This window comes from Gossypium hirsutum, chromosome A05 (assembly GCF_007990345.1).
Source record: "Gossypium hirsutum isolate 1008001.06 chromosome A05, Gossypium_hirsutum_v2.1, whole genome shotgun sequence".
Taxonomy (NCBI): domain Eukaryota; kingdom Viridiplantae; phylum Streptophyta; class Magnoliopsida; order Malvales; family Malvaceae; genus Gossypium; species Gossypium hirsutum.
In genome coordinates, this window is record NC_053428.1 from 1,017,291 (window position 1) to 1,158,984 (window position 141,694).

The window sequence follows — 141,694 nt, forward strand, 5'->3', positions numbered from 1 at the left end:
TATCAAAGAAATAACTCGGTATAACTAGACGTTTTGTTTTGGGTATGGCATGTATAGAAACTTAGCTACTTTTGGTATAATATGAACAATGAGTGATGTGTAAGTAGTTGATGATGTATGGTTATTAAAATGATTAAGGATGAAGGTGTTTGTTGTTATGAAAGATTAGGTGATAAATTATGCATGGAAATCATAAAAGGATAAAATTTTGCAAAGAAACAGAATTCAGGCAGCACAGTGACGTGAATTTGAAAAATCACCCAAGATAGTATAAAATGAATTAGAGGGTGAATGATATATGGAATTAAAGCTTGTTGAGTCTATTTTCATGGAAAAATAACGGTGTAGAAAAAAGAAATTTATATTTTAAGATATGTGAATTTTAGTAAGATAGGGTCAGAACTGTTTTTGGAGTCCCCTATTCTGAGTTTAGAAAATAATTACAAATTGTAAAAAAAATGGTTATGAGTTGAAATTTACATGCTTAGATTCCTTAATGAGTCTATTTTCTATAGAAACAAGTAAGAACTTCATATGAAAATCCTATAGCGAGAAAACTTATTTTTAGTGACTAGAGGTCAGGGCAGTCTGGTGGTGACACAGGGGAGACTTTAACTAATAAACTGTACTAATTTGCTGAACCAAAAATTCTAAAAATTTTATGGTGAGTAGATATATGAGTCTAGTTTCAGGGAAAATTTACGGGATTAAATTTTGAGTTCTTTAGCTCAAGTTATAATTAATTTAGTAACTGCTGCGCGATTAGACAGATTTGCTGCGAATAATGAAATAAATTTTCAAACCTAGTTTTTATGCTCCGAACTGGTAAGATAAGCTAAGTAATGCCTCGTGCTCGACTCCAGAAACGGTCTCGGGTAAGGGGTGTTACAAATTTTACACATATTCTTCGGGAGGGCTATATCAGGATAGGATCACCCATCCGGGCTAGATCCTTTTTACCGTCAATTCTTTTTCAGAGATCCATCGAATTTTCCTTTCATTCAACCGGGATTTCTTCCCATTTTATCAAATATATCAATGTTTCATTAATTTTCATACAATGAACACTCAAATCATATTCACATCAATAACATACAATCTCAAGTATTTAAGAATATAATTCAAGTTACACGAACTTACCTTGATACTTGTTTGTAAACAATAAAAATCTACTAATCCCGAACTTTTCCTTTCCTCGATCTAGCTTCGTATTTGAATCTTCCGGATCTAAATAAATAAATTTAATTATTAATTTAATACATTTCATGTTCATATGCAACATTCTCTATAATTCAACTATTATTTATAGTTCATTCAAAGCTGTCTACTTGAGTCATAGTCACTAAATTATTTATAACTTGAGCTACGGAACTCCAAATTAAGATCCGTTAATTTTACTTGAAACTAGACTCATATATATTTTTACCATATAATTTTCAGAATTTTTGGTTTATCCAATAAGTACAGTTTATTATTTAAAGTCACCCCTGTTCTGCTGTCAACAGTTCTGACCCTTCTTCACTAAAAATTAATTATCTCTTCATACAGAACTCAAATAATATTCTCGTTTGTTTCTCTTAAAAAATATACTCATTAAGGATTCTAGACATATAAATTTAAGCCCATAATTGTTTTTCTTCAATTTTTTATGATTTTTCAAAGTCAGAACAGGGGAACCCGAATTCATTCTGACATTGTCTCACAAAATTCGTTATATCTCAAAATTTATAAATCCATTGCTTACACTATTTCTCTATGAGAAACTAGACTCAATAAGATTTAATTCCATATTTTTTTCATCTTCTAATTCGATTACTACAATTTATGGTGATTTTTCAAAGTTAGTCTACTGCTGCTGTCCAAACTGTTTTTGTGCAAGCTGTTTATTACCATTTTCCCCTAAGCTTTTAATAAATGATAATTTCGTCCCTACTCAATTAGCCTCTCTATTGAGCTGATTTTTCTCAATTAACATTTTATTCTATCACCTTAAACTAGTTTACAACCTTTAGGAATCAGAATTTCAGCAATAGAATTTAATTCCAAGCATTTTCACAATTAGGTCCTAAAAATCAATTTCTATTGAAATTACCTAATAAAATCATCTCATAAACAAATTAAAGCTTTAATTTTATTCTATTTCATCATAAACTTACAGCACTCAACCATGGTGACTTTCAATTTCATCCATGAAATCAAAAACTAATGAATTTAATAGTAGGACCTAGTTGTAAAAGTCTTAGAAACACAAAAATTACAAGACAAAGGCAAAGATTAACTCAATTGGTGCAAAAATTATGAAATACCAGCTTAGAGAACCCTCCTATGGCATTTTTAGCTGCTGGAATTGAAGAGAAATGAAGAGAAATCTAGATATTTCCTATTTAGTCCTAGTTTTATTTAGTTAATTTTGCAATATTCCAATTTTACCCTTAATTTATCAAATTTTCTACTGATTTCATACCCTTGACGTCCAGCCCAAATAACTTTTGGGTCTAATTTCCTTTTAAATCCTTTCTCATTAGACTTTTAAGCTATTTAATCATTCTAGCAACTTTTACACCTATTATAATTTAGTCCTTTTCATTTAATTGACTACCCAAACATTAAAATTTATTAACGAAATTTTAATACCACATTAATAACATTTCATAAATATTTATAAAATTATTTTTGACTCGGTTTTACGAGATAGATGTCTCGATACCTTGTTTTTACCCAATTTCTTCAATAATTTCTTTTTCTACCTAATCACTAAATCGGTAAAATTTTTCTATCAATATTTTCATACGATTTTCCTATCATATCAATTTTCATGTAAAAATATTGAAATAAATTTCTCTTTAAATCGAATTTTTAGTTACGAAACCACTGTTCCGATAATTTTGAATTTAGGCCATTACAGAGCCAACTCTTAGTACAATTGTTACAAAAAGGTACTACTTTCTTCTTTTATATCCCCCTTGTTTTTTGGGTGGTGGTGGTAAGGCTCCAACTTGCATAGTTTATTATCAGTTTAAGAGTTGAAATATTTGAAAGGAGAAAAACAACCCTATTTATTAGACAAATATGGAAAAAAGGTAAAACAAAATGCCTCAAAAAGCAAAAAGAAAAAAAGAGGGGGGGGGGAATGGATTATAATTATTGATGATGAGACCACGGTATTCCACTTTTCTTTTTTACTTGATTGCTCCATTTCTTGTTATGGTGGAAAATATATGTTTGACACGTTTAAGCTTTAAAAAAAAAAAAAGAGCCCACCAATGCCTCTGTCTCTGCCATACCCTACCCTGTCTTTCCCTCAGTGTTAACTGTTGAGAACACGCTCCTTCCTCATACATACATAATAATATTTTACACTTGAAAATACACAAAGCACCTACACATCTTTATTGGTTGTTCTTTTGTATATTAAATAATAAATTAAAGAAAACTCCAAAAAGAAAAAATAAAACAATTGTCATCGTCAATGCATGTATAATATAAGCTTGTGGGGTTTTCTTTTTTTACTCTAGGCATCGATGTCGCATGAAAACATTGGAGCCATGAATGAGTTAAGCTCACCAAAAATGATATCCCGATCTTCATCGGCGAGACTGCTCGAGTCTTGACATTCCAAGTACGTTTCCACGTTTTCAGGGAAGCTGTATCGTGTTGGTTCTGACGTCGTCGATGGTGGTGGTGTAAACTGGCATTGATCAACTACTACTGCCGATGTCATCTCCATCATCTCTTTGAACTTTGAAGATTGAAGGAGAAGCCCTAACGCTGACGTGGCATTCCCCGGCCTTGGCTGAGTCAGCAAGGTTTCGCTAGGGATGCCGACGCCGGTGCCTTGCGGCTGCTGATTGTCGTCGTCCGTGGTGGTGAAGAAACATGGGTTATGTTGTTGATGATGACTAGGGTTTGCTAGTTTTGAAGCAGTGGTGGTGTCTATATTAGAGTTAGGGGTGGTAGGGTTGGTTTGGTTTGGCTTTAGCCATTTGATGTAACGACTTAAATCGAAGTTAGTCACAGCGTTTAATCCTCGATACTCTATAGCAGCCATATCATATGCTGTGGCAGCTTCTTCTTGTGTAGCTGCAAAAAGTCAATGAATATTTCTATAAATTGACATGATCTTTATGTTTTAAGGTTAGTGGACCATCCTATTAAATTGATTGTGATTTAACCCTTCTCTTAAAGCAACACTTATAATTGAGGTAAAAGTATTGAGGTAAAAGTATCATGCGGTCATGTAATAAGAGTTATATTGTATATCTATTTAAAAATTAAGTAAATTAATTATTATATGTTAAATCAAAAAATAAATAATTTATTTTACTATTAAAGACTGATATATTAATTGAATTAATATATAAAAATTAATTTACTTATTTTTTTAATAAAAAAGAATCAATATAATCCAACTCTTAATATATATATTATACTTAGCTCCATTGGAATTGCATAATAAACAGTTATTGGTTTTTGATTGAGACCCCATAAGTTTTCTAGTGTTTGTTTGACAAATTGCACTAATTTTTTCAATTAATCTAAAAAGAGATGAGCTAGGACAGGACATTAATACGTCCATGACACAAACGCCATGTATATGAATAGGAAAATTAAAAGAAAGCAAAAATCACATCGCATTCGTGTCATGCAATTGTATATTATATTAATATTATTAGATCTACATTTATATATCTCTTACATGACATTTGGCGACCCTAGTTTGGTTTGTAAATATTAAAAAATTAAAATAAAAGAAAAAGACAGGTGAAGAGTTTTGATACCGTATGTCCCAAGATACAGGTATTTGTTGCCGAACACTCTGCCAATGCGAGCTTCCCATCTCCCATTATGGTGATGTCTGTTGGTTGACATTCAAATTTAACAAGTAAAACCACAGATTTTAAGAGTTTGATAATGGTGTGGGTTTAAACTGTTATTATATGTTAATTTTGTGATTAAAAAAATAAAATTAAATAGTTAGATAATATTTTATAATTATTTTTTTATAATTAAGTGATAAAAATAAATTTATTAATAGTTACTAGTTTACCCTTGATAATATATATTACCTTGCAACACCTCTATATTTAGAAACTCCACGAGAGAAGCCACTAGATTTCCTGCAGAGTTATCAAAGACATTAATTTTAGCTGAATTCACATCAATCGCTTCTTTTATATATGTGGTGGAAGAAGGTCGTCAAGTCATTAATCTTACCTTCTCAATGATCCAATATACTCTTCTCTAGATTGATTCTCCATTTCTTTTAATTCCTTCTGGTATGTTGATACCTGTATATTGTTCATATTACAAATGTTTATAACACCAGAAAGTTATAAATATTATAAGGAACACTTAATCCATGCCGCCATATTTATATAATACCGGAAAGTTAAGAATGGTATCTTGACCCCAGTATTTGAGTGCTGCTAAATCATAAGCATGTGCTGCAGATTCTTCATCATCATAAGCACCTGGAAAAAAAAAAAAACAAAAAAAGAAGGTAAATTTCCCACCATTTAAAATTAAAGTTCCTTGAAAAGAAAACGTAGTAATTAACGTATTTACCAAGATAGACTGCATTGTGAGCATTAATGCATAAACAGAAGCAGCAACAGCCATGAAAATGGAGAAGAAGAAATCAGTAAACTCACTGCTAAATATAACTTATAATCTCAAAGATCATAAACTAAAAAGGGTTTAATGAATGAATACCTTGGCGTCCTTTCTTGTTTTGTGATTCATTCCAGCAATTCTTGTCCCACAGATGAGCTTCAAATCGACCTGTCCACCTATGCCTGAAATTAACAAGCCATATAATTAACATGCAACTCTATACGAAAATTCGTGATCTGATAACTAAAATGACTTGCCTAGTGACCCCTCGATAAATAGAGCTACGTTGTGGTGGTGAATCTCTTGGAAAACTTCTCCTAGTTCTCTTCTTCACCTTAGTAACATCATTACTTGTAGAAATATTGTTACTAACACTATCACTTTGTGCACTGTTTTTCTGGTTCACCTGTGATAATTTCGTCATTTGATCATCCAAAAGTTTCAAGGAATAAAGATGACTGGGTTCTCCAATGGAGAGGTTTTTAAAGGGATGACGAGAGCTAAAATTAGACAGATCAGAAAGATTGTATGGTGGGCAAATTACAAATAGCCGGCTACAAAGAAAAATTTGTGTTATTGCCGACTTTAACCGGCTATACTTCTCTTTCCTCTCTTGTCTTACCTAACTGTGTGCTGTTTCAACCTCATTTAACACTAATTAAAATTTATAAATTTTAGCCCTTTCTCCTACAGATTATAGGCTGATGAATGGTGCTTTGGTTTCTGTATCTTAATTAATTTATCTTATTTTAAATGAATTGAGCTTAGAAAAAGGTGTGTGGAAGCTCATTAACTTTTTGTTTTAATTTGTACATATAATAAGACAATATTTCAATTCCTTTTAGCTGTATTTTGACATCTGTTGATGCATTATATTAATAATATTATTATTTTTTTGTATAGTTACCTTTCTCCGTTTTAAAGTTTTTTTTTTAATTTTGTTTGGACTATTCATCATCGATGGAATCAATTAAATTGAATGATTTAATTATAAAATTATATATATAATAAATAAAAAAGATATATATAATTGGTTAACGGTTTTCTACATTCTCTTCTACTTATTTCACATAAAATAAATTGTCAAAAGAAGAATCCAGTTTTAGAAAAATAGGCTTCTAGTAATATAGAAGGTTAATTATTTAGGAGACTCATAGGGTGGAGTAATACAATAAAAAATTTAAGGTTTTTTTTAACAGAGGTGACATTTGAATTCTATCCGTGAAGTTAATTTTTTTTAAATAATGTATCAACTATAATTTTTTATTTTTTATATTATATTTAATTTGATTCGAGTTAAATATTTTTTTATTGATAAATTTTTTACAAAACATTTAATAGGAAATTATGTTATTTTATAATTTTAATGATAAACATATAAAATTTATAAATAGTAAACAAATAAATGTTTTTAAAAACATTAAAAGATTTATTCAATTGGGTGAATTAAATAATTTTTTTTGAATAATTTAATGATTACATTGTAACTCTTTTTTAGTTAAGTGATCAAGACGAAAATTTAATTATAATTTAGTGACTAATGGTGTAATTTATCTTATCAATTAATGTTCTAATAGAAATAATATAATTGTAAGTAATTAATATTATAAAATTTTAAATATCATTAAAATATTAATATTTTAATAAAAAATATTCTTATCCTATAATAAAATTATCTTAATTCGTATAGGTGACCTTACCTCTATTACTTAAGTTTAAATATACTAAGCCTAATTAAACTACCCTACACCTCTCTTCGGGACATTCTCTTTATTATCAATAAATGAAGAAAAGATATGTAATAATTTTTGTAAATTATAATTTTAAATTTATTTTATAGGTGAGTTGTCTAAGAATAGTATCAGAAAGTCATGTTATATTTTATTTCTTTTACACAAAATATGAATAAATTAGTGTACTTATATTTTGAACAATCCCATTGCAACAGGGGAGAGAAAAAAGATTTACAAATAAAAGAATCAAATCTTAAAACTTATACCAATTAACTTGAAATCCACAAAAATGACAATTATTGTTATTTCTGGGTAAATCCGTGGTTTTTCATTGTTTTCTTCTTCTTCCTTGTCCTTGACTGAAACCCAAATCCGAATGGCTTAACCGCTTTTTTTTTTTTTATCTTCATTTTTCAAAGAGTCAGACGGGACCTATGCAAAGCTCTAATCCAGATCCTAGTAAAATAATCTCTACATTGACAAAAGCTTGAAGGAAGGTGAACAAAAAAACTCAATCAATTTTTTATTTGAAGATGTGCTTTGAAAGTTTTCTCCTCTGGGTTTCTTTCTTTGGGAACGATCGAAGCAAAAAAAGAAAAAATCAAATAATTTTTTATCCGAACAATTGCTTTTGGATTTTTTTTTATTTGAAAATTTACTTTTTCTCCTCCATTGACCATATTGTCATTCTCCTAATAAAAATGGAAAAATTCTCCTGATTGTTAAAAAGGAAGGCTTGTCTGGAAAATACATCTCTTCATTCATCCTTTATTTGACATCCATGGCTTCTCTGAGATTTACACAAGGTTGGCCACAACGACAGGAAGTTCTTGCACATAATAAATGGGGTTTTGACCCAAATCCAAGAATTGAAGGTGACCAAAACCCAGACTTCTAAAATAGAAGAAACACACGAGCTTTATGAATTATTTGCACGTCAAAAATGGGGAACATCAAAATATTTAATAATGTTCTATGTTTCCATTGGATTTTCCAGGGAATTAAAATGAAAAAATGTTTTAAATTAATTATTTTTGGTTTATCTCTGAGTTTTAGTTAAAAATAAGAAAAATATTTCGTGTAGCCACTGAATTAATTAATATGCCATACCAGTAATTTGTTAATAAAAGAAATACTTTTTGAAGGGATTAGTCTCAACAACTATTTTAACTAAAATGATTAAATTTTTTTTAAAATAACCTAAAAAATCATATTTTAGAGGAAAATGAATAGTTTAGCCTTTAAATATTTGAGCAGAAATAATTGGAATTTAAGTATCTAAGCTAAACCCGAACCCACCCAAAACCAAAACCCTTCCAAAGAATAGGCGCTCTCCGTTTCCCATTTGTATCTTAAAATTGCAATCCATTTCAAACCCCCCTTAAAACCCTTGAAATCATGGCCTTTGCAGAGTCCCAAAACCCCTTACGAGTTTATAGAATCCCGCAGTCCAGGTACATCGACTCCGTCCGCTGGCTTTCACCGGTTTCTCCCTCCGACAGATTCGCAGCCATCGCCTATTTCGACGCTGATACCAACTCTCCCTCCATCGAAATCGCATACGTTGACCCAAACCCACAAAGCTCGTCTCCAACCTTAACCCCTCAATCTTCATGGACCTCACCTTCTCGCATTTCGTCCCTCAGAACCGCCCACTCTACCCCTCAGCCCCTGCTCGCTGCCGCCACTTTCTCCGGTTCACTTCACATTTTGGCCTCTGATTTAATCAATGGAGGGGTGATGGAATCTGAGGCTACAGTTTCGCAGTTGGGGTTTCATTCCGGACCTGTGTCGGCCGTGGATTTAAGGGAAGGTGGGATTGAGTGCGTCAGTGTTGGAGAAGATGGTAGGGTTAATTTAGTGAGTTTTGTTGGGGATTCTTCGAAGCTGAATTACAGGAGAATTTTCGACTCGAATGGGCTAGTGGGTTATACGGCGGTTAAGTGGGCATCTCCTAGTGAGTTTGCGACTGGTGGGTATGGATTTGGAATACAATGGTGGGATCAGAGAACACCCGGTGGACCAGTTTTGCAGTTTAAGGGGAACTGGTGAGTGGACTTTCTTGATTTTATCATGGAAAAGAAAACAAGTAGTTCACTATAATCTGTAGAGCTTATAGACTATAATGATCTTAAAAAAAAACTTAATTTGCATTTATGAACTATAATGTTATTAGCCAATTTCCAACGGAATGCTGATAAAAATGATTAGGTCCAAGCAAGGTGTCGATTTACTGAACAAATAGACCGAAACTAACCAAATTTGGTTCATTCAGTTCGGTTTTAAGGTGTTTTATTCAGTAGGGTTGGTTTTGCATATTCCTAACTGTTGCCCATTGGCTTCGGCTTCAATTATTGACGATAACTTGAAAACCAGTAAATTAAACAGATTTTCTTTTGGCTGCATCTTTTCAGTTAATTTATTGATTCAATATACTCGTTGAGAACACTGTGTAGATGGTTTATTAACCGTAATCGAGCTGATTATAACTTGTTGCTTAAACATGCTTATGGTGCCATTATATCAAATAATGCTATTCTTATGCCCTTTTTAATGGTTACCTTACAGGTGCCAGGGAAAAACATCTGGAATTGTACACTCAATTGATATTCATCCATCGCGAAAACACACTTGTCTGGTAAGGTTGCTGCTGCCTTCTCATTGTTATGCTTTTCCATTTCTCTGATACCAATACTAGTATCATTTGAGATCAACTAACAGTCAAGAAAACATCATATACTAAAAAAGACAAAGGATAGAGAAGTACCATTAATCGTTTTTCCACTTTTAAAGTTTTGTTAATTCTATCTAGTGGTTTTCCAGATTCTCTACTTTCCGTGCTAATAATTTTGTCTCTAGAAGTTGCATAATTTATATGGGTGAAGTTGAAGACAAATTATAAACATAGTCTTGGCTTCATTCTGTGATGAGTTTAAATGGTAGCAAGAGTTAACGGTAGCCATGCTAGGATGTACTTCACAATCTTGTGATTCATGGAATAATTTTATGCAGATGGCTGCTGGCTTAAGCAGTTTTCAGTTACAGCTCTTACCCTATATTTAACGTAATATGGTCTCTTGTCAGTGTTAATTTCATCCAATTCTCTGCTTCCTACTGAAATCAGTTTTTGGCTATGTAGTTATTTATGTCACAACTTTTTAATTCTTTCTTATGCATCTAAGCAATAAGAAAAGCTTGATGTAGCATTAAAACAATGTCGGGAAAAGCTTTAAGAGTTTGTGTTTATTAAATTGAAATTTGTGTTTACTTTTTTGGTGATAACTCAATTTCCATGCTAGAAGGTTTTAACAATTTCTATTTGCTTGAGATCTTGCTGATTTCCATTTTTTCTAGCATTTCATAGGCAGGGGGCTCTTCAGGCACTGTATTTGCTTGGGACCGTAGAGCAGCACAACAGCCTATTGTTCTTTCTGGTGCTGGGACAGGTGAGGCTCCCAATTCTTTGTTATCTGAAAGCGAGGTTTGGGAAGTTCAATATGATCGCTACACAAGGCGTTCGAACATTGGCAACATCTCTTCCACACGGATTCTACCTGTTATGATCTGCTCTGAAGATGGAATCCTCGCAGTAATCGAACAAGGTAAGCAGTTCCTTAAGCACATCTATTATGAATTGGACAGAACAATAGTTAAAGTTGAGACTTACATCAAAAGATCTTATTGCTGACAAGTATAATATTCTACCCTGTAGGTGAAGAACCCTTGGAGCTGTTAGCCGAACCCTGTGCAATTAACAGCTTTGACATTGATCGGCAGAACCCTTCGGTAAATAGAAACTTCATCTTGCTGATCTTTTACTCCTAAAGCATAAATAACAAGTTCCTTACAACAGTTAAAATGCAATACCGTGCAGAATGTTATATGCAGCTTGGAATGGGAATCGTTAGCCATCTTGACAAGGTCTTGATATGAAGAAATAAACCTGTCGGTAAGAAACACAAGGAGTGATCAGTGAAGTTGAGGATATTGAATATCATTAGGCCATTCTGCAGGTCTTAGTAGAAATAGAACGACTAATTATTTGGGTTCTCAAAGTGGATATGCCCTGGGAAATATATTATATCAACCCATAAAATGGAATGGATTGTTTACATTTGGCTTAATAGATGTGCAAGGAAGAAAGAAAGTTACCCATTTGATGGGTAAACTTAAAATCACATGTCTTCATTAGCCATTACGTTTGAAGCTTGCTTGAAAAAAATTGATTAAATTGAATCTAATTCGAATTTGTTTGATTGGAACATGAGGTTTTGTTTGGTTTAGAATGGAATTTAAATTAAGTTAAAAACTTAAATGAATCGATTAAAGAAATATTTTTATAATCGTTTATAATATTTAATTCTTTTTATAATAGAATTCATATCATATCATTAAACTGCATCAGATGTGGCGAACAGCAAGGATAAAACCGATCGAAGTGAGAATTATCGATAAATCATTGTTACAATATATAAATCACAAGTGATTTCTTTCTTATCATACAAGAACACGACACAAATAATTCTGCCAGCACCCAACAATGGTGGAAGAACCACAAGAAGCAAACAAAAAGGAACCTCACACAAGTATGATGGAATGAAACAAATGTCTAAAAAACCATCTATGTATTCCCTAAGAGATGCAACAAAACACCATCGCACCAAAGCAAAGACGCATAATCCAGATGACAACATTTTGAAGGGCTAGTTTTTGGCCGGTGGTGGCGAGAAGAATGGAATAGATGGCATAGTAGCTGGTATTGTAGGGAAGGAGGGAATGTTCGGCAGAGGTGGCATGCTCAGTTTTGGGGCATTAGGTATGGTCGGCAATGTTGGCATGGTAGGAAGTGGAGGTAGAGCACCAGGCTTGGGTAACGATGGCTGAGTGGTTGGCAATGTTGGTATTGTTGGTTGTGGGAGATTTGGGATAGATGGCAATGGTGGTAACGTTACTCTAGGCAACGTTGGTGGCATCTGAAGGAGATGACGAGCTGTTACCCCGACATTGATGTTTGATAATGATAAAGCCATGAAAATTGCCAAGACAAAACAATTTGAAGTGGCCATTTCTGGAGATTGTTGTGTGAATGTTTGAAGTGAGGAAAACAATAACATGTCTGGATTTATATGGGCAAGAAGAAGGGGACATGGTCTCTCGGGTTGTTGATTACTGATCGTATATGGTTGGAAAAGATAGCATATAGTGGTTTTAAATGTTTTGTTAGTTCATCTTCTTATTGACGCGGGGTTAAAAAAAAATGTTAAGATGTAGTTGTGGTTGGCCAGAATCTACCCGAACTTGAAAATACTCGAGTAGCAGCTACCTGAATGAAGTGGTCAACATGTCAAAGTAGTATGTAGAGCATAGCAGCCATAACTTAATTGTTTCATTTGGTTACTCTTAAGAGATGGGCAAAAATGAAGTGAACTAAAATGTAATTTAAGAATTGAGTGTAAAATAAAACGTGTTTAAAAGTTTAAAGATGAAGAGAGAATAAAAACTCATTTACCAATGGTAAAAACTTAATTTTATTTAAGTCAGCAAACTGTCCAAAAACTAAATTTCTTTTACCAATTTAATGTTGTATTTGTAATAAAATTGAAGTTTTTATTTCATAAATGATGAAAAAGTGCTAGTTCTATGAAAATTCACATTCAAATTTATGAAATATTGCTCATTTTGATTGGACACTCACATCCAACTTGTGAGATATTGCTGAGTCTACTCATATATTGAACCTTGATGTGAGTGTTACATGAGCCACATCCAACATCTTGGTAATATGAGACCAGGCATATAAACTAGGTAACTATAATAGCCAGCACCGTATTGATCAAAGTTTTAGTATATTTCAACTTGTAACTTGTTTCGATCAATGTTAGTGTATACTAAACTATATCATTCGGTACAAAATTTTTTTATTTTAAACCAAATTTTAAATTTTTTATTTTAACCATTTCATTTTTTCTATAATTACATTTAAAATTAATATTTATTAAATGAAATTATTGGACTGAATAATTTTAAATTGTAAGTTTACATTGTGTGTTTTTTTTTTTTAATTCCACGAACGATATTTGTGTGCCCAAAAGAGGGATTCTCAGACTATTATAATTTTACAAGTCAAAGAAATGAGAATGGCTTCGTTAAACATAAAAGGCAAATGCTGAGAAATATTTACAGATTTTTTTTCCCTTCTTTTTACATATCTGAAAAGCGTAGCTTTATGAACAAAGGAGATTTAAAGTAGCCTGTACAATAGGAAAATCTAGTTCCAACTGCAACCATGATAGAAATTTATCTTCTGAATATTTTATAATGTATGTACAATTTGGTTTCTTCCATCATGTCTCAGTATCTGCACTTTTCGGGGCAGGGATCAGGAAGGAGGTGGTGAATGAATGGCGGTATCAGGTAACATGGCTACTGTCACTACGAAGTATTCACATCCAGTTGGGAGACCATAGGGGTTCAAACTTGATCCAGAATTCATGGTGTTAGATGTTAGTTGCTCTGCAGGATCCGCCCTGCCACGATCAGGTCTAGTTGATGAAGACAGCGGTGGCTTCACAGTTTGACGCTCGATGTGCACAATCTGCCCGACGATGTAGCTTGGTTGGCTTGGGAGATGATCGGTAAACAAAGCCACAGATTCAGCAGATAAGTAGTAGTTGGAGCAGTTTCGGGTGATTGCCTCGTAATGCCCTGATGAATTTAGTACAAATGCAGCAATCTCATGGACTTGCAAGCGGCTAAATGATATCTTTTCCTTGCTTGCCTGAAAGCACGAATATTGAACCATTTAGTTAAACAGCAAAAATATATATTATACAAGTGCTTTGCCAGACCCAGACATAAGACATGGCATAAACATGTTTCATCCACCAAATTATGAAGTTGAATTACCTGCTTCTCAAGTTGATGCTTAGTGTACAGAGTTTTAACCAGCTCATTTTTCTCTTCCAATTCTTTCTTAAGCTGTTCAGTTACAGCTTCAATGTTAGCGTACTTCTCGTGCAGCTCTTCACGATGCCTTGATAAGAAACCAACTTTTTCGGCAAGCACCCGGATGCATTTGCGGAACTCAGCAGAGCCATCATCTTCACTATCACTAATGGAACTGAAAATTTCATAGCACAGATATTTGGACAATGGTCATTAAACTTTCAATGGAAGTAGGGAAAAAAAGAGCAGTTCAAAACTTCAGAAAATATAATGTTATGCCACCCTTTAGACTTCTATGGATCTTCCCCAAAAAGAGGTTGAAAGGGAAAAGCAAAACCCATTTCAACCAACATTTTTATAATGAAAACCACTTCCTAGAATGCTAAGGACCTAAAAGTCTTACTATGTTTACATTTCATTTTTGTGCAGGGACTCAGAACTACAAAATTTATAAAATTGAGAACAAAAGTTTCTACTTGGTTTTCTTCAACTCTTTTGCCCCTAATAATGGCCTACCAGTGGAACAGAAATAGAGGCAGTGTGCGAACAAAACGGGAAGGAACTACTGTCACAACCACTGTAGCAAGTAACTTACTTGGCCAAAGACTGAGCCAAAGCACGCATAGAATCAGCAAAACCAGCCATCCCACCAGGAGCATAGACACAATTTCTAAGTCTTTCAAAAAGACTACGCATCTTAACAGCTGATGCACGGAGCGCACTATACTCTGAGGCCCTCCGCTCAGCAGCACAACGATGGCTTTGGGCTTCCTCTCTTGCTTCATGCAAACAATTCTCCAAGTGAGCACAGTTCATCTGTACCCAGGGAGGGAAAATTAGAGTTTAGAACAAGAATATTTGATCAAATAGCAGAATTTACAATATAAAGGTAAATCACACAAGTTAAGACTTTCCTTTTACATTTTCTCAAATCAAATTTCATTGGCAGTGCAATGAGCTGTATCTGGATGCTATGTGGTCCATGCATACACTTGGGATGGAGAGTAGAAAACAATATTCCAAATAATAACACCAAATAAGTTCAAAATCTCTCTATAATAATATATAAAGGATCTCCTGAGTTTACTCGTAACCTCCTAAGTTATAAGAAAATTGGTCAGTCATCCACATGGCCACTTAGTCCAACTTCCTATTTATTAGGTTTCTCTCACTTCTAAAAAGTTACATTTAGGCCTGAAAAATTGTTTTGTATAGCATGATCCAATCCTGCCTCTCTTCTCACCTGTATTGCGGGTACCACTAGGCTAGTACAGATAAAATAAACAATTTACTCGTACATCTACCCAGAAGAGTAAACATCATAAATGAACACCCTGAACTAAGAAACAAACGAAGTAAAAGGTACTGAAGTAAACAATAAGCAGCATAATGCATTCATTTCCACATCTATAATATACTCCAGCAACAGACAAGTATAGCCCTATGATGCCAGTTGGAGATAGGTAGCCCAATCATACCAAATTTCATCCCCACTTTCACATAAAGTTCCAGCTAACTTAGTGTGCTAAAGAAGGTATATGACTTCAAATGATGTAGCTTATAATGTGCCAGGAGAATTCTAGTAACTTCCAAGTGGTAGCTAACATGAATGCATAAAAACTGACAAGTTCAACGAAGAACAGTTTGAAATGCAAATATATTCGGTTCAAGCTCTTAAATCTCAGGAAAACCAAAATGAAAAGAGAGGGAAGAAATTTCTTCTAGAACTACCTGAGACTCATCAAGAAGTTTACGACTAGTTTCCATCTCCCTCCCAAGCATGGAAACCTCATCCAAAGCATCCTTAAGCTTGGTTTCAGTTTCACTTAATTGGTTCAACTTCTCTGCAAGTGCATTTTGCAATTCCAACACAAGATCCTCCCTAACTTTCGAATCTAAGCCTAGCTCAGCTGCTGTCCCACAAGGTAAAGCATTCAGAGGCTCAGGCATGTATTCAGCAGTAGAACTATTAGCGAGAGACATGCCAGACTGTCCCACCGTCCTATCTTTTCCATCTTTGACACCAACTTCTTGTTCTTCTTGTTGTGGCTCTTGCATTGATGAGTCCAAATGAGGGTTGAGCATTCCAGATGACTCCATCATATTCTCATCAATCCCTTCTCGACCTTTGCTTGACTGCCTTCCAAACTGTCCCAACTTTGCATCCAAAGAATTTGAAATGCAAGAAACCTCATCCATAGGCTCAGATGTAGATATACGAGGCACATTCACTTCACAACCTGAGATTTGTGGCTTGCAATCATCATCATCCTTCGAAGCTAGAAGGCCATAGTCAGTGGCATTGTTAGTCATAGAAAGCTTCTGCCCCTGCGAATACTGATCAGACAATCTCTGCTCCAGTTCCTGAATGCGCTTTTCATATGAATCGCACTGCATTTGTTTTGCCTTGAGCATTTGTTGCAGGTGTTTTCCGTACTCATCTTTTAAATGCAAGGCTTCAGCAGTCTTTTCCGCAGCATTTTTCAATAAAGTATTGACTTTACTATCATCGAGTGATTCATACTCAAATTCAGGACCAAGAGAACAAATCAGGGCTATAGCAGAAGCAAGTTCAGCCTTCAGTTTTGCATTCTCAACTTCCATCTTGCTAGTTCCAGCAATCTCAACCAATTCACATCCCTCAAGAAAGTCATCAGAATCATCTTTTCCAAGAGTCTCTACATTGATCTCTTCAGTATCAGCAGAATGAGAACTCTCATTCAACAAGGAACTTGAACCTCTTGAGCTAGCAGGTTTGGTAGGCAGTCCTGATAAATACTCAGGTGCATAATGGTCCAGGTCAGGAATGTCAATATCGAGCAATGAAGTGTCAAAAGGAGCTATATTGACATCACACTGGTTAGGGGTATCATATAACCCCATGGAAGCCAGTACATCTTTCGGTATATACAAACCATGTGCCTTTAAAAACTCCTCTCGTCTCCTGACCTCAACTTCTCTCTTTGTTGCCAGCCTTTCGGCCAGCTGACCAGCCATGCCCATGTAAAGCTTCATAGAAGCCTTTCTTCTAACTATTTCAGCAAGACATGCTCTATATGCAGGACCAATTCCACGGACCAACTTAAGGTCCATAAATAGATCTTCCTGGCGCACCATTGCCTCTTTGAAAACAGGAAACTGTAGTTTGACATCCTTGATGTGATATGTAACATAAGTTGTCTTTTGCATGTACGTGTGAACAAAGATGTTCATTTCATTCTTCTTATCCTTGCAAAAGTCAAGCAGCTTTGATATTGCATGTTCACAAGCCAGCATCTTTGGCAGATGATTTTTGTCATGGACATCATACATAGGACCCAGGGCTGAAACTGCATCATGAGGACGAAGGGAGGAAGACAATTGGGAGCACACACAATCATCTACAAGCTTCTTTACTGTATTGACATCTTTGCTGTAGGATAAGACATGCAAAGTCATCAATTTCAAACATAATGAAATTTTAAGGAGATAATTATTAGAGAAGATTATTGCAACATAACTGCACAAAAAAACTGCAAATTACAGAGCACTTGAGAAAACAGCATATTAAACAAAAATTAAGCTTATGCTCCAGCAAATCTAAGATCCATTCGGATCTCAGAAAGTAGAGTAGAAAGGAAATAAGGGTTATTAAATTGTCTACGACTTAAATTTCAAATTTTCAAACTCAAATACATTCTAGGAGGAAAAGTGTAAATAACTAGGGTTAGAAGAAATATTTTGCACTCCAAATGCAATTTTGATTGCTATTTAAAGGTCCAAAAAGCCTTTTAAGACCAGATTCGACTAGTATGAGATTAAGCCACCTCCCCCCAATCTTGTGCTTGAAACATTCTTCAGCTGGCACTATTTTAGAAGGATATACATGAGTTACTATATGCTCAATCAAAAGATCTAAACACCAGAAGTGGTCTCCGACAGTTCATAGCCATACAGATGTGAGGAATCCCATCATTAAACCTCCACCAAATCGTCAAGTCACATAAGACTTGACTAAAGGCTTATTTTGTTAACCTTATATGCAACTTCTATCAATCCTCATCATTCAGTAAAGTGATTCACTTTGAATTCATCAGTGCCCATGGATATTGATTAGTTACTTAATAAACCAGATATCACTAACATCAAGCTCACATTTCCATTTTGGATTCCAAAAAAATTTCCAGGAGAACATGCAGATCAGAAATTTAACCTAAGTTGCATGTCTAAACATTCATTAAACATTACTGGAGAATCATGCAAAACAAGGTTCATAAGAACAAAAAAAAAAAGAAAAAAAGAATTGCCATATTGCTTGGAAACATTCAAAATCTCAAACTTATCCCTTTAAGAACAACTATCCAATATAAAGAAGGGAAAACACATAAACCAAAAGAGCAAACCTTAAGGACTGCATAATGCTCTTCTGTTCATTCAGGTATCGCTGATGCTCTTTAATGGTTAGCTCTAAATTCTTAATAGGAAAGGAAGCCTTCAAAGTGAACAAGTCCTCTACTTTTCGCTTCACTTCACCAAACATCTGATTGAGCTGTACAACTTTGTTCTCAAATTGCCTGTGGGAGCTGTTACAATTTTCGGCCGACTTCCTTAGGTTATCTTCCTTCACAAAATCCGATAAACATTTCCTAGTAGCAGTCTGTAATGCAGGGTGAAGCTTGGTGGATCTTAACTTCTGCATATCCTTATCAAAGTTCGCCAACAAATCAGCATGATAACGATGTTGTTGCTTATACCGCTTCATGAATTCCGAACAATTTTGCTGAATCATCCTATAATATTGATCTAAATTACCCCTTGCAACGTCCAATGCTCTCTCCTGAACCTTCTGTTCCCCCAAAAGCCTTTCGCAATGATCAAACTTAGCTACCGTTCGCTTATATATAGCAAGTCCTTGCTCATAATGGTACCTAAACAGCCTCTCATAAGAAGGTAAAGCCTTCAAAGCAGGATCAAGAGCATCGTCCAAAGGATGAGGGTCAGTCGAAGAAGCTATCGGTCGGGGTTCTGGGACTTCAACTATATCAACCTGCTCTGGTGGTGGTGGTGGGGAATGGGTTTGCAGCCTTGATTTGTTAAATATGAAGAGTTCACGGTCGCTGGAAGGAAGCTTATATGAAGAAAGTGGCCTTTGTGGCTCAAGTTTCAACTCCGCGCATAGAACGAGCTGATCATTGAAGTGAATTCCGGACTCGACTTCAATCGATTGCATAACTGTCTCCACCAATGTAGTCTCATTGCAATCGAGCTCAAACGAATGTCCGTTTTCAGCTATATGAACCAAAAGCTTCCCATCAGGAATCAGATTATGTGTAATACTTGAACTCATCTTTTCTTCAGCTCCCCAGAAACTACAATGTAAATCTCAAACAAACCGCTCAAAATTCAATGTTATGGCAAACTAACCCACACAGAAATGGGGAGAATTTACCAAAATCTCAGCCCTTAATGATAAAATCCTGAAATTTTCACCAAATATACACAAATAAACCAGCGAAAGCCTTCAGGATATGTCAAACCAATAAAATCCCCAAATTTAACGTCAAATCATTCTCAAAACCCTTAAATCGAAACAGAACCACCAGAAAATTTCTTTTAAAACGCCGAATTCTCTACAGACCCAGCAAATATAATGCCACCAAAACCCTTATTCTCGTCAGCCCACCACCAAATACAATAAATTAATACAGAACCAAAAATATAAACCTCGAAATCTTCAGATAACCCTCCAGATATCCCTTTTTGTTTAACAGAAAATAATAAAAAAACCTCCGACCCAGAAAAAATCACAGAAAAAAAAAAGGCTTGGAATAAGAAAGAAAGAGAAAAAATAAAAAACCCAGAATCTGCAAGCAAATGAAATCAAAGGCGAATACGTGTAGAGAAGGGATCGTGTTTTTCTTTAGGGTTGAAAACAAAGGTTCTCTCCACGAAACCCTTCCGATATACCCCCTTTTAAATTTTTTTTTAATATTTATGTCTTCTTCTTTGGCATTTTTTTTTTCTTTATAATGGGAAAAATCACAGAGAAGCTTCAGCGGGAAGTGACAATGAACAACGTTAGCAGAAGAGCTCTCTTTGTTCCTTCTTTATCTCTCTCTACTTGGAAAAACGCATCACAAAATCAAAAAAGCTAATCAACTTTTGTAATTTAATTTAATCAAATTGTAGCATTTATTTATTAATTTTGAGTAATTATTTTTTTATTAATGGAACTAAACTTTTTTCATAGTTGGATACTTGGAATTGGATTTGGCATGATAAGTACTAATTTAACAGCAAAACTATTTTTCTTTTATTTTTCGTTTTTTAGTTGAAAAAAAAACTAATTACTTGGTGGAAAATATTATTATTATTTCCTTTTAAAATATAAATAAATTTAGATTATATTCAAATTTCATGATATCTATCATTAAATGAATTTATATGATCGGAATACAATTTCAAGTTATATTGATGATTTTCAATATCTCGGCCCGAAAGACTTGTTCCGTACAAAAAAGGAGTTTGCACAGAAGTTTTAAAATTCATTTTATGATTAATTAATTGGAAAAATAATATTTATTTAAATTTAATTAAAAATAAGGGTTTAACTTATACCAAGATAATAATTATATTTATAAAAATTAATATAATTAAAAAATAATATTTTAGTTAAATAGTAAAATACAAAAATTAAAAACTACAGAATTTATGATTCAAATTCTATTATGCATATTTTTATTTTTATTTTTCTTTAAAAAAATATAAATATTAAGGGTTTGAATTATACTGAATTATAATAGACTTGCTATTTAAGTGAAAAATAGAATTATATAATAATTATATTTATAATAAATTGATATAATTAACAAATGAAGTTTATTTGGATGGTAAAATATAAATATAGGAAACTATAGAAACTTTAGTTTAAATCTTCTTATGTGTATTTTTAGAGTTAGAATTTTAATATATTTTTTAAAAAAATAAGCGTTATAGGATATTTTGTTTGTATACTAGTTAGAGTTGAAAGTTAATGAGAATTAATTTGATGTCCCACATATTATTAATGGATGCTTAAAAATTGAATTTTTTAACTTCATCTAAATCTGAACTAAACTCCAATATTAATATAAAAATATAGTAATAAAATAGATTTTTAATTCTCAAATTATATCCCCAAACTTATGTAGTTATAATCAATCAACACCAATAATTTTGCATTTTCTTAAAAACATTTTACAATCAATCATATCTCATCATTAGCAGCGGAACTACTTTTCACTTATCCATCTTTGCAAAATCATTGCTTTCTTTATCTAAACAAACTTATATTCACTTGAAATACTAAACATTTTACAAAAGAAGAAAAAATAAAAAAAGGAAGAATTTTGATGAATATTATAATTAATAAGAAAAAGAAATTAAGATGCAAGTAGAGAGTAAAATGGGATAAAAAAGAAATTGAAGGATTTAGATGGACAAAATGTTGAAGCAGTCATTGTTTTAAGCTCCAAATGGGGTAGACAATGAAAATGGCAAGGATTTTGCTTTTTAGTAACATTATCTTGAATTGGTAAAACAAAGTAGAGCCACGTCTCAACCATGCTTACTGGGTTTTATTTTTTTTCACATTGTTAACATTAAAGCCACAATTTTAGTTAAGTTGATTTCTGAATTTTAGCTATTTCTTGGCAACTTCCATATCTACCCCACTTAGCTATATAGGCAGAGGCAGCGGCTGCTTTTGTTATTTTCCGATATGCAATGCTTTGCATGTGTCTCAATTTTGTTCAAAGTCAATTCCATGAAAATTCTACATTTAAATTATTAAATCATATCATTTTTACATGTGTAAATTTAATTAACTTTTACAACTCAAATCATATGAATAATAAATTGATATAAATAACTCTTGGTCCCTAACTGTTTTGAAAATTTACAAATTGATCTCTCTTTAAAAAAACTAGTTCAATTTAGAAAACTTTCAAATTGAGTTAGAATGATAACATATGACTCATCTACTTTACTAGTTCGAATTTTTTTCACTTTATTCAACTTAGTTCAATCAAGTGCTCACCCCTATACATTATATTTAAGTCCCTTACTAAATTCTGTCATGAAATCAACTTAATATTTACTCGCTTGATAAATGACTAAAAGACCTTTGTACATAAAAATTAAAAATATTTTTATTTTTATTTTTATATGAAACTAAAAACAATTTAAACCTTAAAAAACCCAAAAATTATAACACTAAAATCCCAAAACTCAATATTGTCATTCTAACCGATGAAATTTATATATATGTACGTCACATAAAATTCTCGTGTGTCATAACTACATAAAAATGGAGATTGTACCATTGTGCAGGACCAGTATTAGCTACCCAACTCAAGACTTTGTGGTCCTTCATTGATTGGTTTCAAATCTGGTGAAAAGATTAATTTCTACACAAAAACAAAAATTAAGCATGTGGGATTTTCTCAGGGGATCCAAAAATCATTGATTAATGACAATAAATAATAAAAAATAATGTGCACTTTTCAGGCTACGAATGAGATCCGTGGATGCGGTTTTCGTGTGGAGAAATATTAATGGTCGGGGAAAAGTTAATATTTTATTTGAGTTTCGATTTAATTAGTAGATGCATGTATCTCATATTCCAGAGTTTTCTTTTTCGAAATTAAAGTTTAATAATCTTGATTTTGAATTTAATTTAAGGATTATTATTTGATAGTATAAATTTTTTATTTTATAAATATTTTTTAAAAAAATTATATGTTAAGTTTAAAAATTTCATTGATAATGTGTCAAATATTTCTTTCAATTTAATTTATTTAAATTTGAAAAATATCTTTTTTATTATTGATAAAAATAATTTTTTTAAATATTGTTTTTGTTAGTTGTTGAGATAAAATTTAAAATTATACAAATATTAATATTATTATAGATATAAATATATCGTATAAAAATAATTATATTTATCAAATATATAAATTCAAATCATAATTACTATTTCACATATTCATTCAAATCGCAATCAAAATTTATAGATATTAAATTACTCTTAAAATTAAAATTAAAATATAAATTTAATAATTACCAATCACTTAATTTGCACAAGTTTTATGAGAAAAGTAAAGATGCAACAAACATGAAAAAGGTAATAATAATGTGTATTGATTTCAATGTGGTAAAGGTGGAAAGAATGATTCCACCAACTTTGGTTTCGGTAAAACCATTGACAAAGAATTAGTAATAGAAAAAAAAGACTTAAACTAAGTCATATCATATAGTTTTTACTATATTAATCAATCATAGTGTGTTGGAGAAATGACTTTGTCTACTTTAGATTTACGTGTGGATAGTATCTCATCTTTCTTGTGTTTGTGAATTTTATCACATTGATTAATTCTTAAATTTTAATTATCTTTTATGTTGGGTTATTTTCAATTTGATATTATTATAACTTATTTTGGAAACGAAATTGGATTGGGTTGGCTTCCGTAGATGCTTGTGAATTAAAAAAAGGAGAGGCAAAGGCAGACACATCACATGGGGGGAGCTGCAAGAGCAACTGCAAAATAAGAGGGTGATGTGTCAGCATCAGGCAGTTTGAAGGTTTGATTCCAAGGACCACTCAGACAGTGTGCTTGGTATTAGAGTTAAATAGAAAGAGTAGCAATTATTAATGGCAGCCTCACGTGTTTCTCCTGCTTAGAGATAGAATCTCCTTGGATCAGAAACTGCCCCTTATTTCTCCCTTTCTCCTCCTGCTTTCCTCTCTGCCACCGAGTCTAATCTGGGATAAAACTTGACTTAATCATTCAACTCGTTTTATTTACATATATATATATATTTTATCACAAGCATTAAAATTAAAATTACAATTATATTTAATTACACACTTTAATTTTTAATATATAGTTGTAGATTTTATGAATAATTAAAATATATAAATATTTGAATACTTAGTACAGTAAAAATATGAATAGCTAGTAAATAAGATCATATCACAAAACTAAAAATAAAATAAAAAACTTCATATTTATTTATTTTTAAAAGCTTTTAAATAAATACGTCACATAATCTATTTAATAAAGAATGGTTTAAATCTATCATAGCTCCCTATACTCTTCCCAAATTTTAGAATTTAGTCTTTTACTAAATTTAAATTCAAATCTAATTGTTAATATTATTAAATTTTTGATTAATTTTATTTTCATAATATTTTGAAATTAAAAAAATATAACAATATAATTAAAAAAACAAAGTTTATAATGAAGTTGATTTTAACAAAATAATATTATTATTATTAACAGTTAGATTAAAATTTTGAAATATGAAAAAATAGATAACTAGATTCTTAAAAGTTAAAATATAAAAACTAAAATTTAAATTTAAGAAAAATATAAACACTTATAACATATTTTAATCAAAATAACCTACTTAATATTCTCTCTGTATATTAATATAATCGAGCAAAAAATGTATGATTACAATACTGAGATTTTGGTTAAAAAATAGAAAGAAATACTGGAGATTTCAAAAGAGTGATAGATTATGATTCCAAAATCAAATAAATAAAATCTCTACGATTTTTAATAAAGTTAGTAGTTATTTTTAACACTTTTTTGGTACACCAAAATCAAAATCGTTGAATTTCTTTAAAACTTTCAAAACTGAATCGTTAGAATAATAAAAAAGTATTATAGAGGAAATGATTGAATAAGATGGCAACTTGACAAGTGTGAGCCTACAAGAATGATTGTATTTAACATATTTACTTTTTCTATACCTAAAAAAAAAGAAAAAAAGGGAGAAATAGGATAAGAATTGATGTTTAAAATTAAAAAAAAAGAGAAATTTCTGTATTAGGTTTACATTAGTTACGTAAAAATGTGAATCTAAAATATGATATATCGCAAGTATTGATTGTTTGGTTTTGGACGGCGAATTAAAATAGCATTAAAGTCAGAATCAATCCAGCATTTATGGAGGGAGGGGGGAACTCAATTTTTATTCCTTTCAATACAAACATCATTACATATTTTATTCATTTGTTTAAAAATAGTTTGAACAATTTGTATTTTTTAAATATAAAGAGATAAATTCATAATAATTACAATTTTTGGTTCAATTTCTCAGAAAAGGGAAACGGAGCCCTTGCTTTTCTTATGCAAAAAGAAATAGGGTCTGTAGGAATAGGTGCTTTTGTAGGAGGAAGTTTATAAAGTAAAGCAATGAAAAATATTAATTATGCCTCCAAACCTTTGGTTTCAACTTTAAGCAAAACAAAAACAAATCATATTACTACACTTTAATAGTTTTGGATGAAATATGATAAAAATAATTAACTTCATATAACCCAATAACCCAATAAAATATGTGGCTATATTTTTCGAAATAGTTTAATTTTATATAATATTTTAAAAAATGAAAATATCCGTACAAGATATATCATCAACAATGTTATTAATGTGACTAAAAAATTATATACTAAATGTTACGAAAATTTCAATAGGGACTTCTATATTGGAAGTTAAATTGTATTTTTTCTTGTTTATTTAAAAAAATGAATAAATTAATCTTTTTCGTTAGATCTCAAAATACATTGATCATTTCTATTAAAATTAGCATAACAGATAGAATAACTAAATAGTTACACACGGTGTGCCACATGTGTCTCATTTTAAGGTACAAAAACTAATTTTTAATAGTAAAAATGTATGAAGTTTTTAATTAAAAGATCAATTTACTTTTTAATCTAATGTAGAAAAACCAATTTGCCTATTTTTAAAGTAAATGGCTAAAATACAATCCGACCCCTAATACAGGACCTCCATGTTAAATTTACCTTTATTGTTATATGCTATGTTGCAAAATAGTATGTGTCCCTATGTAAGGCATTTTTTTCAAGCTAACAACAGTACCAGCAAAAAAGGCATTAGTTGTTCATTAGTTGATAATACTGCGTACTTACATGCCTACAGGCTACTTTCAGTGCAAAAATACAAATGGATTTTGTAGTCTTTCAAAAAATCAAAGGACCTTAACCTATAAACCTTGAAACAAATCTGTAAACCCATTTGTATTCACTTTCCTATGCATTCAAGAGTCAAATGATTTCTTACAGTGTGGTTAGAGATGGCATAGGATCGGTGCTTGTCTAAATCCTCCAAACATCTTGTCCTTTAATTGCTTGAAACTATGCCGCTAGCTAAGTTCATAATTCTGCATCAATATGTTCTACTGTCTCTGTGCTTTTATGGCTTTTATCATGTGCATCATACACGTAGTTCATTTGCTGAGGTACATTCGGGTCATGAGAGTGTTTTTGTTGGAAGATAGCATCCCTCTGTCTGCCATGTTGAGAGTGGGTTGGCTTCACTGTTACCTTTCCTGCTTTTCTTACCTGAATGAAATAGCAGCAACAGCAGCAGTAATAATGCTAGAGAGACTAAATGCCTCATTTGGTTACTAATGTACTAACATGAGGAAAAAGCCTATTTATTACATTATGTATTACAATAGTTAGACATTAAATAAAGAATAGTTGTACAAATTTAAACTGAATTTTCTTACTAACCCATATGATCCTGGAAAAGAAGTTTGTCCCATTCAAAGCCAATGCCTTGTCCACTGACTCCTTGTTGGCAAAGGTAATGTATGCAGACCTGGTGAGCCAAAGTCATGTCTAATCATCCCGCAAAATACATGATAAAGTGTGGAATGCAACACAATATCTCAGGTGACATTCGTACCATTTTTGTGCGATGGTTGATGTGTCGGTCAACTTAATAACTCTGTTAATGGATCCACACTTGGAAATGTAACATCTCAGAGCATCTTGAGTGGCTGCAACATGAACCTAAAGTTTTTTTAAACCACAAGGAATTATTCCCATAAATGTTTCAGATTTAACAGTAGCAAGTTTAAAAATAGTTCCCACATAGGACATTAGAGACAGAGTCACTGCTAGTTGCAGGTGAATCTACAGTGTTAATTGTACTCGGTTAATAAAGCTACCTTGATGAGAGCAATCAAATGATAGGAATGCATGTATTTGACATAAAACTATATCAATAGATTTTATTTCTCGATTTTATGGATATAAGATGCTGATAAAGACGACACTGACAATCAAGATGTGATAAAATAGCATAATGCATATAATACAAGTATTCAGTTATTTTATGTAATACTGCAACTCAAATCAGTCCTAGGAATTGGCTATACTGACAAGTTTTTATTAAAAGGGATAGAATAAAGAATGATAATTGGCATTCTATTATAAACTTTGACAGTATAAAGCCTCTAAATCACTATGATCATAACAGAAGAATCAGTCGGCCAAACCTCCCTTCCAATTCAAATTCATCCAAGATTAAATGAAAACGAAAACCAAATGTATGATTGAAGTTTCAAATACCTTTAGCTGCCTGTCAAATCATTCTGGAAAGGAATAAATTACACAAAGAACATATATGATAAAATCTATAATAAATTCTTTTTTCCTTGGTAGAACAGGGAAATCTTCAAACTGTAAACGATGAGAAATCCTCAAGCATAATGCCCACATTCATGTTAAAAGAAGCAACAACCCACCACAGTGCTTTCCTAAGCACAAATATCACACAAGTGAAGGAAAAATAAATTGTAGCAGCAACCAAACAAAACTACATTCCAACGTAAAAGATGTATGACTCAGAAGTGATTCATCTCACCCACATTTGTAACAAATACTGTCCTTGACTCAACCCCATCCTTAAGCGGATCAACTGAACCTGAAATAGCCCAAGTTGACATTATTGAGGCTGGGAAAACGTCTCCCACATGCAAAAGTTCACATAAAAACAACTCAGCCGAGCCACAGGCCATGAACAAAACAACTTGATTCCAATTTAAGAGACTCCAGAAAGAATTTATAGAAAATTCAGGAAATTTCTTAAGCAAAGATAACTATACTCATCAGAAAGCATCACACCTGAAATAATCTTTCCGGAGCTAGAGGATAAGGCATGATACCTATCCTTGTTCCGCGGCATTGATTTTAGCATGCAAATTTCTCTTTCAAGTTTCTGTAATCTTAATTTCATATCAACCAATTGCTGCATAAGTCAAAAACTTAAGCATGTTAATTAAGCAAACTCGACTCAAATTGAACTTCATGAAAGCAACTGATGTTTTTGCCAAGCTAGTATTTCCTTACAGCTTTGACAGGCCTAACTCCAGTTTCTGCTGGAAAAGCACCAACAGATAGCAGTGTCTGAGTAGATTCTCGAGCTTCCACACCCAACTTCTCTTGAGATGTTTTTTCTGGTCTAGATCTTAATGATGCATCCAAGCCTGATTTCAAGCTTTTATTGCAACTTTTTGATTCATATAAAGCATCACTCTCTTTCAACATCAAAGTGTGTTTTTCAGGATGTCTTGTAAATGTTCTGGACATTTCTTCTTCATGGTCCTGAGTATCTGAAGTGGTAGGAGAAATAGGAATGAAATCATTTAATTGCCTCTTTCTACTACCATTGGTTCTATAGGTATTCACGTTATAGTATCGTGACGGATTTTGGTTGACTTTGCCATCTTGAACAGTAGGAATCAATGTAGTTTGGCCAAACCCCAGGGCCTTCTTTTCCGACATGGGCCTCTTTATATTTTCATTCACTTGAACCTTCACTGAAGTGTCATTCTCATCCAGCTTTCCCAATCTATCCCAAACATTACCATGTGTGCTTCGATTGGCTCCATTCTGATGAAAGATGGCATCAGCTGCCCTGGAAAAGAGCCTACTCCCACCAGCATTGGTCACCTGAGAACGCTTGAAAAGTGGGCTTGCTGCATAGAAAACACATACACAAAACCCTTCAGATTCAAGCTTTCAGGTTAAATTTATACAGATGAAATCCAATAACAAGTTTTTGTGTAAAGTGTACTATCTTCTACAGAAAATCTTATAAAATACTTAGTTATCTGATACAATAGTAAAACTTAGAGAGTCATTTTAAATTATTATGATTACCACTATCAGGGAGTGGATATCATATATAAATCAATGCAGACCAATAACAGGGGAAAACACACCCTTGATAGTTGATATAAAATAATTCACTATATGCATTAACGATCAAACCCCACCGTATTTAAAATACACATACGCCAACAGGACAGAGCATTGAACAAGTTATAATTAACAAACATTTAAGATTTGATATTCGTGGAAGTAGTTTGCTTTTGGATCAATGAGAAGGCATACATACATACATGTGGTGTTCCAAAAGATCCAAGTTTCAGTAATTAGACAGAGATAATAGCTAACAAGTAAATAAAAATGATTAAGAAAGGCTTACTCCGATGAACATTCCCACATTGCACATTTTGCTCATATGAAAGCACGACTTCAGCAGATGGCTTCGTTTTAAATGAACAGCCATTTAGGGACCTATCTTGATTATTCTCAAACGCTCTTAAGTTTTCGTTAGATTTACCATAAAATGTTGAAGCATACTCATTCGTTTCCTCATCCAAAGTGGTAGAGAAGACCGGAAACCGGCAATGAGGAACTGATCCTGGTCCAGATTTTTGTGACTGCTTATCGGCAGAAGCATCATCATCATCAGAGGAACTTGGACCAGTAGTGTTCTCCAAATCGGAGGAGCTCTTACTTGCATTACAATCATTAGAACCTTCTGATAAAACATCCCATAGCCTAAACAAAAAGAAAATATTCATCGTTGGAAGCAACAAATTTCAATGCAACGAAAAGAAAACTGGAGAAGAAACGTGATAAAGTTACCAAGATACAAACTCAGTGGTAGTATCACCAAGAAACGGTTCCAACTCAGAGTTTGCTTCAGACTGGGACTTACCGTTAGAAACAAGCACGACAACATATTCCTGAAACAATAAAATTTACCAAATTTCAATGAATGCTAAACAATGGTGAAAGAAAAGAAAGGGAGTTATAATATATATATGTATAAAGAAACGTAGTTACAGTGAGGACTTGGATGCTATCGGAAGTGTAATTAAAACGGCGAAGCAAATGAAGAAGCTTTTTGGAAACAGAAGATCTGGGAATGGAGTTAGACGCCGTTATTAAAGGTGTTCGTTTCTTGAAATGGTTGGTGTTTTCTTTGGTCATTTTCCTTTTTTTTCAGTGTTTCTTGAGAAACGACTACGAGAGAGTTGTACATAAGGACAGTGTGCTATTGTCGATGGAAGGAAGGCGGGCTGGCCAGCTGGCACCGATTCGTTTCATTGTGTGCGCGGGCGTCATTTTCACTTTATTTTCTTCTCTTTTTTTTTTTTGACATTTTCCTTCTCAAAATCAGGAAAAAAAAAAGAGCACGCGCTCATTTCTCTTTCTAATACATACTCGAATCGAAACATTGGCGGTCAAAGAGAAAATAATAGTTTAGATTTCGATTATATAACTATATACTACGATTATTGTACAAAAATATGTTAACATAAAAATAATATATATATCTCTTCAAAAAAAAACATATAATTCAATCTTTAAATTACTTTAAATATAATTAAAAGCTTCAAGGTTTTATTTTATTTTGCTTGTTTGTTTTGCCATGTTTAGCTTTCTTTTTTTTTTGGGTTCATTGTGCCCGTTTGAATTATTTAGATGAATGAAAATTTTTTATTTAATTTTTTTAATAGTTATATCTAACAAAATATTGCAAATAAATCCTCTTTATGATGTAAAATGTAATTCTTTTTCAAATTTAATCAACTGATGTGAATGTCTTAATTACTTCCAATCAGTTTAAAATTAGAATATTTTGTTCTATAAACCATTTATATTCTCTAATAAACAAATTGCAAAATGAAAGATCCTTGATAGTTTCTTCACCAAATTCGAATTTAGTTTTTTTATAATAAAAATCAAGATTTTAAACATTAAATAATGAAAAAAGAAAAAGAGAGAAGATCAATTTCATTAAGATAGGGGATTTTAAGGTTACATAGTTTGCTCTGATCATCAGGACATATTATTATTACTCAACGACTGCTCCATTGCTACAACAAATACAAACATGAAATAAATAAAACAATTGCCTTGCTTACATTATTTCAAAAAAAAAAAACCAGACATCTTCTGTTGTGCTGATGATTAGCTTCTGCAGCAGATAAAAAGTTCGCTGCAAAGTATTTCGTATTTCGCATCGCTCTCACTTCCCACTAAGGCAACAAGCATCAATCTATGTGCTAACACACTTCCATGTAAGTAGCAACCATGTTTCTGTAAATCTCAGCCGTGGCAAGGGATGTCCACAATCTAGATTAGAACTAACTGGAAAAAGCAGGAAGCAGTGTGGCCTTGGTTTCCCGAGTTTCAGTTGAGTCCCACATGGATTTTCTCCTTAGTCCTCAATTGAACTTTGTTGATTCTCAAGGGCAAAAGAATGTACAAGCCAGCAGTGTTTCTGCAAATGATATACAAATGTTGTTTTGCTCGGAGAATCAGTTGAAAAAGTACGGCGACTTGAGAACCTCAAGCAAGTCAAAGTTGCCTCTCTCTGGGAGAGGAGGAAAAACCAACGACGGGTATGATGTCTCAAAGCTTTCAAGCAACTGCAGAGAATCAAAGTAAAATTAATATGGTTAACAAAATGAGCGAGACACAAATTTCAGTACTTTCTAATAATTGAAAGACAGGAATCACCATACTTACATTCTCAAGAACTGGCATGCTGTAAAGCTCCACAAATTTTTCTCTAAGTATCTGGTTCATCTTCTCCACATCACACGCGTGTGTCCAAAAAGAGTCATGGACCCCTGCAAATAGATTTATATGATAACAACACAAGCATTTAGATTACAGAAAAAAAAAGTTATTTCAGATTTTCCCCAATATCATCTCCAAATAGACCAGGCTTATGAATTCCTAAAAGAAAGAACAGTGGCTGAGAAGTAAAGACTCTGCATTACATTTCCTAAAAGAAAGAATTTTTCCCTATTAAGATAACATGTCAAGGCTCTATGCAAGTCATCTTGCCTGCTCTCAAGCAAATCAGTCTAATATTTGTCTAAGCTCTGCCTGAGTAAAAGTTAGCGAAACAGACCTGCAAAATATAGACCCGCGTCTCTGCATGCAACAGCAGTCATCATCATGTGAGAACCATCAAGTGAATGCACAAAATTTGGAGGGAACGCTGTTCTCTGTTTCCTAACTTCTACCTGGAATTGAAAAAATACGAGTGTTTCTACTTGCTTGGGAACAAATCAAAAGCAGAAATAGAAACTCAAAACAAGAGCCAGAATAAGGAACTTACTGAGTTGCCCTCCCGCTGCAAGGCTAATACTTGGAGAGTTGTTCTTATCTGAAAAGAAGCAGTGAATTTTGTTACTCTGATATCAATATTTATTTAATTGAAAGATTATTAAAGCATATCCTCATTCAACTATAATACTTACGAGATGTCGTTCACTTTTAAAGTAGGGCTGAACAACAGGGAGACCAAGAGGTGTTGTCCACCGCACAGGTTGATTCTCTGAAGCAATAACCTACAATACATAGATTTAACACTAGTAACTTGATTGTACTAAAACTCATTGCTCCTTAATTACGATAAGGTAGTTTGCATCATGATTCTTGTAATATAAAAAGTCATACCTTTGCACAGTCACCTAACCAACCCATTATGTTGCGTGCTGCTTGGAATAATTCTCCAAGGGCAGCCAATGTCACCTGTTAAAATTTTATGACTTTAGCATAACCTTCTACTGTTAATTATTTAAATTCAACAGAAACACCAACAAACACATACACAGCATGCACACATAAAATAGAACATTTCTTCCATCCTACAAATGCACTGATATAACGGTATAGGAACCATAACCTCATAAAATAAAAGGAAAAAAAATTTAGAACACCCATTTGATTTCATCTAACAACACTACTTTTCAGTAAGATACCAATGTCAAGAAATCAAGAAAAGGAAGGGTACTGAGAACAACTGAAGAGAGAGAGAAATCTAAATGGATGCATGTGCACAGAAACCAAGCATCGTGTATTTATAGTACAGAGGTTATCACAATTCATGCTTGCATAGGTATATATTATTAAATGGATTACTTACTTTAGCAGTATAACAAGCTGCAGAAAATAGCAGCCTATCATCACTTATATGACCCTTCTCCTCTAATCTTCGTTTTATTTGCTCACGTGCCCCAACAAAAGTTACACCATATACCGAAGTCATTACCGTCTGCTTTACTAATTTTCGATCCACCTGAAAGTTTCCAACATTTTCATCTGTTAGTTTAAGGGGGGAAGTCCTAACTCAAAATCAAGTGTAAATAGTTTAGATGTTAACTGTTCAAGGAAATCTAGTAAATTTAGTAAATAAAACCAAGTCCAACCTGATCAATTAAGAGCTTTGCCAATAAAGCATTGGGATTCGTTGCAGGATCCTTGTTACTGTCCCTCTTCATTATATTGTGAACCCTGTTCAGCCCCAGAAGATATAAACAGTGAGGGCATCCTTTGTTTCTCATTTTCTAGTACTAAATTTCAGAATACATAGAAATAGATTTTTTTTCCCCAGAAACTAAAGCAGCAGCAAAGAGAAATGAGGCTGACATAAAATATATATAGGACTAAACATTAAAGGTTAGAATTTTCCTTTGTTACTTCAATAAAGAAGCAGTACGTTTATGCCTTTGGTTGCTTTTTCTCCTTTCCTCATTTTTAAGCAACAACTAAATGCAGCCAACAATATCAACAAGAAAATTTCTGAATGGAGCAAGACAAGTTTATATGCAGCATGCTTATATATGCCCTATAACGAGTTTTCTAGACAATAACTAAAAGGATTTAATATACCTCACAGCGATTTCAGAATAAACATCAGCTGGTTTCTCTCCAGCAACCAAGTTAACTGCTGCAGCTTCCAACTACGGGAACAGATAAAAGATGTGAGACCATAGATGCACTTTTAATAACTAATCCAGAAAAACTGGCTAACCATAAACTGATAATTAGTGGGTAATAATTTTGTAAAAAAGATAAGTTGAACTGGAACACAACTTCAGATTCTAAAATATATTGAGAAAATATGTATCTGTGTGTAACCCAAACATGACAATATCAATTGTGGATTATTTAGAACAAGGAAAAAAAATTATCTACAAACCACAAACATACATTGTCTCTTCCCAAGGCTGCATAGTGCTGTAAGCCATTGCAGGAACCATCCTGTAATAATTTTTTAAGGGAGAGAAGGAAAGGAAAAGAAGCGTGAGGCACATGAAGCAGTTACTGGGAAAAAATGAAATGAGAAACTGCTACAATCTTAACATCCACAACAGAAACAAGAAACAATAAAGCTAATTAAACAACTAAGAGAAGATAATTTTAAAATGTTCATGTAAGGTATTGAAGAGGAAAAAGATTCAAATGCATGTAAGGGGAACTGATAAACAATACCCTTTAACCAGGAAGAATAGAATCAGAATAATGCAGGTAATTTCTAACCAATCATTTATATAAGTTACAATCCCAAGATGTGGCAGCAGTAAAAGGTCACTACAAGCAACGAACATATCATGTCATTCACAGAACACAAAACTATTGAAATTGGATGATCATGGCAAAAGAGATAAGTAAATTATTTAAATCAATTGCATTTCGACTTTGAAATGTTGATTGTGCAGAACTGTAACTCAACAAGCAACCTAGAGAAATTTACTTATCATATGTTTCAGCTTATGGAAATTGTCCTTTTCTTTGCTTCAAGGACCCTAATGAAAATTTACCTGATGAATTGGCAGGTAAGAGATCGTACTATGTGGAGATGTGCTCTTTAAGGCTTCTGACAGGTTCATACAAGCAGCTAAGCACTGAAAAGGATCCTCAGCGGCTAACCACCATCGGTTTCCATTAATAGGGTTTTCTGCTGAATCAAATATTTCATCTAAATGGCTATCAACAAATGCCAGACGCCCGTCATGGGAAAGCTTTTCAACACCTCCTGAGTACAGGTTTGCTAAATGTATTTTCAGCCAATGTAATCCTGATCTCCCCAATGGTCGTCCTTCAGCAAATTCAAGAACTCCTCGACAGAGATCAGAACTTAGATGATTCAAATGTGGATGCATGGGGTATGCACGGCCTCGAAAATCAAGATTGTGAGGATAATAAAAGCCTTCCTCATTTTCCATTTTCCGAGCCACCTGTTTTAGGACAAGCTTCTTAGAATGCGTAGGACAAAATGAAACAAAACCAGAAGGGAAACATATCAAAAGACATGCACAGACAGGCGATGCATCAAAGTAAAAACCATCAAGCAAAGCACATATTGATACACATGGGAGGGTGAGAGATGTTACAGAAAGCTTAAGTTCGGTGTCGCATCGCTGAGAATGTCTTTCACGATTAACCTTGTTTGCCTTTCTCAAGCTCCATTTCCACTCTTGGATTTCTGTTGAATCCTCTGAATAAGGTTTCTCTGGAATAGGAATCTACAAAGCACAACAAAGGTATATTTCAGGGAGAGAAAGGCTGTAAATATGCACTCATACCAAATTAAATGGCTAAATATTATTTGGCATGCAGTGGAAGAAAAAAGCAGACTGTAAGCACCTTAGAATATTGAATTTGTTATAATGTTGATTCACAGTTTTTGTTTATTCCACAAAGTAAAATAATCATAATCAATTTAAAGAGTACCATTCAAGCAGTGTTAGATAGCAGAAAAATAATAATAACCAAAAAGTAAATTTCAAAAGCGAAAATTGAAGATGTGCTCACATCATTACGATCAACCAAGCCTGCAATGTTGCCACCACTAGCCCAAATACTCTCTACCACAGCAAGCACCTTGTTATTCACTCTCCATTTGGTGCTTCCAAGTGTATCCAGGGCCTGCACCCATGCCATTCCGGCAAGTCAAGCAGCATTAGCTATTAGAGAGATACTGACAATAACCACTCCTCCAAGGCAAGCTTTCAGTTGCTCAAAAGAGTAAATTTATAACAAATTCTCACAGTTCTAGGTCGTTGCTTTCAATCATATCATTATTCAAAACGATTAGATATAGAAACTCAACTCAAATCTCATAAGAAATTGGCACAGGAGAATTTTTCAAATTATCCTTTCCATAAGAAGGTATTTTAGAATAATCATAAGAAATTAGGGGGAATCTTTTCATTTTCCTTTACTTAAGATAAGGAACATGTATCAGGAAACCTTTTAATTGCAAGGTGGAAGGTAAATTGCAAGATTTGGGAGAAAGGCAAACCTTTTAATTGAACAATAAAAAATATCAGGAAAACACAGAGCTGCAGAACTTATTACATGACATGTCCCAGACGAATTTTGCAAGTGAGGTCAACAAACATCTTTGGCCTTAAGTTATACAACAAGAAAGTAATGCACGAAAAGAAGAAAACAAGAAGCTCCAAGTTATTACCTCAAATACTTTCCGCATATTTTTTACATTGACACCCTTAAGCGCCTCTTGTTGTTTCCTTGATCCATGAGTTCGCATGACATAAGAAGGCAAGAACAAGTAGCCACCCTTGTCATACCTGGAAGGAGTTTGTAAATACGTAAGTGTAACTTAGAGTTACTACCCTGAGTGCCTCAGTGCAGAATACATTATACCTTCAGCTTAATGTCTAATAACTGATTTATATTTTTGTTTGTTTATTTGGCTTCAGACAGGGAAATCAAGAAAAGGAATGTAGAAATGCAACATGTTGACTCCTTTTAACTTTACAGAAAACATATCTACTTTTTTTTTTTTTTTTTGCAGAAAAACATTTTGACTTCTGCAAGCTACATGTAACAAAATTTCTGGAGAGCAATTATCAGTCCATCCTAATTTTTCTCTCTAGCATACCCTTTCCATTTTTTGGGAGGCACCAACATTGGTACATAAGGAATCATCATATGCTTAGCCTGCACACAAACAAAAGAAACAAAATGTATTTGAGTTTCAGGAATCCAAGAGAGTCAACATACAATTTATCAAGTCAATGCCCATATTGCTGACTAGAATGCCCATATTTTAGTTATCGGTAATTATCATTCCATTGTCTGATAATAAGTATGACTAGTGTACAGCATTAAGCATGTGGCTAGACTAAAAAAAGTAAACATTGGAAGCATTAAACAGGAAGTATTAAACTATAACCTGACAAGATAATTAACTGTTAGATTTCCAGAATAGAAAGAATAAATGAAAAGAAATGTCAACTTACAGATTTGTCAAGTCCAGAACGTATCAGAGGATCACATTCAATAACACCATATCTCTTCTTAATCTTTTGCCTACAAAACCCATTATTTAGAAAAATTATTGCTACTGGAAAAACACAAAATGAAAATAGCATCGATTGTACCCCTCCACCCTCAAATGTACCTCACACACTTTGGGTGTAGATTCCAAAAAAGAACGACATCAAATACAGTACCAACTGACATAGAAATCAGATCTAACATATGCAGACAATTCCACATCTAAGAAATAGCCTAGTGACAAATTGCCTAGAAAATGATTTAGCAGACGATAGTTAGGGGCACGGGGTACATTCAGCAAAGATAAATTGCTGAGCAAAAAGAAGATGGAGTCTCACCCGGGGCCCCTCGAGATAGTTTTAAATTTATGTCTAAAAGCAGGTCGAACGTCCGGAGGGCTATCTCCTGACTGGTCAATTGGAGGTTGTACATAAGCTGTTTCAGTTAATAGTTCTAGAAGACAACTTCCAAGCTGCACGATAACATTCAGCCAAGAAAGGGTTTTCAAAATCTAAAATATAGAGGAAAGACCTTTTAAAATAATCAATCATTAACAAAAAAAAAAAGGTATGCAAAAGGCTGCAAACCTTGGCTTGAGCATCTCGACCCCAAGGTTTAATTTCTTCATTTTTTACCAGCTTCTGCACCTCAGTGAGTCTTCTCCTCCTAATCAAACTATTAACACGTTTCCTAAGTATCTCCTTCTCCTTGCTCACCCCTTGAACCTCATCTACAATCTGCTTCCTCTGATAGTTCTTAGTTTTCTCCAAGAAGCTATGAATTCTAACCTGAGACAAAGTAGAAATGACAAAGCTTCATCCTCATTATAACAACAATAAAAATAGAAAGAGTCAGCTGAGAAGGCCAACACCCTGTAGTAGTAGATGCTGATAAATGAAATTGCATAACGTGAAGAAATAAATCGCATTTACATATAAGGTAAAGATTGAAAGAATGACTTATATGAACCACAAAGCTCCAACTTGTGAATCTTCAACATAAAATTGAAAAAACCCAAACTTTGCCTATTACCCTTTCTTAATTCGTTTGCAATCTAAATTTTCAATCCCTCCCTAACTTTCTCAAATCCATCAAAAACAAAACATTACGCTAAAATAATAATAATTTAAAAAAGAAGCGAAAACTAAGCTTGATAGGCAAACCTCCTGTTCAATAGCCACTCCAATATGCACAGCAGCCTGAACAACCTGCACATACCCATCTTCCTCAGCTCCCATAATCAATCCCATCATCTTATGCATAACTATAACCGCCAATTTATCCGCCGGTAACAATTCAATATGCGGCGCATAAGCCGCTCTAAGTTTCTTGCTTTTTCCCTTCTGCACCTTTTGTTCCTTCGCAATTGCCTCCCTCAACGGCTCAAACCATCCCAGAAACAACCCTTTCACGTAAGGCAAATTGGGAGCCAATTTCTTCTCACACATTTCCCTCTCCAATTCCCGATACTCTTCCACCATCTTCTCCCAAGCTTCAGTCTCTTCCTTTACTTGTCTCCTCCTAAGCAAATTATACTTCCTCTTCTCGATCTCTTTGTGCTCTATTTTAACAGTCTGGTTGGTCATTTTGTAAAGACCCTTCCAAAATAAAGCTGATATCCAAGGTGGGTCTTGGATAAATATCCTTGGGGCAGATTCTGGGGAAAGAATTTGGCGGCTATGAGCATTGGGTAACAAAAAATTTTTCGGGTTTTCGATGTTTTGTACGATGTTTTCTTGGAGAGAGTCGCATAAAGGGAGGAAACGAGGTGGCTTTGTAGGGTAATTCAGACTCCGATGGAAAGGGAAAGAGAAAATAAGAGGAAAGGTCTGTTTGGGAAGGGAAAATAGAGGTTTTTTGTGAGGTTTTTGGGATGTGGGAGGCTTTGAATAAGTTGGGTACTGAGTTAAGGGAAGTGAGCCAGTGGCAGCCATTTTTGGTGGCTGGGGAGATAAGGAGGGGGGTTTCAGGGCGGTGAAGAATGAAAGAGGAACCTCCCTTAAACCACTGGAGTATATGTCCTTTTGAAATGATATTTTTATGCTGTCAATTTCAAAAAGATAATAGTAATAAAATAAAAAATTGGACGAGGATAAATAATTGATAAGTTTTTATTTTGTTGATTAAAATTTAAAAGAGTTATAAAACTGGGATTAAATTATTTTAAAAAAAAAATTTAAGCTAATTGGGCCATTGTAGGAATTTTTTTTTCCTACCAATCTATTTTTTTTCATGAAACAGTTTTAAATATTATTAATTTATATAATAAAGTTTAAAATATTTTTTTTAATTCTTTAATATTGATCATCAAATTAACTTGTATATAAAGTATGTTTCTCTACTCGTTTATAGATATTAATCTATTATACTAATTGTTAAATCGTAGTTTAGAAGTTGGTAGTCGAACTTTTTTTCTTTTAAAAAAAATAATATCTCAATAATTTAAATAAAAAATTTCAAATAATTCAGTAATTAACTTAAATATTTTTCTTTTAAAGAATGAAAGAATGAAAGTAAGATTATGGAGAAATAGAATTTAAAAATTGTGTAAGTTAAACATGATCACAATATTATTATTATTTTATCTCTACTTGAGTAGAAATTAAAAAGTATAGTTATTTAAAAAATATTGGTATGAAATTAATTGATTCTTAGGTCCATTGTTTACATATAAAAAGTTTTATGAAAATTATAATTCAAAAAAAAAAGTTTTATGAAAATTATTTTTTATATTTTTTTATGTTTATTTAATAAAAAATACCTTGATTAACGAAAAATATCTTATAATAATTTTATTCTTATATAAAATTTAACTTAAATCAAACTTAATATTATTATGTTGATAATAAATTTTATTTTCACTTTTTAAAAATATTATTATATTAATATAAAATATTATATTTTTTAATATTATTAAACATACATATTTATTTATATTTAATCATGTAATAAATTATTAATATAATTAATATAATTTATTATTTTAATAATTTGTTTAATATTTTAACTTTATTTTAATAATAAATTTTAAAATAATAATTTTAAATAATATTCTTCACATACTATTGAAAATATTCAATATTAATATTTTAAGAATAAATATTTATTACAGTTACAAATATATTAATAATAAATATTTTGTAGTATAAAGGTTAAAATTTGTTATAAATTTATATACACTTCACAAATTTGCAATTTAGTCTCTATACTTTTATTTTCAAGAATTTAGTCCCTCTACTTTTCAGATTTGGAAATCAAGTTCAATTGTTGGGGTTTTTTACTAAAATAATTTAAAAAATTTATTTACCAAAATAAGTTGTCAGCCCAATTATTTATCAAAATGGGTTGTTTTTCTTATTTGCGCCTATCTGACAGGCGCGATTCAATTTTTTATATTATTTTTTTGTTTTTTTAAATATAATATTTTTTTATTTTTATTAAAAATATTTAAATATATATACAAGTAACAATATGGTCTAACGAGTCAAAATATGGGTAAAAACAGGTTGCGCCTGTCAGATAGGCGCTATTAATCGAGCCTGACAGGTAGGCTCGAATGGGCTGCCCGCGCACAGTCCTCTTCCTGCAGCAGCAGACCGCCCACCCCGCTGCCAGGGGCGAAGGCAGGGGGTTGGCATGGGCTCCGACCCCCCTAAAATGTAAAATTGCTCTTTTGGCCCTTAAATTTTTTTTAAATTTTAAATTAATAAAGGTAAAATTGCACTTTGACCCCCCTAAAATTATAAAATTTCGATTTAATCCTTTACAAATTATAAAGATATAAACTATAAAAAATTAAAATTTTATCTGGCCCCCCTAAAAATTTGTTCTGGCTTCGCCCCTGCCCGCTGCCCCTTCTGCCCGCACAGTAGCTCTCCTGCAGCCTCTGTTGCTGCATGCATGTAATTTTTTTGTTATTAATTATTAATTATAAAATATTTATGTTTAGTGTTTATAGTTTTGGATTAATATTTGTATGAATGTAATTTTTTTGTTTTTTATAATTATTTTAAAATTAATTTGTTAGTAATTTAGGATTATGTTAAAATTTTTTGTGTTTGTAATTATTTTAAAATTAATTTATTAGTAATTTAGGATTAAGTTATAAATTGTTGTGTTTAGTTTAGTATTTGGTAAGTTTAACATATAAGTTTATAAAAAAATTAAAAATCATTCCATTTTGAAAATGAATTTGGAAAAATGATGTTTAAGCTCATTTAAATTTTTTAAGTTACTGTTAAGTATTGGTATGTTAATGGTTGTTGTTAACTCATTTAATTTTTTTTATATCAACTTGAATATCAAGATTAAGTTATATAAATTATTTAACACCCACAAATATCAATGTGTCTAGTGTTTTGTATTTTAAGCAACAGACGTTCCTGTGGGCCCCACCATTTGCGCCTCAGAGATAGGCTCGACTAGTCGCGCCTCAGAGGAAGGCTCGACTAGTAACGCCCCTAACCCGAATCCGTCACCTGAATAGAGTTACGGAGCATTATCGGAGTTACCGATTCATTTATCAGATATTTCATTAATCCGATATATTTTCTTTTCCACGTTCAAGTCTCGTATTCAAGTCATCCGGATCTTTATAAAGAAATTTGATCGTCGTTTTCATTTATTTCATGTTATAATACATTCAATTAATGCTCTAAACAAAATTATCATTTTACCCCTAAACTTTTAATTAATGACGATTTCATCCTTAGGTTAAAATAAAATAAAATTATTGCAATTTAATCCTTATTTCCAGCCGTTATTCTCTCACAAATTGATAACAACCTATGAATTCTATAAAATGTTAGAATTTTCCATAATTTTAACACTTTTCAATTTAATCCTTAAAACATGTTTTTCCCTGATCTTGAGCTAAATTAATAATTTCATTCAATTTTGTAATTTAAATAATAAAATAATCCATTTCATGCAAATTGGTCATTTTTAACATTTTTTTACAAAATTGCCCATAAAATTTTAGTTTTATTCAATCTAGTCCATGAGCCTAAAACATACAAATTAGCCATGCTAGCTGAATATTCATACATATTTTCCTCCTCCTCCTCTCCATTCCACATCCTTAATTTATATAACATGCAACAATTTACATTATCAATAATTTCATTATTTACTTATGTATATTCAAAACTGTTCATTTGCGTCATAGTCACTAAATTATTTATATCTTAAGCTACAGAACTCAAAATTAAGATCCGCTAATTTTCCCTGAAACTAGACTTACTTATCTTATTACCATAAAATTTTCAGAATTTTTGGTTGTAACGACCCGAATTTTACCGTTACCGAAAAAGTGTATTTTCGAGTCTCCGTTTCTGAAAAATGGATTCGTAAATATTTATTAAAAATATTTACGAAGTCAATTGAGTGGTTAATTAGAGTTTAATTAAGTAAATTTAGTTTAATTAAGAGTAATTAGGAAAAATGACTAAATTGAATAAAGGATGAAAGTTGAATTGTAGATTAAAAGAAAATGAAGAGGACCAAAATGGCAATTATGCCATTTGTCCTAAGTGAGGCGGCATAAACATAAAAATCTGAGATTTTTTATGTGTTAAAATATATATATTAAATTATTATTATAGTATAGTATAGTATAGTATATTATATATTATATTATATAAATAAGTAAAGAAACATAAGAAACAGAATGAAAGCAAACGAAACAGAGAAGAAACAGGGGAGAAAGAAAGAAAGAAAAAGAAAAAGGAAAATTTGGGTTTTAAGGCTCAAAGTTTAATTTGGTAAGTCAATTAAGTCATTTCTTCTTAAATTTTGATGTTTTAGAAGCTTTGGAACAAGACTTTGATGAAATTAAGTTGATATTTTGAGAGTTTATAGATTTTCAAGTATAGTTCATGTTGAATAAAATAGTGAATTAAGGGTTTAATTGAGTAAATTTCAAGCTAGAATTGATAATAGGATCAAATTGTAAAGTAAGTTATAAGTTTTATGTTGTAGGGACTAAATTGATGAAATTTTGAAATTAGGAAAGTATGCTGGAAATTTAATATTTAAATGAGAGTATGGATGAAATTTGAATAGAAATAAAGTATGAATTAAGATAGAAAAGTAAGTGAATTTAGTTAGAATTAAATTGAAATTAAAGTAAATCAACATTTTGTACTAAGACTATTTTGGACAACAGCAGTAGTCTAAGTTTGAAAAAAAATTACCAAAAATTGTAGAAATTGAATTAGAGGATGAATAAAATATGAAATTAAATATTATTGAGTCTAGTTTCTTATAGAAGAAACGATATAAGCAATTGAATTGTAAATTATGAGATATAATGAATTTTGTGAGACAAGGTCAGAATGAATTCGGGTTCCCCTCTTCTGACTTTGGAAAATCACCAAAAATTGAATAAAAATAATTAGAGGCTTAAAGTTATATGTTTAGAATCCCTAATGAGTCTATTTTCATTAGAAATCAACGAGAATGTTATCCGAGTTCTGTACTGTGAGATAAATAAATTTTTAGTGAAGAAGGGACGAAACTGTCAGACAGCAGAATAGGGATGAATTTAAAGAATAAACTGTACTTAATGGCTAAACCAAAAATTCTGAAAATTTTATTGTAAGAAGATTTGTGAGTCTAGTTTCAGGAAAAATTAGCGGATCTTAATTTAGAATTCTATAACTCAAGATATGAATTAGTAATGTATTAATGATTATGAATTGTATTAATTTCGTAGTCAATGTGGTACTAGAAATCTCGGCTAAGAAAGGACAAGACAAAGTCAACGGGAGTTAGCTCAAAAATTACGGTTTGTATTTCTATAATCCGAACCTAATACTTAATTGTTGAATTTATTTATTAATATGTATATTAAGTGTTTTGAAGTAAGAATTATTGTGTTTTGCAAATGAAATGGATTGATATAGTATGTGATGAAATTATTGAATTTATATTGATTGAATTGGCGTATATATATAGATATATATATTGAATATTGAATATATATTGATTATTTGAATTGAATTGAAATATAAATTGTTTGAAAATTTTAAATATGAGATTTGTGATATTTGGATATTTGTTATTGAAAAGTGAATTGAATTGTATTGAATTATGAATTTATGTGATTAATTAAAATGTGTATTGATTGAAAAAAAATTGAAAGTGAATTGAATACCCTATTAACAGTATCGGGCTGAGTCGGATATAGTTGGCATGCCATAGGATTGGAAGTGTTCAGGGATTCTTCGACCTCGAGTCGATGAGACATTGGGTGTCACTATATTTCTTTGGATAGATTCGATGAGGTACTGGGTACCAACTTTACTTCGGCTAGGCCGATTAGACACTGGGTGTCAAATATTGCTTCGAACTATCCGATGAGGCACTGGGTGCCATATTGGTATGTTTGGTTGGATCCGTTTATCCGCCAAGGTCCGAGTCTTGTTAATAGGGGTAAATAAGTGAAAAGATAAGTCGAGTGAATTTGATTGATTGAGCTATTGGAATGAAATGGGAAATTGAAATTGAGATATGAGATTGAAAACATGAACCAAAAGGTTCATGAAATGAGTGAAGTTCAAATGGATGATGATTGATGTTAGAATGAATTAAAATGGTATATTGTTAAGAAATAAAGTGTGAAAACAAGTGAATTGTGAATATATTGTATAGAATTTATACGGTAGGTAAATGAAAAGAATTGAACAAATATGTTATTGTGTTTGTTATATGACTTGTATAGAATTTATATGGTAAGTAATTGAAAATTTATCTATAAAACAAATAAATGAATACTTATAATTGTTATTGTGATTTTAAGTTTAATTGTTATATTATTAAGTGTTCGGATTATGGAAATACCACTGAGTATACCATACTCAGCGTACGATTTGTTTCCGTGCGCAGGTTTAGTAAAGATAGAACGTTGAATCAGTATCCCAGTTCGATCCCGAATTCATTAAGGTAAAGTGTGTTAATTATTGGTAATGGCATGTACCTAGGATGTTTTATGAGAGTCATTTAGGTTGTAGATGTACTCATGAAATGAGTAAATTATGGTTGGCAACGGTATGTAGTATGAATTTTGAAATTTACTAAAAATTTGTAGTGATTCTAAATTAGTCCCGAATTGAATTTACTGTTCATATTGGACCGCGAGGGCCCATTAAAGGGACGACATCTTAAAACTAGGATGTGTGTAAATATTTATTTTAATTAATGACCGAAATTGGACTGTACTGACTGGTAATGTCTCGTAACTCTGTTCCGATGACAGTATAGGGTTAGGGGGCGTTACATTGGTTTAGCCAATAAGTACAGTTTATTCTTTAAAGTTGCCCCTGTTCTGCTGTCTGATAGTTCCGACCCTTCTTCCCTTAGAATTAATTATCTCATTGTACGAGATTCGGATGATGTTCCCGCTTATTTCTATTGAAAATAGACTCTTTAAGGATTTTAAACATATAAATTTAATCCCTTAATTATTGTTCTCCAATTTTTGATGATTTTCCAAAGTCAGAACAGGGGAACCCGAAATCATTCTGACATTGTCTCACAAAACTTATTATATCTCATGATTTACAATTCCATTGCTTACATCGTTTCTTCTATAAGAAACTAGACTCAATAAGATTTAATTTCATATTTTATTCATTCTATAATTATATTTCTATAATTTTTGGAGATTTTTCAAAGTTAGACTATTGCTGCTGTCCAAAACTGTTTTAGTGCAAAATGTTGACTTTCATTTTGCCCCAAATTTCACAGTTCATGCAATTCAGTCCTTACTTAATTAACCCCTCAATTAAACTAATTTTCTCAATTAATACTTTTCGTAGACATTATAAGTTATTTCATAACTATTGAAATTCAGAATTTCCACAGAAAACTCTAACTTCAAACTCTTTTACAATTTAGGTCCCAAACATTCACTTTCTATTCAATTCTTTCAATAAAATCAGCATATAAACAAATTAAAGCTCTAATTCTATGTCAAATCATCATATACTTCCAGCACATATTCATAGAAACTTTCAATTTCTTTCATAGAATCAAGAACTAATGAATTCAACAAATGGACCTAGTTGTAAAAGTCACAAAAACACAAAAATTTCAAGAAATAATCAAGAATTGAACTTACTTGCAGTAAAAATATGAAAAAGCAGCTTAAGGGAACTCTTCCATGGTGTTTTTTCTGATGAGAATGCAGAAAAATAAAGAGAAATCTAGATAATTCCACTTTAGTTCTAGCTTTATTAAGCAATTTTCCAATTTTCCAATTTTGCCCTTATTTTCTTGGTGATTTCATGCTCTTGCCGTCCAGCCCAAATAGACCTTGGGTCTATTTTCCTTTTAAACCCTCTTTCTTTTATCATTTAAGCTATTTAATCATTTCCCACAATTTTGCATTTGATACAATTTAGTCCTTTTTGTTCAATTAGCTATCAGTACTTTAAAATTTCTTGACGAAACTTTAATACTAACTTATTAACACTCCACAAATATTTATAAAAATATTTATGGCTCGATTTAAAATTCCCGAGGTCTCGATACCTCATTTTCAATTCTAATTATTTTAATATATATATTTTGTACATTTCACTAATTCAAAATTTTTCCTAACTTCACATTTAACTTATACTCACTAGATTAATAATATTTCCTACTCATTTGTCGGATTTAGTGATCTCGAATCACTGTTCCGATACCACTGAAAATTAGGCTGTTACACAACTAGTCGCGCCTCAGAGATAGGCGCAACCTGTATTCGTATCTATACACGGGTCATACTGATTTGAAAATAAAAAATAATATCTTATTTAAAAATATATAAAAAATATATTTTAATATAAAAAAGAGCCGCCCCTGTCAGATAGGCGTGAATAAAAAAAACAACCCATTTTGGTAAATAATCCTCCTGGCAACCTATTTTGGTATATAATTTTTTTTAACTTATATCAGTAAAAAACCCTCAATTGTTGACATTGTTAAATTTTTTTGTCAATTTTGTTGATGTCATATTTTTAAATAAAAAATACTAACTTATTAGTCATATAACTAAAAAATGACGTTATAATGAACCTGAATTTAACAAAAAAATTTTAAAATGTGCAAAAAAAATTCAAAATATAAATTTATAGATTTAAAATAAACTCAATGAAACAATGAAAATATAATAAAATCTCAAATGTATATTTGTTTCATTGAAAACAAATTTTATAAAATATTTGTAAAAAATCTGCCAAACAACAGAAAATATTTTACATAGATTTATGCAAACACCAAAAAATATTAACTTCTCCTGGAAAGTAAGTCATTTTCCAGAAATTATTTCCTGAAAATCATTTTCATTGAAATAAACAAATCCTTAGCTTAATTGACATGAGCATGCTATATATTATTAATGTAGGAGGATATGGGTTTAAGTGTGTTTAAATATATATTTTTTTATTATTTTATTCATATATAGAATATTATATATGATAAATTATTAATATTTACATTTTTAAAAAATACTATTATAACTATACTACATTAACAAGTATACTACAAAGCATAATATATGAAAAATGGAAAAAAATATATATAGAGAGATTAAACTACGCAAATTCATATATGATATATGTATATGATGGGACTAGAAATTCGCACATCACAATTGAGTATTATGAATAAGTGTGTGTATTTTTCAATTTTAACTAAATTAATCGACCAAATTGAATTAGTTTGGTTAATCGGTCAAACATTGAATCTAATTCGATCGGGAGTTGATTAAAGGCTTTTTTTTTTAGTTTCATTTATCAATTAATTCAATTCGAAACCAGATAATTGTTAATAACATCTAACCAAAATAAAAGTATTAACAATATATTATAGGTCCAATATATAAATACGGACTAAATAATGCTTATAGGTCGATTTTGAAATTTATTTAGGTATTTAGGCCGATTTTAAAATTATTTAGGGAAATAGGCTGATTTTGAGGGAAAGCTAGTCCAACGAGGCGAGCTTCCTGGAAAGCGCGTCCAGCTGGGCAAGCTTTCTATACACGTGTCAGGAAAGCTCGCCTAGTTAGACACATTTTCCCTTAAGTTGCAATTTTTTACTTTTTTAAATTCAATTAATTTCTTTGGTCGGATGATTAAATGCTGGTGGTTTTGTCATTAATTAACTCTCAGGTTCAACTCTTTTTCTACTCACATTTATATTTTTTATTTCATATTGTTTTAAGCTTCTTCTTTTTTAGCTTCTTTAATTAAATGATTAAATAATAATTATTTCATCATTGAGACCCAATTTCAATTCCCCTTTTCTAAATACATTTGTAATTTTTATTTCATATTGTTTCAAGTTTTTCTAATTAATAAATATATTGTTTTCAAATTTTATATTTTAATTCATTGTTTTAATTAATAGCTCTTTTATTCATAAAATCAAATAATAAATATGTAATTATATAATAAAAATATATACTTTACATATATCATTATGTTGAAAATATTTGAAATCAATAACTCCTTTATATATAATATAAACATCAACTAATTTTTTTGATATATTTTTCTTTATATAATATTTACATGTCAAATATTTATTTTCTCTACGTATATTGTGGATATGGTGATTTCTAGAATTATAAAATGAAATAATTATTTAAAATATAATAATTATTTTTATATGTAAAATATTTTAAATATCATTGTTTTTTCATCTACATTATTAGTATGATATTTCAAATATTTTTATATGTGAAATATTTTAATTAATTATTTGAAATATCATTATGTTTATATGTGAAATATTTTAAATACACGTATAAAAATATTTACTAATTTACTAGAAATAATAATTATTTGATTTTATGAATAAAAGAGTTATTAATTAAAAAGATGAATTAAAATAATAAATTGAAAATAATATATTTATTAATTAAAAATAAATAAAAATTTGAAATAATATGAAATAAAAATTATAAATATGTTTTGAAAAGGGGAATTGAACATGGGTCTCAAAGATGAAATCATTATTATTTAACCGTTTAACTAAGGAAGATAATATGTTAAAAACATGATTGGGAGAGGAATCAAATCTTGGACTCAAGAACAAAACCACCAACATTTAACTATCCAACCAAAGAAATTAATTATATTAAAAAAAGTAAAAAATTGCAACTTAAAGGGAAAGTACGTCTAGTTGGGCGATCTTTTTGACACGTGTATGGACACGCTTCCCAAAAAGCTCACCCAGCTAACGAGCTTTCTCTCAAAATCAACCTATTTACCTAAATAATTTTAAAACCAACCTAAAGACCTAAATAAATTTAAAAATCAGCCTACAAGACTTATTTAACCATAAATTGGTGTAATACATTATATAGATCCAAAATATAAAAAATTAATAGATTTACATATATATATTCTTATAAGACTTAAAAAATATTAAGAAAATTGAAATTATTTGAAAAATAAAATAAAATAAAATTAAAAAAATAAAAAAAACTCTAAATTCACTCGATTAATGAACTTAATTCTTTATTAAGGTAAATTTTATAAACTCATTAAAATTACATTAAAGAACTAAACTTTTTTATGGTCGATGTTACTAAATTACGTATTTTTTCATCTAAATAATGGAGTCTTACATATTCACACTGATCTCCTTTGTATTGATTTACAAAAGATAAAAATAACTTAAGAAGAAGATGTATTCAATGTTATTAATTACTAAAATACAATGAGTTAAAATTACCTAGTTTGTCTTAATTATGTAGTTTGCCATTAAGCAATGCATCATCCCTCATTAAAAACACGAGCAGATAGCACATTTTCCTCCCAATAATAATTCAAACCTGCACATAGGGCAAGATTTTTTCCTCCAAACCCATCGAGCAATGCATCTCCCATGAAAAGCATGCGAACAAGGTGTCTTTACACAGGTTCCATTAGACAGCCCTTCCAAGCATATAGCACACGTGCTATCAGCCACCAATGTCTCACCACCACGATCACATGCTTCAAACGAACCCAATCCCGGCACCGGCACCAACATCATCAAAAACCCAGACCTTAACTCCAACGAGCATGTCAACCTCATCAAAATACCTTCTTCGTCAACACCAGCTTCGCCATTATCAAACCATCCTCTTTTATAAACTTGACAACCCATCTTGCCAAAAACCCATGTTTGGTTTACATCGACAAAGATGAGCACTTTAGGTGAGTCGGGTTCAGTGATTGTTTCAAGCCCAAAACTGTAATTGTCGACGAGGTATTTCGATATGCTGTTGGTCAATGATTTAACGTTGGTTTCCTCGGAAATCTGTTTGGTATTGAAAACGGCTTCATAAACCAGTTGCTGGATGCTGTTTGGGGAAGACAAGCGTTCGAGGTTAAATCTGAACATGTAGGAATTTGGGTCCCAAGAACCACGATGTTTGATTAAAAACATGAATTGTCCTGGAAAAACATGGTGATTGTTTTGTAGTTCGGCGCTTAATTCGAAGACGCGAACTTGTTCTTGAACTGCAACTTCCATCATTTTTAGTGACAAGAAGATAAGCAGTAGGCTTAGTTATGACTTTGCGGCAAATAATTGGCTTATTATTTAAAAAACCCTAACGTAGCCCTAACATTTATGGATTACGTATATTTTAAATAAAGAAATAAAATTATCTTTTATTAATTGGTTTTGCTTTTTTTATTATTTAATAATATAAGCATCTGACGTGTTTTTAATTATATCTGTTTTTTAATCTTCTCTTGATATTTTCCTTTTAAGTTTTTATTTATATTTGATATCAATAATTTTTTTTGTTAAAATTGAACTAAATGCAAGTTTAAGGTATTTAATTTTATTTGAATTTAAAAATAAATTAATTATATAGTACAATTTATGGCATTAATTAAAAAATAAATTAATAAACAAATTGAAATTAATTATTGCAAATTTAAATTTGCATGTTTCATTCTTTAAAGATAAAAAAGATTTCGACCAACCTATGCAAACGTGGAAATTGGTCAAACCAATGTAATCCGAAACAAGAAAGGGAAAAGATATATGAAATAGTGATGTAGTGGTTAGTCAGTTCATAATCCATAATTAATTTGTTACGAAAAATCAACATAAATCATTAATTATTACATATAACGAGTAGCTGATTTTTCTTGAGTTTTTAATTACATATAATGATGAAAGTGATATGCGCTTACTTGGCATAGTGTCGTTGTTTTAACTTTTACGTAATCTTATTCGAAACATTCATGCCACATCAGCATATAATCTATTAAAATCATACCACGAAATCATATAAAAAATTAAATTTGTTTAAAAAAGTAACTGAATTATTAATTAATTGCTAAAATAATTTTTAAAGCTTAATTATTACATGCGACGCAGAAACGACAACATATACCTATCGTAGTTACAGTATGCTACTGTTAGCCATCTCGATATTATCAAATATAATGATTGAAGATAGTAGTAATTTCATATTTTAAGCTATAAGGCTTGGTTCTTTGCTTGATTGCCATGGATGGGAAAGTCTTTGCTGGAATCATGCATGTACCACTAGGAGATAAATGGGGTGCCACTAGTAACCGACTTTGTTCCATTTAGTTCTTAGTGCGTAAGGCTTCCTCTTCTTTTTATTTACCCAGAAAAAAATATGAACTTCAAAAAAAAAAAAAAAAAACCAGTACCAAGTCCCTTTCATAACATTGGGTGAATAAATATCACTACATAATACTGAAAAAATATACTTGTAAAATTACACAACATCAACATCAAACTTCATCAGCAATACCACGTAGACGAATAGAAGTGAACACAAAGATACTAGGAGGGTTGGTCTTAGGTCCCCATCTGTGTTACAAAACATATAAATTCCTCGAGACATAAACTGATATCATGCACATGTATGGCCTGCGACATCTCTTTTTTCTCTTTGGTTATATACACAATAGCCAACTTGAAGGAGAGAGCATTTACCGGAATAAAATGATCCGAAAATGAAACTAACAGTTGATGCCACATTGACCATTAGCGGCAGCTTTTGTAGCTTCTGAGGTAAAGGGGTCGATACGCACCCACAGCAATGAGAAGATGGAAGCAAGAAGTATAGACCAGACGATGACAATTGTAGGGGTACGATTTTGACGACCCACCAAACCTTTCAAGAAAGGATACAAATGAGCAATCACCCAGATGGCAAAGAAAAGCTTGCCAAAAAGAGGACCCCAGGATTGGTAACCACTGTTTATAGCATATGATACGCCAGCCACAATGCCCACCAGGTTGATAATAAGTACTGTGGTTGGAGGAATGAGAAGTGATGTCCATTTGAAAACATAAAGTTCGGCAAACTCGCCATCATCATCAGACGCCTTTGAAGTGACAGTGAAGTTGGTATCTATTCCAGCAAGCACTTTCAGAAGACCTTGGAAAACAGCAAAGAGGTGAGCTGATGTCCCACCAATGACCCAGAATTGTTCATTTCTCCACCAGTCTTCGATACTGACACCACTCCACCTAAGCTCAAGTATTCCAGTGGCAAAAATAGAGACGAAAAGAAGAATAAACCACATGCTAGCAAAGTTGCTTATCTGCAAAAAGATTGGAGGAAGAACAGACATCAGTGTCAGAGGAAATAGTTTTCAGAGGGCTGCAGGAGTAGAAATCAGTTTCAAAGGAAAAAGGGAAGCTCTAGTAATCACTTACCTCAGGAATGATAAATTTTCCTGTCAGAAGGCAAAAGGCAGGAAGCATACAATAAGCAAGCAAAGGAATAGAGGTAAGGGGGTAAACAATGGTGTTAATGTATGCCAGTCTCTCCAGAAGCCTCAATCTTCCTTTGTAACCATACCATATGGGGCAATGCCTACTCAGCAAAATCTCAATAGAACCCAAAGCCCATCGAAGCACTTGATTCAAACGATCAGAAAGATTGATAGGAGCAGATCCCTTAAATGCTGGACGAGGAGGCATGCAATAGATTGATATCCACCCACGAGCATGCATCTTAAAACCAGTCAAAATATCTTCTGTAACAGAACCATAAATCCACCCAATCTAGTGACATGAGGGAAAAAAAGGGTTAACGCATATAAAAAGGGAAACCAGGTAAGGGCACAACTAAAGGCCATGATACTTCACAACTGACCTCCTTGCCCCATTCAGTCTTGTCCTCGTATCCACAACTAATAACATGGATTGCTTCTTTTAAAAGTGTTGCAGGATTGGTTGATGGTGGAATGCCTCCTTGTTCCATGAAGGTAGCAGCAATAAATACCGGGGACTGACCAAATCGCTTCTCTAGTCTCTTCTGAGACATGAGAAGAGATCTTTCTTCCTCATATCCTGCAGAAAATAATAAATGAAATTGAGACCAGTCGGTGCATGGGCAATACTTTTATACAAACCGCATGATCTTGAATAATGTTGATTCTGGAAAAATATGATATAATGAAAATTTTATGACGGCCATGCTGAAAAGGGAAGAACCCACACTGTTTCATATGCAAATTAAAACGATAGGATCTAGTATCGGTGCAGAGAAAATCAAATCAATTTGAGATAAAAATCAGAAAGTAATAGAGTAGTTTTGACGAAAAGTCCACCTTCAACACCCTCCTCAATGTCTTCCATATTGAAAATAGGGATGGTCGATTCAGTTCTCTTAGCTGCCCTCTTCTTGTCAATGTATTTTTTATTCCCACTCTTTCCCTTCTTTCTTGAACCACAACAACTCTTAACAATAATATTTGGTTCCAAATCCGCTTCTGTCAGAACTGGATCATACCCATATAGAGCTTGCCTGTTGAAACAGCAACCTGTTCCCACATAGACTGGACCTTGGATGCCATCTAACCCTTTCAAGTTAATCTGCAAAATACAAGCCCAAAATGAACTACCATCCCCCATTAACTAATAATTTGAAACAAGTTCTATCCTGAAGCCAAATTAACGGGTCATACATCAAAGAACACAATATTCCTATTGGCATATCGATCGTGCATGTCAATGCCATCAAAACGTTGAGGGAACTGCACATAGCACGTCTTCCTTCCATAGGCAGGATCCATCATGAAACACATTGCTTCTTTAAGAGCTTTACTGTTATTGAAGTAGTGATCACAATCGACATTCAACAAATATGCCCCATTGGTAAGAACAGCTGAAACTCGAATCTGAGAATCAAAAGATGGCCAGGTTAGAAATTGAAATAGACAATCATCCTACAAAGTTGCAAGTGCAGAAGGTCTAAAAGGATTTTCCAGACAAAAAAGGGGCCCATATGCCTACATGACACATTCCTTAGTAAAGAATATCCAGCAAAGGAACCAAGGCAGGATTATTGCAAAGGTATGCATCTGACTATAAATATTATGATCTAAAACACTTTGGTTAGATGCAGTCCCGGAAAAAGACCAGAGGACATCTGTGACTGCTTAAGAGATACATAGTGAAATTGGACAAGGGCAGAGAATTGCATACCAAAGCATTCATGGCTCCAGCTTTCTTGTGGTGTTGGAAGCCAGGTCGCTTCTCACGAGAAACATAGATAAGGCGAGGTAGCTCATTTCCATCAGTATCAAGCCCCCCACTATGACCTAGAAACACCTGTTGTTCCACAAAATTACATTAGAAAATAGAAAGAACCATGATAGTAAATAATCACAGAACCAACTTTCCTGGAATGCAACTCAGTTGAAGGATAATACCTGTATCATTCCTGGATGATCTCTTGGGTTGTTTCCAGGCCATGGCGTTCCATCCTGCATTGTCCAACCTTCTTCAGGCATTTTCTGAGCTTTGGCAACAAGGGCATTGATCCGCACCTTGAATTCTTCATATTCTCTCTGTTGAAAGAAATTTCACCTCTTTTAATGTTAGAAAATGTGACATCTTTTTCCTGTTTTAATAGGAAGTAGTGAGTGGAAGAAACATTTCTTTAGATTTTGCTTTCTTGTGTTCTAAAACTTTTCATTGTACTTCGGTTGGAATCCACTTAAGCCTTCTGCGGAGTTCTTTCTTCAATTTTTTATTTACTTATTCTAACTGCAAAAAAATATACAAAGTATTGACAGTTTCAAGCAAAGCTTACCAAGAAATACCCCCAAAAAGGACAGGAAATCATTTTAAGGTCTATTGCAACTTAATAAATATCTTAATAGGTCCAGGAATCAATGTTTAAGAAGGCACACATAAGCATAATTAGGCATCTCTACACTGACCTTCATTGCACGACGCTCCTTGACAAAAGAAGGCTTTATCTTGTCCTTTAGATAATCAATCTTTTGAGCAAAATAAAACTCAGGAGCTCTAGGCTCTATACTGTGCTTCTTGCAGAAAGGCACCCACTTCCTTGCAAACTCAGCAGTTTCAGAGAGGGCTTCAAAAGTCAGCATAGCTGAACCATCATCAGAAACATAGCAAGCTACTTTGTCCACAGGGTAATCCACTGCAAGGATTGACAAGACAGTGTTCGCTGTGATAAGCGGAGGCTCTTTGAGTGGATCCACTGTACTGACGAAAACATCTACAGGGGATAGCTGTGATGGTTCCCCATCCCGGTCGTATCTGGAAAACAGAGCCAACCGATATTAATGTTATGATAACAGACAACAGCACCAAGAATACACATAGGCAGACAAAGGGAGCAAAGGAGTTTTTCAGCCACATATGAAACAAACCATCAGCAAGGTAATGGAACTGACCTCAAAGCTAGCCTGTCAAGGTAGGTCTCACGATTAATGGGATACCATTTTGGAAACTGATCTAGAAGCCAAGATAAAGCAAACCAAATCTCACAGATAACAGAAGTTAGCCACAATGGATATGCATCTTTCACTGGATGTGTTACACGATATTGCAAGAAAAAGCCCAAAATGATGAGACGGAGAATGATGACAACACGATAAGGGGTCAGGTGAGACGAAGAAATAGGCACCACACGACTCAAAGGTTGACGAGCATCATCAGCCCTGTGGAACAAGAACCATCAAACTTCAAAATGAAATGCATAGATGACATCAACTGAGCAAAAAACCATTCCAATTACGACTACAAAGTCAAAAGGAATGGACATAACTTGCATCTAGCGATAGAAATATAAAAAAAGTGACAATACTCCAAATTAAAATTTGACCAAAAAAATAAGTATGAAAAAACAAAATTAAAGATTGAAAAATAAACTTAAATGTAAACTTATAAGGTCATTAAGATATATAAAAACACTCAATGGAACATAGTAAACTAATTTAATTCTATTTCAGACAAGATAAGCTCACATTTGCAATTCCTCCCCATTCGAACCAGTTCCTTCTATATCTCCCTTCCCTTCAGGGTATCTATTGTTCATATGCATCACATTTTTCTCCTGTTTGAGTTTCCAACTTTCAACCCTTTCCTTCCAATCAACATTCCCAAGGCCATAAGAATTCAAGTCCTTTGTTGGGTCCACAATTCTCACCGGGACTACAAGAACAGATGACAATATAAATTGAGATAATAAACACTTCAATAAGGGGAAAAAGAAAAATCTCGTAAACAAACCCAATGACTTAATTACCTGGTTGCCTCGGGTCAACATAAGGAGAAGAACTAACATTCTTTTCAGAAGGACCCAAAGGACCCGATGTCATTCGCACGGATCGATTGTCTGGTGTAGCAATTTCTCCAGAAACCTGAAAATGTTGGCCTATCAGTTAGAAAATGACCATTTAAGTAGCAGAAATCATAAATCTCATGGTATTAATCGCCAGGGAATATATTAGCAAAGCTAGTCACTTCCGCAAATACAAAAGACTTTTCTTATGATTTAACCAAACCATGTTGGGCTATACATGAGAATTAAAATGCTGTTGATAGCAAGATTGCAATGCTACAAAACCAAGCAAGAATGAAATGATTTTTTCAATTAAATCTAATTAGGAGAAACCATAATGTATGACTGGAGTTTTCCAACATTGAAACTGAAACTCAGGAATTGAACAGCACAGCTCGATCACCAAGTAGATAGATGAGAGGGTACTAAAAGAAGAAACAAATAATCGCATCTTTGCAAACTCCATAACATGAATAGGGACAGAAGCACATAAAACGCCTACCGTAGGGCCATTGGTTAGAAGAGGGATTGGTTGTTGAGATTCATGTCTCGAGGATGAAGAAAGATCCACATCTTCACCCTGCCATTCCCTCCTAGCCTTACTGAGTCCTTGAGCATAATCAAACTCATTCTCCAAGTCATCAACATCTTCCTCATCGTCATCTCCCTCCACTCTAGGACTCCCTGAAATATTCAGAAATTACTTCACACATGATATAAAGATCTTAGAAGCCAAATCATAAAATGAAATTCCTAAAGAAACCAACAAACCTTTATGCCTCTTGTATCTAGTCTTGCACTGCGGACAACACTGAGTCCCATCTTTCCGTTCATACTCATAACAAGGCCGGCAAACTGGGAAGGCACACTCATTGCAAGCAACGAACACATCACCGGCAGCACCAACTCCAACATTATCACCACAGATCTGACATGTCTGTCCATTCAAATTCTTTAGCGGTTTGGGCTGCATTCAGAAAGGACAATTAACGCTGTTAGGAATCTTCTGAAAATTTGCAGTTGAACCAAATAAAACCATCTGCTTAAATATAAAACCACATAGCCACATCAAATCATCGAATGACCAGACTCTACAGATGAGTGTCTAGAATAAAAATCAGAACCAAATCTCAAGATCTGATTATGTTCACTAACCAATCATTCAATTCCTCAGTCAATAAGCTTCAAAGTAAAGAATTGAATTTACTTTCACTCAAATGACCGTTAGATCTTAACAACTATTAACTTTTTAAGTCCTTTTCTATGATAACAAAACTCAGATCTTAACAGCACACTATTAGAATAAGTAAAAAATGATAAAAGAAAAATCAAACTAAAATAATGAAATAAGAAATGACACAAACCCCACTGTCAGAATCATGGCGAATCCGAACCAACTGGTTAGTCCGGTGAGAACCGGCCACCATTCCAGCACTTGCTTCCATTATATTGTTATTACAGATCAAAAGGGAAGGGTATTAAACGAAAAATATAGATATTAAGAGAAGTGAGAAAAAGCTGTCGGCAATTTCTCCCCTTCAACAAGCCGTCTCCATCTTCCCTATACTCATTCCAGCTATTGTGTGGGCTTAATGGGTTGTCCTTTTTGTCACTTGTTTTTTTCTAATTATTTAGTATTTTATTATTTTCTATGATGTAACAATTTTTACCGGGTGAACCAGTTGCTATCTCCCTCCCCCTACTACCTAACACTGCTCCGCTTTGACTTTTTAATTAAAAACTTCTTTATTACATTTAATTTCAATGATAAATTACACTTAAGGTCACTAAATTATTAATAAATTTATATTTTAATCATTTAATTTTAAAAAATTACAAAATAATCTATTAAAATATTTGAATGTTTTCATTTAAGTCACTAAATTATTCATAAATTTTTATTTAAGTCACTAAATTGTTAAGGTTTTTTTTTTAAATCTGGATAGCAAGCTCCAAATAACATAAATCGATGATTGGTATGACGAATCTATACCCATCGGAAGTAGAAAAACATACTTTAGATTTAAATCGATCTAACAGTTAATGTTGAAAAACAAAGAAGAAAGTTGGTTAGATTTTTATTCACAAATTTATGATATTTAAAGATATTTCATGAAAATTTTTGAACTATAGAAGAAAAAAGGGAATGAGAACTTTTAATTGGTGCAGGTGGTGTGAACAGAAAATGCCATACAATATCAGGTTATAACATCTCAATCACTTAAATGAAAACTTTCAAATAGTTCAGTAACTATTTTATAATTTTTTGAAATTATGTGACCAAAACATAAACTTATTAATAGTTTAATGACTTTGGGTATAGTTTACCTTAACCTCAAATATGTACAAAATATGATATTCATAGATGTTTTTAACCAACTAGTGTTGGATAGTGATAAGGCATATTGTATTATTGTGAAGAGAGTTTGGGTTCGAATATTGGAAACAACATTGTTAAGAGGAGTAACTATCAACTCCAAAAAAAATTAATTTTCATAGACCATAAAACAAGCATAATAACTTCAACTTGTAAAAATTAAAACCTAAATTATAAACACTAATTATAAAAAATCAAAATTAAACTTGAACACTAAATTGAATAAATTTATGTTGTAAAAAGAGTAAACATAAACATGTAAATCATGTAAAAAATTATAGTAAGTAATTTGTAGAAATTAAAACATAAATTAGAGATCAATTTGATATAACTGAAAAATGCATAGGACTTAAAAATAAAATTAATCTAAATAGATTAAATTTTGAATAAATCATATAATAATTTTAAAATTAGCCTAAAAGAAAATTTTAGAAAGCTTCTTAAAAAGTGCGTTCCTTGGTTACCAAAAAATGTGTATTCCTATAATATAATATGTATGATTTCATAGGTAACAATTTTACATGTTGTAATTTCTTTGTTTTAAATTTTATTTTTCTGAATAAAAATTATTGTCTACAGTTATTTTCTTAATTTTATTTGCAAATCCAGTAGATGATTTATTATTATTCGTGAACGAATTAAAGAATAGGATAATAGATATTCCTCTTTTATCTTCCAAAATTTTGTTGGTAACGCCTTATCTTCCAAATTTCAACCTTATCTCCAATTTACAATTATATAGAGTTTATCATTTGTAATTTAAAATTTTCTGTTTAGTTATCTTTTATATGATTACAAACCCTAGTGTAAAACCAAAGATATATGAGATAATTCATCTATATTAATTTACATTTAGAACTAGCCGTTTAGCTTAGCCACACGGCTCTTAACCCCTTTTTACTATTTGCTTAACAACCGGGTAATATTGTTACGCGTGTTCAGCAGACACTTAACCACTTTCCTTCACGGAAATGGACAACTTACACATTATACAACGTTTTTCCTTGCTGGCAATAGCCTGTTCTTAAAAGTACCGGTTATTGCCGGTACTCCGCATCTGCTACTCCTTTGCCTGTCGGTGGACTCAATACGGGATTTCAACTAATTCTGAATTTACAAATATACCCTCTACGCGAGAAGTTTTTTTTTTTTATTCTTTAAACTCACAGTGGAATTATTTTCAACTTTTTTCTAATTTAATAAATTATTTTTTTGATTAATTGAATCAATTAAAATTTAATTATTATTATCAATAAATTAATATTTTGTTTTATTTTTTTCATAAACAATTCTAACAAACCATTAGAATTTAAAATAATAAAAAGAAAAATACAAGTCAAGACAGCCAATGTTGGGGCTTTCACAAAAGAAAATTAGTGAAAATAGTAACTAGAAATATGCTAGTAATAAATAACTACGGTACTATGTTTCATCATTTGATATGAGATCTGATGGTATTTTTTCTTTCAAAACACCACACACATAAAAGTAAAACACAAGTATTTACTATTTAACAACAATCATAACTGGTGCTCATTGAAAATTATTACTAACAACAAAAATACATCAATGAAAAGTAAGTTACAAAGAATTTCCCAGTTTACTCTTAACAAAAAATAAAAAATAAAAATTCCCAGTCTAAATACCATCCTCAAGAAGTCAAAATTGCAAGAATCATACCTCTTTCAATGAAACAGTAGCTCCAAAATCTGTTCGTGCACAACGTATCTTCAAGGGCATAAGGAAACAGGATGCATGAACCAATGAAAATCTAAAGATCACCAAAAGCTTGAACTTGAATGATCCGATTATTATAGGTATTCTCCCAGTTCTATAGTTAGAAAACCAACCAATTATAGAACACAGGCATGGAATGTTAAACATACTGTTAATTGCATTTAACATGCCACAATCGGATGACAGCCCAAACTATATTATTCAATGAGCTGAATAGTTATTTCATCACCAATAGTCTCCACAAGAACAAAGACCATCTTTAAAATGATGGAACCGATTAGCATCCCTAACCACGATGACTCTCTCAGTGATCTTGGATATAAATTTAGTGGCAGTATGACAATCTACACAAACTCGTAGATTCTTGAAAATTCTAATTTCAGTTCCAGGGTCTGTAGCAATAAGACCAAAAGCAATGGCTAATTTCTCACTGTGAACATTTATCATCAGTTCCTTCTCTTCCTCTTCTACATCATGCAATGCGGTATCAATCTCAGTCTGAAACCCTGCTTCCTTCATTTTCCTTATTAATTTTTCTAGCATTGCATAGATTGCTGATGCTTGAGGATGGGACCGATCACCAGATGTAAATACATGTGGAGTTTCACCGATCTCAATTAGAGTGCATCCAGGAGTCTTTGCCAACTTCCTTTTCTTAACATCTTGCCGGACCGAAGCAGCCAGTCGATAATTCCTCTCAACTGAGTATAAATTTGACAGTAAAACATAATATCCTACACTTTCAGGATCCAATTCAAATAGCTTTTCGGAAGCCACACGAGCAATCTTTTTATCCTTGTGGATCACACAAGCACCAAGCAATGCACCCCATTCAGCAGCCCCTGGTTCAACTGGCATTTCCTTTATAAACTTTAAGGCATTTTCTAGTTGGCCAGCTCGGCCAAGGATGTCAACCATGCAGGCATAATGTTCAGGTAACGGCTTATAGTGATAATCATGGATCATAGACTGGAATATTTTTTCTCCTTCTTCCACCAAGCCAGCATGACTGCAAGCATATAAGAGAGAAAGAAATGTCACACCATTTGGTGTAACCCCAGAATGTGACATCTCAGAGAAGAGCTTTAGTGCATCCTGGCCCTGGCCATGAAGACCATAACCTGAAATCATTGCATTCCAAGTCACCACATTCTTCCCCACCATCAAGTCAAACAATTCTCGAGCCTCGCTAATGCCACCACATTTTGCATACATATCAATTAAAGCAGTTGAGACATACATGTTAGACTCAAAATTCTTGTTTTTAACTAGGCTATGTACCCATTTCCCCAGACTAAGAGCTCCAAGCTGAGCACAAGCTGAAAGAATACTTGTAACTGTGACAGGATTGGGACTAACTTTGGATCTCTGCATTTCTTGAAAAAGAGATATTGCTGCTTCAGTCAATCCATTTTGGGTGTACCCTGAGATCATAGCATTCCAAGAGGCTGGTGTTTTCTCTAAAGACTCATCGAAAAGCAGCCGTGCAGATTTAATCTCATTTAGTCTGCTATAAACAGTAGTTAATGCTGTTGAAACAGAAGGTTGTGAGAGGATACCAGATTTCACACAGAAACCATGAATACAGTCAGTGAGACTTAAATAACCAAAAGGATGAAAGACAGGAATCAACCCCACAATTGTGCTTGAATTGACCTTTTCCCCGGAACCAAGGAGTTGTTTAAAGAGCCTTACTGAACACTCACTCTCACCATTGCTAGTATACCCCGAAATCATTGCATTATAAGAAACCAAATCAGGTCTGCGTATCTCTCCAAACAATAACTTAGCTGCCTCAATGTCCCCACATTTTGAATACAATGAAATAAATCCGGTAAGCACATGAACATACGAATGAAACCCCAATTTTATAGCTAAACACTGAACCTCCATTCCCAAAGTCAATTCTTGCAGCTCAGCCAAAGCCGGTAAAATAGCTGCCACAGTGGTTGAATCCAACGGAATCCTACCATCTTTAAGCATACGCTCAAACACACAAACCGCATCATCAAAACAACAATTTCTAACCAACCCAGAAATCATAGAATTCCATGACACCGTATCTCTTACAGGCATTTTATCAAACATCTTTCGCGCCAAGTCAATCCGCCAATTCTTTAAGTAAAAATCAACAACGGCAGTGCCCACAAACAAATCCGATCCATACCCATCAACAACCGCATGTTGATGTAACAAAATCCCCACTTTCTCATCAGAAAGGGTTGAAGCAGATGCGATAGCGAAAGCGTAAGTGAAGTTATCAGGCTTGAGATGAGTGCATTTCCTCAAATGGGTGTAGAGCGAAATGGAATGGGCGTTAGAGAAGCCTTTAATGAGGACATTGAAAAGGAAGAGATCGGGGTTGTGGATGGAGAGGAATAGGTGACGTGCGTAGGAGGTGGCCTTGAGGTCGAAGAGCCTGTGAGTGAGTTTAGTAATGGTGGAGATATCATTTTGGAAGTCATTAAGGATGATCTGGGCGTGGGTTTGGGTGAGATGAGAAAGGGTTGTGGATTTCTTGAGTAGGTTGAGGAAAAAGTTTCGACTTCCTGTGGGGGAGTAAGTGCTTGTTATTGCGGACTTCATTAACATCTGCTTTGCTATGCAAACCAATAGTCGAACTCTCTCTCGCTTTGAATCATACCAGAGGTAAAATGGCGGGAAACAGAGAGCAATGGCAAATCCTGATAATTTTATTGAATCTGTTGATTTTGTGAATAAAATTTCATAAAATTTCTAATATTTAATATTAAAAACGATAGATAAAAGATAACTAATAAAAAAAACATAATGGTGTTAACTAAATTGAAATTAACATTATTATCAACGCAGGTGAATTCGAGTGTGCTAAAATGTATTATTCTCATAAATGTTATAAAATGTTCTAGTATAGATATAATTAGAACCTATAGTTTTAACCATTTGAAACTTTTTTAAATCAAAATTAACTCTTGACCTTTTTAAAAAAAAATTGAATTTTGCCATTAATATTTTTAAAATAGTCATAATATATTTTTAACATAAATATTAATTAAAACATTAAATTTTTAAATACCTCATCCAACATGTCAATTTGTGTGTATTTTATGTTTGTTTGTTTTTTATTTTTTTGATTTTTTTTGAATGTTTTATAATTTTACGAGGAGTGTTAGGTTAGTTGCCACGCCAATATCGTTAAAAAAAATAATGTATTAGTTAACATTTTTATTTAAAAAAAACTATTTGACTCTTTTTGAAATGTTAATAATCAAAATTAACACGACAAAAGAATAAGGGCTAAGTTGACAAAAAATAATATTGAGGGTTAAATTTATTATTATATCAAAAATAAATTCAATAGAAAAATTGAAAATTATATAAATTGATTATATGCAATTTAACAACGGTGTTATACATTTATGTTTAGAGTTTGATACAAGAATATCTTTTATTTGAGTAACCACACTTTTGAATGGTAGCGGTTCTTGAGACTATCTCTAATGGTGGTGATGGTCGGACAATCAAAAAAATTTGAGCCCGGTGAATTGGAATCATCGGATTTGCGAAACATTATTACATGTTTTATTTCTTTTAATTCGCTCATATTTGTATTGTTTCTAAACCATTAAATATCATCATTTAAACTTTTTCTTGTAGATTAAAAAATACACAGTGAATGACATAACTGCAAATCCATTGATTTGTTGTTTTAAGCAATTTCCATGGCTCAAGCATCCCCCTACTCATAAATGGAATTGGCATTGGCCCGACCAAGCTATTCTTTCAACACGGGGATTACTTAAATTTTCAATGGATTAATGTTCCTCAACACCAAAGGAAAATAGAAGAAAATTGGAATGCTGTAGAGAACATAAAAATTTAGCAGTTACACGGAGGTGATCACAAAGTTGAGCTATTTTCAATTGAATGACAAAACTTATAGTTGGTAGAATGAATATATAACTACACAAAACTTTCACTCTAATTTTATTCTGTCTTGTGCATCTCCATTCTTGTTTGTTCATACATCACATACCATAATCTAAAAGAACCACGCAAGATGATTTTTTTTCAACAGTTAATGCCACACATTGTAGTGTCTGGTCCTTTGGTTTTCATCACAAATGGATCAATTCGGACCCAAAGCAAGGAGAAGATTGAAGCCAATAGCACTGACCATATAACAACAATGGTTGGTGTCCGGTTTTGTCTCCCCATTAAACCTTTGAGGAATGGATAGAGATGGACAATCACCCAGAAAGAGAAGAAGAGCTTCCCAAAAAGAGGTCCCCATGATTGGTATCCATTGTTTATGGCATCCGAGATGCCTGCAACGACACCGACTAAATTGATGATTAAGACGGTAGTAGGAGGAATTAGAAGGGTTGTCCATTTGAAAGTATACAATTCCCCGAACTCCTCGTCATCAGTTGCCTTGGATGTGACAGTGAAATTAGTGTCAATACCAGCTAGAACTTTCAACAAGCCTTGGATAACAGCGAACAAATGTGCCGAAATGCCACCGATGACCCAAAATTGCTCATTCCTCCACCATTCTTCAATGCTTACTCCACTCCACCTTAGCTCGAGAATACCAGTTGCAAAGATTGAAAGAAACAAGGCAATGAAGAATAGACTTGCAAAGGTGCTTATCTGTATGAACAAGAAAATAAGAACATTAGCAGGTAAAACTATTTAAACTTCAAATCATTAAAGAAGAGTTTGTTTATTTACCGGTGGCATGATAAATTTATCGGTAAGTAAACAGATTGCCGGTAGGGTACAATAGGCGAGAAGTGGTAAAGATGTGAAGGGGTAGATGGTTGTGTTGACATATGCGAATCGTTCAAGCCATTTTAGCTTTCCTCCCTTGAAACCATACCATGCTGGGCAATGATGACTAAAGAAAATTTCAACAGAACCGAGTGCCCATCGAAGGACTTGGTTTAGACGATCCGATAGATTGATGGGAGCTGAACCCTTGAATGCAGGCAACTTTGGCATGCAGTATATTGATCTCCATCCACGGCAATGCATCTTGAATCCTGTTAAGATATCTTCTGTAATCGAGCCGTAAATCCAGCCAAGCTGCACGTACAAAAGATACATAAGTCTTAGTGTTTAAACTTGAAAAACATTATAAAGTTTCAAGTGGTTGGCAATGGCATTTTAAGTACCTCGCTTCCCCATTCTGTTTTGTCTTCATAACCACAACTAATTACATGAATGGCTTCTTTGAGCAAAGCTGCGGGGCTTGAAGAAGGAGGGACACCACCTTGTTCCATCAGTGTTGAAGTTACAAAAATGGCTGATTGTCCAAATTTCTTTTCAAAGTTCATGTGGGACATCAATAACTCCTTGTCATCTTTGGCTGCTGTTAGTATATAAAAAAGATTTTGAAGTTAGGCGAAGCGAATAAACAATATAAGAAATGTAATGCCATTGGTAACAACCTTCTAGGCTTAGACCATTTGCATTTCCACCATCCTTAGAGTGCTTTTTGTCCTTTCTGCGGCGTCCAAAACAAGGGCAGCAACCACAGGTTACCATTTTCGGGCGCTTAGGTCCCTTTGGAGGTTCATAACCATAAAGAGCTTGCCTTCTGAAAACACACCCCGTGCCGACATATACAGGGCCTTGTATACCATCTAGACCTTTCATGTTAATCTGCAGAAACCAGAGAACAAGAGTTAAAAAGGTTTGATTCATTTATTAGTCCTTAAATCATCTTATAGCGTACAAGAACATGCTGCACTTACATCAAAGAAAACTGTGTTCCGATTGGCATATCGATCATGTCTATCAATACCATCGAAACGTTGAGGGAATTGGACATAGCAAACCTTTCTTCCAATTTGAGGGTCCATCAAGAAACACATAGCCTCTCTTACAGCCTTGCTGTTATTTAAATAATGGTCACAATCCAAGTTCAACATAAAAGGAGCATTTGTGAGCACCCCCGAGACCCGAACCTGAAATTTTTGTATAGAATTAACATAATTATTATCAAATAAAGTAGGGTCTTAGAAAGGAAGGGGAACTTGAATGAAACAGGAGTTAGCAAATGCTTAAGATCTTTACAAGGGCGTTCATGGCACCAGCTTTCTTGTGATGCAAGAAACCAGGCCTTTTCTCTCGAGATACATAGACGAGACGAGGAAGCTCATTTCCTTCGGTATCATGGCCTCCACTTTGACCGAGAAATACTTGAATCATACCAGGGTGATCTTTAGTATTGTTTCCTGGCCATGGTGTCCCATCTTGCATGATCCACCCTTCTGGAGGAACCTTTTGGGCTTTGGCTACAAGTGCATTTATCCTAACCTTGAATTCTTCATATTCTCTCTGTTAAAGCACCATGAAAAAATGGTTATTTTTACATAAACCAGCTCACTGCAACTTAAAACTCTGAATTTTTTGCATACAAACAGACCTTCATAGCTCGACGCTCCTTCACGAATGTCGGCTGGACTTTGTCTTTGAGGTAATCAACTTTTAAAGTAAAGTACATCTCCGGTGCTCGGGGCTCTATAGCAAATTTCTTACAGAACGGCACCCATTTTCTAGCAAATTCAGCTGTTTGAGACAATGATTCAAAGGTGAGCATGGAAGCACCATCGTCAGAAATGTAACAAGAGATTTTATCCACTGGATAGTCCATGGCCAAGATCGATAGAACTGTATTCGCTGTTACTAGAGGAGGTTCCTTCAATGGATCCACTGTACTGACAAAAATATCAACAGAAGCAAGCATGTTGGGCTCACCTTCCCTCTCATACCTGCATCAAACATTAATTATGAGCTCAAATCAATGCTACACTGTTCACTAGAACATTGTGAAATCTGTTTACCTGAGGGAAAGGCGATCGAGATACGTCTCGCGGTCAATAGGGAACCATTTAGGGAACTGATCAAGGATCCATGAAAAGGCAAACCAGATTTCACAGATCACGGAAGTTAGCCAAAGCCCAATTGCATCATGTACCGGGTTCAAAATCCGATAGCGAAGAAAGAAAGCAAGGATAACTAGACGAGCCACAATCACCATACGATAAGGATTGATTTTGCTCGATGCAATTGGCACTTTCCTTGACAATGGCTGCCTAGCTTCATCAAGCCTGTAAAGAAGGTTCTGCATGAGAAAAACTCATACAAATTCTTTTTCACATGGAAGCACATAATAGCCATAATTACTTACATAGCCATGTCAGCATCATAGGCATCATCAGGTTCAGGACCCAAATTCCCTTGCTGCATTTTCCAATCATCCATCCTTTCTCTCCATCCTCCCTCTTTCTTTTCATCCCATCTTGCACTTCCTTTTGTTTGGCAAATATTTAATACATTATAGATGTAATACAAAATAAATATATATATACAAGTACTTTTAGATAATACAAGATTAAAAGCATACCAGGTTCAGACATAGGATATGGATGAACTCGTTTATTTGACATGTGTTCCCCATAAGCAAGAGAGCTTCCTATTGGGAACTCCCCGCTCACCGGCCGAGATTGAACACCAGATAAACCGGGTGGGATTTGCAAACTTTCATCGTCTTCAGGGCCTCTCCCGTAGCTCATCTTTCCATGAAGCATCGATTCAGCGATATTTCTATACTTGTTTTGTTCATCATCAATGTTGAATTCATGTTCGATATCATCCACATCCTCTTCATCTTCATCTCCCTCCACCCTAGGACTCCCTTCACCGTACAATCAAAACCGAAGGGGAAATGAAATGTGAGTTTATTTCGAAGAATCAATGGCGGCTGCACCAAAGGATGTAAATGAGTAAATGGCAATACCTTTGAGGCGCTTGTATCTAGTTTTGCATTGAGGACATTGTTGACTCCCTTCTCTCCTTTCATACTCATAACAAGGCCTACAAACTGGAAAACCACACTCGTTGCAGGCCACGAAAAGATCTCCATCGACAGTCAACCCAATTTCATCACCACAAATCTCACAAACTTGACCATCCAAGTTCTTCAGAGGTTTAGGCTGAAATGCACCACAAACACAAACACAAAATCAAAACCCATCTCAAAAAAAAGGTGTAAGTGAACTGTTCCATAAAGCTGACGTTCTTTTACCTCTTCATGGCCATGAATGACAACAAGTTCATTGCGGTTGTGAGAGCCCGCGACGAGTCCGGCGCTGGCTTCCATTGGAAGATATGAAAGGAGGGAATGAATGAATGAGGAACAATACAATGGAGAGAAGAGATGAAATAGAGTTTTGTTGGGAGCTGAACATGTGCCTTAAGGGACTGCGTTCGTTTGTTGCAGAGTCTACATTGCCTTGAAGTTAAGCTTTCCTCTGTCTTCTTTTTTTCAACTACCATTGCCTTCCCTGCTTTTACAAGTTTCAAGCTTCAGCGACCTCCCAGCTGTCTATTTTTCATCATTGCTTTTTCTTCTTGCCCGTAATTGAATCATGTTTGGGTTGCCTGCCGAATTTCCAAAGGCTTTTTCAGATACTGTAAATAAATATATATTTCATTGATCTTTTCCGATATCATAAGTATTTTCATTGAATTACTTAGTGGTAATGTAAAAGTAAAACTAAAATATCAATTCAGAGAAGGGTGATACTAAATTTGATCCGTGTAGAAGGCGAAACAGTCAAAATTGATGTGAAAGAATATTTTATCATCAAAATTCTGGTCACCGTGTAACAATTTTCCAAGTGCATACAACATTTTTTTAATTTCTATTTTAGTCTCATATTAATATACATTCTTCTTTTTTTAATATATTTTTTTTACGCTACATGAAATTTATTTATTTATTTTTTGGAACATTTCTAAGAATAGAAGCGTAGATGGGTTGATCTAAAGACACCAATTAAATGCTGAATCCGATGTTAGCATCAAATATGAGTGTATATATATATAACATCATATAAAATAACTATTTGGGAGTAAATATTAATATTTAAAAAATAAAAAATCTGAAAAAACTATATGTGAATACATGTTAAATATTACTATTTTCTTTTAAATAAAAATTTCTCAATAAAATAGTCAAGATCATGAATAACTAAAACTAGTTAAAACATTACCCAAAATGAAATTTTTTGGGATAAAATTTAGCATGATTAATATCGTATCAAAAAAAAAAATATATTTATATTGAAATATATATTAATATTTGCATTTGTTTCGAATCTAAATTACATATTATAAAAATGGCATTAAAATTAGTATTAAAATTAATAATAAAATTTAATATCTAAAAATATCTTTTAAATAACCTTAAATAATTTTCTTCAAAAGAGAACTCGTATACAGGTACATCGTAATTAGACCAATTAAAAGCCTTTGATGCTGTTGAAAACAGAATTAAAATACAAGCAATATTGGAATACGAGACCCCGAAACTATACAATACAACAAAATTAATAAATATATATTTAGCTTTATTTGGTGGTGGAAATGGTGATAAAAATGAAGAAGAAGAACGTGAGAAGCATGCTTGAGGATGGAAGAACTTAAAAGCAAAGCAAAAGTAGCAATCGTTAGGTAAAGACATGTTGAAATCTCTCCATCTAATATTGTAGACAAGCCTCCCACCGTTTTATATACTAACTCAGACTACAAATTTTATGATTTCTCATTGAATTGAACCGTTGATGATGCAGTCAAAAATTTCAGCACTGATACCCACCAACAAAATTTCCTTAAGTCTATGAGCAACGCATGAAGCTCGCAAAGATTATCATCAGGTGACTGCTGTGATTGCTAGAATCTAGCATTTTTCAAAATGGGTGAAAGGAATAGCAGGGCATGGTGGTGACTAAAGCTGTTATATCAATGTTGGTTTTACAGGTGTCAATCAACATGTTTAATATACTTTGTTTGGGTCATGCCAACTTCTTTAAAGAAATACACAATATCAACATAAGGAGCTTTAAAAAAAATTAAGGTTAAAAATATCAAATAAGTTTTCTGAAAATAATTTTAAAATAATTAATTACCTATTTGTTATAAGTTGACCCAATTAAGTCCTTTGAATTATTATTTGTACTTAAATCGAGCTATTTGAATTCATTTTTTATTAGAAATTCATAATGAGTCGTTAAGTGATAATATGGTAACTTACATGATGACTAACATGAAAATATGATTTTGGGGTAATTGATATGGTAAGTTAACATAACATGGAGGGCTTAATTGATTTTTATTTTATTTTATGAAAGTTTAATTAATTTTTAGTCCTTTTTTAAAAAAAAACTAAGTCTTTCATGTCATTATTTTTTCTTGTCATTAGGGGTGTGCAAATTTCAGATAAAATCGAATTAATTTGGTTAATAGACTGATTCGGTTAATCGGTTAACCAACCAAACTAATTCGGTTGGAATCGGTTAATAATTTTTTGAATGTTCAGTTAACGGTTAATTTGGTTTGAAATCGGTCGGTTAATCGAATTAACATAATTAAATAAATAATATTATAATATATAAGTATTCGGTCGGTTCGGTTAATTTTTTGAAAATATAAATTAATTGGTCAGTTAAGTCGGTTAATTTTTTTTATATATTTTATACTTGTTTTAACCAAAAATAAAATGACATATAAATATTGGTTAATTTGGTTAACCGACTGAATTAACCGAAAAAGTTCGGTTCGGTTATTTTTTTGAAAAAAATTTGGTTCGGTTATTTTTTTTGAAAACAAATTCAGTTCGGTTAACGGTTAAGGGTTTAAAAGGGTCAGTTAATTCGGTTAATGGTAGTTCGAGTTGGTTAACTGATTGAACACCGCTACTCGTCATCTTGCTATGTCAACTGTCTTCTCAGCAATCTGAATTCAATGATTCAATTATGTACAAATCATTATTCAAATAGTTCAATTAGATACGTTTTTCAATGAGAATTTAATCCATTTTTAATATTTTCAAAAAAATTTAACATTTTAACAAAAAAAATTATTAACTAGTTTTTAAAATGAATAATTATATTCTCGTTGTATTTAATTTTATCACCCAACATGATGTTTTTTTAAGAAAATATAGAATCAAAATAGAATTATTTTTTCCATTTAAGTAAACATGTGTATTGTATTTTTATGCACAAAAAACTGACAAATTTTAAAAAGAAAAAAATTTAAGACTTCATTTTGTTGGTAATCAGTATTGTATAGGTAAGTGTATCGTTTTTCTATTAAAATTGATACATATTGATATCAATTTATTTTGATATATTATTTCAAATTTATCAATTTTTGAAAAAAATATTTAATATATCAAATGAATTAAATTAAATGAATCCAAATAAAATATTAATTGATTATATAAAATATTCATTAATAAATTTTACAAATAAAATTTTATCATTTAATAAATCTAAAGTAAACAAGAAAAAAAATCCCATACATTAAACCACAAAATTATTTTAAAAATATACAATAAAATCATCTCATATTAGATATATAAAATGAAAGTTTAATAAAACATTCATAAAATATTTTGTGAAACATGTAAAAGTTTTATTTATTTTTAAATTTGTTTGATATATAAATTTTTGTTTTTTTATAAAGTTCAAATTTTAAATTTGAAACTTAAACACCTCCGTTTAGCATTGCTTTTTTTGGTTGAAAATTAAAGTTCCATTTAATAGTGAATGCAGCCTTACACCTTACAAGTGGAAGGCTCTTTTTGACGATACCGCAATCAAAATCTTATAATGTCAAATTCGTATATTCTGATGGTCATCTCATTTACTCCGCAAAATCTAACCCTTTTGCCCTCATTTATTAAGCCTTCCGTAGCTTGCATTTAAGATTTTTAAAAAAAAAAAAATTGTGTGAAAATTATGCATCTAAAATATGGATTTATGTTAAAAATAATATAATAATAAAATCTGAATGAACAATGAAATATATGATTTGTTAATTACAAATGACAAATTGTTTTATTATTTTTTATATTAATTTGTTATTTTTAGTTATCAAAATGAATCTTGTTTCAAATAATTAAAAGAAAAATTTGAACAGTAACATTTCAATGAAAAAGAGAATCTTTATCGACAAAGTTCCATCAAATAAAACTATGTGATAATTTATTTTTTTTCAAAAACTAAAAAGTATAACAACAACTATCAATTAAAATAAAATTAGTATAGTTTTATTGGAGTGTTGGGTTAATTATTTATTTTCTAATTAAATTATAAAGTAAAAAAATTAAAAGATTTATTATGTTTAAAGTTTTTGTATTCTTCATATATTTAGAATTTAATTTTTATTATTTGTTAATATTGCTATATTTATTAAATATTTTATTAAATTTACTAGAGGAGCATTTTAAAATTAAAAAGATACTCACTTGGTATCTATGTAATAATTTTTTTTTAAATTTCACATGAGCATTTTAATAAGAATAAAATATTTAGACTGACTAATAACATTATAAGAATCAATGTGTCAAATTATACCAAAATTAAAATATAGAGATTCTGTTTTAAATTTGAGTGAAATATAAAGATTAAAATTAAAATTTAACCATTTTTGTATGATCTCAAAAAGGTAAAGGGGTTAAAGATGAAATTTAACCATAACCTTTTCATGTCAAAAGAGAGGAAAAAAAGGGTCCCACTGTCATGAGAGGAAGGCCGAAGGTTGTGCAGATATGACGATCAATTTTTAATAGTTTAGATTCTTTTGTTCATTGTACTAGTAAAAATGTTGTACTCCAAATCCAAACTTGTAGAATTCTCCACACTCTCTCTTTGGGGAACTTTAATTATCGTAGTTGGGTTAATAGAGTGTCTTATACAAATGCAAAAAGAAAAAAGAGAGGATAAAATCTAGATGAATCTAAATTTGTATATGAATAGCATTATTTATCTTACTGGAATTACATTATAATAGAATATTTTATAATTTGAACCATTCTATAAATTTAGTAAAAAATAATTTTAAATTATAAGATAATTTACCATTAAAAAAACCTATTTTAAAAAATCTTACCTAAAAGTGATTGGTCTACCTTGATGTAAAATGTAACGAAATTCCATGGTATAACGTAATGATATATGAGTTTGGAAATTCTAGAATACATCAGATGACTCATAAAGACCACAATGATGTAAATTACCGAATTCTAATAGACGGTAATGGTGAAAAATGAATAATTAAAATTCAGATCAGCACATGTAAGTCACTAAGTTGGAGTGATAGTTTTTTTTTGATAAAAAAGTTGGAGTGATATTTACTTACAAAATAAAAGGGACGTCACAAAGCGATAACCGGTAAAAATTAAGACAAAAACACTTAAATCTGCACACATTGTTAAAGAGAAGTGTTAAAAAATGAAAAGTAAATAGATATACTTTTTCTGAAGGAAAAAAAAAAACTTATGTAAATGCTTTTCCAAGTATCAGTTTTGTCCTTGTATAATTGTGTTATTGCTCTCGACAAATTGATTCTAAGTTTTCCTTCGGGTTTTTTAGTAGCCATATTCAAGTTTCATTTATGCTTATTAATTTTGATGTAAACTTTTACACTTTTATTAAAAACACTGTCTTGTAAAATAATTATAAATATTTTTTATAAAAAAAATAAACTTTCATTATTTAATTGCACTACAATAAAGCAAAGGAGAAAAAAAAATGTTATTCACAACTATGCTTGGTTGATGATGTCATTGGCCCCCAAATCACCCCTTTACATTGGCAAAGCACAAAAACAATCTCGACATAACCCAACCTCTTAATGTTGAAAACTAAAATCAAACTTGTGAAAACCAACACTAACTAAAAAGAAACTAAAACTAAATGTTTAATACATTAATAATTACGAATGGCTAAATGTTTAATAGATTTCATCATTTTTATTAGTGTGGGTTTGTTCGAAAAAGTAGTTCGATAATTAAATTTTAGTATAATTATTTATAAGTTTATATATATGATATGTTTAATCATTGTAATTAATAGATATCACATAATTGAGTGCAATTGAGATATCTTATTTACTTGCTTTAATTATTATGGCAAGTGTTGACGGTTGAAAATCAAGGAAATTACACGTAAATATTAGTTATGACGACTTTTGAACTTTTTTATTTTTTATTTTAATTATTAAATCATGCAATTACTATTTCAATCATCGGACATGAAATACATAATTAACATGTAATTTACCTAACCCAACCAAAACATATTTAGAAAATTAAAAATCATTGTAATTATAAGAGGTTGGAGTAACTTTGAAATTACCCCCTAAAATTTGTTTGGATAACGTTAAGTAATTAAATGAAAATGTAATTATCAGGGTAGTAATTATACTCTATTGTAATTGTAAAGAATTGTAACTCATTAGATATGTTTGGTTTGACAAATTTTAATTATATTCTCTATGATGTTTAGTAGCGCAAGCTGTAATTACAAAAAAGAGTTACACAGCTAAATAATTTATTAAAAATATTAATTACCATCAAAATTACTAGTATGATAAAAAATTTCTAAATAATAAAAATTAAAATCAAATCAGCACATGTAATATATCAATCTAAGAAAGTAATCAATAATGCAATTAATAATAGAAATAATAAGAAAAATAAACATTATATACAATTTTATTTAATTGTTTTAACATTCCATATTTGTTGGGTTATTCCATTTTTAGCATTTAACATATGCTCGTTGATATCATTTGTTAGTCATTGACTAAACTCTTCATCATCTGAATTTGAATTTGTATCATTAAATTTATCAATATCCCATTCTTCCATGTAGCCTTCAAAGTATGGATGATTTTAATTCCATCTATGAATAAAGCTACGGAGTGTACAACATGCAAGTACGATCCAAACTTTTTTTTTATATTATACTAAGGTGATGCTAATAATTATTTGTTTAGAACGACAATTGTTATCTGAACGACATTTCAAAGCTTAGAATTTGTCAAATTAAATATTTTGTGAGCTGTTTTTAATGCTTGTGTTCAGCTCTATTTTCTCAAATAGTATCGTACCCTACGATATTGTGTAATAAAACTTTTTATATTCAATTAACTATCATATACTGCAAAATATTTAGGTTCATAGTGTAAACAATCTGTAGTTTTTATTATAAAAACTCATATAAACTTATTATAGAGAAAATTTTATACTAGATTATAACCTTTTTTTAAAATACTTAAATTAAGTTAAAATTTAATATTAAAATTTACAACATAAAACCTTTATAAATGCCAAATAACTCATAAATAATATAATTTTTTACCATAACTTTAAAAAGTTTTTTTTATAAATAAATTATAACACTTTTTTTGTAAACAAATGTATTGTTTTTTTGTGATGTATAAAATGGACACAAAAATAAGTTACATTCATTTTTTTCTATAACTTTTACATTATAACATTTTTATAATATACTTTTTGACCATGACTTATAGGATTTAAATAATATAATTTTTTGTCATAACTTTATAAAATACACAAATTATTTTTTATGATATACTTTATTAAGATTTATAATATAAATTTAGAAATTTTAGATATAACCATCTCAAACATTCATATATGTTCATACTTATAATATAATTTTCACAATTTAAACTTGTATAAAAAATAAAAATTTAAAGTTAAATCATATATGATGTTTGAAAAGTCATAGGATAATTGAATTTGTATGTAATTATCTACGTAATTACTCCAATTCTCGCACACCCTCTAAGAATTAAAAAGTGTAATTGAAGTGCTTTAATTATACTAAATTCAATAGAATTCATTAATTACAATGATTATCCAAATATGTCATTATTATGTAATTATAAGTAATTACACTCAAATTCAATTATTAGGTGATTTTCTAAATATTACCTAATGTCTAAATTTATACATTATTTATTCACAAAAAAAGAAAAACATTATTTCCTTTGCTAGAAGTATTATTTTAAACATATTTTAGCCGATGAGTTAATAATAAGCTAACTTTGATTTTTTAGTATAAAAAATATTTTTAACACATTTTAGCACATAAATTAGTAATAAGCTAATTTAGTTATTTAATTTTTAGCCACTCACAAAATTTATTTATTAAAAAAAAGAAAAAAAGAAAAATTTATTTGAAGAGGTATTGTTTTAGAATTTTCATCCTTTAATTTAAAGCTTAATTTTTATATTAACTATCTTTTATTCTTTTAATATAATTATAGTTCGAATGCAAGTTATTTTTTAAAAAATAAACACTCGATCATAAACTATAACTTTAGTTAAATGTTTAATTTTTTTAAGTAGTATAATGTTTTGGGTCGAAATAAGTTTTGATAATATCTACTTTTTAATATAATGTTTAAAACTATCCATAATTTTTTTTCAACTCATAAATAGGATGATAATAAGCTTCAACAAATTCGAACCTATACGTAGTTTTGCATTGACAATAATATTCATACTAATCGAATTAAGACTCAATTGACATTACTATTTATATTTTCATACTAAATTTATCGTAATCTTATATGAAATTTTATATAACATGCTTATAAACATTAACTCCTACACAGTCAGTCAACAGGTAATATCATGTCTTTAACATTTATAAAAATAAATACGAAATAATTTTACCGTTAATAATGTTTTTGGTGAAAGGCCTCTTTAAAATAATTACATTTATGAATAAATTTATTACAATTAATGATAGTATCACGAAAATACATTTTGAAAATAAATAAGAATAAATATTAAAATTATACATAAATTTTAATTTAACATATGATATTATGTATAAATTTTGATTTTATTTATAAAATATTTATTTAATTTAATTTTCATAAATCATTAGAATTAACATCATTTTACATTTATATATTGTATACACAAACAATAATATTAATCCAATATAAAAATAAATGTATGTGTTAATTTCTTTAAACATATACAAATAAATTAAAATTAAAATCAAAATTAAAATTTATTATTTATAATTGTATCTAAATTTAATATTTATCCCGATCAAATAACTCTACAGATATCACGTAATTAACGCTAATTATCATTGAGATGGTAGTTTTCTTTTTTATTACATTTATTTCTATTTGGAATTTATTAAACAAGTGGAAAAGAAAATTTAAATTACAAAGGAGTTTTTCCTCAGGAGAAACAGATAGTAAAATAACTAGAGAACCGTAAAATTTTAGGAGTTTTTAAAAAGTCATCAAGTGATTTAATAAAATATAAATTATATTTAAAGTTAAAAACATTTTCTAATAAAAGATACAGATTCTTCGATAATTATACATTCTTTATTATTTATTTTAGTATTTTTATAAATCTTGTGATTGAAATTTATGTTGGATTTAATAATATTGAAAACGTAAAATTATTATTTTTTAAATGTCTCATATTACAACGTAAATTCCGACTTCGAGAAGAGGTAAGGGTAAAGTTATCAATTAACGCCAAAGGCAGTCTAAGGGATAAAGACGTAATTATGTATGTAAAATAATAAATATAATTCAGAACCAGATGCATATAAATGAAAATATCGACTCAAAAAAGAAGAAAAGAAAAAATAAGAAAAGAAAAACCCTTTCCAAAGAAGGGTTTGTTTTTCCTCACTACCGTCCTCACATCCTTTTTCTCTTCTCTTCTTTGCGCCACCCGCAGAAGAGAGAGAGTAAAAAAGAAACTCACTTTCATCACGTCTCTCTCTCTCTCTTAGATATAAAAAATCTTCCTTCCTTTTTAGGTTTTTCTTTTTCAACATTCAGATTCAGCGTTTTAGATATCGCTGAGTTGTTGGTTTTTATATATCGGACGGCTGAGATTGGATCTTACCTGAGAAAAGAAATCGAGGTATGCAGCAAGGTGATCAGACAGTGTTGAGCTTAAGACCTGGTGGTGGTCGAGGGAGTAGATTCCTTGGTGGTGGTTCTTCTTCATCGTCATCCTCTTCTTTATCTTTTGGTTCACTTTCTTCTGATCTTCCACTTTTCCGTCCTCATGGCGGTGCTCCTTCTTCCTTTTCCATCAAGGTTATATGCCTTTTTTTTTGGATCTAGCCTTTTTGATGTTGACTTTAGTTGCTTTTTTTAAAAAAAAAATTAAACTGCTAGTGTAGCAGCTATTACGTACTACTCTTTTGAGATTGAATATTTTGATGGTAGATTTGATTTTAGCTGAGATAAAACATTTACATATTTTATTTTTCGTGACTTAGTTTCTAACCTTATCCTTTTTGGTTTAGTAGCATACTTGTATTTTCTTTAATTGGAATGCGCAGAAAGATATTGGGCATTTAAAAGAGGAAGAATGTGTTTAGCTTTGTTCTAATTCCTGGTGGGGCACTTAATATGTGTACTTGACAGAAAAAAAATGTAGTCCTTAGTTGGGAATTTTTTGAGTTGAGTGCCTAAAGAACCTACAAACACCAAGTATCTTATATATATTTTGAAACAAATATAGATATTCCATTTTTTGAAGAGCGATTGCTTGTCCCAAAGTTTATTTCAGCACACGGACAAGTTTTTTTAGCACGCACGAGCACATATGAAATCAATCAAATTCAATTGTGGAATTTTGAAATATAAGATAATAATATATAGTTCTATAGTTTCAAATTCTATTTACTTGGAGAAAATTAGCTAATACAATTAAGTTGATATTTTAATTGTATGGACCTTTTTTTCCCCATAATGAGTAACTAATTTATCAGTTGCTTTACTGTTATAGGCAGGAGACTCACGATTTGATGGGCGTGAATCTGTGCGGTACACTAGGGACCAGCTTTTGCAGCTTAGGGAGGTAATTGCACGAACTTGTGCTTAGTAATATAATTAATCTGTGCGTCAGTAGCCTATTGTTGCATTTTACATCTAAAAACCAAACAGAAAACCAGTAAGCCTTCATTTGCATGCATGGAAGTTCTTCAATGTTGTTAGCATTCTGCTTCAATTATATTGAGTTAGTCATGCAAATAAGCTGTTCAGCATTTTTCCTAATTGGTTTTGGTTCTACTGAATTGAAATTAAGGGCAGTTTGACTTTTCTTGATAGAATATATGATTATGTTTGCCATCACTTTAGGCTGTAGAGGTTTCTGAGGAGATTCTTAAAATCAAACGAGAAATTGAAGTGGAACTCTTTGGTGAAGATCAGAACTGGGCTCGTGGAGAAAGCAATGTAAGCTCTAAGTGCTTGCTTATTTTATAACTTTTTAACGATCTTATTCTTGTAGCAACAAACCACCATGACAAAATTCCTGTATTTCCAAATATTACTACCAAGCAATCATTCTTTGTTAACAATTGTCTATTTTTTTATAATCTTTTTCTAGTCATCAAATCAGGTTCCGACCCGTTATACTGAGCCTGACAATCGTGATTGGCGCAATCGCTCGGCACAGTTTCCTTCTACTGGAGAGGAGAGGTCCTGGGAATCACTTCGGGATAGAGAATCGGGAAACCGATATGACTCCAGACAGCCTGAAGCTAATCAATTTAATCGTCAAGATCAGCTCAACTCTCAGTTCTTAAGGGCCCAAACCTCTTCTAACCAGGGGGTAATTCTCATAAAACGAGATTCTTTTTGTTTTTGAGATATCATTTGCCTTCTTTTCTTTATTGTTTGTGTTGGCTATTGCCGGAATTGTTAGGATGCTACTTCTTGGGGTTGTTAGGTGGGTATTTAAGGCATTTTGTGACATATTACTTGGTCGATGAGCTATTTGTTGGTAAATTTACATTGGGCATTTGTGATGCATTGGCTGTTCTGCTCCACTTGACATCTTGACCTCTAGGCATTTAGTTCAATCAGAGAAAGTTAATTGAATGAGTACACCATTGATTTTTTGTTTTTAATAATTTTTATGTATGATAATAGACGGTTCAACAGTGTTAGTAACCTTATAGTTAGGATTTTTCTTTTCTTTTATTTATTAACTCATCTGCTTCATTTCTGCTGCATTTTCTCAATTTTTACAAAGTGAGTCCATTCTATGGACTTTGTCACCTGCTTTGTTCATATTATTTACTCCTATTACTCTTAAGAGAATCAAGTATTTCCTGCTGCAATATATGTCTATAATTTGGTTTTGGCATTAATATTCCTTTCCTTTGTTGAACCAGGGAGGACAAACTCCAGCCTTGATTAAGGCTGAGATACCATGGTCAGTCAGAAGGGGTAATCTTTCTGAGAAGGAGCGTGTCCTAAAAACTGTAAAAGGGTAAATCTTTTGAAAATATGTTTCTTGCATCGTACATTGAATCATACACATTCTATTGATTTTGTTGATACACCATAAATTTAAATAGCTGGTCACATGGGAAGATATTTTTTCTTTCATAGCCAAATTTATCTTCTATTGCGCATGCAGTTATGGTTTACAGTTTTTTAAAATCCTGCAAAGTGGTTTTGATATCAATTTATGATATGATAGTTAATTACTGTTTTTTGTAAATAGTTTTGTTTTATGTGCAGTATATTGAACAAGTTGACTCCTGAGAAGTATGATCTTTTGAAGGGCCAACTTATTGATTCTGGCATCACATCAGCTGACATCTTGAAGGTTATTATTTTTGCATTCTGTTATTTTTTTTACTTCACTGCACAATGTTCTGTGCATTCACACTTGTTTGTACATTCTATTTGTATAAATGTATATATATGCATACACGCTTCATGCGTTTCACTTAATATGTGTTCTTTTAGTTACTGTATTTGCAAGTGACATTAGTAGTGACATCACTGATGGTATCTCTATTATCTTTACAGGGTGTTATTTCTTTAATTTTTGAGAAGGCTGTTTTGGAACCCACATTTTGCCCTATGTATGCTCTTTTATGTTTTGATCTTAATGATAAGCTCCCCTCATTCCCATCCGACGAACCTGGTGGAAAAGAAGTTACTTTTAAGCGACTCCTGCTGAATAACTGCCAGGAGGCATTTGAGGGAGCTGATAAAATCAGGGAAGAAGTGAGGTTGATGACATCTCCTGAGCAAGAGATGGAGCGCAGGGATAAAGAAAGGATGGTCAAGCTCCGGACTCTTGGTAACATTCGTTTAATTGGTGAGCTTCTGAAGCAGAAAATGGTACCTGAGAAGATAGTCCATCACATTGTGCAGGTTATTGCCATTGCCAATACTACGTTTCTCATCAATCGAACTTGAACAATTGGTAATTTACTAAAATAAGCTTTTTGCCTATTCTGATGGACAGGAACTTCTGGGTCAAGATTCTAAAGCTTGCCCTGCCGAGGAGAATGTTGAAGCCATTTGTCAGTTCTTCAATATTATTGGTAAGCAGCTTGATGAGAGCCCAAAATCACGGCGCATAAATGATGTGTACTTCAACAGACTGAAGGAGTTGACTACAAATCCTCAGCTTGCACCAAGACTGAGATTTATGGTTCGTGATGTTCTTGATCTGCGTGCAAACAACTGGGTTCCCAGGCGTGAGGAGGTAACTCATAAATGCCAACAAATTTTTTGTTAAGATTAGACACAATGTTGACATGTCCATTTTAATGGGTTTTGATGTCTTTTTTTGCATTGATTATTGTAGGTGAAAGCCAAAACAATTACAGAAATCCATTCGGAGGCTGAAAAGAATCTTGGGCTGCGTCCAGGTGCTACTGCAAGTATCAGAAATAGTCGTGTTGTTTCTGCTAGTCCAATGAGTCCTGGTCCTGGTGGTTTTCCTATCAATCGTCCTGGTACTGGTGGTATGATGCCTGGAATGCCAGGAACTAGGAGGATGCCTGGTATGCCTGGAATGGATAATGATAATTGGGAGGTTCCTAGAAGCCGGCCGTTGCCAAGGGGTGATGGACTGGGTACCCAGTCTGGAGGGCGTGCCTCACCAGTAGTCAATAAGTCGACTTCAATGAATCAAAGGCTATTACCTCAAGGTAGTGGTGGCCTAATGAGTGGTAGGACAAGTGCCCTGTTGCAGGGTAGTTCAACCCCTCCTGCTAAGCCACCCAACTCAATTTTAGGTGCTGAGTCTGTTGCACAAGCTTCTCTTTCCCCTAAACCTGCTCCGGTGGAGAAACCACCAACTCAGGCTGCCAGGCTTAATACAGATGATCTTCAGAGAAAAACACGGGCATTGTTAGAGGAATATTTCAGCGTTAGGCTACTAGATGAAGCATTACAGTGCGTGGAGGAACTAAAATCTCCAGCATACCACCCTGAGGTTGTTAAAGAAGCAATCTCCGTTGCTTTGGAGAAAAGCCCACCTTGTGTTGAACCTGTTTCAAAGCTTCTGGAGTACTTGTTTATTAAGAAAGTTCTCACAGCTAGAGACATTGGTACTGGATGCCTACTCTATGGTGCCTTGTTGGATGATATCGGCATTGACTTACCAAAAGCACCAAATAATTTCGGAGAAATAATTGGAAAACTTGTTCTGGCTGGGGGATTAGATTTCAAGGTGGTGAAAGAAATCCTTAAGAAGATGGAAGATGACATGTATCAGAAAGCTGTATTCGATGCAACAATAAGGATCATTAGCTTAGATCCTTCCGGGAAAGCTCTGTTGGATGCTCAGGCGATCGAAGTTGATGCCTGTACGAGTCTATTCTAAAATTTGCAATCTACTTCACGTTACTATATCCGTCCGACCATCCATCCATCGCTTTTTATCACCGCTTCAATATAATGTCCCCTGCCGGTTTTCCCTGTTTTTCGAGGCGAGCAGCTTGTAGTATTTTTGATTGATGAAGTTAGAGCTACCTGCAAAGGACAGGTGAAATTTTATTGAGTTGTATGTTTTTCTCCGGGTTGATAGAGGTGTTTTATTGAGAAAAAAGAAATCGAAACATAAATGTCATGTACATTACCTTTTAGGTGAAGTGCATGCCAAAATTCTCGGGGAAAAATGGTCTCCCTTCATTTAAGGGATCCAGTTGTTTTTTTGACACAGTTATTTATTTAGTTTACTGAACTTAGTCAAGTTTTGTTCCGTCTTTAAGTGAACTCATCATAAATTAAATTTCATTTCATATATTTATCTCTATATAAGCATGAATGTTTGGAGCTGGATTTGTCACATTGCTTGCATTTTATGTTATGTACGTATTTTGTGTGCCAGACTGCCAGCTAAAGTGAATTTCTTTTTTCTATGAAATTGTGGTTTGGTTGGTGATTGTATCGTGATTTTTCTAAGACCAGCACGAATTATTGAGTTTTACTGATTCGAAATTGATTATTTGTTTTTTTTTAATTTTGAACTAATATTATACAATGGAACAGTTTTAAATGGTAACTCCCTTGCACTGGAATTAAATTTTTTTATAATATTTGAAGATAAATGTGAAACTAGTAGAACCTCGTAGGTTTAATTTCAATGAAATTAAATAATTTGTTTGAATCGTTTATTTAGCCTCTAAACCTAACAAATTTAAACTAAATATGGTTACATGAAATTGATGATTCTTGTAAAATTGGAATTATATAAAAAATTAAGAAGATGAGACAAATATTTATGTATATTAGAATTGTTTTCCAACTTTTGAAGGTTTAGGTTAAAATAATTTATTTAGATAAATTAAATTTAATTAAAATATGAGCTAGACTTGAGTTTATTGGTCTTATATATTATATGATTTGTAGCATATAAAACTTAATTTTTATAATAGTGAAGTATTAAAATGTAAATATTAAAAAATATTATTTATTTAAAATTTTAAATAAAAAATAAATAATTAGATAATAAATTAAAAATAATATAATTTTTTGTAAAAGAAATATATGTAACAGCTTCAAATGAATTTATTTTTTTCTTTTTCATATGTAATATTTGTTTTATAGTTCATGTTTGGAATCAGTAATCGTTCCTTTCAGCAAAATTGATTCTAAAATTTAAATTTACGTTTTCTTTTTTAGAGTACAATACGTTTTACTATTCATATTTATTGGAAGACTAGTATTTATAAATATGAAGTGTATTAATACCATATATAAAATTGAGTCAAATATGACTAAACTTGATCGTGAATACTTCTTACTATAGGGATGGCAATAGAGCAGGATAGGAGTTGATGTAGTTAGAGACAGATCTAGGAGACTGGCAGGGGCCTTGACCCCTTAAAATGAAAAAATTTCTATTTGGACATTTTATAATTTATAAAATTTTAAATAAGTAATGATAAAATTATACTTTTTCTCCCTAAAAAAGATAAAATTTTAATTTAATCATCTAAAAATTATAAAAATATAAGCTATTAAAATAACAAAATTAATTTTTTACTATCATAAAAATGTATAATTAATTCTGACCCCCTTCCAAAATTTTTGGACTTCGTCCCTGCCTCTCTAAGTCATATTTTTAGATCCACCATTGAATGTAGTTAAATCTACCACTACTCCATACTACACCGCTTCATTATAAATATATACTCCTAAAAATCGAAGTGTTGGATATATCTATTTCTATTCCACTCCATTTGGTTCTGCCTTAACTTTCTTTTTGATGAAAAAGTTTCCTTTAAATTTAATTTATGTTATTTTAATATCTTCAATATTTTTCAATACAAGAAAAATATTTAAACATAATTTTTCAAATAATTTAAACATAAAACAAATAAATTTTGTTAACATATTATTACAATTTTACCCTTTTAATATATATATTTAAAAAGAAACCTCATTTCTAGTTTCCCTTTGTCTACATGTATCTCTCATGAATCACGCGAGTATTGATTGTGTCGGCGCCGTGTCCGATTCGTGTTTGATTTCTTTTGTTCCGTTTCCCGGCGTTTCAGACAACGGTACGAGGGGTTTCCAGCATTAGTATTTAAAGATCGGAGGATGAGTTCGAGAAAAGGAGGATCAAAAGGGAAAGAGGTATGTGGAGTCTCTAGTCCCAAGGTTGACCAGCTAAGCCATGGTGTAGCGGAAATGAACTTGGATTCTTCACAAGATGATGGTGAGTGGGAAGTTATTCAAAAAAAACCCAAGAATAGAGGTGGAAGCAGTGGTGCAAAGCCATGGGGTTCTCAAAATTCCAACCCTAAACCTTGGGATGGAGGCATGCGGGGTAATGCTAGACCTGGAAGAGGCACCGGCGGCAATGCTTGGGCTAATCATGGTGCTGATTCTAGGATGGCAACTGGCCGAGGGAATTCAAGGCCCCAAATAGTCAACAAGAGCTTGGACAACAACCAAGTGCCTTCCTATCCTGTCATTCGCCCGCCTCTTGAGCATGGTTGGAATTGGCAATCAAGAACTGGTTCCAATCCATCCAAGGGTTTTCAAGATGGATATGAGAAAGACAATCTCAACGCTGAGGCTGAAAAAGACAACGATGTTGATGATCTTGAGGATGATTCGGACGACGTTGCTGCTGATGATTCTGACAATGAGCTTCTAACCGATGAATTTGATTCAGATTCAAGTCAAAAGAGCCACGAGACAAGAAAGAAAAATAGATGGTTTAAGAAGTTTTTTGATAGTTTAGATAAGTTGCGTGTGGAAGAGATCAATGACCCAGCAAGGCAGTGGCATTGCCCGGCTTGCCGTGGCGGTCCTGGTGCCATTGACTGGTATCGAGGCCTTCAGCCATTAGTGACACATGCGAAAACTAAAGGATCAAAAAGGGTGAAACTCCATCGTGAACTTGCTGAGCTCTTGGATGAGGAATTGCGTAGAAGGGGTACTTCAGTTATCCCTGCAGGTGAAGCTTTTGGGAAATGGAGGGGTTTAAAAGATGAAGAAAAATATCATGAAATAGTCTGGCCTCCTATGGTAATCATAATGAATACGAGGCTTCAACAAGATGATAATGATAAGGTACCCCGAGAACTTGTACTATTTCTGTTTTCCAGTTATAATTCAAAGGAATTTAATTAAATCTTTGTAATTACTGAGGAGCTATTTATTGCGCTGTGTACTTCAGTGGATTGGTATGGGAAACCAAGAGCTGCTTGACTATTTCAGCTCATATGCTGCCGTGAAGGCTCGCCATTCATATGGTCCGCAGGGGCATCGTGGGATGAGCCTTCTGATTTTTGAGAGCACAGCAAGAGGTTATTTAGAAGCTGAGCGTCTGCATAAGCATTTTGCTGAGCAAGGAACGGATAGAGAGGCTTGGGAACACCGTCGGGTCTTATTTTATCCAGGTGGGACGCGCCAACTCTATGGTTACATGGCAAACAAGGAAGATCTGGACATCTTCAACCAACATTCTCAAGGTTCTCTCCTACTGAAGACAATGGTTATTTGCATGCAGGGATAAACTGCGGGATAACTTTATTGCACGAAAAGTTTCTTTATTATTTTCTGCCGATTCTTATGCATTTAATTCACTTGTGTGTAAATGTTATGTTGATTAGGAAAATCTAAGCTCAAGTTTGAGATGAGATCTTATCAAGAGATGGTTGTTAATCAAATCAGGCAAATAAGCGAGGCCAACCAGGAGCTTATTTTTTACAAGAACAAGTTCGCTATACAGCAAAGGCTCAAAACTGCCCTTGAAGAGTCTTTTGGTATTGTGAGCGAAAAGCTCCGGAAGACAATGGAGGAGAACAGGATTGTGAGACAGAGAACCAAAATGCAGCACGAACAGAACAAGGAAGAGTAATTGTTTTAGTTTCTGATAATTTACATCCAAATGCAGATGCAAGCTAGTGGCTTTCTTCACAGGTTTGTTGCTAGACGTATGGTTGTGGCGTACTAATTACTAATTTATACCATAGAACATAACTTCATTTTAGTAAGTTACTGGTTAATCATGTCTTTGCAATCATATTTATCTTAACTAGCCAGGGATGAATATGAAAACTTTGCGAATATCTTTATATGTTTGCTATGCTTATACATCTGTGATCTTATTTTTGGATATGAACATGAATATGAATATGAAAACTTTGCGAGTATCTTTAGATGGTGGAGATGAATATGAAAATTTTGCATCTTCAAGGAAAGTTCCGGGTAGCTTTTCATTTTTATTTAGTAGGACCAAGCAGTTTAGTATGGCCTTAGAACTTTGAGATGCTTTAACTGGAAAAAACATCCATGTCCAAACCATCTCTTTCAGAGCATGTTAGTGTATTCCCTTGAACTTTTCCATGTACTTGATAAATTACATTCTAGTTTCTGTTTGATGTTAACTGTTTTGTATATTGCTCTTCGCAGATGGATTTCCAAGAACAATTCTTCAAGGAACAAATCAAATTTATTCATGAAGCAAGGGATGAGAAGGAGGAGAAGTTTGAGAAGCTGCAGCAGCAACAGCGTGAGAAGTTTGTCAAGCAATCTACTAATACTTCAAATACAGAGGAATACAGGCGTAGGTATGTAATTTTGATGCTAATGTGAATTTCCATGTGTAATCGGATCGAAACATGCTAAAATGCTGCTACACCTCCTTTTATTTGTTTATTAATTTGTCTACATCAATCATGAGATACCATTTTTCTTTCTCTTTTCATTTGTAGGGCGGATGAAATTGCAAAATTCATAAAGCTCCAGGAATGGACAAATAAGTTTTCTACATAAATTAAATTTGATTAAAATATGGGCGAGACTTTTGAGTTTGATTCAATCGCAAATAAAACTTAATTTTATAATAATATAATACTAAAATATAAACATTAAAAATATGTTTTGTCTATTTAGAATTTTAATAAAATCATCTTAAATAATTACATATTAAATTAAAAATAGTATAAGTCTTTTGTGAAAAAATATATGGACTAGCTTCGAATGATTTTAGATTAGTCTTTTTTTTTTTTTTTACATATTTTTATGTTTGGAGTGAGTAGTTGTTTTTCAAAACAGTATTGATTTCAAGATTAAATTTACGTTTTCTCTTTGAAAGTACAATGCGTTTTACCATTATACTTAATATTTGTTGGTAGATTAGTATTTATAGATATGAAGTGTACTAATACCATATATAAAATTGAGTCGAATCTAACCAAACTTGATCATGAGCACTTTTTGGATGTAGAGATGGCAATGGAATGGGATAGGAGTAGATGTAACTAAATTTACCATTGCTTCATAGTTGGTGTGCTTTGTTCCACCAACTGCACCGTTTCACTATAAATATTTAATTTTGAAAATCATTATCACTTTTTGTATGTTAGATGTATCCATCTTCATCTCACTCCGTTTAGATTTAGTTTTTATTATTTTAATATTTTCAATTTTTTTGATAAAAAAATAAAATATTTAAATTTAAAACATATAAATTTTTTATAACATATTATTTACAATTTTACCTTTTTAATACATATATAAAAAGATAAAATAATCCTTTAGCGAGGTAAGACAATCAATTATCATAATTATTTTATATCTATTATCAAAAAAATTTTTACTGTGCCTTTCCCCGTATTCTCTTTTTAAAAGAAAAAAAATCACTTCTTTTAGAGCGGGCGAATTCAAAATCAATTTACTATCTTTATTTAATTATTATGTATATAATTAAGGTAAGTATATTAGGTTAATTATAAACATGGTAAAAAAATATACTACCGAAAAAAAAATAAATGGCAAAAATGATATAAGCGTGATTCAAGGATATGTTGTTCGCCTTGTTTTTTAGACTGAATCGAATGGCACTGCATTTAGCACTATAATTATAATAACAAAATAAAAAGTAGCACTAAAAGATTGGCGCTAATATCACTGCAAAAAAAAAAATATAAGGTGCAAAACCAGTCATGGAGATGGAGCCAAAGAAAGTTATAAAAATTACAATAATAAAATAACGCAATTCCCATTATGCAGTTTCCCGTAAAAATCAATATTCAATACACAGCAAATTACTGAAATCTCCATAGCTACAGAAGAGAAAGAGAGTAGAGCCCAGCTTCAAAATCACTCCATTTGTATGATAGGAATTTTTTAAGTACAACAAAAGCGAACCCTACTAATTATATTCCTTTTTTGTGTTTTGATTTTCTAATTTAAGGGAAAAGAAAAAGAAGGAAACCCGTGCTTGTGAGAATCAGATTCATTTACCTACCCTCCCTCTTGTTTTCTCCCCTTCTCTTTTCCCCCTCTCTTTTCCATTTTAAGGGTTCTATTTTTTTTTTTTTTTTTTGCATTTGTTTCTCGTTTCTATCGCTTCTTCTCTTTGGGTTCTACGAAAAATTTGATTTTCTGAAAAAAAGTTGGAATTTTTATGTGCCTGTTTGCTAAAAGTCGAACCTTTACTTCACAGTTATTTTATCTTAGAACAATGAAAAAACGTATTCAATAACCCTGGAAAGGAAGACTATTTTTTTCAAATAATAATTCTCTTATTTTTTTTATCCCAATAATGAGCAATAAAGGAATGGCGTTGTTTGATGATAAGAGAGATATGTTTTTCTCTATATGTGATTTGGGTTTTCAATGGAGTCTCGAGCCAAATACTTCTTATCCAGGTGGCTTATTTGCTAGCGTTGGTCAAATGGGAATGGGATTTGGCGCTTCACCCAACTCCCCAAATCCGCGTAACAAGGACGGAACCAAACCTCCATTTTCTGATTTGTTTGTCAAGTATTTACCGATTCGGGTTATAGAATTACCGGAAGGTGAAGCGGCGTCGACTAAGAAGAAAAAGAAACTAGAGTTGAAACTGAAAATCAAGATTCCTAATCCTTCATTAAGGAGGTTAATAAGCGGTGGCATAGCTGGGGCGATTTCAAGGACTTGTGTTGCGCCATTGGAAACAATAAGGACCCATTTGATGGTTGGGAGTAGTGGGAATTCCACAACTGAGGTGTTTCATAATATATTGCAGAATGATGGGTGGAAAGGGTTGTTTAGGGGTAACCTTATTAATGTGATTCGAGTTGCACCTAGCAAGGCGATAGAGGTAATAACTCCCTTGAATTACAAATGGTATTTTTATGAATATTATCCAGTTTGTTTATCATTTTTGTGGTATTGAATATTGCAATGTTGGTTAATCACTTTGCTTGGTTTTTGAGCTTTGTGATTTTGTATATGCAGTATAAAGTATATTGGTTCGATAGGTATTCTTGAATGTGAATGATTCGGATTTAACTAAATGCGAGCCTTTCTCATGTCTGTTAATGTGTCTAACTGCATTTCTTGTTTTTATCTACTGTGGTTGTAAACTGAGTGCTGCGGTCGCTACTTTCATATGTTTGTTGTATTGGTTTATAATTTCATTTGAACTGTTAGGCTGTCTGTTCAAGCAAAAGGGTAGATTGTCACCTTAACTATAGATTAAAGTGGCTGTTTTCTGATTGGTTGGATAAGGAAACAAAGCTTAATTTACATTGGAAAATTGTGGCAACCTCTGGAAGTAACTTTGATGTTTCATTTTCTTACTGCTCTGTTTTTTGGACATGTCATCAATATGGATGTTAAGGCAGCATAACATAAAAGAAGAATAAGAACTCTCATCATAATGACAATTTTATGTATATACTGTTGTACCCTTCTGCTCCATTCAAAGCCAATTAATTCTCACTGAATGATGTTTCCATGTCTTAGTGATGTTATCTTCTTGATCTTCTCATTCTTGTCCTCACAAGATTGAGTATATATTACATGTTTTGATAAACATCTACTTGCTGTCAAGTGTCAACTGTTTCTATCTTGTTAAATATCATCAACTGAATGTGTAATTGACTAAGGGTAGTCTTCTTTTATGGTTCTTATCATCCTAAAAGATGAACAAACTATACAAGGAGATGTGTGGAACCCAGGGAAGAAGACAAAGAGGAGTTGGCAGTGGCCTCGCCTCCCACCCCCACCCCCCCCAAAAAAAAACCACAAAAAAAATTAGATTTGTCATTTAGTCCCTTAAATTTTAGGAAATTACATATTAGTATAATGGTAAAATTGCACATTGCCTCCTCCTAACATATTAGTATAATGGTTTCGTCCCTGGCAGAACCATTGAAGATGTAATATTTATCATGTAGGTTAATAGTGTTGGCATCAATCTTCCATTGTTCAATACTCCTCCTAACATGATTCATAACATGGTTCAATAGTCATGATGGCATCGTTCTTCATTTATCACTTGTTAGTGAACATTGCCATCATGAGTTTTATGCCTTTTTTGTAGATTACTTCTGCTACTTTGTCATTGTTGGTTATGCTTTACAGTTTAATTCCTTAACTCATTTTTCTAGTAGAACCCACGAATGTTTTAAGCAAGCTTTTCTAAGGGTTAATCTATGCTTGCATTTTTCTTCTTATTACTAGCCACAGGGGTGTTTCTTGTTGGCTTGTTGCAATAATAGTTTTGCAAGCTTTGTCCTTGTATGCATCACATGAACTGATGTCATACAGAACTAACGGAAGGCCTCAGACAATGAACATGATTTGGCTATTGCTAATGATTTTTTCTGCAGCAAAATGATAGCAAAACAGCTTAGCTGCATCTTTCTGCATATTATGCTTCTATGCTGTATTCATCTTGAAACATAGTTGTCTTTTTTAGTCAAATGAGAGTCAAATGAGAGTTGCAATTATTCCTGACATATTCATATGCTAATTTCCCATGTACTGCAGCTATTTGCTTTCGATACCGTGAATAAGACTTTGTCACCCAAACCTGGGGAAGTATCAAAGATTCCAATTCCTCCCTCGTTGGTTGCAGGGGCTTGTGCTGGAGTCAGCTCAACTTTGGTGACCTATCCTCTCGAGTTAGTTAAGACTCGACTAACTATTGAGGTAAACACAGTCTAAAATTTGCAATTCACATTTTAGAAGTTTTTGTTTTCACTTAAATCCGGGACCTGTGTTTACTCGCAGAAGAATATGTATGATGGTATACTCGATGCTTTCTTGAAAATACTGCAAAGGGAGGGCCCTGCTGAACTTTATAGAGGTCTTGCTCCTAGTCTCATTGGAGTTATTCCATATGCTGCCACTAATTATTTTGCATATGATACTCTACGGAAGGTTTACCGCAAAATTTTTAAAGAGGAAAAAATTGGGAACATTGAAACTCTTTTAATCGGATCATTAGCTGGTGCTATTTCAAGTAGTGCAACGTTCCCGCTCGAGGTGGCACGTAAGCACATGCAGGTTGGAGCTCTGCATGGAAGACAGGTCTACAAGAATGTGATACATGCACTCTCAAGCATTCTTGAACAAGAAGGGATTCAAGGTCTATATAAAGGTTTGGGTCCTAGTTGCATGAAGTTAGTACCTGCTGCTGGGATATCTTTCATGTGCTATGAAGCATGCAAGAGGATACTGGTTGACAAAGATGAAGATGAAGCATAGAGTCTCTGGTTAAAAGGAATAAAAAACTCATCTTTTTGGAATTGAAGAATGAGATGGCATACATTTTAGGTTCATCTTTTTATTTTTTATTTTTAAACAATTTTCTCCTGTTAAATTATTTATTTTTTTGTTGAGGAATCAGTTTCAGCTAGCGGCATTTGCAAGATAAGAAATGACGATGAAAGTAAAATTAGTTGGCATACTGCTTTCTTTGAAGAATGGAGTAGACTTGTTGAGCAATGTTTTGTTTTGGTAACTTGTTTAAGTGGGATTTTACTCTTTTTGATCCTTTTTCTTTTTGTGCAAGTCATTTGACATGTTATCGAGTGTATAAAAAGTGTTATTCTTTTAACTTTTTACAGTATTTAGAAGTATCTTGAAAGCAATGGAAAAACCAAAAGCTTAACCCAGTTCATATAGGGCATAGAAGAAAGGAATTAGCAACAAATTTGAATAATATTGAATAACAAAGAACCATAGTATTTTACAAAAATTCCTAAAATCTCATCATCACAATGACTAAGCTTCACTCACAAGCAAGCAAGAAAATAGCTATTAAAAGATACTCACAATCAAGTAACACAGCTAAAATTGAGGAAACATCTTATTCTTAACTTATAGCTTTACTCATCATCTAAGGCTTCCTCAGCAGCAGCTGCCATCAACTCATCAAACTTCTCTGACTTCCCCAGCAGTATTTCAATCTACAATATAAGAAATTGCTTGCTTTCAGCCTCTTATATTAAGATAAGTTCAACCATTTCATGAGAATTAATATAAGAGATCTAAATGATTAAAAATGGATGAAAGTAATACAGATGACTTTTACTATATATTAACACCATTCAATAGCTGTGGGGGAAAAAATGACAAAATAATGAATTGATGTTTCATCCCATTTTCTAACCTACCACTTTACAGAAGTGTTATGTATTTAGTGTGAGCCATGGGATAAACTTAACTTAGAAGTAAATTATTATATATGTATTTGCAACTTACTTTTGCTTTTTGTACTGGTCGTCCCCCTGATTCCTCTCTCATGTCAATGGTAGAAGTCATGATTTCTGCCAGATAATGCAAACATATATAATATATATATATCATGATACTAGTTTTGAGTTCTCAACATGAGATGAAAGCTAAAAGAAATCTTGTTAAGGTAAGAATCTTACTTTTCTCAACAGCCAGCCCGTTGTTCTTCAATATCTCAGCAATGGTAACAACAGTAGCAATAGCTGTCAGCAGCATTTAAACCAAGTTGTAAAGAAAGACAAGAAAAAGCAAAGAATCGGTACATGTTTTTCCCAACATTCTAAACTCACAGTACTAATCTGGCATTGCAACAGTAGCATAAATTACATGCCATAAATGACGTACACATAGCATGTACGTATGTATGTCAAGGTAATGTGTTGTATTTCAACCTATGTTTTATAAAACAAAACGTTCACTTTGTTCCTTGTAAGGAAGCTATCAATGTAAATGACATATTCAAATCCCTCAAAATCTAAACAAAAAACAAGGTGAAATAGAATGGAAGTGTGAAGAAAAGCAAAAAAAGAATACCCATTCCAAGAGCAGAGAGTTCCACCTCATTGTATTGCTGCATATACCTCTGCCAAAAAGGAGCAAAATAATCGTTTAAGCAACCAATAAGAATCTGTTTTGTTCATTTTTTTTATTTTTGTTCTTATAATTCCCATTTGGTTAAATCATGATCATAAACCATCCAGCAAATCAAACAGAACGCCACAAAAAAATCCGAATAGGAAATCAAATAAAAACCCTAACTTATAATATTAAAGCTATTATTATTCATTAACGACTAAAAACAGAAGACTGCTACAACTTTCAGAGCACGTCAAAATGATCACTGAGAGAAAAATTGAGAAGCAATAAAAAAAAGGTGAAGGAACCTTGGCGAGGTTAACGTAGAAGAAAAGGGGTTTCTGGGTATTGGAGACTTGGATACGATTCTTCTTGCTGTTGGAGGCAGAGGAATCCACTCCCTCAGTAGTCCCCACCATTTTTGTTGTTCAGAAAGAGAACAAAAACCCTAAACTGTTGATCACCACGAAACACAAGGGGAGGGGGGAGATGGGAGATTTGATCTTTCAGGGCTCAAAAACCCTTGAATTCAACCCCATCTCACCACTACCCCTCCTCTTTTATCGGGGTTTTCCATGGTTTTCGATAGAATCGATGATTTGGTTTGGTTTCAAACAAAATGATACGTATCAGTATCATATTACTTTTATTTTATTTTATCATCTTTTTTTAATTAAATTGTTTTTACTTTACAAGTAACATTAAATAATAGAATTTTATATTGTATTATATTATTTATATTTACATATAATATAAATTTGCATCTATGTATATATTTATATTTGAACCAAAAATATATATTTATATAAAATTTTAACTGAGTTTTGTATCCTGATTGAGTTTTATATCAACTCAATTAGTAAAATACTTAAAAGAAAAATAAAAAATTTAAAAAATTATTTTTATACAATTTTTATAAATTATTATTAGAAAATTAATTTTATTTTATAATTTTTATATAATATTTTTTATAAATAAATTAAATCACCTCTTAAAAGAATCAACCCTGCAAAAAAAAAAAGCCAGTTTTTTATTAATGTTAAAAATAAATCTATTTTCATTTTTTTTTACTAAAGTAAGTGCGGCTATAAATTATTATCTGAGTACTTAAAAAATACATGACTGAGTTGATAACTTAATTTACACCAGAAAGCCTCACAAACAAAATGTTATGATTAAACATTTACATTCTTGTTTAAAAAGAAAAGAAAAAACCGAATTATTACTGAGTTATCACTTCAAACACAATTGTGACATTAAAATATAATAAAATACGCGTATCTTTATTAGTAATCCACCCGCGGAAAGGTTTTTAGATCATCCAAGGCAAATTAGGTTGGCACATTGTCTTTTTTAAAAAATGCATGCAATGATCAAACATAAAATGAGAATCAGAGACTAGATTTCACAACATCATTAAGAAATTATCTTTGGAAATTGGAACCCAAACTTATTCCAATCTCATATGAATGATCAACTAAAACAAAATAAAATATGTACTCAAAAAAGAACAGTAACAAGTCCCTTTCATGACATTGGATGAATAAATATCTCTACATAATAATGAAAAAAATATACTCATAAAATTACACAACACCAACATCAAACTTCATCAGCAATACCACGTAGAAGAATAGAAGTGAACAAAAAGATAATAGGGCGGCTGGTCTTAGGTCCCCATAAACTTATATCATGCCGCAGGAGTAGAAATAATCTTTTTGCAGATAATAGGGCGACGTCTCTTTTTCCTTTGGTTATATACACAATAGCCAACTTGAAGGAGAGAGGGTTTACTGGAATAAAATAATCCAGAAACGAAACTAACAGTTGATGCCACATTGACCATTAGCAGCAGCTTTTGTAGCTTCTGAGGTGAAGGGGTCGATACGCACCCACAGCAATGAGAAGATGGAAGCAAGAAGTATAGACCACACGATGACAATTGTTGGGGTACGATTTTGGCGACCCACCAAACCTTTCAAGAAAGGATACAAATGAGCAATCACCCAGATGGCAAAGAAAAGCTTGCCAAAAAGAGGACCCCAGGATTGGTAACCACTGTTTATAGCATACGACACGCCGGCCACAATGCCCACCAGGTTGATAATGAGTACTGTGGTTGGAGGAATGAGAAGTGATGTCCATTTGAAAACATAAAGCTCGGCAAACTCGCCATCATCATCAGATGCCTTTGAAGTGACAGTGAAGTTGGTATCTATTCCAGCAAGCACTTTCAGAAGACCCTGAAAAACAGCAAAGAGATGAGCTGATGTCCCACCAATGACCCAGAACTGTTCGTTTCTCCACCAGTCTTCGATACTGACACCACTCCATCTAAGCTCAAGAATTCCAGTAGCAAAAATGGAGACGAAAAGGAGAATGAACCACATGCTAGCAAAGTTGCTTATCTGCGTAAAGATTGGAGCAACAACATTAGATGATTGCAGGGGTAGAAATCAGTTTCAAAGGAAAAAGGGAAGCTCTAGTAATCACTTACCTCAGGAATGATAAATTTTCCTGTCAGAAGGCAAAAGGCAGGAAGCATACAATAAGCAAGCAAAGGAATAGAGGTGAGGGGGTAAACAATGGTGTTAATGTATGCCAGTCTCTCCAGAAGCCTCAATCTTCCTTTGTAACCATACCATATGGGGCAATGCCTACTCAGCAAAATCTCAATAGAACCCAAGGCCCATCGAAGCACTTGGTTCAAACGATCAGAAAGATTGATAGGAGCAGATCCCTTGAATGCTGGACGAGGAGGCATGCAATAGATTGATATCCACCCGCGGGCATGCATCTTAAAACCAGTCAAAATATCTTCTGTAACAGAACCATAAATCCATCCAATCTGGTGGCAGGAGGGAAGAAAAAGGGTTAATGCATATATAAAGGGAAACCAGGTAAGGCACTACTAAAGGCCATGATACTTCACAACTGACCTCCTTGCCCCATTCAGTCTTGTCCTCGTATCCACAACTAATTACATGGATTGCTTCTTTTAAAAGCGTTGCAGGATTGGTTGATGGTGGAATGCCTCCTTGTTCCATGAAGGTAGCAGCGATAAATACCGGTGACTGACCAAATCGCTTCTCTAGTCTCTTCTGAGACATGAGAAGAGACCTTTCTTCCTCATATCCTACAGAAAACAATAAATGAATTTAAGAACAGCCAGGGCATGGGCAATACTTTTATACAATTTGAGTGATCTTGAACAATGTTGATGCAGGAAAAACACGAGATAATAAAAAAGTTAATGACCGCCATGCAGAAATGAAGTACCCACACTGTATCATATGCAATATAGAACGATAGGATCTAGTACTGGTGCAGAGAAAATCAAATATATTAGAGATAAAAATCATAATAGAGTAGTTTCGATGAAAAGCCCACCTTCTACACCCTCCTCAATGTCTTCCATATTGAAAATAGGGATGGTCGATTCAGTTCTCTTAGCTGCCCTCTTCTTGTCAATGTATTTTTTATTCCCACTCTTTCCCTTCTTTCTTGAACCACAACAACTCTTAACAATAATATTTGGTTCCAAATCTGCTTCTGTCAGAACCGGATCATACCCATATAGAGCCTGCCTGTTGAAACAGCAACCAGTTCCCACATAGACAGGACCTTGGATGCCATCTAACCCTTTCAAGTTAATCTGCAAAATACAAGCACAAAATGAACTACCGTCCCCCATAAACTAGTAATTTGAAACAAGTTCTATCCTGAAGCCAAATTAACGGGTCATACATCAAAGAACACAATATTCCTATTGGCATATCGATCGTGCAAGTCAATGCCATCAAAACGTTGAGGGAACTGCACATAGCATGTCTTCCTTCCATAGGCAGGATCCATCATGAAACACATTGCTTCTTTAAGAGCTTTACTGTTATTGAAGTAGTGATCACAATCGACATTCAACAAATATGCCCCATTGGTAAGAACAGCTGAAACTCGAATCTGAGAATCAAAAGATGGCCAGATTAGAAAATGAAACTGACAGTAGCCCTTACAAAGTTGCAACCGCAGACGGTTTAAAAGGATTTTCCTCTACATGACACATTCCTCAGTAAAGAATATCCAACGAAGGAACCAAGGCAGGATTATTGCAAAGGTATGCTCTAAAACACTGTGGTTACATGTAGTCCTCGAAAATGACCAGAGAACATCTGTGTCTGCTTAAGAGATGCATGGTGAAATTGAAAAAGGGCAGAGAATCACATACCAAAGCATTCATGGCTCCAGCTTTTTTGTGGTGTTGGAATCCAGGTCGCTTCTCACGAGAAACATAGATAAGGCGAGGTAGCTCATTTCCATCAGTATCGAGCCCCCCACTATGACCTAGAAACACCTGTTGTTCCACAAAATTACATTAGAAAATAGAAAGAACCATGATGGTAAGTAATCACAGAACCAACTTTACTGGAATGCAACTCAGTTGAAGGATAATACCTGTATCATTCCTGGATGATCTCTTGGGTTGTTTCCAGGCCATGGCGTTCCATCCTGCATTGTCCAACCTTCTTCAGGCATTTTCTGAGCTTTGGCAACAAGAGCATTGATCCGCACCTTGAATTCTTCATATTCTCTCTGTTGAAAGAAATTTCACCTCTTTTAACGTTAGAAAATGTGACATCTTTTTCCTGTTTTAATAGGAAGTAGTGAGTGGAAGAAACATTGCTTTAGATTTTGTTTTCTTGTGTTCTAAAACTTTTCATTGTACTTCGGTTGGAATCCACTTAAGCCTTCTGCGGAGTTCTTTCTTCAGTTTTTTATTTACTTACTTATGCAGTGTCAAACTGCAAATATATATATATATGAACTGTTTTCAAGCAAAGCTTACCAAGAAATAACAACAAAAAGGAAATTTATTATCGAAATCATTATAAGGTCTATACCCAACAAACATAACACATGCATAAGCATAATTAGGCATCTCTACACTGACCTTCATTGCACGACGCTCCTTGACAAATGAAGGCTTTATCTTGTCCTTTAGATAATCAATCTTTTGAGCAAAATAAAACTCAGGAGCTCTAGGCTCTATACTGTGCTTCTTGCAGAAAGGCACCCACTTCCTTGCAAACTCAGCAGTTTCAGAGAGGGCTTCAAAAGTCAGCATAGCTGAACCATCATCAGAAACATAGCAAGCTACTTTGTCCACCGGGTAATCCACTGCAAGGATTGACAAGACAGTGTTCGCTGTGATAAGTGGAGGCTCTTTGAGTGGATCCACTGTACTGACAAAAACATCTACAGGGGATAGCTGTGATGGTTCCCCATCCCGGTCATATCTAGAAAACAGAGCCAACCGATATTAATGTTATGATAACAGACAACAGCACCAAAAAAACACATAGGCAGACGAAAGGACAAAGGAGGTTTTCAGCCACATATGAAACAAACCATCAGTGAAGTAATAGAACTGACCTCAAAGCTAGCCTGTCAAGGTAGGTCTCACGGTTAATGGGATACCATTTTGGAAACTGATCTAGAAGCCAAGATAAAGCAAACCAAATCTCACAGATAACAGATGTTAGCCACAATGGATATGCATCTTTCACTGGATGTGTGGCACGATATTGCAAGAAAAAGCCCAAAATGATGAGACGGAGAATGATGACAACACGATAAGGGGTCAGGTGAGACGAAGAAATAGGCACCACACGACTCAAAGGTTGACGAGCATCATCAGCCCTGTGGAACAAGAACCATTAAACTTCATAATGAAATGCATGGATGACATCAACTGAGCAAAAAACCATACCAATTAGGACTACAAAGTCAAAAGGAATGGACACAATTTGCATCTAGAGATAGAAATATAAAAATGAAAATAGTCCAAAATAAAATTTAACCAAAAAATTAAGTATGAACAAACAAAATTCAAGATGAAAAATATAAACTTAATGCGATTTAGAAGGTCATTAAGATATATAAAAGCACTCAATGGAACATAGTAAACTAATTTAAGTTCTATTCCAGACAAGATTAGCTCACATTTGCAATTCCTCCCCATTTGAACCAGTTCCTTCTATATCTCCCTTTCCTTCAGGGTACCTATTGTTCATATGCATCACATTTTTCTCCTGTTTGAGTTTCCAACTTTCAACCCTTTCCTTCCAATCAACATTCCCAAGGCCATAAGAATTCAAGTCCTTCGTTGGGTCCACAATTCTCACCGGGACTACAAGAACAGATGACAATATTAATTGAGATAATAAACCCTTCAAAAAGGGAAAAAGAAAGAGAAAAAAATCTTGTAAACAAACCCAATAACTTTATTACCTGGTTGCCTTGGGTCAACATAAGGAGAAGAACTGCCATTCTTCTCAGAAGGGCCCAAAGGACCTGATGTTGTTCGCACGGATCGATTGTCTGGAGTAGCAATTTCTCCAGAAACCTGAAAATGTTGGCCTATCAGTTAGAAAAATGACAATTTAAATAGCAGAAATCATGAATCTCTTAGTAATAATCATCAGAGAATGTATTAGCAAAGCTAGTAACTTTCACAAATACAAAAAGTTTTTCTTATGATGTAACCAAACCATGCTGGGTTATACATGAGAGTTAAACGGCTAATGAACAAAAAAAAAAATAGCAATGAAAAGTTTAAAACAAAATTTGGCAAGAGGGTAATAAATCCTACAAAACCAAGCAAGAATGAAATGATTTTGTCAATTAAATCTGATTAGGATAAATCATAATGGACGGCTTGGGTTTTCCAACCATGGAACTGAAACTCAGGAATTGAACAGCACACAGCTTGATCACCAAGTAGATAGTAAAGAAACAAATAATCGCATTGTTGCAAACTTCATAACATGAATAGGGACAGAAGCACATAAAATGCCTACTGTGTGGCCATTGGTTAGAAGAGGGATTGGTTGTTGAGATTCATGTCTCGAGGATGAAGAAAGATCCACATCTTCACCCTGCCACTGCCGCCTAGCCTTACTGAGTCCTTGAGCATAATCAAACTCATTCTCCAAGTCATCAACATCTTCCTCGTCGTCATCTCCCTCCACTCGAGGGCTCCCTGAAATATTCAGAAATTATTTACTTCGCACATGATATAAAATCTTAGAAGCCAAATCATAAAATGGAAATGATACAGAAACATAAAAAAGAAACAGACAAACCTTTATGCCTCTTGTATCTAGTCTTGCACTGGGGACAACACTGAGTCCCATCTTTCCGTTCATACTCATAACAAGGCCGGCAAACTGGAAAGGCACACTCATTGCAAGCAACGAACACATCACCGGCAGCACCAACTCCAACATTATCACCACAGATTTGACATGTCTGTCCATTCAAATTCTTTAGCGGTTTAGGCTGCATTTAGAAAGGACAATTAAACGCTGTTAGAAATCTTCTGAAAATTTGCAGTTGAACCAAACAGAGCCATCATCTTAAATATAAAACCAAATAGCCACAGCAAATCATCGACATTGAATAAGACAAAGTATTAAATAAGAACTTCTAATGACCAGACTCTACAGATGAGTGTCTACGATAAAAGTCATTAAATCATAACCAAATCTCAAGATCCGATTATGTTCACTATCCAGTCATTCAGTTCCTCAGTCAACCAAACTCTGAATTAACTTTCAGTCAACTTACATTTAGATCGTAACAACTATTATAATAACTTTAACTTTTTATAGTCATTTTCTATTATAACAAACTCAGATCTATCACAATCCAAATAAAGGATATTCCTACAACAAAAATTAAACTAAAGAATGCAATAGGAAATGCTAACAGAAAAATCAAACTAAAGAATGAAATTAGAAATGAGGTTAATAGACAAACCCCGCTATCAGAATCATGACGAATCCGAACCAACTGGTTAGTCCGGTGAGAACCGGCCACCATTCCAGCACTTGCTTCCATGATATTGTTTTTACAGATTAAAAGGGAAGAGTATTAAATGAAAAATATAGATATTAAGAGAAGTGAGAAAAAACTGTCGGCAATTTCTCCCCTTCAACACGCCATCTCCATCTTCCCTTTACTCATTACAGCGATAATGTTGTGTTTATGAAATAGTTCACTCGATCTTGGGCTCAATGCCTTGTGCTTTTTATCACTTGATTTTTACTTTCCTTTATTTAATTATTTATTATATCATTTGTCTTTTTGACAATTTTCACCGTTACTCCGCATATGCCGCTCCTATGGCTGTCGGTGGACTCAAATAATACTCCCAATTTTTATTTTTTTTTTGGACTTCAATTAATTATGAATTACAAGTACACCATTACATTATGGCGTCATCATGATTAGTGAAATGTTTATTTAATTCCATTAAAAATGTGTTTTAATTGGTGAAATTTTATTTACTTTTTAAAAAAAAAAGTTATAAAATAGTTATTAAACTATTCAAAATTTTTAATTTAAGTTATAAATTTTTTTTGTTCGTATCATTTACACTAATTTAATTTTTTAAAAAATAATTTTGGGCATCAAGAATTTACAAATCAAAATTAAAATCAAAATCTAAATAACTTTTATTTTCGCTCTTCGACATTGACCGTCATCTAATGTATGTTCTACTCGTCGAAGGGTATTGATACACCATATCAGTTGCCAAATCGTTGCTTTAAGCTCGCGGGCCAAATTTAAAAAAAAAAAAGTTAATAGCCATGTGACTTAAATAAAAATTTCTGAATAGTTCAGTGATCATTTTGAAATATTTTAAACTTGAGTGATTAAAACGTAAACTTACTAATAATCTAGTGATTCTAGTAATGTAATTTACTCTTAATTTTATTAAAAATGTGTTTCAGTTGGTGAAAATATTTTGATTAATTGAATCAGTTAAGTTTTAATTATTATTATTATAAATTAATATATTTTGGAAAGCATCAATACATTAATACTATATCTTAAATTTCATAAATAAATATAATTATTTAACAAAAAGTAGATATCGGACATAAATGAAAATATATTAAAAAAATCAACTATATGAAGATACAAAAATGAAGCAGAAATTAAAATATAGTATTTTATATATTTCAATTATTTTCAAATAAGCGGACCAAATTAAACTATCATATACATTCTTTCTTTAAAAAAATATGAAATATCGCTAATAATAATTATTTTAACACTAAATTTTACAAGTTGATATCATACACGTTGTTTCTTTAAAAATATTCTACATTTTTCCGTTGGAATATTGCTAATAATATTTATTGTTCAAATACTAAATCTTACAAGTTGATATTACTTCATATGGTATAGTTGTTTAGGCAATGGAATATTGTTTTCCTTTTTATTTATTTTTATGATTATTAACATATTCGCAACAACAATAGAATAAAATATATTTGTTCTATTCTCATTAAATTATTTCACACCTAAGCGAAAGCAAATATCTATATAAAAATTATATTTATAAAGCCATTTTCTTAAATGAATTATAGGTAGAGTGATGAATTATATGATCTTTTGGAGAAAAATGAATGGTGTCATCCTTGGATTTGATTATTTTAAATAGTGTTTTTTATTATTTTACTTTAAATTTTTATATAAAACTATGAAAAATAGTTACAAAACCTTTTTCTATTTATAATTATTCTTACATGGGGGAAGTGAGAAACTCTTTTAGGAGATAAAATTGAGTTATAAATTTTTTGAAAGGATTAAATAACATTTTTTCATATTAATATTAAATAATACTTTTTATTATTTCTAATGGAACTTGGTTGAAAATTGTCAGTGTCAATTTCTTGAGTGTCGTCTATGCACTCCAACTCTTAAATAAGAGAAAAATACATATAAACACATTTAAACTCTCATTCTCCTACTTACTAATAACATAATACAAATTAAACTAAGCTTAATCAACGCAATATAAATGAGAGTTTGTTTTTTTTATTTTTGGTTCATATAAATTGGAGTTTAATAAGAAGAGACGTATATTACAATATAATAAAAAAGAGATACGTAATAATCATGTGGTTTCATTTATGAAATTAAAATATTTTACTAATAATTAAAAATGAAATACATGAGTAACAAATTAGTGATTGTACCAAGACAAGGTTTTGAATACAATTATAGGAGTTTTAGCAACAGATTGTTGGCGACACCCTACCTAAGTCCATAATAAAATTTCACAACTACTGCCTTTTAAATTTATAAATTAATAAAAATAAAATATACTACTATTAATAAAAATGGAATACATAATAAGTAATTAGTGATGGTACTACCTAAACAAGGTGTTGAATACAAAATAAAAGTTTTAGCAACAGATTCGTTGTTGTTGCCGACAGGGATGCCGTACCTAAATCCATAATAAAATTCCACAACAACTCCCTTTTTATAATTATAAATATTATATAGCGTGAGCATTGACTAAATTTCGGACAGTTAAAATTACGACTTTTTAGCTTCGATAGCTATATTTAAGGTGAGTTTGGATAGACGGTACGTTTACCTGCTGTTAGTGTAAAAATAACAATGGCGATGAGATTAGATACTGTAGCATAAGATAAAAAGTAAGCTAAACGTACCACACTGTATCACCGCCCCAAACTAACTCTTAATCATCGGTAACTATGATGAAATCTCTAACCATTCTTAAACCTTGTTTTTTATGAATGTTTTTTCTTTTTGTTTTGAGCAAAATAAAAATGTATTCGAGAAGTCAAAGAAACAGTACATAGCTGGGAGATTTCGAGAATCATAAAAGTCTCATAACTTTAACTAGTATCATTAAATCGTAATGTACATAGGAATCTATGAACCGATTAATATAACTGACAGCCTCGCATGTGGATTTTCAATTTATCCAACATCAGTATGAGCTGCTATCTAATTGATTAATGTCTTTAAATATTCCCCTCAACCATTCATCACATGTTCAAATTCTTTCCTTCTCAAATTTGGCCCCAAACTCGTTACATCTTTTTCTTTTTCATTTCCGTACTTTCAGATGAATTTTTTTTATGTAAAATGTAATTAAAAAATAAAATTTGAGATTACTTTTTTTTTCTTTAAACTAAATCCAACATATATCACAATATGTAATTTTTTTTTTATGATTTAACTTCAGGAAATTCATGAAAAAAATGAACATACTATCAATGAATCATAATTTGTGTTTTATATTTATATCTTATGATGTCTATATAACTTACGTAAATCTTTAAAATATTGATGTGGACTGAATTTTGAGTTGGAGAATACACAATTTAAAAAAGCTACCATTGAATCTAAGCAGATTGAGACAATATAAGTTGAGTTAAATCAAGTTTAAAAATTTTAGATAATTTGATTTGGATAGTTTAGGCTCTTAATAAATAAAAATTTTAAGGGCTAGTTTGGTAATTCTTTTGAAAAGTGCTTTTGAAAGTGCTGTGAAAAAGTGCTTTTGAAAAGTGTTTTTGAAAAGTTTAGTTTAAAATTTGAGTGTTTAGCATTGCTGTTAAAAAGTACTTTTGAGAAATAAAATGTTTATTTTAGACATGTTATTATAAAGTAACAAATATGTATTTAAATAATATTTAAATTAGTTAATATTATTATATTTTAGTAAGAATTTAAAAAAATTATTATAACTTCTTGTTAATATTTTAATATATAAAATATAAAATATAAATATTTTTAAGCAATAAATATTAATTATTTATAAAATTTAATTAGAATATATAAACAATATTTTAAATATTTAAATATAACTATTAAATATTTGTATTAGTATTTTAAAAAATATTTTTTTATTTTTAATTAATGATTTTAACAGTAATTAAGTACCAAGAAAAAAAGAGAAAGCACTATGTTATTGGAGGGGTGAAAATGTAATTAAGCATTAAAAGTGTTTTTGGGAGAAAAAAACTAAAATTTTTAGCTTCTACTTTTTCAGAGGTGCTTTTGAAAAGCACTTCTAAAAAATTAAAAACTTCAGCCAGAAGCAGCTTGTTCTGCACAACTTTTCTTCCAGAAGTGCTTTTGGAGCCAAAAGTACTTTTGAAAAGTAATGCAGAACTGGCCCTAAGTAGATTTACTTTAAGTTTTTTTTTTAAATCTAAATTTGATTCATTTTGAATTATTTGCTTAAATTATTTTTTTAACATCTAATTCAATTGTGAAATTGTATGAAAATTTTTAAGTTTGCACAATACTTAGAACTATCTATAATCCATCCAACCCTTAAATAGGAGAATAAATGCATTTCAGTACGCTCAAATCTAAAGGTGAGCAAAATTCAATTTGATTCGAAAAACTCGATAAATGAATTCAAATTTTGAATTAAATAGTCCGAGTTATTTGAGTTAATCAAGTTATTCGGATCAACTCGAATAAAAAAATAAGTTTTTTGGTTTAACTCGAATATGAATTACACAATTCGAGTTATCTAAAAATCCGAACAAAAAAAAGGTAAAGCTACGTCATTTTGATAAATGTTTACCCATTAAGTTAAAAAGGCAAAACTATTATATTATTTATGTAGTTAAATAATCTTATACTTTGTCTACTAGTTAAATAATCAATCTATGTAAACGCAGCTGTAGTAGGCCAATTTTGGCCCACTAATACCAAACCCCATACCCCCACTACAACAGCCCCATACCTCCACTACAACAGTCCCATACCGTCTGACACCCCCACCACCAACACCGGCCATACCCTGCAAACACAAACAACAAAAAAGGCAGCTACAACAGAGGAATAAGAGCATTTTTATTGTTATTGTAATCGATTATAAAACCGAAGGGAGAAATTTTGAAAAAGAGGACGGATTGTATTTTGGAAAAGGGGGGTTTTTATTTTTTTTACAAAAAGAAAGATTGTAACACAGGTATTAGAAATCAAAACGCACACAAGCAAATCTAAGAAAGATTGGAAACTAAAAGGTGTTCTTGGTTCTTTTTTATTTTTATTTAGTTTTTTTCTTTTGTATTTTCTTTTATTTTTTTCTTTCTATTCGCGAATCTGTTTAAGCAAAAACTAAAAGGAAGGAAAATGGCTCACCTGAATCCCTTTGAGCTCGCGTCGGAGTGATTTCTCCGTCGTTGTAATCGAGTTCGGCAAAGGGACAAAGAACTCTTTTTTTTCTCGTTCTTTGTTTGCTGAAAGTTTAGCCTTCAAAAGAGGCTTTGAAGACAGAGCGTAAAAGCTCATTCTCCGCAACATCGGTCACCGGCCATGGCAGCGTGCAGGCGAGCAGGGAATGGCCTTGTCGGCTGAAAAGAAGGAGAAGAGATAGAGGAGTCTGAAAGTGCTAGGTTTAGAAAAAAATAAAATAAAGAAAATAAAGGCATGGATGGTTTCAAAATAAAAGTATGATTTAAATAATAAAACTAAAACAATACCGTTTGGGTAAAGGAAAAGAGCCTATGCGCCTAAAATGGGTTATTTATGTGGCCAATCCTTCTCTTTTGCGCTGCTATTGGATTAGGCCCCTGTTCTTCTTTTTATTGTTTTTAATTTGGCCGCATAATTTTCTCCTAATTACATTTGAGTCCCTGTTGAAATAATGCGCATAAAGGTTGGGATTATTTCCCTTTTAGTCCCTCCATGTTATTCACGTGTTCTAGTAGGTCCTCCCCTTTCCTTTTTTTTGTTTCGAATCTATCCCCTAACTCTTGTTTTAAATTCAATTTGGCCCCATTTCTTTTTTTATTTTATTATTTTCGCCTCAAATTTCTGTCTAGAGTTCAAATTAGCCCCTTTTCGTCCTTTTCTTTTGTATTTTCTTTTATTATTTAACATTATGATATTATAATTGTATTTTATTTTCTTGCATATTATTTACTATTATTATTATCACTTTCATTCCATTATTATTATTGCTATTGCTATTTTTTTGTTGTTTATATTTTTATTTATATTATTGTTAGTATCATTATTATTATTATCTCCATTACTATTATTATTATTATTATTATTATTCTCTTGTTATATTACTATTCTTGTTATATTATCACTATTTTTCTTGCTATTATTATTACTACAACTATTATTACTATGATTATATTTTCTTTTTATACCCATTTGCTTATTACCTCATTGATTTTATATCATTACTATTATAATAATTATTATCATTACTTTTCATCGTTATATTTTTTTTTCTCTGTTTTATTACTATTATTAATATCATTATTAATATTATTTTTATTTCTATTTTTATTTTTATTAACACATTTTTTACCATATTATTATTTCCTTTTTTTATACATATCATTATTGATATTAACATATACTATTATTATTAATGTACTATTATTTTCTATTTATTACTATTATATTTATTACTATTATTAATATATTTTTTTTCTTTAGTGCTATCACTATTATTATATTATTTGTCTTATTAATGTACTGTTACTATTTCACACTTAGCTATTATTACTATTATTATTTTTACTATTATAATTATTATTAATATTTTATTATTCTCTTACATTGCTTGTTTGTCTTACTCCTCTATTTCTGATCTCATCATTCTTATTATGCATTTATTTTTATTCTGTTATGTTCATTGATATCGAAATTCATATTTGTTTGCTCATTTTTCGCTATTCCACTTTACCACGAATTTATATTAATTACCCAACGAAAATAATTCTTTCGTAAAAGCAATATTTCACGTTTGGAAAGTTCGAGAAAACGTGCCCTAACGTGCTGGGTTTCGATTCCTCGTTCGACCAAATGGCCAAATACCCTTTTAAACTTTCAATAATAAAGGTAATATTTCGTATTTAGAAAATCGAGAAAACGTGCCCTAACGTGCTGGGTTTCGATTTCTCGTTCGACTAAATAGCCAAATATCCTCTTAAATCTTCAAAGTATGGTTTCATTAAACTATAAGATGATCTTGGTTTCGATGGTTTAGAGTATCGTGTCCTAACGTGCTGGATGTGATATTCCTTCGGAACAAGAGAATCTTATATTTCAATTCACGTTATCAGAGTTTCTTTTAAGGATCGTATTTTTTTTAAACTCTTCAAATTTTCAATTTTCGACACTAAGACACTAATTAATCAACTAGGTACCAATTTTGGGCGCATCGAGGGTGCTAATCCTTCCTCGTGCGTAACCGACTCCCGAACCCATTTTTCTGAATTTCGTAGACAAAAATCGTTGTTTTAATAAAATCTAAATCGTTTATTAAAAACAACCGTTTTACGAGGTGACCCGATCACACCTCATCAAAAAAGATTGGTGGCGACTCCCATTTTTCGTTTTATTTTCAAAATCTAAGTCGACCCCGTTTTCATCCCAAAAAAATGGTGTCAACAGCTTGGCGACTCCACTGGGGATTATAAGAGAGTCAAGCCACGTGTTGATTATTTCTTGTCTTTTTGTTGAAAGTGGAAAATTCGATTTAAATTTACGATCCTCTCATTGCATCTCTTTTTGTTTTGAGTTATATTTTTTTATCATGTTCTGTATTTTATTTTATAACTCTGCACATTGCATTGCATGACCGTTGGTCACACCTTTTAAGTGGGAGTGAGAAACTACGCCTTCGTGAGGTTTTCACATCCGCATGGGATAGTGAATCACTTCCGGGATACATCCGTACCTATGTCTTCGTGAGATTTTCATCTCCGCATGGCCATAGGGAAATGTATTCCCCTGAACTGAACTCAGTCCATATGAGCCTATAATGGGTGAGGATCGAGGAATCTGCTGGTTCAGGTACCCTTACTTTAGAACCAAACCTCATGTAGTGAACCTTAGGAGCCCAACCTAGGTAGAACCACTTCGAACCCCTAGTATTCACCCAAATAGGTGTTCTATTTATTCTTGCTTGCTTTTGCTTTGTACTAACATGTTTTCTTTTTGTTATGATTGCATTGCATTTTCATCGTAAAAAGAGGTGTTGATTCACGTTCAGTTGTTAAATAGAGAGCTTGTCATAAGGAAATGGGTTTCTTGATAAAGTGGATAATAATACGGTTGTCCGAATGTGGTCCAAGAAAACGTGATAAGAGAAGGATGATAGTTTAATGGAGGACCACACAACCATTGCTCCGTGGCCCGAGAATTTAATGTGACAAGGATTATTCGAGAGCCGCTGAACTTTCTTAAAAGAGAAGTCAACGAGCACCATGAGGTTTAGTGAGCAACGAGTCATGGCCCGGATTGAGTAAAAAGGAGATATAAGATACGTCCCTTTTGAAGAGTTCGTGAGACTTATCTTAACGCTCGAACGAAGAAAATGATCGAATGTCTCCGCATATGAGGGCAAAGCCGTATATGTATCCGCTTTATGTAAAGAGATTTGTTTTCTAGTAAAGTTGTTCTAATAGAATTGAATTAAGAATCAATGTCTCTTTTTGCATTCATACATCTGCATTACATTTCATTGCACGTATCTCTTCATTCATTAACATTACATTTCATTACATACAATAAATTTCCTAAAATCCAAAAATACGCGTTCATGCATTAACATTACATTTTATTACATACAATAAATTTCCTAAAATCCAAAAATACGCGTTCATGCATCAACATTACATTTCATTGCATACAATAAATTTCCTAAAATCCAAAAGTACGTCGAGTTTAGAACTCTAGTACAAAACTAGATGGATTGGAATTCTTTGAATATATCGATGGTTCGAAAGGTGAAGATGTGTATGCCTTTGAAAAAGAACTAAAAATGAAAAAACCTATCTTGAATTTGTTTCTACATCCCTAGAGGCGTTTTAAACAACTGGACCGTGGAGGAGATTCTTGTAATTTTTAGGACCATTTCAGAGTAATATTTGGAACACTCTTATTGTTCTAAGCCTGGGAGCAATAGAAAATCCTTTTGTGAAAAGGCACATGTCCACTATTCTTTATTTCAACGAAATGCATCTTTGTGTCTTGTTTTGGCAAATATTCTTTTGTTCCTTCCAATTCATTCATACTCATACCACCAGGTAATTACCCTTTGATTCGTTAGCTCTTTGAGACTTCCTTCGTCCCTAGAATAGGTTTCCAGATATCAATGATATGAGCGACACTGCTATTGACTCAGAACTTTCTTTCAAGCAAGATATGTGTCTAGAGGATCCTCAAGACTTCGAATATGATCAAGACTGTAGTTTATCTCCTGATTTGTTAAGGATGGTAAGGCAAGTCGAAAAATAGATCCAACCTTACAAAAAAAAATTCAGTGGGGAATTGTGAGCTTAGGAGAAGAGAAAAAGGTGAAGATTAGAGCCTGTATCACTGCAGAGACAAAGCGAGACGTCATTGAGTTACTCTAAGAATTCAAAGATGTTTTTAGACAAGTGGATGCTCTTGAGGTTAAGAAGATCTTGGACGAGGAACACGTGCTAATGGTTTTGCAATGGCCAAGCAAATCATGAGATTTGGGTACTGCTGGCCCACCATGGAAGGGGATTGCACCAGTTATACCAAGAAACGCCACAAGTGCCAAATTTACGGAGACAAGATTTATGTGATTCCTTTATCTCTTCATGTTATGAATTTTCCATGGACTTTCTCTATGAGGGGCATGGATGTTATTTGGGCCGACCTCGCCAAAAGCTTCTGGCGGTCATCGATCTATCTTTGTGTTCGTCGATTACTTCATCAAGTGGGTAGAGGTTGTTTCATATGCCAATATCATAAAGTCGACACTCGGCAAATTTCTTGAAGAATCATATGTCGATATGGAATGCCAAAAAGGATCATATTAGACAATGCATTGAATTTGAACAACGGCACGACATCAGAAGTTTGCAGTTTGTTCAAGATTAACACCATGTTGCCCTCAAAATGAACAGTTTAGTGGAGGCCAAAAAAAAAGAACAAATAAAAACCAAATAAAAAACAAAAGCAAAAACAAAAAAACTCTACCAGAACAACTCATTTCTCATTGGCATATGGAATAGGGACAGTTTTACCCATCGAAGTTGATATTCCTTTCCTTCAAGTCTTGTCAGAGCTGAATCTGGATGAAGCAAATCCAAACCCGATATGATCAGTTAAATTTGATTGAAGAGGAAAGATTCAAGGTTATCCGTCTTGGTCAAAAGTACCAAAAATAAAATACGCGAGCTCACCAAAAAGTTCGCCCTAGAGACCTGATATCGAAGAATATTCTTGCCATACAAAAGGGACTTCAGAAGAAAGTGGATGCCAAGCCAGAAGGACCTTATGTGGAAGGCTTTATCTGGGAGAGTGTTGGTATGACCAAGATAGATGGCAAGAACTTGCCTAATCTTAAGAATTTTGATTCAAGGAACAAATACTTCACTTAAAAAAAGGAAAATTAATGAAAAGAAGAAAAGAAAATGAGTGAAAAAAGGAGAGGCCAAGGTGAAAACCCACAAAGGGCGCCTTGAGACCAAAGGGGCTTGAGTTGAAAACCCAAAAAAGGGCGACTCAAATTTTGGATCAAATTGGGGCATGAGGCGATCAGAGCATCTCAAATTTTGATCAAATCGGGGCATGTAATGATCTTGCTATACCTGATTCAACAGGAAAGGGTAGGTAGCATATTGGGGCATCGACAAAGTCTTGTAGATCTCCTAAACACATGTCAAACACAGAATGGTCTTTCAAAGAGTTGGTACAGAGAAGTTCAAGCTACGATATCTGGGGCATCTTGTCCTCATACTTTTTTTTCTCTTGGAATACTTCATTCTTTTTCAAGATACGTGTTCCCAATTAATTCCCCTTTTATTCTTGCTATCCTTGATAGTTTATCCATTTTGAGCTATGCTCTCAAATCAATTCTATTTTATCTATCGTTATGATCTTTTGCAAGCATGTTGCATTGGAATAATGATTAATGGACTAATAAATTTTTCACGAAGGAAGTTTTGCATATTACTCTGAAAAGTTTCTAAATAATATAGGAGCCTGAAGCAGGACAATTGTTTAGAACACTCCAAATTTAAAGGTTGGAAATTTGGGAAGGAATAGTCTAAATTTAGACTTTCTCTTTGGATTTTTGTTGTCAAATGCGTTGATTGACAAGATGCCATGTTGGTGACAAAGCTTGAATAAACAAGAAAGTGATGATCTTCAGGCAATAGGAAGAGGTTACCTCGGGAAGGAGAGCCCTTGTTTGCGCATGAGTCTTTGGTACGACACCTTGGGAACGATGTAAGGGACCAGAAGGATTTAAATCTTATACCCTTGAATTACGATAGGAGAAGATTGAAAAAAGCCATATCTTTCTACCCTTGGGTTACAGTAGGAGATTGATGGTACAAATTTTATGTCACAATGGATTGAACTACGATGTTCACAGTGGGGGCAATCAGATTACGTGTTTCTTTGGAAATGCCGGCTGGTCAAGAAGGCATTGCGACACGTTAGTGATAATGCCTCAATAAGCTTTTGAGCGATGATAACCTAAGCATTAAGGAATTATTTTCATGACATTCTGCATTCATTCAAATACCATTCACACATGTCTAGTTAGGAGCATTTGATTCATTTTGATCATGCCATCCTAATCATTAGGCATAATTAGGTTCATTATACAGGTCATGTTCCCTAGAGAACAGATCAGTAAAAATTGAAGACAAACCTTGCCACTCTCGTTTATAGTAGAGCTGGTTGAAGATAGCAGATCTTGCCTTCCTGCACTGACAGCGAAGCAGATCGAAGACAAACCTTGCCTCTCTCGTTTGTAGCAGAGCTGGTTGAAGATATCAGATCTTGCCTTCCTGTATTTAGCAGCGAAGCAGATCGAAGATGGCAGATTTTACCTCCCTGACTACAGTGGAGTACATTGAGGCCGATAACTCTATCTCCCTGTATCTGGCAGTGGAATAGATTGAAGATTGCAGATCTTGCCTTCCTGTATTTGGCAGCGAAGCAGATCGAAGATGGCAGATTTTACCTCCCTGACTACAGTGGAGTACATTGAAGCCGATAACTCTATCTCCCTGTATCTGGCAGTGGAATAGATTGAATATTGCAGATATTGCCTTCCTGTATTCGGCAGCGAAGCAGATCGAAGATGGCAGATTTTACCTCACTGACTACAGTGGAGTACATTGAAGCCAATAACTCTATCTCCCTGTATCTAGCAGTGGAATAGATTGAAGATTGCAGATCTTGCCTTCCTGTATTTGGCAGCGAAGCAGATCGAAGATGGCAGATTTTACCTCCCTGACTACAGTGGAGTACATTGAAGCCGATAACTCTATCTCACTGTATCTGGCAGTGGAATAGATTGAAGATTGCAGATCTTGCCTTCCTGTATTAGGCAGCGAAGCAGATCGAAGATGGCAGATTTTACCTCCCTGTGACTACAGTGGAGTACATTGAAGCCGATAACTCTATCTCCCTGTATCTGGCAGTGGAATAGATTGAAGATTGCAGATCTTGCCTTCTTGTATTAGGTAGGAAGTAGACCGAAGAAAGCAGATCTTGTCTTCATGTATTGGCGTGAAGTAGATCAAAGATAACAGGTCCGGTCTTCCTATATTGGTAGGAAGTGGATCGACGACGCAGATCTTGTCTTCCCATACTGGTGGCGAATTAGATCGAAGAAAGCATATCTTATTTTCATATATTGATGTGAAATAGATCGAAGATAGCAGGTCCTGCCTTCCTATATTGGTAGGAAGTGGATTGAAAAACAGACTCTATCTCCCTGTATTTAGCAGTGGAATAGATTGCAGGTCGAAGACGGCAGACTTTACCTCCCTGACTACAGTGGAGTACGTTGAAGCCGATAACTCTATCTCCCTGTATTGGGCAGTGGAATAGATTGAAGATTGCAGATCTTGCCTTCCTGTATTCGGCAACGAAATAGATCGAAGATAGCAGATCCTGCCTCCCTATATTGGTAGGAAGTGGATTGAAAAACAGACTCTATCTCCCTGTATTTGGCAGTAGAACAGATTGAAGATCAAAGATGGCAGATTTTACCTCCCTGACTACAATGGAGTACATTGAAGCCGATGACTCTATCTCCCTACATTTGGCAGTGGAATAGATTGAAGATTTCAGGTCTTATCTCCCTAAGTAGTAGTGGAGCAGATCACACCCAGTCTTATCTCCCTAAATAGTAGTGGAGCAGACTAAAAACACAAATTTCACCCCCATGGAGTCGTAGCAGAGTAGATTGAAGCTACAAGGCGTATCTGAAGCTGCAGTAGAGGGGATCGAAGCAACAAGACGCGGCAGGTTGGAATAAGGCTACTTGAAGAAGATGAGCACCAAAAAGTCAAGACTCGGCAAGACCGGGCAAAATTGGCCCTTTTGATGTCTTTGCTCTATTCTTGTTACACGAAAATGAGCAAAGAGGGGCAGCTGTAGTAGGCCAATTTTGGCCCACTAATACCAAACCCCATACCCCCACTACAACAGCCCCATACCTCCACTACAACAGTCCCATACCGTCTGACACCCCCACCACCAACACCGGCCATACCCTGCAAACACAAACAACAAAAAAGGCAGCCACAACAGAGGAATAAGAGCATTTTTATTGTTATTGTAATCGATTATAAAACCAAAGGGAGAAATTTTGAAAAAGAGGACGGATTGTATTTTGGAAAAGGGGGGTTTTTATTTTTTTTACAAAAAGAAAGATTGTAACACAGGTATTAGAAATAAAAAAGCACACAAGCAAATCTAAGAAAGATTGGAAACTAAAATGTGTTCTTGGTTCTTTTTTATTTTTATTTAGTTTTTTTCTTTTGTATTTTCTTTTATTTTTTTCTTTCTCTTCGCGAATCTGTTTAAGCAAAAACTAAAAGGAAGGAAAATGGCTCACCTGAATCCCTTTGAGCTCGCGTCGGAGTGATTTCTCCGTCGTTGTAATCGAGTTCGGCAAAGGGACAAAGAACTCTTTTTTTTCTCGTTCTTTGTTTGCTGAAAGTTTAGCCTTCAAAAGAGGCTTTGAAGACAGAGCGTAAAAGCTCATTCTCCGCAACATCGGTCACCGGCCATGGCAGCGTGCAGGCGAGCAGGGAATGGCCTTATCGGCTGAAAAGAAGGAGAAGAGATAGAGGAGTCTGAAAGTGCTAGGTTTAGAAAAAAAAAATAAAAAAAAGGAAATAAAGGCATGGATGGTTTCAAAATAAAAGTATGATTTAAATAATAAAACTAAAACAATACCGTTTGGGTAAAGGAAAAGAGCCTATGCGCCTAAAATGGGTTATTTATGTGGCCAATCCTTCTCTTTTGCGCTGCTATTGGATTAGGCCCCTGTTCTTCTTTTTATTGTTTTTAATTTGGCCGCATAATTTTCTCCTAATTACATTTGAGTCCCTGTTGAAATAATGCGCATAAAGGTTGGGATTATTTCCCTTTTAGTCCCTCCATGTTATTCACGTGTTCTAGTAGGTCCTCCCCTTTCCTTTTTTTTTTGTTTCGAATCTATCCCCTAACTCTTGTTTTAAATTCAATTTGGCCCCATTTCTTTTTTTTTATTTTATTATTTTCGCCTCAAATTTCTGTCTAGAGTTCAAATTAGCCCCTTTTCGTCCTTTTCTTTTGTATTTTCTTTTATTATTTAACATTATGGTATTATAATTGTATTTTATTTTCTTGCATATTATTTACTATTATTATTATCACTTTCATTCCATTATTATTATTGCTATTGCTATTTTTTGTTGTTTATATTTTTATTTATATTATTGTTAGTATCATTATTATTATTATTATCTCCATTACTATTATTATTATTATTATTATTATTATTATTATTCTCTTGTTATATTACTATTCTTGTTATATTATCACTATTTTTCTTACTATTATTATTACTACAACTATTATTACTATGATTATATTTTCTTTTTATACCCATTTGCTTATTACCTCATTGATTTATATCATTACTATTATAATAATTATTATCATTACTTTTCATCGTTATATATATATATTTTTCTTTTCTCTGTTTTATTACTATTATTAATATCATTATTAATATTATTTTTATTTCTATTTTTATTTTTATTAACACATTTTTTACCATATTATTATTTCCTTTTTTTATACATATCATTATTGATATTAACATATACTATTATTATTAATGTACTATTATTTTCTATTTATTACTATTATATTTATTACTATTATTAATATATATTTTTTTCTTTAGTGCTATCACTATTATTATATTATTTGTCTTATTAATATTGTTACTATTTCACACTTAGCTATTATTACTATTATTATTTTTACTATTATAATTATTATTAATCTTTTATTATTCTCTTACATTGCTTGTTTGTCTTACTCCTCTATTTCTGATCTCATCATTCTTATTATGCATTTATTTTATTCTGTTATGTTCATTGATATCGAAATTCATATTTGTTTGCTCATTTTTCGCTATTCCACTTTACCACGAATTTATATTAATTACCCAACGAAAATAATTCTTTCGTAAAAGCAATATTTCACGTTTGGAAAGTTCGAGAAAACGTGCCCTAACGTGCTGGGTTTCGATTCCTCGTTCGACCAAATGGCCAAATACCCTTTTAAACTTTCAATAATAAAGGTAATATTTCGTATTTAGAAAAATCGAGAAAACGTGCCCTAACGTGCTGGGTTTCGATTTCTCGTTCGACTAAATAGCCAAATATCCTATTAAATCTTCAAAGTATGGTTTCATTAAACTATAAGATGATCTTGGTTTCGATGGTTTAGAGTATCGTGTCCTAACGTGCTGGATGTGATATTCCTTCGGAACAAGAGAATCTTATATTTCAATTCACGTTATCAGAGTTTCTTTTAAGGATCGTATTTTTTTTAAACTCTTCAAATTTTCAATTTTCGACACTAAGACACTAATTAATCAACTAGGTACCAATTTTGGGCGCATCGAGGGTGCTAATCCTTCCTCGTGCGTAACCGACTCCCGAACCCATTTTTCTGAATTTCGTAGACAAAAATCGTTGTTTTAATAAAATCTAAATCGTTTATTAAAAACAACCGTTTTACGAGGTGACCCGATCACACCTCATCAAAAAAGATTGGTGGCGACTCCCATTTTTCGTTTTATTTTCAAAATCTAAGTCGACCCTGTTTTCATCCAAAAAAAAATGGTGTCAACAGCATTGAGCATAAATAATAAGATTCGTTAACTTGACTCGACTTGACTGGATTTGAAAAAAATTTAAATTGAGTTCAGTTGCTAAATTAGGATTTGTCAACTTGACTAACTTGAAATTTTTTTACTCGATTCGACTTAACTTGATCGAATACTCACCCTTACTCAAATCATATCCTCCTATATTAATAAAATTAAAGATAATTTCAAACATTTAAAGTTTAGTGTAATCTTAAATTTGAATAAGTTTAATTTCAGATTATTTAAAAATAGAATAAAATGAGATAAATTTTTTGTTTAAATTTGAACTGAATTTTTAAAATCATGCAAAAACTTATAAGTTTAAAACCGAAGCATTTGGGTATTAGAAATCGTAGTAGAAGTAACGGTAAAAATTAAAATGTTAATTCCAAGGACTTGAAAGCGACATTTTAAACAAAATTAGCCGTGAGGAGAGAGGCACCGAGTTTGCTATTTGAGGAAATGAATGGTGGTGTGGCTCAAAACAAGGATGTGTCAGTTGATAGCAGGGCAGTATCGGGTACAAAGATGCCAGCCACTAAGAAAAGGCCGCTTGTGTTGAGTAGAGCCCAAGGGATCAGTCTTTGGACCAAATCCATTAAATTGTCTAAAGATGTTTTAAGCATTGATGATTACCAATTACTTCAAGTCCAAGCACATGTTGGGTTTTCTTATTTCATATATCATTCCCATTTTGAATATGTTAAGCTTGTTAATCCACTCTCATTACTTTAGACTATTAAGGTTGCCTTTGTAGCTTTGATTTAGTAACAAATAATTTACATTATTCAAGATAAGTTTTAGGTTGAAGTTCTTATGACTTTGCAACAAAGTAAATTATGAGAACTCCCACATCACTTGAATAAACTTTTAACATTTTATTTATAAATCACAATATTTTATAAATTTTGTAAGAATTACATCTCAATCAAGTGAGATTTAAAAGCTTAATGTGATCTAAATTGTTGAATTGAATTTGTCGATATAATTTAAAAAATAGGCAGCAATTAAAGCGATTCCACTCTGAAAATTGCACAAGGAAAACGCCCTCCACCCTTATTAACCTTTTACAAAACGGTGCAGTTGCCAACTGTAAAAATGGTTTTTAAAGGATTAAAAAGGCACAAACTTTAACCAGTTTCAACATGCTTGGTTTTCAAAAGTTAAGACTTTAAAGAAATAAAAGAAAAACATTACTTTAAAAAGTTTTTATATTTTCATGCTTTGGATTAAAAAGAAGGGGATTTGATCTTTTGTCTTTGCTTTCAATATTGACTATCACAGTGTTGATATTCAATTCATTCATGAACTCAAAGTAAACCAAATTTCTTCAGTTTCAAGGGCTTTTGGAGGGGCCCTAAAGGATGTTTTAAAATCATGATTAAAGATGCTCATGCTCTTCTTTCATCTAGCAATTTACCCCATCCGTTTCTCTTTTCTTTCTTGCTTTTTTGCCTATTCAGTCCTTACTCTTATTACTTAGTTTTCTTTAATATTATTTGAAGTAATTTATAAAATTTAATTTCACCATAATTTACATATGACTTCAATTTTTGTTCAAATAATTTTGTTGATCAATGTTTTAGATATGTTTGGTTTGTTTTTTATTGATGGTCCCATGTTGGGGCGTTGGTACACCAATCATGGATTCTAGCAATGAATAGAGCCAACAAAACATCTCTCATATTCCCATCATAACGAGAAAGTATTGTTCAACAATGATGGCAGTAAGTGCACTGAAAATGGTGGCAAAAAGCATGGATAAGCATGCAAAAACTATAGCTATCCAAAAATCGAAAATTGATTTAATTTCTAAATTTTGCTTTTGTTTCGATTCAAACAATAATTAAACATATTAATTAACTTTAATTTTTACAATATAAAATACTTAAGTTCGAGTTTTAATATACACAATTATGATGTGTGAGTCTTTAGTCGAATTTTAGTCTAATTGTTTGTTCACTATACTTTCTATTAGTTTGAACCTACATTATAATTACTCCGATATATATTTAAGTTCTTTCATTTGTATAAATTTTTAGTAAGATAGATAAATATAATAATCTAAAAACAATACACTAAATTTAAAAGTTCTTTTTAGGAAAAAAAAAGAGAATAATTAAATAGGTTTCAATAAATGAGTAAACGCAAATCGAAAAAAAATAAAAATGAGATGGTTGTGCAATGGGAAGTACTTTCACTTCACTTACATCAACAAAAGCAAATGAGGATTGAGGGGTGAAGTAACGTAAAGCTAAGCTTAAAGTGAAACAAAGAATCTTGCTAAAAGCTAAATCGTGGATTGTAGTAGCAGACATACACTAATGAATTGCATTCTTACTTTTTGACCATTCTATTTTATTTTTTGAATTTTTCTAATACGTGTTGTACATATCAACTAAAGATTATTTAAAAAAAAAATATATGTTTAATCCATTATTTTTATTAAATTAAATAATTGGTTATACATATATGTATATCATTTTCTATATGGATTTTTTTAATTTAATCAAAGTTTAACTGGTCATTCTCGTAAAGTAATTTTAGATTATGACATAATTATAATGTGAGTGAAAAATATATATAATTTATATTTGTTAAAAGTTTATATGATAATTAAATAAAGTTTTGGATGAAATGGTAACGTAAAAAGTTTAAAATTTATTGTATTGTAAGTTTAAATCATATAATGTATGGGTTTTTATCGATTTTAGACATAATGATAAATTTAGCCTTCAATGTTCACATTTTTTTTCTAAATTGACCATTATTTTTTAGTTAAATTTGACCACAAACTTTCAAAAAGAGTCAAATAGGTTTTTTAACTAAAATGCAGACTAAAAATATCAAAATTTTTAACGATGTTGGTGGACAACCCTTGCGTGCACGTTATGCTAACATGACGCTATTTATCATATATGATACATCAACAAATAATTTAAAATTATAAAAATATTTTTAAATAAAAAATTCAAAAATAAAATATAGAAAGTTCATAAAAATTCAAAAAAAAGAAAAGAAAGAGGGAGTATGAAGTATACATGGAGAGCCAGATGTGATGCAATGTTTAAAAATTTAGCGTTTTAGTCGATAATATTATTTTCATTAAAAATATCAATTTTCATTTCTTTTTGAAAGGTTGATAGTCAAATTCAAATTTTTTAAAAAGGTTGAGGGCCAAATTGTTAAAAGAGGTAAACATTAAAAATTAAATTTATCATTTAATCTTAATTTTTTATAAAAAAAAATATCTTTTGCTTTATAAAAAAATATGTTTTTAATAATTTTTTAATGGAGTTAATTTCTAGTAACTCGAAATATAGTAAAAAAAATAAAGTACAATATACGTTAAAAAGCACTGCGGTTGAAACTCTTTTTCTAAACTACTACCAACTCTTAATTGGTATTAAAAATCACAATATTTATGCTCCAAATCCAAGAGGTCAATGAGGGAACCCATGAAAGTTTTGCCTTTAAAAGCTTTGGAATCCTATGTGAATTAGTCATTAAAAGAATCTCACACATACAAGTTGGATTAATCAAAGTTAACCCCGCCCAATAATGATACATGGATAATTAATTTGATGGAAATTTATACTATATATTAGCTATAACTTTTTCAATTGTTCCTTAGAATTACTACATTGGAAGTTGCAAAGTACAAACAAATATAGAAGATAATTATCTCTTCCTTTTCTAGTTAAGATAAGATAATATTAATTACTACCACCTCTTAATTGATTAATTCATTATTAAACTCATTGGTAGGGCATCCATTTTATACTAAAACAAATTTATATATATATATCACAAAAGTCCTAACACTAGCCATATTTTGAAGAATTCTTATAGGCATAATATACATATGTGAAGAGGTTTGGAAGAGAAATGTATGTAGAAAATGGTGTAGGATTAACTTTAGGTACACAACATGTAATTTTTATGTTGCAAATATTTCATATCTTTAAAGCTATATAGGGCATATGATTCTCAATCTTATTATAAAAGTAGGTTAAGTGATAATGTCTCATCTAATTTCAAGGATACGAGGCTGATTTGGAGACATGATTTATTGTCTCTTAATCTCCTAATTAATTACCAAAAGGTTAAATCTTCCAAAAGCATATATATAATAATTATTTTGAATCAAATATACCTATATTTTACCTAGTAGTACTACATATATTGTTAAGAAATGGCTTAAAATTGGTAGTGGATTGTTGTTGTTGGTAGTGGGTTGTTGGTGGTAGTGGATTAGTGGATGGTTGTTGGTGTCCATTTTCAACCACAAATCTTTGCCAAAGTTTTGGACAATTATGTCCTTGAACTCTCTTATAAATAGAGAGGTTCATTAGCCATATTCATCATCCCAAACCAAGAGAGAGCAAAGCTTGTTCTTTGAAAGCTAGGATTTTAGCTTTCGGGTTTTCTATAGGGGTTGAGAGTTGTGAGGTTCTCGGGTTGTGTCTTGAGTGTAAAACACTTGTAATCTTCATCTTGTTATAGTGAAATTTCTTTTCGCCTCTGCCCGTGGACGTAGGCATTAAAGCCGAACCACGTAAATCCTTGTGTTCACTTTATTTTTCGTTCCGGTCAATTTACTTGTAGTCATATCGGAGTTCTCGAATCGATCCTTTCCGCAACAAATTGGTATCAGAGCGTAGTTGAAGGAGTGATAATATTTTCTGAATTGCCCTGTGACTGCAGCTTTGTCTGATCTTTCACATCAGGAAGAAAATATTATCATTCATTCAAAGGTTCCAAATTATGGCTACAAGTGTTTCATCGACTAAGTATGATGTCGAGAAATTTACCGGGAAAAATAGTTTCAGTTTATGGCGCATCAAGATGCGGGCAGTGCTGGTTCAACAAGGATTGCTAAAAGCATTGTCTGGTAAAGATAAATTACCAAGCACGCTTTCGGAAGAGCAAAAGGATGACATGCTAGAAAGAGCACATAGTGCTATTCTGCTATGTCTAGGAGATGAAGTGCTACGAGAAGTAGCGGATGAGAAAACCGCGTCCGGTTTGTGGCTCCGGTTAGAGAGCAAGTACATGACGAAGTCATTGACGAACCGGCTCTACCTCAAGCAAAGACTCTATGCCCTGAAGATGGAGGAAGGTACACCTGTTTCCCAGCACCTGGATAAATTCAATTCCATTATCATGGATTTGAATAATATCGATAACAAAATCGATGATGAGGACCAAGCAATAATTGTTTTGTGTTCTTTGCCTCCCTCGTATGAGAATTTTGTTGATACAATGATGTACGGTCGTGATGACCTGACTCTAGAGGAGGTGAAAAATGCCTTAAGTTCCAGTGAGTTGAGGAAGAAAATCACTGGTAAGGTGGTCGAAAACAATGAAGGCGAAGGCTTGGTTGCTCGAGGAAGATCCAAGGCAAAGGGTGGAAGTTCAAGTAAAAGCCATCCTAGATCGCAGTCCAAGAAGAGAATACAGTGCTACTACTGTAAGAAGTACGGGCACATGAAGGTAGATTGTCCGAAAAGGAAGGAGAAATCAGAATCACAGGAGCAACAAAATGATCGTGCGAATGTAGCTGATGCAGATTCTTCAAGTGATGCCGAGATCGTTCTTGCAGTATCCGACTCTTACGCTGGTGGGAGATGGATTCTTGATACGGGAGCTACATTTCATATAAGTACTTCGAAAGATGCATTCTCAACATACGAGAAGCATTCTGGTTCAGTACTAATGGGAAATGACCACGCATGTCAAGTCATGGGGATTGGCACAGTTCGTATAAAGATGTTTGACGGTATTGTTAGAACTCTAACTGATGTTCGGCACATTCCAGAAATGAAAAAAAATTTGATCTCTTTGAGTACGTTGGACAAGAAAGGCTTTCGGTACTCTGCTGAAGGTGGAGTTCTCAAGGTATTCTCGGGTGCTTTGACTGTGATACGTGGTAATTTGGAGCGGGGCCTTTACTTCCTCGATGGTTCCTCGGTTACAGGTGTTGCGGGAGTGTCATCATCAGATGATCTAGATTCTGACACCACGAAGTTATGGCATATGCGGCTCGGGCATATGAGCGAGAGAGGCTTATCGGTGCTAAGCAAACGAGGATTATTGTCTGGGCAGTGTACAGGAAAGTTGAATTTCTGTGAGCACTGCGTCTTCGGTAAGCAGACTCGGGTAAAGTTCAGCACTGGGATTCACAAGACAAAAGGCACAGTGGATTACTTCCATTCTGACCTTTGGGGGCCTTCTCCGACAATTTCTAAAGGTGGTTACAGATATCTGCTTACCTTTATCGATGATTACTCGAGAAAGGTTTGGGTGTATTTTCTGAAGAGCAAGTATGAGGTTCTCATCAACTTCAAGCAATTTAAAGCTTTGATCGAAAATCAAACAGGAAAGAAGATCAAGCGATTCCGGACGGATAATGGCTTGGAGTTTTGCTCAGGTGAATTCAATGAGTTCTGCAAAAATGAAGGAATAGTGAGACACCGCACTGTTCGTCGAACACCACAACAAAATGGAGTTGCAGAACGCATGAATAGAACTCTCTTGGAGCGAGCTCGTTGCATGCGATCAAATGCTGGGCTCGGTGAAGAATTTTGGGCTGAAGCTGTTAATACTGCTTGTTATTTGGTTAACAGATCTCCGTCAACAGCTATTGAGCTGAAGACTCCTGAGGAAGTATGGTCTGGTTCTCCTGCTGATTACTCTGGTTTAAGAGTGTTTGGCTGCCCTGCGTATGCTCATGTAAATGAGGGAAAACTCAAATCGAGGGCGAAGAAATGCATATTTCTTGGATACGGCCAAGGGGTGAAAGGATACAGGTTGTGGTGTCCTGATCCGGTTTCGTCCAAGTTCATCATCAGCAGAGATGTGACTTTTGATGAGTCATCCATGCTTCGATCCACCACAAATTCCCGGGAAAAGGAGGAGTCAGATAGAATGGGAGATCACGGTGTTGAGAAGCAGGTGGAGTGTCAGGTGGACGCTCCAATTCCTACGGAAGGTACTTCAGTCCAGGATGATCAAGTTGAGGTGCAAGATTCCGATGAAGATGAGTCACCTCAAGAAAAACCATATAGCATTGCCACTGGAAGAACGAAGAGACAAATCAAACCAAATCCGCGTTACGCTAATCTGGTGTCTTTCGCGCTCAGTGTGGCGGAGTCCATTGGTATAGAACCTTCCAGTTATAATGAGGCTGTCACGTGTGATGAGTCGGCACAGTGGGCAATTGCTATGAGTGAGGAGATAGAATCTCTTCACAAGAACCATACTTGGGAGTTGGTTAAGCCGCCAAGTAACCAGAAGATAGTTGGTTGCAAATGGGTCTTCAAGAAAAAGGAAGGCATCCTAGGGGTTGAAGCAACTAGATTCAAGGCACGATTGGTTGCTAAAGGCTTCACTCAGAAAGAGGGGATTGACTACAATGAAGTTTTCTCCCCAGTCGTAAAGCATTCTTCCATTCGTGTATTACTTGCCATGGTGGCCAAGTCTGATCTAGAACTTGAGCAGCTTGACGTAAAAACGGCGTTCTTGCATGGTGAGCTCGAGGAAACAATCTACATGCGTCAACCAGAGGGTTTTACAGTTCCTGGTAAAGAAGACCATGTCTGTCTATTAAAGAAGTCTTTATATGGATTGAAACAATCCCCAAGGCAGTGGTACAAGCGGTTTGATAGCTTCATGATTCAGCATGGTTACACAAGATGTGACTATGATGCTTGTGTCTATCATCGGAAGCTCTCAGATGGTTCGCACATTTATTTGTTGCTGTATGTTGATGACATGTTAATTGCTTCCAAAAACATGTCGGAAATCAACAAGTTAAAGTCGCAGTTGAGTGGTGAGTTCGAGATGAAGGATCTGGGTGCTGCCAAGAAAATTTTGGGCATGGATATTCACAGAGATCGCAAGGCGGGCAAGCTTCGTGTGTCGCAGAAGAACTACATTGAAAAGGTTCTTCAACGCTTCGGCATGGATAAAGCGAAAACTGTGAGTACTCCGTTGGCACCACATTTCAAACTCTCTGCAGAGTTGTCACCACAATCTGATGAAGAAAAGCAGCAAATGTCTCACATTCCATACTCGAGTGCAGTTGGAAGCGTGATGTATGCAATGGTTTGCACTCGTCCAGACATTTCACATGCAGTTAGTGTGGTCAGCAGATACATGAGTTGTCCTGGCAAGGAACACTGGCAGGCCGTGAAATGGATTCTCAGGTACTTGAGAGGTTCTGCAGATTTATGCTTGGTATATGATCAGAGTGACTGCACTAGCAGTGTCACGGGCTATGTGGACTCTGATTATGCTGGAGATCTGGACAAAAGAAGATCTCTGACGGGTTATGTTTTCACTTATTCTGGAGGAGCCATTAGTTGGAAAGCTGTGTTACAGTCTACCGTAGCCTTATCTACGACTGAGGCGGAATATATGGCGTTAGCAGAAGCAGTGAAAGAAGCATTGTGGATGAAAGGTCTAGTAAGCAGTTTGGGTTTACAACAGGATTTCACTGTTGTATTTTGCGATAGCCAGAGTGCCATACATCTGACTAAAAATCAGATGTTTCATGAACGGACCAAACACATTGATGTCAGATATCATTTTGTTCGGGAACATGTTACGCAAGGTGACATTGTTATCAGCAAGGTTGCTACCGAGAAGAATCCTGCAGATATGTTAACTAAGGTGATCCCTGCATATAAGTTCAAGCATTGCTTGGACTTGATAGGTATTCGGGATTGATTAGCGCCAGAGAGGCGTTTGGAAGAGGTGATCCAGTTCGAGGAATTCACTATGATGTTCAGCTTGGTAAATTTCAAGCCAAGGTGGAGATTTGTTAAGAAATGGCTTAAAATTGGTAGTGGATTGTTGTTGTTGGTAGTGGGTTGTTGGTGGTAGTGGATTAGTGGATGGTTGTTGGTGTCCATTTTCAACCACAAATCTTTGCCAAAGTTTTGGACAATTATGTCCTTGAACTCTCTTATAAATAGAGAGGTTCATTAGCCATATTCATCATCCCAAACCAAGAGAGAGCAAAGCTTGTTCTTTGAAAGCTAGGATTTTAGCTTTCGGGTTTTCTATAGGGGTTGAGAGTTGTGAGGTTCTCGGGTTGTGTCTTGAGTGTAAAACACTTGTAATCTTCATCTTGTTATAGTGAAATTTCTTTTCGCCTCTGCCCGTGGACGTAGGCATTAAAGCCGAACCACGTAAATCCTTGTGTTCACTTTATTTTTCGTTCCGGTCAATTTACTTGTAGTCATATCGGAGTTCTCGAATCGATCCTTTCCGCAACATATATTCTTTTTTCTTGCATTGGTTTAAACAAAAGATCCCTATTGTGGTCCAAGAATACCCCTCTTTAACTTTGCTTTGCCTTTGCAGAAGTGAGCAATTGATGAATTTTAAGTCATAATAATCAAATATTCCTTGGACCATTTTTTTTAAAGTAGTCTTATCAAGAAAGATGAAAAAAGAAAAAGGCACAAAGACACTGATATAACATTGCTGATACCATACATCAATTACATGCATGCCCTATGTACTTTGATATTAGCTTAAGTACTTCAACTGAAGTCTTTCAAACATGATTCATCTAAAGATCTAAAATAAAGAAACAAACAAAAGAAAAAGAAAGCAAGATCTGGGATTGCCTTGTCTGATCTCTCTCTTGCGACTGCAGTACCTGAAACCAGAGACATATGTTTAGATACTATGTCTTAATTTCACAAATTAGGACAAACAGTTGTCAAGTTGTATACCCAAAAATGAAAATTTTATTAATTAGTATGAAGATTTGTGGGTGGAGTCCCTTGGTGCATTGCATCTGAAACATTCCATCCTGCTGGCGAAGTTGTGTTCATTGCAACCCGACCTTGTCAATTAATACCAGAAATTAGAAAAGATTTCACGTCCAACTTCATGTTTAAGCATGCAACATATATAAAATGATAACATGCACTTCATATATATAGTGTTAATTAATGGAAAAAAACCTGGTGCAAATCCAGTCTCCAGATTTCCAGTTAGAGCGACTAGAGCTGCCAGTGCTAAAACCATAACCCCTCATACGTGGGATGTCACTTTCAAATCCTCCGGATGATTCATCTTTGGCCGCACCACATTTGAAGCAGCTCGACCTGCTGGCGAAGTTGTGAGCACCGCAGTTGCCCACAGTGCAATACCAGTCACCAGGCCTAACATCGGGTCCAGTAAACCCGAAAGATGAGCCACCCCTGCCACCAAAGCTTCCATAGTCGCCGCCTCTGTCACCACCACCAGGTCTTGGTTCTCCACAGCGCTGGCATGAGTCCCTCCTTTGGAAGTTGAGGTGTTGGCATGACCTGCAATTCCAGTCTCCTGGCCTGCTCATATTTTCTCCCCTACTACGCAATATAGTTAAACAGAACTTAGAAGAGAGGTATATTATATATATACAGTCATGCATGCATCAACTTCATAATGAAGCATAGGAAATGGTACTCAAAGCTTAAAAAAAGTGCAGAGAGTTGCAGACCTTGAGAAAGCAGATATATAAGGGGTGAGTAAGCAAAGACAGGAACAATGAAGAAGAAAGAATGTGTTGTAAGCAAAGTTGTGGGTTTATTTTAATAAGGGGGTTTGGGTATTTATATAAGAGATTAGACCTTGAGAATTGGGAGGGATTGAAGAAGTAGGTTGGGCAGTGGAGGGCTTAGGGTTTTCTTTTTCATATTCTTCAATGTCACTTTAATTCCTTGAACAATGGAATCCCAATAAACTAAAATTGGAAAAAGAGATAAAGGAAATTTGAAATTAGATTCCAAAGGGGGGGAGAAAAAAGATTTAAAAAGCTCCAATTTCAACTCCTTTTTAGGGCTTCTAGTTGCATGTAAATGAGTGGCAAGTGCATGAGCACATGCAAATGATTTCATTATATTATTCACTTCCTAATATACCCTTCTTCCTGCATGTTTTTCCCTTTATATTCCCTACTTTTATAATTATAAATCTCACCCCTTTTTTTTCTCTTCATCAAAAAAAAATCTCTCTTTTTTCTTTTTATAAATTAATATTGAATTTCTTTTCTATTTTTAATTTCAGTCCAAAATTATATACCAACGATATATGGATGCAATAATAAAACGAGAACTCGAATTTCAGTATCAAGACAACAATGTTGGGAAAATAGTAACGAAAATCCAAAGGATTATGTCCAAATAGCGAATGCATAGGGGTAGCCCAAGGGGCAAGCAAATGGGAAAATTCTTTATAGCCCCTCCCTAACATTAAAAAAATTCAATTTAGTCCTTTTTAACTTTTAATTAAATAGAAGAATTACAATTTTAACCCTTTTAAAAGTTAATAATTTAATTTAAACATTTTTAATATAAATTTTTTAACTTTGACCCCCAAATTTTATGATATTCTTACATCAACCCCTAAACAAAATTTTTACTAACTTCATCCCTACGACAACATGTATGGTTCATTTAGCTTAAAGAGACAAATATAAAGAGACATCTGATTTTACCAAGATTGGGTTTTGACTCGGCCATATTTTTAGGATCCTCACTCTATCATATCCAAGCAGTGAGATATGGCCTTACTGATTTTTATTTTTTGGAGTAATGAGAGAGGAAAGGAGGAACATAAACAATCAGCTGTTTTCTTGCCAGACAACATGAATATCCGACATATCTGTGAAAGAACCTTAGAGCCGACTTATTCTTATCTTAAAATGACCCAAGGAGGGTCATGTCTCCTTTCTATAATATATATATTATATACACTTTGAAACATACCCATTCCATAACGGTCACTATATGCGAAAAAAATGTGGGTGACTTTTTCGATTTTTTTGAATATTCCTTTCTTGATGTACTTTGAATTTATTTCTTCTTTCTTTTCAAGTCAAATGGGTTTATGAGAATATTGGATACTAATTCTAGGGATTAAACTGCCATTTTCGACATATAAACCGCTGCACTGCAAAATTTGGCTCCAAACCTTGGGCTGTGCCTTTGAATTCTATATATATATTCGTGTTTCGATAAACCACAAGTATCTTAAAGCAAACGTAAAGATTTAGAAAAACAAGTATTCTCAATATTCATCGTAGAACTGAAAGAAGGATAGATATTATACAGTTATATATATATGTAGGTGAAATTAAAAAATATTGATGTCACTCGTGTTTGTCAGGTTTCGATCATTTCCATGGAGATCTAGTCTAAAAGATGTAAGCGAGGTTAAAGCAAAAGTTATTGCATGGCCACAAGGTACGTTATATCCTATTTTCCATTAATTTATTTGTATCTTCTGGTTCTTGTTTGAAAATATCGAAGAAGTCCTTTCTTTTTAAGTTTTGGGACAAGGAAAAGCTTTCCGATATTCAAATTCTATATGCATTAAGGATTTATATTTTGATATAATGATGTATGATCAATTTAAAAAATAATATATAATAAAATCATCTAACTCCAATGATTTTTCATCATTTCATTTATTGATCAGCACAAAATTATACCATATCAGTGCATCGAAATTTAATTTTTAGTAAATATTATATTTTTTAAAAGAAAGGGAGAAAAATGGTAGGGTTTTCAAAAAAGAGAGATGGAAGCTGAATGATGGGAAGAGAAGTCTTCGAGGTTCAAAATTTTGACCATCTTTTCTCTTCACTGCTAATGGCTTTTTCGCTTTTATTTTCTTTTTCCCCCCTACCCTCTTATCCAAAGCAATTTTTTTTTTTGTGATGGAAAATAAAAATAAAAATACAGGAAGAGAGAGTCAAATTAATTCCCACAATTTTATTGGGGAATGAGTAAAGAAAAGCTGTTAAAAGCACAAAGAATGACTTTGGGAAATGCTTCCATGCATGAACAACCAATTTATGCTCCCAAACCAAATCATATATATTAAACATAGATTTTATTTATCTACTAATTAATCTAACTTCATATTTTAGACTTCAATAAATATGATAATAATTATTAAATACAATATTATGCATGTGATTAATATAGTTTGTATAATATTACATTTAACTCTAAAAAGGAATCCTAAATATTTAATCATTTGTTTAAGGATGTTCACCTTATGCCTATATCGTAGACTTGAGTTGCAAAAATAACGTACTAGTAATGTGTGCATGAGTAATCGTATTTTACTCCTGCTAGTGGTATATAAGTTATACCAACAATGAACTTTTAAAAGAAAAACATGTATTGTACTTATATTTAAAATTTTACTTGCTTAATCGAATGAATCATCTATAATATTGACAAAAATTTGAAATGCTTGTTGAATTCCCACACTTTAGAGATATATTTCAGTTATTTAACCCAAAAATGCTTCCAAACTTGAGAAAAAATGGATTTTTATTATATTTATATTCACACAATTAACATTGAAAAATAATAATAACTTGCTACCAAACACTTTTATTAATTCGTTCTACTTTTGCCTGTATTTAAATTTAAAACATTCACTATTTTTGGGCATCCAAAATTAATTAATGAGGATTGATATGAAATTGGGTAAGATTTAGGAAATGTGTAAATATGGGTTACATGCACGTGAGCAGTTTTTGAGATGGGTACGTATGACGTCAGATTATAATGATAAAAGTTAGCTTTATTTTTTCTTTTATTACTTTTTAGTCCTCCAACATATTTTTTATTATGCTTTGAGTTCAAAGTTGAAATTTTCCAAATGCCTTTCTTCACATCACTTTGCTCATTTACCACTTCAACAAAACCAAAATACCTTTGTTTTCTTAATGCTTAACGAGTAGAGAGTTGATACTTAAATACGCTTCATTTAATTAATGTCTATAGCTATAGGAGTATTTATTTATTATTTTGATTTTTTTTTTGCATCTAAGACATTTAATTTAAGAAAAAAAATGGATTAATTAATATTTTTAATTTATTTGTATCACTCAAACTAGCATTTAATTAACTTTTTATTTATTCAAATGTTACTTACATGGATATGCATAAAAAATATTTGTAATTAATTTAACTACAAATAGATTTTTCACACTTCTACTAGAGAAATATAAAATGAACATCTCTTTTAATCTTTTAGAGGATTAAATTCCATGGACACACCCAAACACCTAAACCATGATAATATCTCATAACGTCTTTTTTTTTTCTTCAATAGATCAACAATTAATGCTGATCCGCATGTTACATCAACAATTGCACAATTATAATTTGTATTGGCTTTAGCTAACACAGTCCACCCTTTAACTATTAGAATCGGTTTTTGAGGAGAAAATTTAATAGTTAACGTACGGCACAATTTGTTGAATATAATGGGATAAGATAAAAGAATGTAGTAATTATTCGATAGAAATGAAATATTGAAATAAAAAATTTTATGTAGTAATTAACCAATGATACTTTAAGAAGTACTAAGTGAAACATTAATAGGATCAGTTTTATTGATTGGTTCCTCTGAACCCGCACAATCTCTATAATTTGCACTAAGACAACATCTTCAATCAAGAAAGATGCATCAAAATACCTCTTGTTACTTTATCTCTATATCACATACAAATATGCACTATCCAAGCAAACTTGAGTATAACAAGAAGCAATAACTTTCCTTTTAAATTTAAATATGGTCCAAGTTAACTATTGGCTTCGAGTTCTCACAACCCTATGAATGGAGTAAAGGCGCAAAATTGATTGCCACACTTTTCTTGAAAACTTGCATCCAAAGAAAATTTGATCACGTCTCTTTGCAACATCCATAAAAAATATATATATAAAAGTATTAATTACGAAATAGAATATAAAAGTATTAATGATCGTGGGTTGGTTGAGATTTTGTTAATGGGTTTTTGTTTTATTTGAGAAAGAAGGCGCGACTCAAATGCTTTTGCCATGAAATGGTTTGATTGTGCTTTTGCTAATTTCCTCCGACTTAATCTTTTCCTGTTTCATTAAGATGTTTAATATAGTGAGTGCTACGTCTGATCATTGTACAGGCCCAAATTTGCCCGGCCCAGACTAAACAAGCCCAAATCCCTAACCTAAACCAAAACCCAAAATAGCCCAATAATTAGAAAACCCTAAAGGCCCAACTGGCCCAAAATTTTAAATTGAACAGAACCCTTGCCCTTAACCAGCAGCCTCCACCTTCCGCTCACCCACGTGCCTCGAGCGCACCGCCCGCGCCTGGCCCTGAGGCCTGACCACCTCTGCTCGTCTTTGCGCCAACCCCGTCCCATCACTTCCGTCTAGACCTGCAAACGAAACAAGAAAAAGAGCAGAGAGACACGCAAAGTAAAGAGAAAAATAGAAGCAACAAATAGAAAGGGGTAGCAAAATAAATAGGCATTCGATTATGAAAAAAAATGGGGGGGATGATTTTAGGGGGTTTTCGAATACAAAAAAACGTTGTATTACAAGAGATTAGGGAAATCAAGAGCAAAAATAAGAAAAAAGGTTGTTTTTGGATTCTATTCTTTTTTCTTTTTTTTTCTTTTCGATCATTTTTTATTTATTTATTTTTGGTTTCAAATCCATTTTAAAACAAAAATAAAAGGAAAAAAAGGCTTACCTGAACGACCCCGCGATGCCGTCGTCGGGAACTTCTCTCCTGGCGTCAAACTCGGGCTTAAAGGGAAGCCAATGACCTTTCTTTCGGCTTTTGAGTCGAGAAGGTTCGACCTCTAGACGCGTTCCCAATGAGGGCTAAAATCCTCTCTTTGCGCGACCACAACCACCGCAAGCGGTGGGCCACGATGGAGGCATAACGGCGGCGCAAAGGCTAGGGTTCAAAACCCTAGCAGAGAAAAGAGGGGAGAGTTCTAGAATTTTTTTTAAAAAAATGGCAGTGGGAATGAATCTTAGAAAAAAATTTGATTTTTATAAGGGCACAAAAACGGTGCCGTTTTGCACCTAATGCCCTAGCGCCGAAACGACGTCGTTTAGAGCAGATCCGCACGCTACCCGACCCGCTCCAGGGGATATTTATCCATTTGGTCCCCCGTCTTGTACAGTTGTTGCAATTTTGTCATGTTTCCTTTTCTTTTATATTCTTAAATTCGCCCCGCTAAACTTGAAAAGTTTTATTTTGGTTCTTTTTAAACGCTGCACATATGGGGAGGGATTATTTTCTCATTTGATCCTTCCATGAATGCACGCGTTACAATTTGACCCTTCCCTTTTATTTTACTTTAGATTTACCCCCAAGTACTTATTTTAACACTCAATTTAGTCCTTTTTTTATTATTCATTTATTTTATTATGATTTAGACACTAAATTTTATTTTAATCCCAACCTAATTCTTTATTTATTTAACTTCAAGCTTATTTCATATGTATGATTGTTCTGCTTATTTTGTTTCTTTATTTGTTCGTCTTCTTTGATTTTTTTTTTAAAATTATCATTATTTTCATTTTATTTGCATTATGTATTTTTATGCCTTTTTTTTCTTTCCTTCGTCATTACTGTTATTATTAGCATTTTATTTATTCATCTATTTTTTTTATATACTATACATCCCTCAAACATATATATATTAGGGATTTTAATGCTTATTTTCTCTATCTGTTGTTATTTCATTTTCAATATTCGCCATTTCATCTTCTACTAGTATATTTATTATTATTATTATTATTACTATTTTTTGAACATATCATGTATTTTAGATTATTATCAATTTTAAATACTTTACATATATTATTTCTTTTAAACTATTATACGTATTATTTATTTTGAAATTTTTATATGTATCTTTGTATTTTAAATTATTATATATATACATATTATTTTTTAAAAAATATTCTTATATATTATTTAGTTGTATCGTTTTATATGATAATTGTGTTAAATTCTCCTTATTATTTTATTATAAACTTTTCTACTATTATTAATTTTAAAATTTCATATGTTATTTATATTAAACTTTTTTATATATCTTTTATATGTTAATGATTCTAAATTCTTTTATTGATATTTGTTTTGAACTTCCTATATATTACTTATTTAAAATTTTTTTTATCTTAAATTTTACTTTGGATTACATTTATATATAAATTTTCATTTAAACTGTTTTTGTAAGTTGTTTATTTTAAAATTTTTATTTATACATTATTTATTTTAAGCTCTTTTATATGAAAGGGTCCCTTTTTAATTTTACTTTGTGAATTATTTATCTTAATTTATTTAACATATTATTTATTTAAAATTTGCTTTATATATTATTTTATTTCAAATTGTTTTATATTTTATTCATATTAAATCTTTTTCATACGTCATTTATTTTGAACCATTCTTTGGTATTATGAGTTTTAAATCTCAATTATTTCATTTGTTATCAATTTTAAATTTTTATCCTATTTACTTTGAATCATTTTTCGCATGTTATTTTACTTCGTTTGTCTTTGATTATTGATGAGTATTAAAAAGTAATATACATTGTGAATATTGCCATTACATGTACTAGAAATTATTTATCTTCATATTGTGACATTCATTAATATTGTATCTAATTTGTGTTTCATTATTCCATGCTCTATTTTACACTTTTGTTTTACTTAGCTCAAATCATATTGTGTAGTAAACCCCAACATATTTATCCAATTTAGATCACTTTATTGTACTTCAAACAAAATAAGTGCATGCCTTCAAATGTTGTATTCGCTATTACTAAAAAATAAAATATTTCAAATAAGGCAATATTTCGCGTTTTAGGAAATTCGAGGAATCGTGCCCTAACTTATTGGGTTTCGATTTTCTTGTTAAACCTAAAGAGTCAAATATCCTTTTAGATTTCAAAATACACAAGCTTTCGATAAAGATTAAAGGCAAACTTGCTCTCGAAGATTTAAACGTCGCGTCCTAACTTACTGGATGTAACACCTTACTATCTCGGGACGAGTAAGCCTTTGATGCTCGTTTCAACATAGTTAGACGTTTTAAAATGAACATTCATAAAAAGGGATCATATTCTAAATTCTTTTTGAGTTTTTAAATTTCGACATTAAGACATTAATTAATCAGTTAGGTACTAATTTTGGGTGTTACGAGGGTGCTAATCCTTCCTTGTACGTAACTGACTCCCGAACCCGTCCTCTCAAAATTCGTAGACCAAAATCGTTGTTTTAGTAAATCAAAATGTTTTATTAAAATGACCAAATTTCTAGGTGATCCGATCACACCTAAACAAAAAAGGATTGGTGGCGACTCCCGTTTTAATTTTCATTTTCAAATAAAGTCGATTCTCGTTTTTCAAAAAAAAGGTTTCGACAATCATAACTCGATAAAGCTTGTTGCTAGTGAATTGACGCCTACTCGTCGTGCTCGTAGATTTCGTTTTGAAAACTCTTGGTTATCTAAAGATGATTTTGGAGAAGTTATAAACTCGAGTAGGTGGGAGTGCCCTTCAAATAATGTTTTGATCAAATTACGGGTTTGTGGTGAACGACTTCTGATTTGGAAGAATAATTTAAAGAATAATTTTAAAGCCCAAACTGAGGCTACTCGAACCCAGCATCCTTATTTGACTGTATTGGTGAACCTTTGCTTGATTTAAATGTGTTTTTGGCATAAGTTTATTGGAAACAACGATCCAAAATCTTTGTGGATAAAACATGGCGAAACTGTTAGAATTAAGTGACCCAAATTCTTATTTAAATAAAATACGATGGAAAATAAAATAAAAGTAAAATCCATATAGAACTAGACTTCTTTTATTTTATTTTAGAATAAGGTTTTTTTAAACCTTATTAAACTCCATCTATTTTATATTGATTAGGATAGGGTGTTTCAATCCTACTAGAATATGGCTTTACAAGCCTATAAATGGACATAGTCTATTCCTCTTGTATTGATTCAAATTTTCGACATAGTAAATTTTCTTCTCCTCTGCCCGTGGTTTTTTCCCGAAAGGGTTTCCACGTAAAATTTGTATGTTCTTTATCTTTATTTTATTTTATTATATTTTTCACAAATTGGTATCCAAGCTTCCGGGTTATTCATCTCGATCACGGTAATGGTGTCTTTGAAGTATGAAATTTCGCTGTTGAATCGCAACACCAGATTTGCGTTGTGGCAAATTAAGATGCAAGCAGTTCTTGCACAGATGGATCTGGAGGATGCCCTACTAAGGATAGATAAGATGCCTTCGACATTAACAGATGAAAAGAAGAAGCGTAAGGATCGAAAGGCGTTAACACAATTACATCTGCATTTGTCCAACGAAATTTCGCAGGATGTGATGAAAGAGAGGACTGTCGCTGCATTATGGAAGAGGCTAGAACAAATATGTATGTCGAAAACTCTAACAAGCAAGTTGCATAGGAAGCAGCGTCTTTATGCTCATCGTTTGGAGGAAGGTGCGTCTGTACACGAACACTTAACAGTGTTTAAAGAAATTCTCTCAAACTTGGAGGCCATGGAGGTTCAGTATGATAAGGAAGATCTATGGTTGATTCTACTTTGTTCGTTGCCCCCGTTTTATTCAACCTTTAGAGACACGACTTTATATAGCCACGAGTCTCCCACAGTTGATGAGGTTTATGATTCTTTAACCTCGTATGATAAAATGAAGCATCTTGTGGTTAAACCCGACTCTCAGAGAGAGGGCCTCATTGTTCGTGGGAGACAAGATCAGAATGCTGATGATGATCGTGGTAGGACACAGGAATGGAATCCTCGTGGTAAATCTAAGGGTAGATCGAAGTCTTCAAACAGAGGTAAAACTTGTAACTTCTGTAAGAAGAAAGGGCATATTAAATCTGAGTGCTATAAGCTACAAAATAAGATTAAAAGGGAGGCTGCGAATCAAAAGGGAAAACAACCAGAAAATTCTGGTAAAGCTGATGTTGTAGAAGACTACAGCGATGGTGAACTTTTAGTCGCTTCTATCAATGATTTTAAAGAAAGTGAGGAGTGGATACTTGATTCAGGCTGCACCTTCCACATGAGTCCTAATCGGGATTGGTTTACAACTTATGAAACAGTGTCTGAAGGTGTTGTTTTGATGGGAAATAATGCTTCGTATAAAATCACAGGTGTTGGAACAATTAAAGTTAAGATGTTTGATGGAGTTGTCAGAATACTTAGTGACGTACGGCATGTTCCAGAATTGAAAAGAAATTTGATTTCGTTGAGTACTCTTGATTCAAAAGGGTACAGATACACAGTTGAAAGTGGGGTTTTAAAGATTTCCAAAGGGTCCCTTGTTGTGATGAAAGGGCAGAGAAAGATTGCCAAGTTATATGTTTTGTAGGGTTCTACTGTTACTGGTGATGCAGCTGTCGCTTCCTCTTCCTTGTTAGATAATGATATTACTAAACTTTGGTATATGTGCCTAGGGCATATGAGTGAGAATGGCATGGCAGAATTGAGCAAAAGAGGACTTCTTGATGGGTGTTGACACCATTTTTTTGATGGAAACGGGGTCGACTTAGATTTTGAAAATAAAACGAAAAATGGGAGTCGCCACCAATCTTTTTTGATGAGGTGTGATCGGGTCACCTCGTAAAACGGTTGTTTTTAATAAACGATTTAGATTTTATTAAAACAACGATTTTTGTCTACGAAATTCAGAAAAATGGGTTCGGGAGTCGGTTACGCACGAGGAAGGATTAGCACCCTCGATGCGCCCAAAATTGGTACCTAGTTGATTAATTAGTGTCTTAGTGTCGAAAATTGAAAATTTGAAGAGTTTAAAAAAATACGATCCTTAAAAGAAACTCTGATAACGTGAATTGAAATATAAGATTCTCTTGTTTCGAAGGAATATCACATCCAGCACGTTAGGACACGATACTCTAAACCATCGAAACCAAGACATCTTATAGTTTAATGAAACCATACTTTGAAGATTTAAAAGGATATTTGGCTATTTAGTCAAACGAGAAATCGAAACCCAGCACGTTAGGGCACGTTTTCTCGAGTTTCCGAACGCGAAATATTGCCTTATTTAGAGAAATTTTCCTTTTGGTGTTTAGTGTCAATGCTTGACAAAACAATAACGAATACGACAAGGTGAGCAAAGTAAAGTGAGTAACAACAATGCAATAGGCAAAATGAAATGACGAGGCGATTACATAAACAAAGCATACAAATAAATAAATAGAACTAACATTTAAAAAAGGCACAAGTGTACACGAATAAATAAACAAACACCAAATAACAATGATGACAATAAATACACTTATGTAAAAATGTATATGCATATATAATTTTAAGCCATAAAATAAAAAATGCATATAAATTATAGAATATGAAAACATAGATAAATATATACATATATGTGTAAAAAATAATATTATAAAAAAGGGGTACGTATACATGTATAAAAAAAATAAATGTATTAACAATGAATATAATAAGGGTAAGAAAACAAGTATATACACAATATATATGTAACGTGGTACTAAGGACATATATATATATACAATACAGTATTTAAAATAATATTTACGTAATACAAAATATAATATTAAAAGGTATATGTACATACGTAATATATAAATACATATATAATATAATGTTAAAATATTTACATAATACTAAAATATTTAGGTAATATATGCGTATATTGAAAACTAGTAATAATATTACCGAGGTATATACAAATATATCAAGTATATATACGTATTATAAATATATAGATATATAACAAAGCATAAACTAGTAAAAATAATAAGAATAATAATAATGATAACATTGGAATATAAAAGAAACAAACATAACATTAATAAAATATTAAAATAAAGTGAAATAAAAATATTAAATATGAGAATATATATAGGTATACACGTACATAATAAAAATATATACTAATACATAATAATAATAATGGTATATAAAAATAACAAGGATATTTAATAAGGATATAAAAATCAACAAAAAAGGACTAAAATTGAATTAAAAACAAAGTTGTGGGGCCAATTTGAAATGAAAACAAAGAAAAGGGACTTAATTGTATGCGCGTGAAACGTTGGGGGACCGAAACAACAATTATTCCTTTCCTTTAAAACGCAGCACATTGGCGGGGACTAAATCGAAAAGCGCGAGAAATTATAGGGCCAAATTGAAAACTATAAAAAACTTAATTGTGAAGCATCAGAAAAGCGGAAGGACTGCGCGCATAAATATCCCATTCAAATGAAAACACGCGGATCCTCTAGCGGGTCGGGTCGGATGGGTCGGGCATGGCCAACATGACGTCGTTTTGGGGCTTAAGTGTAGCCCCCAAAACGACGTCGTTTTGGAGGGCTATATAAGGCCTAAACTAACCAAAAAAATCATTTGGGAGAGGAAAGAAAAAAAAAGAGAGGGAAGAGAGAAGGGAGAGAGAAGGGAGGGAATCCGGCCAGGGCCGGTCACCGGACGGCCACCGGAGGCTCGCCGGCGCCGGCGCCGGCCACCGCACGCGGTGGCCGGAAAAGGTAAAAAAATATTTTTTTTTTATTTTTTTGTTATTTGTTCTTGGTCTTAGAATATATAGATTTTAGGTTTATATTAACTTTAAAAATGTATAGATATGTATATAGAAATCGAAAAAAAGTAACCTTTTCCGTTTGCCTTTCCTTTTTTCCGAATGCTTGCTATCTCAGTACTGAGATCTATGTATTTTTTTTTAAAACTCTAACTTCTGTTTTTTTGTACTCAAATGCCGAAAAAACAAACAAAAAAAAAAGAAGAAGAACCCCTCAAGAAAAAAAACCCCTGTTTCCGTTTTTCA

General features: G+C 32.8%; 16 protein-coding genes and 1 long non-coding RNA gene across 22 annotated transcripts; 4 read left to right on the forward strand and 13 right to left on the reverse strand.

The window, feature by feature from the left end:
• Positions 1-3,314: 3,314 nt before the first annotated feature.
• On the reverse strand, positions 3,315-6,175 carry LOC107958676 (AP2-like ethylene-responsive transcription factor At1g16060). The gene is made up of 8 exons (XM_016894512.2): positions 5,871-6,175; positions 5,713-5,795; positions 5,566-5,574; positions 5,383-5,471; positions 5,215-5,288; positions 5,067-5,117; positions 4,779-4,855; positions 3,315-4,080 (listed from the first exon to the last, which is right to left on the reverse strand). The coding sequence occupies exons 1-8, from the start codon at positions 6,035-6,037 to the stop codon at positions 3,512-3,514; spliced, it is 1,119 nt and encodes a 372-aa protein (XP_016750001.1). The 5' UTR covers positions 6,038-6,175; the 3' UTR covers positions 3,315-3,511.
• A 2,302-nt stretch (positions 6,176-8,477) lies between these two features.
• LOC107958677 (nuclear pore complex protein NUP43) lies at positions 8,478-11,608 on the forward strand. Its single transcript, XM_016894513.2, has 5 exons — positions 8,478-9,394; positions 9,915-9,984; positions 10,711-10,948; positions 11,059-11,132; positions 11,221-11,608. The coding sequence occupies exons 1-5, from the start codon at positions 8,745-8,747 to the stop codon at positions 11,272-11,274; spliced, it is 1,086 nt and encodes a 361-aa protein (XP_016750002.2). The 5' UTR covers positions 8,478-8,744; the 3' UTR covers positions 11,275-11,608.
• Positions 11,609-12,049: 441 nt separating this feature from the next.
• LOC107960794 (protein PELPK1) lies at positions 12,050-12,412 on the reverse strand. The gene has a single exon (XM_016897072.1). The coding sequence runs from the start codon at positions 12,410-12,412 to the stop codon at positions 12,050-12,052; it is 363 nt and encodes a 120-aa protein (XP_016752561.1).
• A 1,108-nt stretch (positions 12,413-13,520) lies between these two features.
• On the reverse strand, positions 13,521-20,415 carry LOC107958678 (autophagy-related protein 11). Its single transcript, XM_016894514.2, has 5 exons — positions 18,674-20,415; positions 16,023-17,703; positions 14,887-15,107; positions 14,253-14,466; positions 13,521-14,124 (listed from the first exon to the last, which is right to left on the reverse strand). Exons 1-5 carry the CDS (start codon positions 19,615-19,617, stop codon positions 13,726-13,728), a joined length of 3,459 nt encoding a protein of 1,152 aa, XP_016750003.2. The 5' UTR covers positions 19,618-20,415; the 3' UTR covers positions 13,521-13,725.
• A 5,789-nt stretch (positions 20,416-26,204) lies between these two features.
• On the reverse strand, positions 26,205-30,680 carry LOC107958679 (uncharacterized). 3 transcript variants are annotated; one of them, XM_041112712.1, is made up of 9 exons: positions 30,271-30,677; positions 30,070-30,170; positions 29,624-29,982; positions 28,483-29,111; positions 28,258-28,381; positions 27,998-28,057; positions 27,035-27,128; positions 26,860-26,947; positions 26,205-26,685 (listed from the first exon to the last, which is right to left on the reverse strand). In XM_041112712.1, the coding sequence occupies exons 1-9, from the start codon at positions 30,415-30,417 to the stop codon at positions 26,497-26,499; spliced, it is 1,791 nt and encodes a 596-aa protein (XP_040968646.1). In that variant the 5' UTR covers positions 30,418-30,677; the 3' UTR covers positions 26,205-26,496. The 3 variants fall into 3 exon arrangements, 2 of the variants coding, with proteins under 2 accessions (XP_040968646.1, XP_016750004.1); XM_016894515.2 differs by having other exon boundaries at positions 27,035-27,141; positions 28,002-28,057; positions 30,271-30,676; XR_005926900.1 differs by lacking the exon at positions 26,205-26,685 and having other exon boundaries at positions 28,002-28,057; positions 30,271-30,680.
• Positions 30,681-31,195: 515 nt separating this feature from the next.
• LOC107958680 (DNA-directed RNA polymerase 3, chloroplastic) lies at positions 31,196-39,576 on the reverse strand. The gene is made up of 19 exons (XM_016894516.2): positions 38,700-39,576; positions 38,124-38,324; positions 37,875-38,008; positions 37,500-37,569; positions 37,139-37,197; positions 36,707-36,824; positions 36,046-36,159; positions 35,625-35,756; positions 35,052-35,468; positions 34,441-34,491; positions 34,120-34,190; positions 33,657-33,741; positions 33,374-33,526; positions 32,905-32,979; positions 32,706-32,795; positions 32,564-32,611; positions 32,354-32,468; positions 31,963-32,066; positions 31,196-31,862 (listed from the first exon to the last, which is right to left on the reverse strand). The coding sequence occupies exons 1-19, from the start codon at positions 39,468-39,470 to the stop codon at positions 31,752-31,754; spliced, it is 2,919 nt and encodes a 972-aa protein (XP_016750005.2). The 5' UTR covers positions 39,471-39,576; the 3' UTR covers positions 31,196-31,751.
• A 12,621-nt stretch (positions 39,577-52,197) lies between these two features.
• Positions 52,198-58,777, reverse strand: LOC107958681 (cellulose synthase A catalytic subunit 1 [UDP-forming]). Its single transcript, XM_041112713.1, has 14 exons — positions 58,486-58,777; positions 57,893-58,088; positions 57,624-57,805; positions 57,086-57,200; positions 56,805-56,991; positions 56,232-56,498; positions 55,749-56,094; positions 55,236-55,373; positions 55,009-55,134; positions 54,489-54,701; positions 54,132-54,396; positions 53,675-53,871; positions 53,233-53,583; positions 52,198-53,117 (listed from the first exon to the last, which is right to left on the reverse strand). Exons 1-14 carry the CDS (start codon positions 58,564-58,566, stop codon positions 52,530-52,532), a joined length of 3,252 nt encoding a protein of 1,083 aa, XP_040968647.1. The 5' UTR covers positions 58,567-58,777; the 3' UTR covers positions 52,198-52,529.
• Positions 58,778-61,006: 2,229 nt separating this feature from the next.
• LOC107958682 (pentatricopeptide repeat-containing protein At4g30700) lies at positions 61,007-63,933 on the reverse strand. The gene has a single exon (XM_016894517.2). It carries the CDS (start codon positions 63,825-63,827, stop codon positions 61,461-61,463), a length of 2,367 nt encoding a protein of 788 aa, XP_016750006.1. The 5' UTR covers positions 63,828-63,933; the 3' UTR covers positions 61,007-61,460.
• Positions 63,934-65,111: 1,178 nt separating this feature from the next.
• LOC107958683 (cellulose synthase A catalytic subunit 7 [UDP-forming]) lies at positions 65,112-69,660 on the reverse strand. 2 transcript variants are annotated; one of them, XM_016894519.2, is made up of 12 exons: positions 69,310-69,660; positions 69,022-69,217; positions 68,629-68,919; positions 68,413-68,533; positions 68,066-68,332; positions 67,648-67,993; positions 67,296-67,559; positions 66,974-67,186; positions 66,668-66,881; positions 66,392-66,585; positions 65,949-66,302; positions 65,112-65,867 (listed from the first exon to the last, which is right to left on the reverse strand). In XM_016894519.2, the coding sequence occupies exons 1-12, from the start codon at positions 69,382-69,384 to the stop codon at positions 65,286-65,288; spliced, it is 3,117 nt and encodes a 1,038-aa protein (XP_016750008.1). In that variant the 5' UTR covers positions 69,385-69,660; the 3' UTR covers positions 65,112-65,285. The 2 variants fall into 2 exon arrangements, with proteins under 2 accessions (XP_016750008.1, XP_016750007.1); XM_016894518.2 differs by having other exon boundaries at positions 66,392-66,588.
• Positions 69,661-78,641: 8,981 nt separating this feature from the next.
• On the forward strand, positions 78,642-84,162 carry LOC107958684 (eukaryotic translation initiation factor). 2 transcript variants are annotated; one of them, XM_016894520.2, is made up of 9 exons: positions 78,642-79,193; positions 79,891-79,962; positions 80,244-80,339; positions 80,494-80,718; positions 81,284-81,381; positions 81,636-81,723; positions 81,930-82,280; positions 82,375-82,617; positions 82,720-84,162. In XM_016894520.2, exons 1-9 carry the CDS (start codon positions 79,017-79,019, stop codon positions 83,740-83,742), a joined length of 2,373 nt encoding a protein of 790 aa, XP_016750009.2. In that variant the 5' UTR covers positions 78,642-79,016; the 3' UTR covers positions 83,743-84,162. The 2 variants fall into 2 exon arrangements, with proteins under 2 accessions (XP_016750009.2, XP_016750010.2); XM_016894521.2 differs by having other exon boundaries at positions 78,716-79,193; positions 80,506-80,718.
• Positions 84,163-85,814: 1,652 nt separating this feature from the next.
• Positions 85,815-88,580, forward strand: LOC107958685 (protein SUPPRESSOR OF GENE SILENCING 3). Its single transcript, XM_016894522.2, has 4 exons — positions 85,815-86,948; positions 87,055-87,349; positions 87,491-87,800; positions 88,293-88,580. Exons 1-3 carry the CDS (start codon positions 85,968-85,970, stop codon positions 87,736-87,738), a joined length of 1,524 nt encoding a protein of 507 aa, XP_016750011.2. The 5' UTR covers positions 85,815-85,967; the 3' UTR covers positions 87,739-87,800; positions 88,293-88,580.
• A 296-nt stretch (positions 88,581-88,876) lies between these two features.
• LOC107960795 (adenine nucleotide transporter BT1, chloroplastic/mitochondrial) lies at positions 88,877-93,717 on the forward strand. Its single transcript, XM_041112715.1, has 3 exons — positions 88,877-90,969; positions 92,646-92,807; positions 92,889-93,717. Exons 1-3 carry the CDS (start codon positions 90,430-90,432, stop codon positions 93,363-93,365), a joined length of 1,179 nt encoding a protein of 392 aa, XP_040968649.1. The 5' UTR covers positions 88,877-90,429; the 3' UTR covers positions 93,366-93,717.
• An 85-nt stretch (positions 93,718-93,802) lies between these two features.
• Positions 93,803-95,600, reverse strand: LOC107958686 (uncharacterized protein At2g34160). The gene is made up of 5 exons (XM_016894523.2): positions 95,282-95,600; positions 94,932-94,980; positions 94,538-94,600; positions 94,365-94,429; positions 93,803-94,069 (listed from the first exon to the last, which is right to left on the reverse strand). Exons 1-5 carry the CDS (start codon positions 95,390-95,392, stop codon positions 93,989-93,991), a joined length of 369 nt encoding a protein of 122 aa, XP_016750012.1. The 5' UTR covers positions 95,393-95,600; the 3' UTR covers positions 93,803-93,988.
• Positions 95,601-96,481: 881 nt separating this feature from the next.
• LOC107958687 (cellulose synthase A catalytic subunit 1 [UDP-forming]) lies at positions 96,482-103,118 on the reverse strand. Its single transcript, XM_041112714.1, has 14 exons — positions 102,792-103,118; positions 102,116-102,311; positions 101,831-102,012; positions 101,262-101,376; positions 100,974-101,160; positions 100,404-100,670; positions 99,922-100,267; positions 99,426-99,563; positions 99,199-99,324; positions 98,721-98,933; positions 98,364-98,628; positions 97,913-98,109; positions 97,471-97,821; positions 96,482-97,381 (listed from the first exon to the last, which is right to left on the reverse strand). The coding sequence occupies exons 1-14, from the start codon at positions 102,870-102,872 to the stop codon at positions 96,794-96,796; spliced, it is 3,252 nt and encodes a 1,083-aa protein (XP_040968648.1). The 5' UTR covers positions 102,873-103,118; the 3' UTR covers positions 96,482-96,793.
• A 4,363-nt stretch (positions 103,119-107,481) lies between these two features.
• Positions 107,482-108,227, reverse strand: LOC121229177 (uncharacterized). The gene is made up of 2 exons (XM_041112623.1): positions 107,967-108,227; positions 107,482-107,622 (listed from the first exon to the last, which is right to left on the reverse strand). The coding sequence occupies exons 1-2, from the start codon at positions 108,126-108,128 to the stop codon at positions 107,482-107,484; spliced, it is 303 nt and encodes a 100-aa protein (XP_040968557.1). The 5' UTR covers positions 108,129-108,227.
• Positions 108,228-128,473: 20,246 nt separating this feature from the next.
• Positions 128,474-129,881, reverse strand: LOC107943665 (zinc finger Ran-binding domain-containing protein 2). Of its 2 annotated transcripts, none has more exons than XM_041112717.1 (4): positions 129,509-129,881; positions 128,988-129,374; positions 128,754-128,866; positions 128,474-128,677 (listed from the first exon to the last, which is right to left on the reverse strand). In XM_041112717.1, the coding sequence occupies exons 2-3, from the start codon at positions 129,362-129,364 to the stop codon at positions 128,776-128,778; spliced, it is 468 nt and encodes a 155-aa protein (XP_040968651.1). In that variant the 5' UTR covers positions 129,365-129,374; positions 129,509-129,881; the 3' UTR covers positions 128,474-128,677; positions 128,754-128,775. The 2 variants fall into 2 exon arrangements, with proteins under 2 accessions (XP_040968651.1, XP_040968650.1); XM_041112716.1 differs by having other exon boundaries at positions 128,988-129,377; positions 129,509-129,829.
• Positions 129,882-133,900: 4,019 nt separating this feature from the next.
• LOC107943664 (uncharacterized) lies at positions 133,901-134,834 on the reverse strand. The gene is made up of 2 exons (XR_001696033.2): positions 134,551-134,834; positions 133,901-134,233 (listed from the first exon to the last, which is right to left on the reverse strand). It is a non-coding gene; the product is annotated as an uncharacterized lncRNA (long non-coding RNA).
• Positions 134,835-141,694: the final 6,860 nt, after the last annotated feature.

Coding starts and splice junctions, on each gene's coding strand:
- LOC107958680 (XM_016894516.2), bottom strand. CDS start 39,470: ATGGCTGCCACTGGCTCACTTCCCTTAACTCAGTACCCAACTTATTCA. Junction 32,612..32,705: donor TTAAAAGTGAACGACATCTC/GTAAGTATTATA, acceptor GCTTCTTTTCAG/ATAAGAACAACTCTCCAAGT. Junction 32,067..32,353: donor CGCGGGTCTATATTTTGCAG/GTCTGTTTCGCT, acceptor ATCTATTTGCAG/GGGTCCATGACTCTTTTTGG.
- LOC107958686 (XM_016894523.2), bottom strand. CDS start 95,392: ATGGTGGGGACTACTGAGGGAGTGGATTCCTCTGCCTCCAACAGCAAG. Junction 94,981..95,281: donor TCTACGTTAACCTCGCCAAG/GTTCCTTCACCT, acceptor CCTTTTTGGCAG/AGGTATATGCAGCAATACAA. Junction 94,430..94,537: donor CGGGCTGGCTGTTGAGAAAA/GTAAGATTCTTA, acceptor ATTATCTGGCAG/AAATCATGACTTCTACCATT.
- LOC107960795 (XM_041112715.1), top strand. CDS start 90,430: ATGAGCAATAAAGGAATGGCGTTGTTTGATGATAAGAGAGATATGTTT. Junction 90,970..92,645: donor CACCTAGCAAGGCGATAGAG/GTAATAACTCCC, acceptor CATGTACTGCAG/CTATTTGCTTTCGATACCGT. Junction 92,808..92,888: donor AGACTCGACTAACTATTGAG/GTAAACACAGTC, acceptor GTTTACTCGCAG/AAGAATATGTATGATGGTAT.
- LOC107960794 (XM_016897072.1), bottom strand. CDS start 12,412: ATGGCCACTTCAAATTGTTTTGTCTTGGCAATTTTCATGGCTTTATCA.
- LOC107958687 (XM_041112714.1), bottom strand. CDS start 102,872: ATGGAAGCAAGTGCTGGAATGGTGGCCGGTTCTCACCGGACTAACCAG. Junction 100,671..100,973: donor AATGGGGAGGAATTGCAAAT/GTGAGCTAATCT, acceptor CTTGTTCCACAG/GGCTGATGATGCTCGTCAAC. Junction 98,110..98,363: donor CATTGAGGAGGGTGTAGAAG/GTGGGCTTTTCA, acceptor TGTTTTCTGTAG/GATATGAGGAAGAAAGGTCT.
- LOC121229177 (XM_041112623.1), bottom strand. CDS start 108,128: ATGTTGCGGAGAATGAGCTTTTACGCTCTGTCTTCAAAGCCTCTTTTG. Junction 107,623..107,966: donor GCGAGCTCAAAGGGATTCAG/GTGAGCCATTTT, acceptor TTGTGTTTGCAG/GGTATGGCCGGTGTTGGTGG.
- LOC107958678 (XM_016894514.2), bottom strand. CDS start 19,617: ATGAGTTCAAGTATTACACATAATCTGATTCCTGATGGGAAGCTTTTG. Junction 14,467..14,886: donor TTGGCTCAGTCTTTGGCCAA/GTAAGTTACTTG, acceptor TGAAATTTTCAG/TTCCATTAGTGATAGTGAAG. Junction 14,125..14,252: donor AGCATCAACTTGAGAAGCAG/GTAATTCAACTT, acceptor TCGTGCTTTCAG/GCAAGCAAGGAAAAGATATC.
- LOC107958676 (XM_016894512.2), bottom strand. CDS start 6,037: ATGACGAAATTATCACAGGTGAACCAGAAAAACAGTGCACAAAGTGAT. Junction 5,796..5,870: donor ATTTATCGAGGGGTCACTAG/GCAAGTCATTTT, acceptor TGTTAATTTCAG/GCATAGGTGGACAGGTCGAT. Junction 4,081..4,778: donor CCTGTATCTTGGGACATACG/GTATCAAAACTC, acceptor GACTTTTTGCAG/CTACACAAGAAGAAGCTGCC.
- LOC107958683 (XM_016894518.2), bottom strand. CDS start 69,384: ATGGAAGCCAGCGCCGGACTCGTCGCGGGCTCTCACAACCGCAATGAA. Junction 68,333..68,412: donor TATGATGCTGACATGGCTAT/GTAAGTAATTAT, acceptor CCTTCTTTACAG/GCTTGATGAAGCTAGGCAGC. Junction 66,882..66,973: donor GGAACACAGTTTTCTTTGAT/GTAAGTGCAGCA, acceptor TGGTTTCTGCAG/ATTAACATGAAAGGTCTAGA.
- LOC107958685 (XM_016894522.2), top strand. CDS start 85,968: ATGAGTTCGAGAAAAGGAGGATCAAAAGGGAAAGAGGTATGTGGAGTC. Junction 86,949..87,054: donor AACAAGATGATAATGATAAG/GTACCCCGAGAA, acceptor TGTGTACTTCAG/TGGATTGGTATGGGAAACCA. Junction 87,350..87,490: donor CTTCAACCAACATTCTCAAG/GTTCTCTCCTAC, acceptor TATGTTGATTAG/GAAAATCTAAGCTCAAGTTT.
- LOC107958679 (XM_016894515.2), bottom strand. CDS start 30,417: ATGACCAAAGAAAACACCAACCATTTCAAGAAACGAACACCTTTAATA. Junction 30,171..30,270: donor ATAGCATCCAAGTCCTCACT/GTAACTACGTTT, acceptor TTATTGTTTCAG/GAATATGTTGTCGTGCTTGT. Junction 26,686..26,859: donor TCTTTTCCAGGATCATATGG/GTTAGTAAGAAA, acceptor TATTTCATTCAG/GTAAGAAAAGCAGGAAAGGT.
- LOC107958684 (XM_016894520.2), top strand. CDS start 79,017: ATGCAGCAAGGTGATCAGACAGTGTTGAGCTTAAGACCTGGTGGTGGT. Junction 80,340..80,493: donor GGGCTCGTGGAGAAAGCAAT/GTAAGCTCTAAG, acceptor ATCTTTTTCTAG/TCATCAAATCAGGTTCCGAC. Junction 80,719..81,283: donor AAACCTCTTCTAACCAGGGG/GTAATTCTCATA, acceptor TTGTTGAACCAG/GGAGGACAAACTCCAGCCTT.
- LOC107958682 (XM_016894517.2), bottom strand. CDS start 63,827: ATGTTAATGAAGTCCGCAATAACAAGCACTTACTCCCCCACAGGAAGT.
- LOC107958677 (XM_016894513.2), top strand. CDS start 8,745: ATGGCCTTTGCAGAGTCCCAAAACCCCTTACGAGTTTATAGAATCCCG. Junction 9,985..10,710: donor CGCGAAAACACACTTGTCTG/GTAAGGTTGCTG, acceptor AGCATTTCATAG/GCAGGGGGCTCTTCAGGCAC. Junction 11,133..11,220: donor TTGATCGGCAGAACCCTTCG/GTAAATAGAAAC, acceptor AATACCGTGCAG/AATGTTATATGCAGCTTGGA.
- LOC107943665 (XM_041112717.1), bottom strand. CDS start 129,364: ATGAGCAGGCCAGGAGACTGGAATTGCAGGTCATGCCAACACCTCAAC. Junction 128,867..128,987: donor GGAGACTGGATTTGCACCAG/GTTTTTTTCCAT, acceptor TTAATTGACAAG/GTCGGGTTGCAATGAACACA.
- LOC107958681 (XM_041112713.1), bottom strand. CDS start 58,566: ATGGAAGCAAGTGCTGGAATGGTGGCCGGTTCTCACCGGACTAACCAG. Junction 57,806..57,892: donor TAGATACAAGAGGCATAAAG/GTTTGTTGGTTT, acceptor TGAATATTTCAG/GGAGTCCTAGAGTGGAGGGA. Junction 53,872..54,131: donor CATTGAGGAGGGTGTTGAAG/GTGGACTTTTCG, acceptor TATTTTCTGCAG/GATATGAGGAAGAAAGATCT.